The sequence below is a fragment of the Urocitellus parryii genome, chromosome 7 (assembly GCF_045843805.1).
Source record: "Urocitellus parryii isolate mUroPar1 chromosome 7, mUroPar1.hap1, whole genome shotgun sequence".
Classification (NCBI taxonomy): Eukaryota; Metazoa; Chordata; class Mammalia; order Rodentia; family Sciuridae; genus Urocitellus; species Urocitellus parryii.
In genome coordinates, this window is record NC_135537.1 from 51285610 (window position 1) to 51429788 (window position 144179).

Genomic DNA, 144179 nt, shown 5'->3' on the forward strand with positions numbered 1-144179 from the left:
CATTTTAATGGGAATTATACAGTGTTATATCCCGTTTCCTATTTTACAACAATTTATGATGTCAGTGTTTCTTAGTAACTTTATACCAATGAGTAAACATCCTACACTGCTGAGATTGGGTGGATGCTAACGCATCAGGCTGAGTTTGTCCTCCGACCTGATGGTTGATATATTTGTATTATATTCTTTGCCCTGTTCTGATTTTTTTTTACAGATATCAGTAGTCAGCAGTGTGTCACAGTCAAGGTTGAAAGGTACAGAAATCATCCTAAATTAAGGAAGGTTTACCAAGAAGATATTCGGCAATCTCATGACAATGATGATTAAGGTTATGAGAAATTGAGCCTGCATCTGGAAAACCATCAGAAACAAGGCCTGTGTGTGTGTGTAACACAATCTCTTTCTTCTCTTTTTTCCCCTCTGTTCCAGTCTCTTGTTCAGTATACTTGTCACTTAAAATGCTTGTTCTAGTCCTGACCAATCTTTTTACTTCAAATGTGAAATACCATATATGTATTAGTTCAAATTATCAAAGAGAATATAAAATCACCAAGCAGCCAACAAATTGGTGTGTTGTTGTTGTTGTTTGTTTACTTGATGAATCATCCTTGGTCAGAGAGAAAGAGACCTGGGGCACAGCAGTCTATAGCATAATCAGAGGTGCACAAACACCTGTGTGAGTATGGCTGATACTAAGAAAGGGAATGGTATCTAGCTTTGGTCCTTTATTAGTGCTAGAAGTCCTGGTAAAACTACCATGTTTTTACTTCCATCCTAATTTATTTATATTTAAGAGAGTTTTTCTGATTTAAATTGTATTAAGGGAAAATCACAAGGATCAAGAGTTTCTCAATTTTTTTCCTCCTGATTTTTCTCATTGCTCTTTCTACCCAGAATTGTATTAAAAACAGGTTCCAATACTATTTCAGGGAATACCAACACACATCCATATGAAGCCATTTTTCTTTGAGATCAACTTATCTCAGACAAAATGGTGGATCAGCTCCAAGGGAAATGGAAATCGATTTCTTGTGAAAATTTCGAAAAATATATGAAGGAAATGGGTAAGCCATGTTTATTTCTATAGCATATCTAGTATTGATGGGAGTTTTGATAGGACCTAATTTGCTTTTATTAAATATGACTAATTTGTGGCTCCTAGTTTTTCACAAAGGAAAAATAAATACTGTTTCTATCTTAGGATGCAGATTTGTACAAAACCAGGTTGGAATTGATATAATTCTTCATGTAATATCCCATGTTTGTTTTATATAAACAAAATATGCATATTTTATTTACTAAACAGCAAATTATTTTAATAATTTAAAACAAAAAACACAATTACTTTTAAAAACAATTATTTTATAAACATTTGCTCTAATGTTTAGGAGATCTTCAAAATAGATCTTATTTTCCAGCTTCCAATAGCTATTGGTTTTCCTTTGTGTGTGGTTACAACATCCCAATTTTTGCTCCCATTTTTTTACTCTGGACTCTTTTCTTCTGTTGTCTAACATTCACCTTTTCTTCTCATACAAGGAAACTTGTGATTAACTTTAAGTTCCTCTCTGATAATCCAGGATAATCTCCCCATCCTTAAATTAGCTATACCTGCAAAATCCCCTCTAGCATATAGAATAACATTCATAGGTTCCAGGGATTAGGATATGAATGACTTCAGTATCCATATTCAACCTGTAATATCTTGTAATAATGTTTTATAGCATGAATTCTGTAAACCAAGTTATAATATTTCCCCAATATATCTTCTCTTAGAAATTTACCTTTAATATTACAATGTACAGAATTCTATTTCTATTTGAAACATTCCTACATAAGCTGCCATAAAACTGTATGTGCAAAGATATTTACTGAAGAAGTATTTGTAATAACAAAAATGGAAACAAACAAGTGATCATCAATGAGGGATAGTGAAAACAAATTTTGATATGTACATGCTGTGGAATATTATGTCACTATGAAAATTTACATCTGTATGTACTTATGTCAATGGTCTTCAAGACACATAGATAAGAGGAAAAGGAAAGTTGAATAACAATATATATAATATAGCAATTATATTTTTAAAAACCTTATATACATTGGGGATAATTGAGGTACTTACAATGCCTGAATTATACATTTTAAATGGTTAAAATGTAAACTCATGTTACATGTATTTTAATATAATTTTATTTTAATCTGCATACCTAGTAGAAAGATCAAACCCTATATATGAATGTTAAGTGAAGAACTAAAGATCTGGAAGAATCCATACCAGGGTATTTTGTTTATATGTGAAATAGTTATACTTTTTTAAATAGGAAGATGGTTCATATCTTTAAACAGATATTCAAAGGGATCCTTGCATCAACAAGATTAATAACTAACTTCTGAATTAGAGAAACAAAACAATAACTAAACAAAAATTGGAGACTGCCTTTTCTTGGTCAAAATTAATGGATTTTATTATGTAACGGTGGAGCTGCTAACTTTAGATGTTTGCATTCATTCTGCACTAAAATCTGTTTAACTCGGCTTTAGGGCTGGGGCCAGACCTGGTTTTGATCTCCAGTACTGAAAAAATAAAAAATTTAAAAAGGGAGGAAATTTTGTTTAACTCACAACCCCCCCACCACTTAGTAAAGAATTATACAAACAATCTGAGTCATTGAAACCAACAGCAGATTTAACTATATGTTCATTTATCTGTTTCCCAGGAATAGGAAGAGCCAACCGGAAACTGGGTCGTTTGGCAAAACCCACTGTGACCATCAGTACAAACGGAGATGTGATCACCATAAAAACCAAAAGCATCTTTAGGAATAATAAGATCTCCTTCAAACTGGGCGAAGAATTTGAAGAAACCACACCAGGTGGCCATAAAACCAAGGTGAGGCCTGCAACAGTCTTTCCGATAATTTTCATAAAGATCCTTAGTAGAAATCATCCTAAGTAAGCAATAATAGCAAGCATAGATAAAGTCTTATTAGATAAGCTCTGGATAAAACCTAAATCTGAAGATGTTGAATGTTAGTATACATTAAAATCTCCCAGGATACTTGTAGAAAATGCTTTCTGCTCAATCCCATCCCAGGGGTGCTGAAGTCTGTTATGGGCACCTGAAAATTGCAATTTAAAAAAAAACAATTCAGATGCAGATGCCTAGCAGAATCACATTCTGGGAATCATTTTCCTAGATTAATATTTAGTTCTATCAGAAACAAAAGCTTTCCCTTTCAATTTTGTAATTTTCCACACATAGAATCTCAATGGATGAAACTTGTATTAGTTGGTATCAGCAAGGTTAGGCTCCTTTAACAAGTGAGTCACTAGCTCTCCATGGCTTAACACGGTGCAAAATTATTTCTAACTAAGAGTACATAGGCAATGCTGGGTGTGTGTGGGGGAGTTGAGGAAGTGTGTGCATGTGTGTGTAGTAGATGGAAAGAATATCTGCCTCTCTTAATCTCTCAGGAATTCATGTGAAAAGATGTTCCTCTACCTCATAACTGCATGATCTGGAACTTGTGGTCTCTTTGGTCAAGACAAAAAGACTCTGAGCTTTTATCGTCTCAGCCTGAAAGGGACAGTTTTTAGTCATATCTCATGGGTTCCAATCGAAACGTGTCATTTACTTATAATACATATTTTATTGTTTGGATATGAGGTGTCTCCCAAAAGGTCCTGTGTTATTGCAGGAATATTTGGAGATGAAATTATTGGATTATGAGAGCTGTCACCTCATCAGTCCATCCTGGTTTGAATTGTGGGATTGGTGACTGTGGGCAGGTGGGGTGTGACTGGAGGAATTGGGTCTCTGGGATCCTGCCCTGGAAGGATTCATCTTCCCTGAAGCTCCTTCCCTTCATGCTCTCTGCTTCCTGGCCACCATGAATGGAGCGGTGCTCCTCCATCTTCCCCTTTTGCCACGATGTCATGCCTCACCCTGGGTTCAGAGCAATAGGGTTGGTCCACCATGGACTGAACCTCTGAAACCATGAGCCAAAATAAACTTTTCCTTCTATAAGTTGTTCTTTTCTAATATTTTGATGATAGTGCCATAAAACTGACCAACACAACATATTTTACCTTGTTTATTGTTTGTTGTCTGATTCCCCACCCAAGAATGTGAGCATCTGGAAGATGTTTTCTCATCTGTTTCACAGAACCCAGTACTTGGTACATAATAGTTGGTCAATAAATACTTGTTGTTTGACTGAATTAACTCAATATAAGATTGTTAATCTCGGTGGAAGGCAATATTCTGATAGAAGGGACTGCCACACCATTTTAAAGTTAGTAAATATGAAACTTAATTTCTGTACCATGTAAAATTAAAGAATTTTGAACTAAAATGTGAAGTCAAGATGTGGGTGCTAAATTTAAAAAAGAGAAAATACTGTAATTTAAAAAAAAATCTTTAAAATATTGTTGAGGTAAGAAAAGGAAAGGGGACTTTTCATCCTTAGGAAAGCTCTTACAATGGGAGTGTGAATTAGCTTCATGTATCTTTAAAGTTGAAACTTAATTTTTGGAATTCTTTATGCAAAAAGATAATATCATATGCAGTAAGAGATAAAGAAAGGGTTCAAGTTATTGTGTTTTTACTTTTGTAAAGCATTCTGCCACTCCCCAAAGAATCATTCAACAGAATTATTGCTGAAAAAGTCTTAGTTAGAATTGTAAATACCATCCTAAAACTACCCGAAGATATCAATAGCTGAAGAGAATTGGGCACTTGATCACATGTTAGTGTTCAAAGGTGACAATTGGATCTGAACTTGGTTTGGCCTGTTTTTCAGAGTACCGTGACCTTAGATAATGACACCTTAGTCCAAGTTCAGGACTGGAATGGCAAGGAAACCACCATTCGGAGGAAGCTGGTAGATGGCAAAATGGTGGTGGTGAGTGAGCTCTTCTTCCTGTTCTCTCTTACACCTAAGATGCAATCACCCAAGTAACTGGTTCTAAGACAATCTAAGACATTTTTCTTTTTTATTCTTACTTTATAAGAATTGAAGGGAAACATTGACAGACCATAAACAGTATAAAATGTGTATGCTTGAGGTACTAAAGAAACCTAAAGAGTTAGAAAATTGTGTAGCTCAGTTCTTCAACTCATGGATAAACTAAAGCAAGCATGAATTTGTGCAATAAAGATTTCAATAGGACAGTAGAATAAAACAGACACTAGCATGGCTGTGGGTATATACGTGACTGCATGACCAATGTGATTCTGCAACCTGTACACTCAGAAAAATGAGAAATTATATCCCATCTGATTCAAATGTATGATATGTCAAGGTCATTGTACTGTCATGTGTAACTAATTAAAACAAATTAAAATTTAAAAAAAAGACTTCAATAGGGACTAAGGTTGTTGCCAACCCTCCACCCTATGCTGGAATTAATGTCATACTGTTTTTCCAAATCAACAACAAACAAAAACATGAAAGGGACATTTGAGCTAGGATTGTGCAGCTGAAGGTGGGGTCTTCTTGGCCCAGGGATGAGTTAATACTGGTAAGAACCAACACATGCTGTTAACATGTCACAATGTTTTTAGGTATTATTTATCTCATCCTCACAATAATCCTGTGAAGTTAGATTTATTAGTCCTTTGACAGATGAGGAAACTATACAGTTAGAAAAGTGTGTTAATGTTGGGATTAAAACTCAGGACACTTAAATCCAAAGTTTGTGCTCTTGTGTGTCCCTTCTGTTCCTGCTCAAGATTCCCTGGTGTCTTTCTTACTTCTACAGAGTGGAGGAGGGAACAATGTCAATGACTCTCCTCCTCCAAACCCCACTTCCACCAAAATAAATAAAAAAGATAATATTGAGCAAAATATAAAATAGTTTAAAGGAAAAATACAAAATTTGTGTGGTGGTAAACAAAAAAAGCTAGACTAATCTTAATAGGGGATTTTTTTTTCTTTCTACAACTGAGACTACAATAGAAGGGAAGGATCAAGAATGACTGATTTTATTGATTCTGATAACGACACTAACCAATGAATAGGCAAATAAATAGTTCAATAAATAGCCAATAAACAGAGAGTTCATTAGAAAGAACAATAAACTCAGAATACAAGGGCGTGGATTTTCATTTCTGCCATTCAGTATGTTTGTGACTTTGGCCAAGTCATTTATCCTTCCCAAAATTAAGATTCCTTGCCTTCAAGATGTAGATACTACCTTCACAGGTTTTCTGGGAGCATTAAATATCATCATGTACATAAATCCGTGTTCTGAAACCATAAAATGAGGCATTGATCTAAATTCGTATTATTATCTCAAAAACATCAAACATGTAAAATAGCAAAAATGCCTCAATGTAGGCATTTAAAATATTTTAAGTAGGACTTTAGATTCTAAGTGTATGCCTTAATTTTTTATATGCATACCAATGTATATAATATACACACCTTGTATATGATATCAGTGAATATCACCTATATATCTCTTTTCAAGATTTTTAAGGAATGGTGTATATGGACAGCACCTAGTTTATATTTTTCCAGGTGTTCATTTCCTCAACAATACTAAGATAATTCTCCCTCTTTTTGTCTTCCAGGAAAGTGCCGTGAACAATATCATCTGCACACGGACATATGAGAGAGTGTAAACATACTCAGTCTCATGCCCTTGCCACTCCCAAACTGTGATCGAACTGCTGAAGTTGTTTGAATCAAACTCCAAAGTTAACTGTTAATATGAGTGAGACTTTATTTGTACAAATATCAGTGATTTTGGTTACTCTGTTAAGAGTGTCTACATTATATAGTATCTTGGTATTGGCGCAGCTATGAGAAACTAGGATGCTATACCTGTTCAATGCAGGGTTAGGATCATATATTCAGAGAAGCACTTTATACTGTTTTTTTTCTAGTTAGGCATATTATGTCCATCTTTCAAATTCAACACAATCTTCATGACATTGAAAAAAATCATGTTAATTTTTAATGACATTGAAAAAAATCGTGTTATTTTTAATGAACTACTTAGGTCATAATGTTCTTCACAGGTTATACAACGGTTGTATCTGAAAAGAAAAAAACCCCACAAGTTTAGAGTAAGGCAATAACTGACAATCCAATGCCTAACTATTATTACAGAGAATATCCATAACCACTCCTACCGTCACTAAAGCCACCCGGACAAAGGATATATTGTTTTATTCACACCAAACCTCACACAGTAGATCAATCATGGGGAAATGGGTCCTAATCAGTTAACTTTTCAATATTACCCAGAGGGTTTCAGAAAGAACTGGAACCAAAATTCTTGTTTTCCCAATATTAGCCTCAGAACCATAACAAAGTGAATTTAGATGGGAGCCATTAGGTAGAACCAAGTTCTCAGTGTACGACAATGAATCAAAGGTAACACTGCATCAAAGAAATGAATAAACAAGCTTCCTTTATCTTACAATGTGTGGCAGGACACGACTGCTCAGTCCCAGGTGAGGACACAGGGTTTGACCATTTGAACCTGTGGCTGGTCACTGCTTATTTATGTGAAATAGTATACAGGGGCATCTTGTATTCTGGTAGAAGTGAGAGAAGCTTATTTTAAGCATGATGAAATGATAAAGATGATAATAGAAAGCATAGAAAGACGTTGTCTCCTTGAGCTTCTTGCACTGGACAGAGGATTCCAATCAGAGGTTAAAGGATCTGTTTTCTGTACCCTGTGTGTAGTGGTGGGCATAAGCAGCTGTGCTGCAGGGGACCAGGTAATAGCTTGCTGTACAGAGAGGAAAAAGATGCTTTCTCTCCCACCAGAATGGAACCCAGAGTTGCTTGACACCTTTAAGGTCAGAGCCAATGGTGGGGGGTTGGTTCAGGACAAGGTGCTCTTAACTTGAGTGTTAGGGTACCCTGGCTGCCATGGTAATGGAGATAGTCTTGTGGGCAGCAGGATGCAGTCTGGGAAGCCTTATAGAAAAGGGTTCGTTCTATGAGAACACAGGAGAGATATCTCTGATAATTCACAGGACACCTGGTGGGAGGGGCTAAGAACAGGTAGAATTTGCAAGCACTGGAGTTCTTCATGAGCAAATGCAAGCAAGAGCCTGCTCCAAGACGACATAGTTCAGGATTCGTGGCACCATCCACCATGTACCAGGCTCTTATGAGAACTGTCGATGAAAGGAGAACTAACTTCTGTTTGGTGCCCTTGGACTCAGGAATTAAGTGCTCTGCTGTAAGTTAATCAGCCTTCTGTCACTACAGCAAATACTGGAAATAACTTAGAAAAGTTTTATTTTGGCTCACAGTTTTAGATGTTCCAGTCCACAATCAGTAGAGGTCCCATTGTTCTGGGTCTGTGGCAAGGCAATACATCATCATGAGAGCACATGGCAGAGCAAAAGTGCTTGCTTCATGGCTGAAGCAAGACAATGAGAAGAGGAGGCCAGGGTCCCTCAGTCTCTTTCAAGGGTACAGCCCCAATAACTGAGAATTCCCACTAGGCCCCACCCTAAATGCTCCACCAGTTCCCAATCAATAGTGCCACCTCAACAGTCAAGCTTTTATTACATAGGCATTTAGGGGGACATCCAGATCAAAATTATAGCAGAAAGGAATCATGGGCATGTTAATCTTAGGGGATTTATAAGCAACAGATGATGTTTCCACCTGGATGGAGAGAAAGAGAGAGAGAGATCGAGATCTAACATTACTTTCTTGGTGAATAAACCTTGCCCAGAATAGAAGGTAATTAGCAGTAGGTGGACAGACACAGCAACTGTGAGGATCCCAGTTTGGCCAGAGAAGCACTGATGCACTCCTGCCAGTTCTTTTTTGCAACATTTGTTTTAGAGAGTTTGCCCTCTTGTGCTGCAGCTTTGGTGCAGTTTACACCATTCAGTTCAAGTCAATAATCATTATTCAGGATATTAGAAATATAAGATATACGAAGATCTATACAAGGAGATTTATTATAGCAATTGGTTTGTGTGATTATGGAGGCCGAGTCCTACAATTTGCCAAGTTCAAACTGGAGACCCAGGAAAGCTAGTGGTATAATTCAGTCCATGTCCAAAGACCCAAGAACCAGGGGCCCCAATATTCAAGGACCAAAGATGGATGTCCCAGCTCAGGAAGAGAGAATTCACCCTTCTTCCCCTTTTTTTGTTTTATCCAGGCTCTCAATAGATGAGATGATGCTTGCCTATAGTAGTCAGGGAAGATTTTTTTACTTAGTTTACTAATTCAAATGCTAATCTCTTCTAGCAATATCTTCTCAGACACACTCAGAAATAATGTCTTGCCAGCTCTCTGGCCACCCTTAGTCCAGTTGACATAAAAAAATTAACCATCATAATATCTTTCTCCATATACTTGAACATTTATAGTGTAACAAATCAGTTACATGCTTCTACCTAATAAGATGCAATTATACAAGATGCAAACTATAGTAGAAACTTCTATATTTATTGATGAATTCAATATGGAAATTTTGGTTTTAGAAATATGTATTTCATTAACATTATGACATATATTTACTGAAAAACTAATCAGCAAGATAGAACACATTAAAATCATCCCTCCAAATGTGGCTAATTTGTTTATTTAGAAAGCAACAGAAGCTGGGTGTGGTGCGCATGCCCATAATCCTAGTGAAGTGGGAGGCTGAGGAAGGAAGATCACAAGTTCTAGGCCAACCTGGGCAACTTAGCAAGACCCTGTCTCAAATAAAAAGTAAAAAGGGCTGGGGTTGTGGCTCAGTGGTTAAGCATTCCTGGGTTCAATTCTGGACTAGAAAGAAACAATGAGGAAGGGAGGAAGGAAGGAAGAAAGGAAGGGAGGGAGGAAGGGAGGAAGGAGCTAGAGACTTCCCTTTCTGCTCAGGATGGAGTAGCATGGCCCATATTTACCCTTCTAACTGAAACAACAACAACAAAAAGAACAAATTATATGAAACAATGGCTTCTAGACAGAGAATATTAGGCAAAACCCCCCAGTGATCCCAAAGAGAAGGAAAAAAACACATTAGGTCAACCTAGTGATTGCCCCAGCCTCTACACATAAACTTAGGAGTACCATATACCAGCTCAGGAGTATGCTGTGTCTTCAGAAATAGATGTTCTGCTGTTATTCTCTCTGCTCTGCCTCCATGTAACTTTTCTAGTTCTTTTATACCAGCCTCAACAATTTTTATATAAAAATCTCTCAAATATGTTGTTTTTACTTTTAATTTTTGAGTTAGTATTTTCATTTTGTTAGGAAAAATATATAATAGGAGGGGGCCAGGGCGAGGGTCAGTTCTATGAGTAAATACAAGAGTTGGCTGGAGACCCCAGGAGTGTTTCCCAGGTATATTATTAGAGCTTTATGGTTATATATAGTAGTTGGGTTCATCCTGACAAACACACCTACATGGAAATCAATTTCAGTTCATGATACTCCCTTTTCCTTTCCATGCTTGTTTTTCTACATTTCTAAATGCTATAGAATGTTAAGAAATGTACTAGGTCACTTTTGCTATTTTTAAAAAATAAATCTGGTATGGTAGATTAAAAACATTCTCATTTTAAAATCAAGGAATTTTGAGCCTTGGAGAAGTTACATAGTTTCCCTCTAGGTTATGAAGATGTTCATGGTACCTTCAGGAAACAAATATATATTAAAGCAAAGGCCTTGCTCTCCATCACTAGTTGGACAAAAGACTTTGAAAGAAAAGTAAGGCTTCTAGCATTACTCCTAGGAATCATGGATAAGGCCAGGATTACTTCTGTTATATTTCATATTAAATTATTTTATTTTAACTAGTTTATAATTAGAAACATACTCATTAAAATGTGTTTTAGCAATCTTCTCCATGATTGGATAATTGGTCCATATTTTAATGAATTATAAATATTCATCTATAAAACATAACACACTATTCATTTAGTTCTATTAGATATTGAAGACTGGGGAAGGGTCAGAGAAGAATTTGACCTCAAGAATTTTTATAAATATTATTTCAAATACTTATAATAAAGTATTGGGACTTAATGTTTAATGACTCTTGAGCACCAAGTATAAGTTTATCAAATGTGGAATATGGGAGCTCTTACATGCAAAATGTAACATCCTATGTTTGGTGGTCTTTGTCTACTCCTTTGAGGAGAATCTAAAAAGTGTTTTGAAATTAGCCCTGATAGGTCCCACCTTTTGAACACTTGATGTCCTAAGATTGCCCCAATTCCTATGTAAATATAGACATAGAGTTGATGCTCTAAGATTGCCAAGTCCTATGTAAATATAGAAGTGTAGAGAGTTGGCATGTTTTGGCAACAATGGATACAGACATCTCAATTCCCAACACTCACCTCCATTCTCCTTAAGGGACTGGTTGAAGGAAAAAGCTTTTCTTTTTTTAACCTTCCCATATTATGATCCCAAGCACATTTTTTAAAGGATGATATACAAATGGAAGGTATGAATTACTGAAGTTGGCTTGTTTTAATGCTATATTGCATGGCAGATGAGATCAAAAGGAATTGTGGAACTTGTTTATAGTCGTAATCACAAGGATTGGGTTTGCCTTTGTGTCATAAATAGTGGGGATACTGAACAGAATACTTGAAACAGCTATTTTCAAGTGTTAGAGTACAGGAAATGAAAGACTGTGCCTTAGGGAAGGTAAATATTTTTAATGAGTCCCCACCATCATTTTTGCCTGGGGACATATCCCAAATGGCAGTGTAGGAAGAGGGTCACGATGTGATACAGCAATCTGTATACGGGATAAAATTGGGAGTTCATAACTCATTTGAATCAAACTGTGAAATATGATGTATGAGGAACTATGTAATGTTTTGAACGACCAACAATAAAAAAAACAAAAAAACAAAAAAAAAAAAAAAAAAAAAAGAAGAGCATTCTGAATTGAGAGATATTGGAAGGTAGGGATTTTTAAGGCTGCTGGGAGTTGTGGGAGGTTCTGGAGAAAGAGGGAATCTATAACAAACAGAACACTAAAAAATCTGTAAATTTGGAGATTATGGTGCCTTTTATTCTTGACAAAATCCTTAGCTGTGCAAACATAGAGTGAAACTTCAGTGAGGTCGGGGTAAAGTGGCCAGAGGGCAGTGAATTGAGTAATCCACAGGCCCCAGAGGGGGCAGGGAGTCATTTAAAACCAATCAGAGTGAGGTGTCTCAGTACTCAACTAGGACATCAGAAGGGACCCTATAAGGGTCTTGTTACTAGGACCAAGCCATCCCTAGTGTGAAGGATATGCTAGACTCTAATAAAGCTTAAAAACATGACTTGGAAGGTGAAAGTGGATTTGCAAGTAGCTTCGATTTCTGTAGGCACATAGGCCAATGTTCTTTAAAGAAAGACTACAAAAATTTGGACATGCAATAATATTATGCATGTGATATTCATGCACCTAATCCAAAACTGTTAACACATGACAAGAAGCAGGAAAACAGGTTCTATAATTGGGGTGGGAGGATTTATCAATAGAAACAAAGCCAGAAACAACAGAGATAGTGGAATTAGCAAACAGACTTCAAAACATAAATATGTTCAAAAATGCTCAAAATTTTAATGAATTTGAACATAAGATTAATGGAAAACAATATTTCTAGAATCAAAAAATACAATATCTGGCGTGAAAATTTGATGGATAAGATGAAGAACAATTAGAAACTACAGAAGAAAAGATTAGTGAACTGGAAGACATAGCAATAGAATCAATCGAGGCTCAGCTGAAGACTGAAAAGTGCTTTGGCTACACAGAGTCCCTTTATCCAAGTGTAAACCCCTTGTTGAAGGGAGGGACAGCGCACCCCAATGACCACTGTGAAGGTGCAGTCATCCTGGGAGGAGGTCAGGGCTGTGACCTTCAGAAGCCCACCTTCTGGCACTCAGGGGGACATGTGCCTCAGTCCTGAACATGGGATAAAGGAGTACAACATTCACTGTGCTGATTTTTGAACAGTTTTAGGATTGACTATGGAATGATACAAACAAATCCTGATTTATGCAAGCCCTTTCTGTAAAGACATATTTAAAAAAGAAAGTGCCAATGGTTGTTTTAATATTTTTTTGATTTAAAAATCCTTTAAATTCTTACTACACTTTTAAAATAAATTATATTGCTTACAAAACCCAAACTACTTAACTGCTTTTCTTTAAAGACAGGCTCCAAGAAGACAGGGTTGTTTTTGTTTTCAGTTTTGTTCGTTTTGTTGTATTCCAAGCATCTAGAACAGTGCTTGGTGTACCAAGAAGGGCTGTTAAACATGAAATGGTCTTTCCTATTGTTTCCCTCAAGGTGGTGCTGTGTACAGTTGAAAGGGTCACCTAAGGATTTTTTTTTTTTTTCTAAGATAGCCTTTATATCTGATCAATTTTCTTCTAGTATGTAAGTTTCTTTCTCTCTCCCTCCCTGCTTCCCTCCCTTTTTCTCTCTCTCTTTCTTTCTTAACCTTATCTTTCTGGCTTCCTGATCTTTGAGTTCACGTTCTTTACTGGAAGAGATTAATAAGGTTGTCAGAGGTGTTGGCTTTCTTGCTTTTCCTCCTTCCATTTATCACTCCCTAATTGTGCACATAGATTTTCCTTTGAATGCTTCTTGAAAGTTGTTATGTCTACTGCTTAATCTTATCTGCTCTATTTATCATTTATTATAGAAGAATTTATATGACAGATTTAGGTACATTTAAAGCTTATATTTTTCAATCTATTATTCATTTATTTTATTGTATTTTATGTATGGATATATCACAATCTGAGAATTCATTCACTTATTGATGTACTTTTGAATTTTGGCTACTGTGAATAGAGCGTCTCTGAACAATCATGCATAGACCTTTGTGTGGATACTTTCATTTCTCTTAGATAATAACACCTAGGAATGGAATGGCTGGATCATAGGGAAAATGGTCAATTTTCCAAAGTGGATGTGTTATTGGACATTCACATCAACTGTGTATGACACCTTCAGTTTATTTGCAGCCTTGCCAACAGTTGGGTCAGTTTTAAATTTTAGCTATTCCAATATGTGTATAGCAGTGACTGGCTTTTTTTTTAATCATCAACTTCCTAGGTTTAAATACATTTTCATCTTTTTTAATGAATTCTAAAAAGTTTGTAATGTTCAGAAATAAAGCTAAAAATGTATAAATGAAGATAAGTCTTTTCAGGAAATGGAGGAAGAGTAAAATTATGGTTAATTATTCTCAAAAAAGATTGGCTCTGAACATAAGATCCATCTTTTTAATATTAACCTTTCATATAGGAGGGACTAGTACAGGTCTAGGAAGAATAACTCGAGAGCTAACGAGAAACCCTATTTTCATTCCATTTTCACCCCTCTGATATCTCCTATCAGGAGTCTTAGAATGGCACCATTTATTTTCTTTATCTTTATGAATTCCATTTTAAAGCCAAGTGCTGCTGAGAAAAGGACCCTGTTAATCTCAGATATTTCCTAACACTGGATGATCTCAAGGCTTTCTGATGGGATGGAATGCAGATGAGTCAGAAAGGGGAGTAGAGCTATCTAGGGGTACAGCTCTTAACTCCCACCCTCAGGGGAGTGTCCCTCCTCTCTGCCCTCCTACAAAACTAAAGATTTCCAGTCACTCATAATTGCAAACAGCTGAACAAGCACTGAGGCACGTGAACCTGCACCATGCCGTTCCACCTCTGAAGACACACCATCTCACCAGAGACATTGTGCGTTCTTTCCCAGTGTTCACAAAATGTGTAATCCAAGCAGAGATCAATGAAAATATAAAACAATCCTAACCAAAGAAGGCCAATATTTGTCAAGTCCATGAGTACAAATAATCTTTTTTTTAAGGAAAAAAATCATACTTAATTAACTCCTCAGAGAACTATTCTTTCCTGATTGTAAGTAAATCATTTTTATATTTTCTATTTGGTTGATATTTAAATTCAGGAGATACATAAATTTAGATTCAGGAGGCACACACAAAAGTGTGATATACACAAATGAAATGCTAATAATATTTAAATCCTGGGGCTGGGGTTGTGGCTCAGTGGTAGCGTGATTGCCTTGCATGCGTGGGGCACTGGGTTCGATCCTCAGCACCACATAAATTAATAAAATAATAAAATAAAGGTATTGTGTCCATCTACAACTAAAAAATTAAAAAATATATTTAAATCCTTCTTTGTCCCTATTTAATTTGGAACAAAGTTTTTCTACTCATTCAGAAGATACAGGATTTTTCACCCTTCATAACTATAGGCTTGAATTCCACAGAGAGCACCACAGGTAAGTCATCTTGTGACGGTTCTCATGGGGCTGTTGATGAGCTCTGAAATAGGAGTGTTATAGAACCCTGCCCTGAAATGAATTCGTAGAACAAAGTCATTGGCAATGCCTCTCCTGGCTGCAGGGACCTCTCAGCAGCGTCTCGTGGATCTGTGTATCAGTCAGTCAGCCCACATAGCAGTATTTTCTTTTAGAAACAATGATAGTCTCTTCCACTGACACTAGGTCGAAGTATGGGGACTCTGCTGCTATGCTCCTGAGTCACCTTGATCAAGTTACCAAACATTCCTATATCTCAGTCTACCCAACTGTAAAAATGGGATGATGATGTTCATATTTAGGGTTGCCAAAATTGGATATTTTATTTTACATAAAGCTGGTACGCAGTAAGCCCCTCTGTAAGTATTGCCTATAATTATGATTAAGGAATTGGAACTCCAAAAATATTACCTCTACACTTCAAAGAAATGCAAGAAGCAAAAAGGAATAGAGAGCTAGAGATGCCAAACTATCCAATTGATGAGATTAAAATTATTCCTATCTCAAAATTAATCTTAACCACTTAATTTTGAGAAAGGAAAGTTTTTATTAACTTTTCAGTCCTTATTTCTCACTGTTAATCTACAAATGTCATCAGCATTTATACCCTATTAGCAGTCTTCTACCTATGTGCAGAGACTTTTTGTTTCACTCTGTTAATGCCTTGGCCCTTTGCAATGTTATCTTAGTTAGGTACTTGGCTTTTCTCCTGGCTCTTAGTGCGCGCAGGCAACATTCAGGACCTTTGCTATTTGATGGATTCATCCATCACTAAGTTTTTGGTTCTAATACTTTTTGGATGGTGAATTCTAGCAACCTCTCTAGAAGAACAGCACTGTCAGATGTAACCTCCTGATTGTTTTCTAGTTATTTGCTCAATTTTAGCCAGTGGAACATTTTCCATGTCACTTGCTGTGCTAGCTCTCCTGTTCCCCAGTCCCCACCCTTTCCTGCTTTCCCTTTCCCTACAGAACACACTCTGGAACACTCAAACAACGTCAGGTGAATGGTCAAGAAAACTGGCTATAAAAAGAAATAAGAAAGCTAGTTATGGGATCAAATAATTAATAGTCTCAAGTTTCATTAAAACTCAGTCATTTTATTTAAGCAGTTTTAGAAAACTATAAAGTTAAGGTAATAGTGGGCCACTAAAGGTCGGTTATCTTTGAGGGAGATTTATGAGATTCCTTTCTGTCTGTGACATTTGTTTTTCTAGAAGGGACACAGAACTTCCAGAAACACCAGGGCCCACTCCACACATGCTGGCGCCTCTAGTCATGTCCTTTGACTGGATTTCTCCACCTAATTTCTTATTTAGAAGATTATTTTTCTCGTTTCAATTTCAAACCTGAGTGCCACAATTTTTAAAAGTTGGAGTTCAAAATAAAAAAGAAAAGAGATTCTTTAAAAAAAAAAAAAAAACACTGGATCCGTTAAATCTGACAATTAGATAATATTTCAGTGGCTTCTGGTGCCAGCTCTGGGAAGAACAGAGATTGGTTACTGCAATCATTCATCAAGGGAACTGTTAACCAGAGACTTCCAATACACGTCAGCTGTTTTAAATAGATGGATTTTGTCCTGCTACAGAGGTCTTGTTTTGGAGGAAGTTGGATGCTGCTTCCTTCAATGTCACAAATATAATCTCCTGTGTTCCCATCCATCCTCAGGGAACCTTGGGAAGGTCTGACTTGCTGGTTACCTCCCTCTTCTCAACATTATATTTCAAGCATATTTTTTTCCTCATAAACCATAAGTTGGTTATTTCAACTTAGTGAAAAAAATATTTGTAACTGAGTTAAAAATCTCCTGGTAGTTAAGCCATAATTTGTACTCTTTCTGAATTGAAAATTTGGATACATAGGTACTGGACAGTTAACTGCATATAGCTAATGAAAACCAAATTCCTAGGAGTTCAGGCCTATTAGAAACTAATCTTGAAGTCTGTCATAACAGGCTTTTTAGAGGGTCTATACCATGATTTTTGACCATGCATATGAAAGTGATAATAAAGCCATTTCCAAAGGATAATTTACAGGGTACTGGTGAACATCATGGTCATCAACAAGAACAGTCCCTGCCCCAAAGACAGGAGTCATACAGACTCAGCAGAGTTTGTCACCACAAGACAATAGCTGTCTCATCAGTAATTGGACCTAAATGTTTCAAGAGAGCCAAGAATTGACAGGTAAATCTCAAGTGGGAAAAGCTGAGGATAGTTTCACAGAAGGGATGCATCCTAAATGAGAGCTGAGGTTTTAGAAAGAAATTTGGGAGAAGGGAACTGTGTAGACACAGAGAAGTGGGAATGAATTACCAGTAATGATTAATGAGAAAAACAACTAATTGAATGGTAGGTTCAGAACCAGGAGGTGCAGGAAAAGATAATTAGATCTAGCCTCCTGGCTGTAGGGAGGCAAGGTCTTATTATCTTGTTTTGCACATAAAATAACTGAGGCCAAAATGCCTGGAAAGGTTAAATTAGGTGACTAAGTTCTTTATCTAGTGATTTTTCAAACTTTACTGCATAATAGTGTTTTTCCTCCAGGACTTTCATTTATTCAAACTATATTTTCAATAGAAGATTTTGGTAACATAATTTGTGACAAAATAGATAATTTAGATAACATATATGAAAGATCTATTTTTAAATTTTTGTATTTTATTATTTGTAATTGTATTAACCTAAGCAATCAACAATCATTGCTATTTCTTTGAATGTTGCTTTCTGCAAATGTTTAAGATAAAACTAAAGGTTTCCAGGGATTTGTATGTATCTTAGAGTTGAGACAGATCTTTCTTCTATAAAAATGTTCTTCTGCTTTTAATCGTTGGTAGACTGGCTCTGCACTTATCCCTAAATATCACTTCTTCTCTTATTTATTCTCTTCTAAGAAGATCTTTTGAGATGTAGATGTCAGGTTCCAACCCTAGGAAGTCTGACTCAGTAGACAAGGGTGAATCCTGGGATTCCCATCTTGTATAAGACCCTCAGATGGTCCCCAAATGTGGGGACATGAGAGATCTTCGGGGATCAACCTGTGCCATCATCCTATATTAAGAATAGGCCTGTCAAGTTTTCTTCAGCTCTGGGTTGATGGATAAATATTTGGTCTATCTCACCACTGATACTCTTCATCCATTTTTCCAGTTTTCAAAACTTCTTCCACAGGAAGTGGCAGTCTGCTGTCATTTGCATTTGCAATGGTCTACACATATCTGAGTCCAGGCTCCTCAGACCCAACAGTAGTGATAATGGTCTCAAGGCAGTCCTGGGAATGCTGGCGAGAATACCAAGTCAAAGCCCTGGGTTTGAATCCTGTGTTTCCTCCTTGTTAGGACTGAAGTTGGATTAAGTACTTTAACCCACATTTTAGATTACAAACAAAGCCAGTAAGACCTTTGTCCATAACATTGCAGGGTCATGGGTAGAAAGACATAGTATAGAATTTCTCTGAAACTATAAAGACCAGTACAAACTTAAAAAAGATTATCATAGGGATTTTAATGCAACATAATTTATTTAATTACTACTAAATACCTACTATAAGGAAGCCACTGTAAAAGTGACAGGGAAGTAGGTCCCCAGTCCTCAAGAAGGAAAAGCCCCATAGATGAACTATATTCTTCCCACACTGCCATCATCTTTTGGTCTCTGACATTGATCAGAGAATGGGGCTCCCCCAAAGCAGAATCCTAACTGGCGCTTCCTCTAAGAGAGATGGGCAACTCATGGGGGAAAGGTTGAGAGGAATTATAATTTTTAAAAAATTTTGCTCCCTTCTTTTTATTTTTTTCCTCTGCAGATTTAAGAGGCTTGGGTGCTCATGTTTCTTCTTGGAAAGTACTACACTTAGAGAAAGTTTGAGAAAGGCTTTAGTGTAGGGATCTAAAGAAGCGAATGTATAGAGCTTCTGCTGTGCCTTGCTCGGAATCCGGCTCTTTTGGAGAAGAAGTAAGGGGTCTTTTGGAAGTTTCTTCATTTCATAGTTTATTTCATCAAAACAAAATTGTAGTGGATGAGGAGAAGGCATGCTTAGCCTGAGCACCCCACTTAATGTATTTTGGGGAATCATCTATAGAGAAACAACCAAAGTTAGATTCAAAGCAGGGGAGGAAAGCCTATCTTCAACAAGTTTAGGAACAGTACACATCAGAATGCAGTTAGTGGAGTGGTATTTCAGAGAAGCGACACCCTATCAGCAGTGTGGAAATGAGAGATAAAAGGCCATATATTCTTGAGAAAAGCAAATGATAGCAAACCATAATACAGTGGTAAAGAGAGCTGAGCATGAGAAACCGCAGGATTGCAAGCCAGGAAGCCTGCCTTTGCCATCCTAGGCAAATCGTTTTGCCATCTGGGGCTCCTTTCATCCTTGTCCCATTCACCCTCCTTTCACTTCATTGGTTCATTCTTTTGTTTGTTTGTTTTCGACAGTTGTAATAGTTTTCTAAGTTGGTCCTCTGGTCACCTTGCCAGAAACTCAAACCAAGCCACTCTGCCACTAGAATCATCCTGTTAGAACTTTAACCTGTTTTCAAAACAAACTTCTGTCCCGAAAAGATTTCTTGCTGACAAACGTCTTTGCATGACCCGCAGCTCCAGAGCCAACCCCTCAGGTCTTCCTTCTCCAAACAGAGACACTGAATCCTGATCTTCAGCCTTCAGTTCTCTTTTAGCACTAAAACCTGCTCATTTCTTTCTTACACACATGCGAACACCAACTCTCCTCTCCCCTCCCCTCCTCTGCCCGCTGGCTAGCTAACCCTCATCCTCCTCCTCTACATGACAAAATCTTGTTCATCCTTGAACATTCAGCCCAGGTAATACTTTGTCGGTGCAGTCTCTCTGGACTCTCTGGGTAGTGTTGTCCCTTCCCCAGTAATTCCACTCCAAATCTAAATTGCAGTGGGATTTTTCTTTTGAAGGATTTTCTGGAATTTCCCAAATGAGTGAGCTGCTCTGTTATTGGCAGGTCCATTTCAAAGTAAAATCTCCTGTTCTTCTTGGAGGTAGACAGGATAGTTCACTTGTGTTCTTGTACTGTTCTCTTTTCATGGAAGTTTCAACAAGAGAAATCATAGGAAGGTTCACATTTTACTGTAGGAGGAAATTCATCCTCCTTTCCACATGCAAGTGCTCCAAAGTTCTCTTGCGTGGAAGCCTGCTTAGTTCATCCTTGTGGGTTAAAGCAAAAGCTTTGAGCTGTACTCATTACTCCCATGAAGTTTTCCAAGAATTTTTTTTCTTTTATCATCTTCTCTTAGAAACCAGTAATATCTCCCTCCAATAGATCCCAAAGAGTTTCTTATGGATCAAAAAAGCTGTAATATGTACAACCATGAGAGGTTCATTAAACCAGAGAAAAATAAACAGTGATAACTCATGGCATAAGTTTTCTTTAAGTTATAACTTAAAGAAATCTTTAATAACTAGTGGCATAAGATTTGTTTCTGTAGGATTTTCCCCTTTGACTTTTTTTTTTAATTTTTTTTTATTATTAGTTGTTCAAAACATTACAAAGCTCTTGACTAACTTAATCTCATTTTAAATCACATAAAAGATTTCTAGTGTGACCATTAGATTTTAATATGGTGGAGGAGGACCAGGAATGTGTTTTGTTGCTGTTAATATTGTTTTTTAAGTTCTCCAAACGATGCTGATGTGGAGCTGTGGAATGAATAACTCTCATCTGTTTAAGCAGCTTCATCCAAATTTTTTTTTTTCTGCCCCAACTCCCACCCTCATCTCTCAAGCAGGTCCATTATTGGATTAGGTCTTTTCCAGATTCAATAAACCTCCCTGGCAGGTGAGCTAGTGGAAAACTGATGATCGTTGCTTTCTGAACTGGAAACACAGGCACTATGTGGTCAAAGGGAGGTTCCCTAGATTTCCGAGACAAATGAAAGAGGAGCTGGGAAAGGGCTCTGATGCAATTGATTAGATCAAAGGCCATTCTTTGTCCCGTGTCAGGCAGTTTTCTACATAATGCGCACCTTGTAATACATGGAGTTAATAAGGGCAGTGGTCATCGGTAGCTGTTGCTTCTCAAGGCCATTCCTTAAGAGCAATAAGCTGTGAGAGGGACCTTCTCCTTTCATCTCAGCCTCGTTGTTTTTCAAAAATCTTTCTGTGGTTAATTCAATAAAATTGCAACTCAGGCAGCCCTTTGTAATTACAGCAGGAAAGGTTTGATGACTAATAATTTCATTTATTCAAGCAGCAGAAGGATAATTTAGCAGGAAGACAATATTGGGCAATGATTCCTAAATCTGACTACGTGTCAACCCTTAGGGATGTTCTTGCTGTGTCAGGACTCCCTGTTCACCCTGAGCCTTCATGTATTCAGAGAGATGGAGCCTCCCAAGCTATTTTTTAAAGTTGCCTGATCTATTTAGGTGATTAGTTCAGTGTTAAGGATCACTTGTCTAGGAGTCCCTTGCAGGGATTTTCAGAATTATTCCTCTCTAAGAAATTATAAAAAGTGTAGCTTTTATGTCCAACTCTAAGGGATTCTGATTGCTAGATAGGGTCTAGGAATAGGCATTTTTTTAATAAGCCCACAAAGTGCTTCTGAAACAGGTGGCCAGTGTACCTCACTGCTCTTCATGGCTTGTCAAAAGTAAGACAGAGAAGAAGTCACACATCAGTGAGGCTTGGCAGTCATCTGTCCTAGGCCAGTTGCAAAGGTCCTCTCAACACAACAACTACCTGCTTCCCAACAGTGCCAGAGAGAGCAAGGGTCAGAGCTGACTTAGGGGCAGGGCTGAGCTTCTTGTGCTTTGAAGCTGAGAGGCCCAAACCAGACAGATGCTTATGCCCTCCCTCTGGAGCAATTATTTGTTCAGTAGCAAATCTCTGGATTGAACAGCTCCTAAATGAGCTTCATGCAGTTGGTGTCGCCCTGGCTTACCTGCTTCCCCTTCCCCAATTTGACTTCAGCTTCAACTTCTCTGTTTTTGCTAGAATTATTTTTATAAAAGATCATTTTGGTTCTTCATGATACAACGATCCCCAAGAGTGCATAATCATTTGGTGGGTACCAGATCCAGGCCCTCCTACAAAGAACACAAGGCTGTTTCTCCTGCAGCCCTTTGAACACCCCAGCTTCATCTTCCATGCTGATTCATGAATGATCAGCTGACACACATGAGAGCAGGAGGACATGCCTCTGCCTACCACATCCCTGCCGAGACCATTGGGTCATGACCATTTGGTGGACTCTTCAACTTTCAACCTTAAGCTAAAGCATGATTCATCTTGTAAAGACTTCTTTGAGGGGCTGGGGATGTGGCTCAAGCAGTAGCGCGCTCACCTGGCATGCGTGCGGCCCGGGTTCGATCCTTGGCACCACATACCAACAAAGATGTTGTGTCCGCCGAGAACTAAAAAATAAAATATTAAAAATTCTCTCTCTCACTCTCTCTCCTCTCTCACTCTCTCTTAAAAAAAAAAGACTTCTTTGACTTTTCCAAGTAGATTAGTCTCTCTGAATCTTGCATGAGAATCCTTATTACTCTACATTACCTTATTTACTTTAAAGTGTGCTCTCCACAACACAATTGTATTTTAATATTATTATCGTTAATAAGATTATAATAGTAGCAGCTATTTCATTTTAGTTAATTATTATTGCAATGTCCTGTATCTTATGCTAGATATGAATTATCTCCTATCGTTCTTTTAAAATCTTAATAGATACTACCTATAGAAAACATCAATCCAGAGGACAGGTCTGTCTTATTTGAGAATAAATGCATTGCATTCAGTAGGCACTTGGTTAATATTTGTTGAATGTGTAAATAATTGATGTATAAATGAATGAATGAATGTGATGGCAAGTTTTCAGGAAAGTTGCTAATTAAAAAGATGACTGTTTCTGCTTACAAAGTGGTCACAGAGATTCCTGGGCAACATTTATATTTGTGGAGAGAGACAAAAGGAAGTGATAGAAGTGGCTCTTTTTTATTCAGAAAATTACTTGTTCAATAGCAAGTCTCAATAGGAAATCATGAAGGTAGATGTTAAAATAAAATATGTATGTCAAGAGACCCATAGAAAAAGTGACCTTGAAAGCCAAGTCAGGGGAGAGAGGTTGAAACCATGCATGGTTATCTTGATCTGTTTATCCCCTGAGCATTCAGTATTTTCTATGCATCCCTCCCAGAGACCCAGAATTGCCTCCACCTCCAGAACCAGTCTTATTCTGAGAAAGTACAGCTCGGTCTAGGTCCTTGCTTGAAGACAGTATTGTCTTGCTCATTGACCTTGCAGCCCAATTTCCAGGGCATTTGCATCCATCCAATATTCTAGTCCTGATAATTGGAATTTCTTCTTGTTTCTTGCTCCCTAGCACTTACTTACTCTGTGGACCATATCCAGGGATGACATTCTTATCTTACTCCAGTGACTGGGCTTGTATTATCAGTCAGCCTCTTGACCAATTCCCAAGAAGTATCATTGGAATCCTTCTACCTGTCTGGGAGGCACATCCAGATCCAGATCTCTTCCAGTGAAGATACCATGTCTAGCACACCTATTTTGACTAGGGATATCACCTGGTTAAGTTGATGGTCGTTCTTCAGTATCTGTCATGATCCATCTCTTCTTTACCGGGTCTAGACAGGTAAACTGAAGAGGGAGGTGGTAATGGACCCAAATCCTGCATTTCTACAGTTCTCTGATGGTGACATTAATATCTACAGTCCTTCTAGGAATGAAGTATCATTTGTGATTGTCTTGGCTGCTGTGGAGGCTGTGGCAGAGGAAAAAGTTGGTCTAAGAGACACAGCATCAAACTCTAAGGAGATACTTATTTATGTCCAATGCAGATGGTGAGAGTTACAATCACAGTTCTTCTCCTCCGTCTGTGATGGATTGATTCCAAGACACACACTTACACCCACCATGGATACCAAAGTGTGTGGATACTCAGTATCTTATCTTGGAGTATCTGTAGATTACCTGCACAAATCCTTCAATATACTTTTTGTCATCTCTAGGTTAAGTATGACACCTAATACAGTCTAAATGCTATGTGAATTGTCATACTGTTTTTGTTGTTGTTGTTGTTCGTATTTATTTTTTAGTTGCAGTTGGATACAGTACCTTTATTTTATTTATTTGTATGTGGTGCTAAGGATTGAACCCAGGTCCTCAAGTGTGCTAGGCAAGCGCTCCACTGCTGAGCCACAACCCCAGCCCCATGTCATACTGTTTTGTTGAGAGAATAATTGACAAGAAAATAGTCTGAACATATTCAGTAAAGACACAAGTTTTTTTTTTTTTTCCTGAATATTTTAAATCTTCAGTTGGTTGAATCCATGGATACAGAACCCATAACTATGGAGGACTGACTGAACTAACCAAGTATACTTGGGGAAAATAGAATAGCACTGGGAAATAAATGTTCAATATGGAAGAGGGCATGCACGTAAAATGAAGTGAATTTTGGTTAAGTTGCTATCTATGAGATATTGGTTGAATTGGTATGTAGCTACGTAATTTTAGACAAGTCATACATCAGAAAGGGCCTTATTTCCTCATCAATAAAATAAAGAGAATTCATTAAAGGTTTAGCAGTATAACCCATGATTTTTCTAATTATTTTCTGGGTGTCATTTTAAAATTGCAGTAATTAAAGGAATCCAGGAGAGCAAGAAAGAGTAGTAAATTTATTAACAACAATATATACCTTATACTCCATGAAGAAAAAAGAACATTTTTGGGAAAAAAATTAAAAACATCCAAAAGAGCACATGCCTGTAATCCCAGCAGCTCAGGAGGCTGAGGTGGGAGATCACCAGTTCAAAGCCAGCCTCAGCAAAAGTGAGACCCTAAGCAACTCAGTGAGACCCTGTCTCTAAATAAAATACAAAATAGGGCTGGGGTGTGGCTCAGTGGTCAAGTGCCCCTGAGTTCAATCCCTGGTATACAAAAATAAATAAATAAATAATAAAAACATAAAAAAGTAGAGTCTATACACAATTATTATATGCCTTTTTCTATCTTTATTTTTATTTATTTATTTTTTATGTGGTGCTGAAGATCGAACCCATGGCCTCACGTGTGTGAGGCAAGTGCTCTAGCACTGAGCTACAACCCCAGTCCCATATGTTTTTTTCTATATATTATTTAGATTTAAAATTATTTTTCCAAATCCTATTATCAGGCAAGTATCCAACAATGAAAAGGTATTATGTACATTTAAAAACATCTGCTCACTAAGGTTTTGTTTCACATACTTCTGAGATAGCATTGCTGTACTGTGACGACTCTGCAGTAAATGTTATGTTTTATTTTAACAAAGACAATGTACATACTTTAATAAAAAACATATATGGGAACTGAGAGTGTCTTTCATTGACTTGATCTAAAATAGTTCATGTTCTGTAGTTCAGAGGAACTCAGAAGTATGTCAAAGGACGAGGGGGAAAAAAGCCATCCAGGAAGAATCGAGAACAATGTCCCCGGGTCTGATTTGTGAGAAAGCAAGAATTACATTTGCATAGTTTGGCAAGACAACTAGGGGAAAGAGCAAGGGTTGGGATAACTGCTTCCAAGTTTGAAGGCAATCAGCAGTGGAAACCTCAGGGGAAACTGGGTGCAGGGAAATTCCACTTTGGACTCACTGGGAATATTTAAACTCAATATCAGCTTTTGCCTGCTGATATTATTGAAAGGATGCAGATTCCTTCCTTTGGCTGAACCAGGAAAGGAAAAGCAACACATTTTATTAAACTCAGGCACACCGTAGCAAAATAAAAGAAAAATCACTTCACATGAGATGTTTCCCTTAATACAGAACTCTTTTCTTTGAATATTTAAGAAATAAATATTTAAGAAACTCCTAAGGAATAGAAGTAGATTCTAGGGTATATCTTGGAGCAACATGGCACATGTTGAAAATATAGTTAAACTTCAATGAATATTTGAAAAGGCATAAGGCTTCAATGTACAAATGACCTGAAACCTCTACAATTTTTTTTTTTTTTGCAAAGATTTTCCCCAGGGAAAAAGGAGGTAAAAGAAATCTGTGGGAAAAGTTAACTCATGTCAATATAATGCGCAATTCTTAACATACATACACAAGGGTGTATACACTCAAAAACAATCAAAGAAATAACTTCATTTGCATAAGAGGACACTATTGCTAACTAGAATTTTTAATAACCAACATTCAACACTAGAGATTGAGTCTCTCTTACCTGAAGTGCTTGGAACCAGCTTTAGGATTTTTTTTTCAGATTTGGAATATTTGCATAATATACATAATGAGATATCTTGGGGATGGGATGCAAATTTAAAAAGAAAATTTGTTTTTTATATACTTTCTACAAATAACCTGAAGGTAATGCTATATGATATTTTTAGTGCACCTAGATTTTGACTGTGAGTGTCACATGAGATTGGGGATGGAATTTTGCAACTGCAGCATCATGTTAGCAGTCAGAAAGTTCGGGGTGTTAAAGAATTTGGGATTTGTGATTTTTAAGTTAGACATCCTCAACTTGTAACAGCACTTGTTTATTAGAGATGTTCAAAGAATTTTTTCAGCATTTGCATTCATTGATATGCCTTTGAAGAGTGACTGATGTCTTTGTGTAGGCAAAACAAATTATTTTTGGTAGAATTCCTTGCTCTATGCACTACTAGTGATCGGGAGGCAGCTTAGCTTCATGATGTACACACCATGGGAGGATTGTGAAATGGGCAAATGGTCCCAATGGTGCCCTCTTTGGCAAGAAATTCACAGTGTTAAGAAATACAATCCACAGTCTGAACGTTAAATCAAATCTTGTGTTAAGTTTTTCTCTATTTTCATGTTAAAGGAACACCTATACTATTTAAATGCGTCTTTAATTTATCACATATTTACAGCAGATTTGCACTCAAGCTACTTACTTTCCATTCATGGGAACCAGTATTTAATATATGTAAGCCACTCAAGCATTTCTACACTTATGAGAATATGCACTCTAAGAGAATAAGTATCATCAATCTTTTTTATTTCAGAAAAATATAATATTTCAAACTTGTTTGCTATCCTTACTAGGGAAGAAAATCATTTCCCTTGGGAACTGTAACTGCAAATTCTCAACCATCCAGAAGGCACAAAGGGGAAAAGCCATACTTTGTAAGGTCTTGATTGGTCTTGAGAGAGTAGTTATGACCCAAGTTTCGTCACTGCAATCTTCATGCCTTATTATTTGGATGGAAGATGAAAATATACAATTGAATATACTCCACCTGTCTCTGACTGGAATTTGAAAGGGTCCAACTCTCTGTCAAAGTCTTTTTGAGAGAAGTTGCTTCAAATTCTACATTCACACTTATTTTTAGTAGATTGTGAACACTGATATTTGTTTATATCATTCCTTATTTCCTCATTCAATTATTTTCCTTTCCTAAGCCGAGCTCCTGATGAGTTTAGCTCCACAGCAAGATATTAAAACATGTGTAGAGTGACTATTGATTTCTATGAACCAGGCTCTCTGCAGGCTTCTGGCTCGGGGTTTAATACTCAAGTTGGTGTTGTGTTTTTTTTTTAATTTAGTATTTACTTTGTGTCCATGTTGACTATTTCAAATAATAGGTACTATTGAAAGAAAGTTTCATTTTAAGACAGTTCCACTGAAGAAATAGGTTGACTCACTTACAACTGGAGGAAACGAAAAGAGCATGACTTCTTAGGAAGGCAATTCCTTAAGGCTCATCAACATTTAAATGTATGTAACCATTAGCCCATCAATTCTACTTGGAGGCTTTCACTATTCAGAAATATTTATGAAACTAGAGAAAGCTATAGAAGTGCAAGAATGTTTACTAAATTTTTTTAAGCAATGAAAAGTGGAGGTGTTGGTTAAAATGTGGCACATATAAATGGAACACTTGGTGGCAGTTTAAAAAAATGACATTTATATCCTGACATTTAAAAATGACCATGGTATATTACTAAGTGAAGATGAAGAGTATTCATGTGCATTGTCTTAACATATTACTCAGTCAATAAAATTTATTTTCATATTCCATATGTATGTTTGCATATGTATAGGAAAAGACTGAAAAGATATTCATAGAATTATTAAAAGTTGAGATTACCAGAGAGTGAAACAAGTATTTCCTCTTCTGTGTAATGTAGGTTTAATTTTTTTATCAAGCATTATTAATTTTTTAACATAGAAAAATATCCAATTTGGGAAGGAAATTTTTCCACCATGAGAAGAAGAAAGTATTAGTCTAGTATTGTTTCTTGAGAAAAAAAAATCTTGCTCTGAATCATGAATATCAAGAAAATTCATTTTGAATTTCATGAAGGTCTACACTGAAATTGGTGTTAAGAATGCCAAATAGAATGCCATATAGAATCATGGCTATAGAAAACTCAGCCTTTTGAGAGTTCTAAGATCACAGATCTCTCTAAGTAAGGCTATTCAACATCAGAGAAAATTCTCCAATTCTTCCCAGCCCATTGCTCATATTTTCAAGTGGGTGATTTGTCTTTTGGGACCCTGTCATTTATTACCACTGCTAATATTATAGCAACCACATGGTAAGTGAGGTCTAGGCTAGGCAACACTCAAAGTACTTGACATTTAAGATTGCTGATTTAAACAATAACCATAAAATATAGTTTTCCAATTTTACAGATGAGAAAGCTGAGTATCATAGAAAATAATTAGCTTCCAAAGGTCATAAGCCTGTGAGCAGTGGAAATGGTATTTCAACACCTCTAACTCTTAGAGTTCATGGATCTTTTAACCCTAAAACATAGTTTATAAGGCAACCACAAAAATGTCACAGGTTTATTAGTGTCCACTGAATAAAAAATGTCAATGCAATGGCAAAATTATAAAATATCCTAGGAGCATAAAATCACCATTAAGAATCTTGTAGCCAGAGAAATAATATCTAGACGTGGAAGATCTTGGCAAGCCACAGGATAAATTCAGGAATGCACATTTCACCCAGTGAGAGAGGATATTGTCGTCAAGAGGGAAGTTAACACCCAGATGGCAAATATAGTTCGCAGATGCCTGACATTTGTGCTTTCTTACCCCATCAGAGTTCACTGGTGGAAGTGTCACAGCAAAATTGACTCCCAGAAAGAATGCTCAGCGTTTCCTTGTAATCAAAATCGTCCCTGGGTGAACAGCTCCTCTTCTGTCTCTTCATCAGCATCGAGTCTCAGTTATGCTTCTTGAGGCACCTGCCACTGTCTGGTGTTTTCTTTCTTTCTTTCTTTCTTTCTTTCTTTCTTTCTTTCTTTCTTTCTTTCTTTCTTTCTTTCTTTCTTTCTTTCTGTGCTGGGGATTGAACCCAGGGCCCTGTGCATGTGAGGCAAGCCCTCTACCAGCTGAGCTACATCCCCAGACCTGGTATTTTCTTTCTAGCGTGTGGTTCTCATATTTTCTGCAACCTCAGGTATCACCGTGATCATCCTGTGTTTGTACTCTCTCCTTCCTCCCTCCTCCTCCTTTCTTTCCATGTCTTTTTTATTTTTCCTTTTTTATTCCTTCTCTCCCCCAATCTCCTCCTTCTTTTCCTCTCTCTCAAACATTATTTCTTCAGTATCTACTATGGACCAGAATCTATGCCCACTGTTTTCTAGAAACACTCTGAATATAGAGCTCTTCCTTCAGGAAGCTTGCAGTCTAGAGTCAGAAAAAAACACACACGGTGATAGTGGGCAAAGTGTTATGGGGTCACCAAAGGATCATGGTTCTGAAAAGGAATCAAACTGAAATCTCATGTTCCTTAAATCCAGTTCTGTGTTATACCCATGTAAAGTTTGTGATTAAAATCTGCTTTGCTTAGGCTTTCTGGACAGAAGAGCAGAGATTAATGGAAAGAGTATTGAACTCACAAAACCTGTACACTAGTTGTGGCTGTGCACTAATGATTGTTCCTCGGCTCGCTCCCTCTAGGCACCCACACTGGCTGCAATGGCACCATGAACACCCAACTTAGCCCAGCACACTGATGCATCCTTCAGCCTTATTTTGGGTCTCAGCGTTTGGGAAATCTTTGCCAGTCCCCCTCTCACCTGGTCAAGGCTGCGTGAGATGTCTTGTTCTCGGAGCACTCTGTGGTTCTTTACTCATAGTCCTCTGATGCCATCCTGATCCTCATGTACCTTCTCCTACTTGTTTTATTCATTCTTGTACCAGGACATCAAACTCTGTAACTGGCACTTATTAGGTATCTAATAAATACATGTCTGAATATCTCCCTTGCATTACGGTCTATTCATGTAATTTAAATTACACACATATGTGCAATTTGAAAAAACATATAAAATGTAAGTAAGCTGAGATTAGGAAAGATGAGGTTATGAACAGAAGTTTGGAAGAAATTGGATGTTCTTGTTCTTTGTGGATTGAAAGAGCTCTTACAAAGAGTTTGTGTCAATTAAAACTTCAAGGCTCACATTGATTCTTCTGCCCCATGTGTGAAATGTTTCCTTCACCGTGTCACAAACAATTTGGGAGGTCAATCGGGATCTTTTTTTATAATACAAATACTTCAGGTAATATGATGTTATCTGTCATTTATACCTTAAAGTGATCTGAATTAATCTTATTTTCTCCTGACTCAATGATGAACTATACAAACCTACCACAACTCATACATCTTGCTAAGCCTGAGGTACACAAGGACAGATAGGTGAACACAAAGAAGAGAACAAATTTCACATGTCTGCATGTGTGTATGCGCATGCATGCATGCATGCTGCCCCTCTGGATATTATTTTGGTGACTTCTGCTGATATTGTAACTATTTGTATATTCCTTTCTGGTTTTTCTAGTTATTTTTTTCATTTTTGCCTATAGTCAGTTCATAATAATGTTTTCTTTATTAAATAAAGGCAAAGTAGGTTACAGTTTATATTTGGAAAGTGCTTCGCCAGCTCTTTGGTTGGTTCTCACTTGCACCCACTGAACTATGTGTGAAGAGTCCCTTTTATGAGTAAGAGGACAAGTGGAGAAGTTTCACAATAGGCTTCTGGGCACAGCACAGTCTGTAATTAGCCACTACCCTTTTAACTGACGCATAGCCTGTGGCTTACTCCCTCTTGCCAAAACTGCCACCATTTTGAAGTCAAAGAGTCAAGAGTCAATGATCAGTCACTGTGAACATGTGTGCAACAAGTAATATACAAACTCACACACGACTTTGACTTTGTCTCTTAAACCTAGGATGGGAAACACAAGACAATTCTCATATGTTCCCACTAGTACCTGAGGAGTGAAAGTCAAATAAAATATGCCTAATTTTGTGGTTAAGGTTCCATCTTAAAACTCCAAAAAAATTCCGAAGCGTTTAATAATCATCAGTTAGCAAAGGAACTTTTCTTCCAATAAAAGGAGAGCCTGGGCATGAACCCTCACCTAACTCTCCACCCTCACATTGGCTTTGTCACTGCTCTTTATCCAGAGAGAGGTATGTTTCCTCTTCAACTTAAAAATTGTCCAAAAAATGCCCTCATTTCCTCCAAAAGAAATAAACACAGGCAAAGGTCAGAGGGATGCATTCCATGGAAGCTGCCCATAGGAGAGCAAAGTGCAAGGCAGATGGCCTGGACCAGAGAGTGCCTTCCTGTCAGTCCTGAGCATCTGGGGTCTTATCCCCCGGCTCTACACTCCCAAGGAAAAGTGAGTCTCTCTCTGCTGCAGTTCCCATCCCCACAGCTCTAAGGAACATTCTGGCCTGGCATGTGTGCATTTTCATGCTCTATTAATGCCAAAAAGCATAGACATTCCTGCAGGAATTCTTTTTGCAATCAAAGGCAAACTGTCTGCCATGTGCCTTGTTTGTGGGTGTTAGACCCCTCCAGAAGGAAGCAGCATCCTTCACCCTTTCCGTCCCATTTCTCGATTTCTCCCACTGCTTTCCCATAGTTCTGTGGCCATTTGCTTGCTTGTCATTTTCTGACTCTTGCCTTGTGAGCAGATTCACATCTGTCCATTCTACCCTTTATAATCTACTTTTTCTAGGGCTACTATGTACATGCTTCTAAAATTTAAATAAGAGTCCCTGGCTTTCTTCTTTTAAAACACATACACAAGTATGAAGCATGATTATGTGGCCAGAACCCATATCTCACTCATTTGTTAATTAATTCATCAATCTAAATATTCAATGAATGAGCAAGTGCTAGGAGCTTTAACTCATAGATGGGAAAACATTCAGGATAGAGAAGGGAAGTTAGGAATGAGAAGAGAGTGGGATGGGATGGAGGTGTCTCTTTGTATGTATTTTGTGTTAATAAAAGATGCCAAAAATATTTTTTAAATTAGGAAATCAGCCGGTGGATCTTATTTCAAAAATTCCCATCTTAAGGTAATTATCAAAACAAGGGCCAGTGGCGGCTGCACACGCCTATAATCCCAGTGGCTTGGGAGGCTAGGCTAAGGCAGGATGATCAAGTGTTCAAAGCCAGACTCAGCAATGGTGAGGTGCTAAGTAATTCAGTGAGACCCTGTCACTAAATAAAATACAAAATAGGGTTGGGGATGTGGCTCAGTGGTGGAGTGCCCCTGAATTCAATCCCTGGTACCCCTCCCACCCAAAAAAAGATAATTATCCAAACAAAATCCTTTAAAAAAGGCTCTGTATTTTAGTTTGGTCCCAGGCTGGTAACTAAAATGGGAACTTGGATCAGTGAAGGCAGACATAAATCTTGTCTTATTTATTATTATATTCCCTTACCCCATGTAGAACCATGCCTTGGACATAGCAGGCTTATAGTAAAATATTTTTTTAAACTTATTTGCCAGTGTGAACTTTGTATAATGAAACTATATGTGGAAATGTGACTAATTTCTGCAAGTTTGCAAGAAAGAATGACAAACTTTCAGTTAAATTTTAACTCTTCTTTTTTATTAGTTGCTCAAAACATTACAATGATCTTGACATATCATACATTTGATTCAAATGGGGTACGTAATCTTATTTTTCCACATGTACAAATTGCAGGATCACATTGGTTATACAGCCACGTTTATACACAGGTCCATACTAGTGTCTATTGTATTATGCTACCCTTCCTATCCCCCCTCCCCTCCCCTCCCCTCCCATCACCTCTTTCTACCCAATCTACTGTGACAGGTTTCTCTCTCTCTTTTTTTCTTCCCCCTCACACCATCTTATATGTAATTTTGCATAACAATGAGGGTCTCCTACCATCTTCTGTGCAATTCCCCTTCTCTCTCCCATTCCCATGACTCAAATAAATTTTAATTCTTTCTTAATTCTGAGGTAGGATATTCTTCAAAAAACACTATGTCCAAGACCATATAATATTGAATTTTTTTAAAGCATGATTCTCTTTTTTTTTGTACTACTTCTTTCACACAGAATTCCACTGATATTGTGGTGAAACATGATAATGATTTGGTGAGTGAACATTTCATCTTGAGGTTTGAGGTGGAGATAATCTCTGGAGGAACCAAGCAATTGGGTGTGTTTCTGTTTATACTGTGAAGCATAAGGTATGGGCCTCTGTAGTAAGTTTCTGGCCTATTTATTATATAAAAAGAGTTCCATACCTTACATCAGATATAGCATGGTAGTCTTGTGCATAGTTAAAAATATTAGTATTTCACAAGATGGTCCATATCTTGGGAACATAAACTGAGAGGCATCTAAGGACAACATCCCTTCATGTAAGAAACTCTGCCAGGCCTATTTGTTACTTTCCACAGTGATAAAATAAAGTTTCTTCATGTAGACTCAACTACTCTCTCACATCTCAATTCTTTCTTTATAATTATTTAAGTTACCCAGGCCCTTTACTGTAAGTTACTACTATTTGTATATATAAAATCATTAAAGGAGGTTATTTCTAGAAAATCTCAGCTCTGCCATTTGTCCAATGATGGTCAGGCATTAAATATAAGAAGATGATGCTGTCACACAGAAATATTCTTGAAGATTTTTTTAGAAGAGTGCCAATGGACTTGTACTAGCTAGCCCACCTAATGAGAGCTTCCTTCAGGTATTTCATTGAATATTTAATTGCTTGGTATCTAACAGTGAGTAAATCTGAACAAAAGACACCACCTCAATAGCCCTTGGCCTTTGCTCACCAAGAATGCATATCCGTATGTTTGTCAAGGTTTGTAGGTACTGTTGGTGACCAGATTGGATGCAACTATATTGAAAGGGAACCTAAACAGCAATTCCTGATGTTCCCTATGGCCAGACTACTTCTTCTCCTGATCTTCCTATGGCTGTCTTCTCATCTATTAGGTGATAAGTTAATGGTCCACCTCCTTCAGTGGGTTCTCCTGGATTGCTCCCTCTGGTATTGCCAACAACAGTCATTACATCAAATGACCCTGCTCTCTTTGCTCAGAAACAAGTTGTACCTATAACTGGTGTCTTTGTCCCCTTGCTTATTACCTTCTCCCATTCTAGACTATAAGCTTCACAAGAGGAGGCAAGTCCTAGGGCGGCTTCTCACTGTCGACTCCTACACTTAGTTCAGTGCCTGGTTCAGACATTGCATGAACAAATGAACCTTGGTGTCATGATGGTACTCGAAAATAGCCTTGTTCAAGACAATGGTAAGGTGAGCCACATATTTAATATTAAGTTTTCTAGTAGCCACGTTAAGAAAGTAAAAAAGAAACAGGTGAAGCTAATTGTAGTCACACATTTCATTTAATTCTATGTGTCTAAATTATTGTCATTTCAGCATATAATCAATTTAGGGAATTTTAATAATATGTTGTACATTATTTCCTAAAATTTACAGTTGAAGGTATATATTGACATATCCAAATTGCTCCAAACACATTTAAAATATCTCCAAGAACCAAATTGGAGATCATTTTTTATGTTCTTACTGAATGAAATTCAGTTTCATAATCACACCAACCACACTGCAAGTGTTTAAGCCACATGTGACTAGAGACACAAGTCTTGGATGGTTCATCTCTAAAACAACATGGTTAAATAGTAGTGTTACAACACATGTGGTAAATATTCAAACATGATAATCATTTAAGATTGGTCTGAAGCACCTTGTTACTACATACCAGGAATCAACATTTTTGCTAAAAAGAAAACTATAATTAATTTAGAACATTATCAAATTATTCCTTTACTAAAATAGTTATATTTATTTACTTCACATTTTAAAGAGCTTATTGAATGAGTAACAGCTTAATCTCTATCATGAACTACCATGAACTGAACATCACCAGTCTATGGATCTATGCAACAGACCCTAATGGATGAATGTGATTATCATGCCATTAAAAAGATAGCAGTTAAAAAAATTATCATTGTAATTTAACTTTATTTAACTTACATTCCTACAGAAAATACTATTATTTACAGAATTCCTTGTCCCAAACCTTTCTGTGAAGCCCCAGGGTATGGACACTGGCTCACAAGTCAATCACGTGCTCTGCATGTTCTGCTTAGTGAGATTCATGGGGTCAGAACTCATCTCTCCACAATGTCCTAAAATCTAGATATGTTCATAGGAGACTGTAGTACATGTGAAAATCTTCCATTATGCTGGTATGGGGTGAGAAGATTGAAAATCACTTTCGAAAAGTAATTTCACAGGTCAGTCATCATGTAAATGAAAAAAAGGTTTTGATAGCTTGTGACAACATCATTTCTGAACACTCAAATTAAACAGTATCATCTAGAATGGGTTACATTTGGAGTATTTACTATAGTTCAGGAACAGAATGAAGAGTATATCTTTAATTTGAGCCTATTTTTAAAGGAGTCCTTAGAATTCAACACCATGTTGTCATTACGGGGTGGAAAGACTAAGAGGTTAAATTCTTATTTTAACAAAATCTACAATCTGGATTCCTGGTGGATTAAATGCTCTTTATATTCATATAAAACATTTGAAATTAGAAATCTGGGGTACTTTTAAATGTCAGTATTTATTTTGTTTTAATTGCCAGGTTTGTTCTGAGACAGTTCTGTCACAAAGAGACTGCAATTGTTTAAGAATCTCCTAGGTAGTTTTTAATGTTCCTCCATTCAAAAGAACCACATAATTGCAATTTTAATAAAATGAGAACTCAAGAAAAGAGGGTCAAAGTTCACCCCAAGATAATTGTTCCACTCCGCAATGGGTAAATATGTATGGAAATAATAGGGGGAAGTTCAAGCCACTGAGCATTAAACAGGCAAAGCAGGAACATTTAAAATATTCTGTTCGTTGTTAAAAATAATTTGTACTCCCAGTCCAATGACCATTTGCCAGGGAGAACTAAAGTTGAGAAATTTCTATTAAAAACATGACTCAGAGGAAAAAATACAGAGGCTGGTAATGAAGGAAACAATCTGATATCCTTCCCAATTGGTTAGTCCTATGATCACATGTTCTGAGCATCTTTAAAAGGGCATCGTCTGGACTCCAGGGGGTCACAGCACCTTCTGAAATCCTGCAGCCTCTTTCTCACCTGGAAGAATACTCCTAGAAACCTGGCAAAATGTGTGATGCTTTTGTAGGTACCTGGAAACTTGTCTCCAGTGAAAACTTTGATGATTACATGAAAGAAGTGGGTAAGTAAATGTGCTGTGGAATGATGGGATTTTTAACTTTTTTTTCTGGGGAGAAAGGGCTTACAGCTGGGTTTTCACCCTGGAAGCACTGGTCTCAAACAAAAATGCTATTTTTCTATACGGAGGCCATACAAGCAGCAAGGTAGAATCTATTTCTAGAAACATTCTCAACCAAAGCTACAACTAAAGCTTCCTAAAGGCGAACCAAAGGGTCTAAATGAAATTTTTTATAATCTATAGAATGCCAAGATTTTACTCTAATTACAAAACTTGAGTGTCTTTGATTTACTTGGCTCTTTGCTTGTTTTTCTTTCATCCTCTCTTGCATATTAAATGTGCAATACCTTAAAAACATATTTCTTTCGTAGCATACAATAATTTCCATTTGAAACTGAAGCCACTGTATTTCTCAGCTTAGCAAATTAAATTTTTTTTAGTAAATGTATGTTAACAAATTATTTTCTTGTCCCAGTGTCAATGCATTAACATATGTAGTTATTTTATTGTAGACAAAAATATTAATTTCAGAAGATATGTTCTGTAAAATATTGAAATACTTTGACTAGAAACAGGATGCCATAGATTATTGAGTAATTCAAAAGGAGAATGTTGTGTATGTGACCTATAGATTTCTAGACTTTGTTAACATTGTCATTATGTTGTGTATGAATGTTCATCAGATAATTATGGCAGGAAAGTAATAAATGTAAATTATAAAAGTACCTTCTCAGTTCACTTTGGCTTTGAAAGCTCTTTCTATCCCAAGCCTCATACATGATAAAGTCAGATCCAGGACTATCAAAATGGGGAGAAATTTTATACAGTATCTTTATTAGGGATTAGAAGTCAATTCCCTAAATCTCAAAAGACTTGACCTTCTCCTCAATTTTATATAAGCAGTTTTTTTTAACTTGTCTGAAACTACTGTTTTTTTTTTTTTTTTTCTTGATTATTGATGAGAAGGAAATAAAGAATTTCAGCACAGGAACATCTAACTTTCTAGAATATCAACTAGTTGTGATTCAATATACTAATCAAAATGCACCGATATAGAAATGCCAGGATTGGAAGGCATTTACCCCTCATTTTTTGGAAGCATTTTACACTTTTAATATTCACATATAAATTCTTGTGACACTGCTTAAATTATAAAAGGCTGATAAAGACAATAAGATGCCTCCTGAATGAAGCTGGCTGCTCTAATTGAGGCTGGGTGAACAGGTTTTGTCTTCTGAGCAGTCAAATAAGGAGAGAATGAAACAAGCAGAGATTTTTTTTCCATAGTCGGTCCTTGCAGAATCCCTCTGTGTTGCATCTGTTCTCTCTGCTGATTCAATACAGACGTTTAATGTATTTTGAAACAAAGCTGGGACTTGAAGCAATGTCTCATCTTCCCACTGTGCCACTTTTTGAATAGGCAGCTAAATCTGAGCCTCAGTATTACTTATTTCACATCATATTTCTCTCCCAGTTTCTTCCTCTTTCTAGCCTTTGGTTGCTTTTAATCAAAGAGAGAACCTACATTTATGTGCATGTGTCAAAAAAAAAAATTCAACACATCTATGACTCTCGTGAGTTCTGTATCTGTAGTGATGGCAAGTTACCACAGTTCATATTACGTTGTCATTGTTCACTTCATACTTTATACAAGAAAATACATTACTCTTTTTATATTTAAAAAGTTCATGACTTAGGTGATAAGGAATCAAAATATTGTTTTCATGAGAAACAGTGAAGTCTTTTCTTCCTTTTTCTTTCTTTGCTTTATTATTCATGTTTGCTAGGCAAACACTTTACCACTGAGCTACATACCCAGCCCTAGAAATAGTGATTTATTAAATTTTTATATTTTCACACCCTCAATGCCTAGTCTCTCCTTAAAATTTCCTATAAATTTCTGGCAATTCTATCACCATTATAAAATGATATGTATTTACAGAACATTTTTCCCCCTTTCATAGGAATTAATCCAAATCCTCATTCCATTGGGGAATAATTTGGGAAAGAAGCCCAGAAAATTAGACTTGATAGTAAATGCTAGGAATCGTGACTTTTGTACACTCAAAATAGATGATCTCTTACCTGAATAACCTTATAATAGCCCGCAAAGTCCTATTTAAAATTCTGACTGTGGATTTTTTAATAACATTTTTAAAAGCTAAGAAAGAATGAAGTGGTTCTGTTGCCTCAAGTATTTCCATATTTTATAAATAGAAAATAACGTTAATAGAGATAGATATGTGTCTGTATGTGTGTGTTTGTGTGTGTATGAGCATATATGTGTGTGTGTGTGTGTATATATGTGTGTGTGTGTGTGTGTGTGTGTGCGTATGCCATAAAACTTAATTTCTATAAATATTTTTGTTGAGAATTAACAGTGGGTCTCCTGAGGAGTTATGTCCAGAACTAGAGAAGGAGAAGCTTAAAGACTAAGCCTCAGAATTTTTATGTTAGCCTAGTGTGCTTATCCTCAGGAACTATTTAAGTGAGGCCTTAAGAAACTTGCGGGTATCTCTTTTCCTCTTTCCTCTGACACCACACTTCTCTGACTTACTGATGTGAGAGAAAGTGTCAACCTTACATTTTTCCTTTCCTAACTGCAGGAGTGGGCTTTGCCACCCGGAAAGTGGCTGGCATGGCCAAACCCAACATGATCATCAGTGTGAATGGAGATGTGATCACCATTAGATCAGAAAGCACCTTTAAAAACACTGAGATTTCCTTCAAACTGGGCCAGGAATTTGATGAAGTCACTGCAGATGACAGGAAAGTCAAGGTGAGGAGCAGGGTATTGGCAGAATGAACACCTGGTTTCTAAATTGCCTTTGCCTGCAAGAAACAGTTTCATAATAAAAGCAGAAGAACTGTTATCTCGTGGGCCAAGATCCCTGAATTCCACCATCTATACCATGTTGCCTTCAATAAGTAGTTGGTAAATTTTTCCCCTTTTTACTAAGTGGACCTCATATTTTTTTAAAAAAATGATTAACATAATTTATAAGTCACATAATACATAGAATATTTGAAAGGAATTAAAGTAATAAAACATGTTAGAAAAAGCTTATATAAGAATGGAAGAGATAAAGAAAAAAATCACCTATAATCTTACCATCTCAGTATAAATTTATGATCTATATTCTTCCACAATATTTTTTTCAAATGCAATTTTGCATAGTATAGTCACACACACATACACACATACACACACATACACACACACACACACACATACAATATATTTTATGCTGTTATTTTTTAAAAATACTTATTTTTTAGTTGTAGTTGGACACAATACCTTTATTTTATTTATTTTTTTATGTGGTGCTGAGGATCAAACCCAGGGCCTTGCATGTGCCAGGCAAGAGCTCTACCGCTGAGTCACAATCCCAGTCCTATGCTGTTATTTTTAAGACTCACTTTTTGAATACATTCTTCTCATTTAGAATTACTAATGACCTCAAAGTATATCTTTGAAACAGGGTAATATTTTAAAATTCTCTTTTCTGCCTTCCTGTTCAGATTATAATCACTTTTTATTGTGTCTTCAGAGCATCATAACCTTAGATGGGGGTGTCCTGGTTCAGGTGCAGAAGTGGGATGGCAAGTCGACCACCATAAAGAGAAAAAGAGAGGATGATAAGCTGGTGGTGGTGAGTATCTTCTAGGAACTTATTCAAGATTCTACTACTAGGATCTAGAATGTTGTATTTATAAGCAAGGTGAATTTCCTTAAGTAGAATAATGATCATGAAATAACCTAGTAATTTTTATTAGGATTATCTTTCCACCTTGGCTATTTCCCTTTGTGTTTTTTTGTGATACTGGGGATTGAACCCAGGCACTGGTACTCGCTAAGCACACATAACACCATTGAGGCACACCCCAGTCCCTCTGTGCTTTTAAGCTCAGCCCAGGCATGCTATCTCCCAGAAGGCATTTCCTGCCCCCTCTCCGGCACAAAAGCTTGTCTGCAGCTGTGCCCCTACCACAACAAATGTCTTTTGAATGAATATTGCTTCCTTTCTAACATTAAGAAACACCATAATTAAACCCATAGTGTAGTCCCAGTGAGTAACCGAGAATTCATTTTGTTGTGTTTTGCATGTCTAGGAATGTGTCATGAAAGGCGTCACTTCCACCAGAGTTTATGAGAGAGCATAAGCCAAGAGACACAGCGACCTGGACTGAAGTTTGTATCAAACTCCACGACATTCTGTTGGATGAATTGTTCAAAAAGATATTATTATTTTCCCATAATTACCAAGCAACTAATTTTTTCCCGAGCTGGATTTTGCTAAATATGGTTGGTTTGGTTAAATAAAACTTTTTAGATTTAGAAGGTGGTATGATGGATGATATATTTATTGTGCTTTGTAATTTCATTTACTCATAATTGAGTGAAGAAAATAGAACAATTGCATTATTGATTTGTTTCTCATATAAGTCATAAGATCTTTCATAATAATAATGCAAGGTAAAAAAACATTAATATCTGTGAATTTTCTATTTGCCCAGGTAGGAGGCAATATGTACCATGACTGAATATTAGGTCCCTTTCTCAGTATATCTAATTAAGAAACTATCTCTTGGAGACTTAATGTAGTTTTAAATAGAGTAAAATTGTCTATTGTCAGCTGGTATAAATGATTATGTTTCATACCTGCCCTGTCCTGGATCTTTGCAAGTGAGTTGTACATTCTTGTTGCATGTTGTAGAAAAAAATCTTTAGTCTGTAATTTTTAGTCAATGGGTACACATCTATAATCCCAGCGCCTTGGGAGGCTGAGACAAGAGGATTGCAAGTTCAAGGTCAGCCTCAGCAACGTAGTGAGGCACTAAGCAACTCAGTGAGACCCTGTTTCTAAATAAAATACAAAATAGGGATGGAGTTGTGGCTCAGTAGTTGAGTGCCCCTGAGTTCAATCTCCAGTACCCCCCACCCCCCAAAATATTGATGAATCAGGTGTCTTAGTTTTCCATTGCTATAACAAAATTCCCAAGGCTGGTGTTATAAGAAAAAAGTTTAGCTCACAGTTTTGGAGGCTGAATATCCAAGATGAGGTTGTCACATCAATTTAGCCTTTGGTGAGGACCTGATGACAAATTACATCATGGATGGAGTGCATATGAAGAGAGATCATGTAGTGAGACAGAAAGCCAGAGAGCAGGGACAGATCAGTTTTGCTTTTTTATAACAGCCCACTCTTATAGGGTCTATCCAGTATCTCCCTAATTATTTTGGGGAGCTATGTCCCCCATTGACCTAACTAATTTACAGTAGGCTCCACCTCTTAAAGTTGTCACAACATTACCACCACACAGAGAACCAAGTGTCTAGTACATGACCCTTTGTAGGACAAACAACTTCCAAACCATCACAGTCTATTTCTGAAAGCTACAGACTTCAGTGCAAATAATTCCATAGTGTATTCCACAAAAGTGGTGACAGTTTTGTCCATGAGTCATTCACGTCATTGTAGTAGTTTCACATTTATTGTTTTCTTACTAGCAAAACTTTTTATTCAAATATAATCTCCTTGTAATCTCAATATTCAAAACATACAAAGTATACTGAGGTTTCCCAAGTGTGTGTTTGTGTGTGTGTGTGTGTGTGTGTGTGTGTGTTTCTCCTGTGTGCTGTAAAAGCATGAAGCACTTCTACAGATTATACAGATTGGGTTTTCACTTATATAGATCAAAATTTCTAAATCACACAGTTACATTTATAGTAAGACAAAAATCTGTTTAGGTGTATACCATAGGAGACATTATGTTAAGTGAAATAAGTTATACACAGAAAGATGAGTGCCACATATTCTCTCTCCTATGTGAAAGTTAAAGAAAAACAAAAGTCAATCTAATGTAGAATAGTGATTAATGGAGGTTAGGAAGGGAGGCTGGATTCATCAATGAGCATTGTATGCATGTATTGAAGTATCGCATGGAACCTCAGTATGTATAATTACTATGTGTTAATGGAAAATTAAAAATAAAATATATACTGCAGTTGATATCATTCAGTTTGTATGTTCACTTTAAAAATAAGTCCAATTCTGAGTAGCTGTCATATATGTAACACCATGATGTGGACAGAACAGAGAGGTGGACTTGGTCATAAGAGTTTGTTTTCTTCCAAAAACAAAGAGTATGACTGTCAGTTGGGGCTCACTAGAGATGTGGAGGACTTACATAGATATTTGGGAGGGTCGATTAGGATAATTCTTTGTAAACCAATATTTACTAAATGCTAACAATGGTTTAGGCAATCTACATAATTCATGTTATTTATCATCAAAACACTGAGAGAGGATTTCGGTTTTCTGTTTACAAATGAGGTGACCAAAACTCAAAATTTAGTATCATAAAACTAGAAGGCAACTTTTTTTGTTTTATTTTCAATCTGGGGATGTAACCCAGGACTTTATGTGTGCTAGCCAAGCACTCTAGCTGAGCTACATCCCCAATCCCCATAAAACTAAATAGAGAATAGGTCTAGGAATCTAAAATTTAAGAGAGCTATTCTGGATGGAATGTAGATCTGATCATCAGTGTCCAAATGGTAATTTGATTCATAAAATGTGATGAGGTTGATTTTGAGAGGATCCTAAGAAGACAGGGACTAGGAAGCACCAGGAATATACTCCTTACCTAGACAATACTTGCATTGGAAGAATCTGTTTGATGGAACTATTTTGAAACTCTGGAGTCTACTAAATCCTTGCAACATTCAGGGAAAGTCCTGGATGATAAAACTGACATTATTTTTTGTTCATTTCAGCTCCTGCCATAGTAGCAGACACTCACCCTCCATCCCCAGCCCCATGGCACACAGTTTGTAGGAGCCAGGATAGGCAATAAGAACCCTGTGTTTCCCAAACATTGTGCATCTGTGTTTTAATTGATGATGGCTGCTTATGATCACAGATGTGCATTCACAGATGCCAACAGCCACTGTCACACAACCCTCATTGTTGCGAGTCCCTCTCCTTAGACTGAAGCAAGCTCAGGGTTTTTAGAGGATTGGCTCCTCCCCACTTCATTTTCTGATTTTTCCCTTTTGGCAGCCAGTCATTAAACACTAAGACATTCAAAAGAAGCTACAGATGTGGGCAAATGAGAAAGTCACTGTGCATGCCGAGGGAAGGTTCAGAAAAGACCTTAAGTTGGCTCTTCAACCTGATCTTTAGTACAGATAGTGGACAACAACCAAAAGACGAAACTGAACGAAGCAAAACTCAGTTCTTAAAAATCCAAGCATTTCACTTCTGAACATTCCTGCATTAATATAGGAGCTTTTGGGGAACATCTCATACCCAAACCATATTAGAAATGGAGTCAATTTCTCAGCTTTCTCTAAAATGGTTCAGAAAAAAAAAAAAGGCTCTCTGTCAGAGAAGAGGGGGGTGGGAAGAGAAGGAGAAAAGGAGGTGGGGCAAGTGCATTAAAATCTTGAAACCTGGGAATGCCAGGCAAAGAGTGTGCTTTTGGTATTTCTCTTTCAATTTCTTCTTTATAACTTTGAAATTATTTCCAAATTGAAAGGTAACAAAAACCCCCAAATTATTATAAATATGAACTACTACTACAGCAAAAAAATCAACAACAAAAATATAAGGTAGGTGTGGGGTGGGGTGAAGCAATAGAAAGTACCAATTGTCAAAAAAATCCATTCAAAAAATTGTTTACCCATTAATAAAATTTTATACTTAGCTCTTTAGAAAGGAGTTCCTACTTTTATTTTTATTTGTATTTTAAATAACACATAGTAGATAAGAGATGGGCTTATTTTATACTGCAGAAGAAATAAATTGGAAGTTTTCATTTTAAAAATATATTTGCTAAGAATTAATTTGGCATGATTATTTTGAGTAAAATTTATGTTGTAAGCAAGGTAATACAGAAACCAAAACTTAATATAAAAATTCTTCTCAAAGCCTCCAAATGTATAAAAATTATTAAAATGAGGTTTACACAACATGTCATTTATTCTAAGCAAACAGTTTCTCAAACTTCACACCATTTTCTCCAAAGTAGAACATACTAGCAAAATGAGGACTGAATATTTCAACTGCACATCTCACATTTGAACCAGTTATTACCAAAATTAAGTTTCAGAATAACTGTTTTCCATATTGGAGAAGAGAATATCATCTTAAAAAGAAATATTTATAATGCTGAATTACTTTTTAGTTTTTTAGATTAGTATACATTTTGAAATATTATTATTATAAGTATGAACTACATACAAAAAAGGATAATTGAGGGGCTCGAGTTGTAGCTCAGCAGTAGAGCGCTTGCCTCATACATGTAGAGACACTGGGTTCAATTCCTAGCACCACGTAAAAATAAATAAATAAAATAAAGGTCCATCAACAACTAAAAAATAAAATAAAATAAATAGACAATTGAAATTTGAATGATAAACATAGTAACTAAAGTGATATTGAAGAGCAGAGAACTCTGTCACTTGAGAAGGGAGACCCTATAGTAATAATGAGATACCAGAAAAGATGGCAGGGGTCTGGGGATTCATTCATCATCCAAAGACCACCAGCATGAAAGGCGCAGCATAGGGACAGGTCAGGAGAGGACAATATACAAAAACCCTACCTTTAGTCATTGTTATAGAGATTTTTTTAAAAAACAACACTGAGAACGTCTGTATAACACAATGGCATATTACTCAGCCATAAAGAAGAATGAATCATGGCATTTGCTGGTAAATAGATGAAGCTGGAGAATATCATACTAAGTGAAATAAGCCAATTCCAAAAAACTGAAGGCAGAATGTTTTCTCTGATATGTGGATGCTAATTCACAATAAGGGTGGGAGGTTTTAGGGAAGAATAGAAATACACCAGATTAGAGAAAGGCGAATGAAAGGAAAGGAGGGGAAATGGGAATAGGAAAGATAGTAGAATAAATCAGACATTACTATTTTATGTGCGTTACACAACCAAAGTATTTCTACATCATGTACAACCAGAAGAATGAGAAGTTATACTCCGTATACGTATAATATGTCAAAATACATTCTACCAATCATGTGTAACTAATTAGAACAAATTTTAAAAAGTAAAAAAAAAAATGCTTATTTCTTTTGCCACTCATTTGTAAAACATTTATTAAGTATTTATTATTTGTCAGGTACTATCTTAGGGATACACAGATAAATAAGAAGTATCATCCTTTCTGGAGGTACTCACAGAATGGCTCATGAGACAGCTGAGGGAGAATTCATCACACTACTAAGAGGTATGTTCTCCAAAATACTTCTGTTAAAGGCAGAATTGTATCACATAGTAGGGAGCAACCAGCCCTGAATCAGCATCTCAGAGGAGATGTTAGATTTGAATGCTGTGCTCGAAGCCAATGCACGGGACACATGTAATTGGCCGCTGTCAAGTCCAAATTAACCATTTGGTGAAGCTGTTAACAAAGGCATATCAATTATGAAAGCTTAGTCTGCAAACAGCAAACACTCGGGCACAAAACAGTTTAATAATGAAGTTTATGAACTCACATGATAGAACTTCTGGAAATAAAGCAATCCTCAGTTCCTCCCACCTTTCGTCTCTGCCATCATTCATTCTGGCTCTGTCTTTGAGTGGGTATCTCAGTGGATATAGCACTGCAAATATCATATAAGAAAACAAAACATGCAGAGGAAGACTAGCGGTGTCTCTCCTTCTAACTCCCTCTCAGGGATGGGGAACTTGGTAGAAGCCAGAAATTTGACTTTCATTTTCTGTCACATGGGCCAAGTGACTTCTAAAATGAACCATCAGATTGATTTCTGAAATAATCAATGACAGGAGATTCACAACAACAAGGTTGGTTACACCAATGGGAAACTTTGGTTATACTACCCCACTGGCCAACTTGCATAGACATTTATGCTCTTTCAAATAGAGAGTGCATACACTTCTAGAACCGGTCAAGCAAGCTCTAGTAACTTGTTCTCCATGGGAACATCACATCTGAATACATCTTCAACTTCTCAGGCACTTACTTTGAGCCTGAGTCTGTTTCCTGAAATCGACTCTAGGATTTTTACTTACCCTATTTTGTCCTCCAGATATCTTAATAACTCTTCCACCTACAAAGACATAACATACACATCTTTATGTTTTCTTCAAAGGAAATCCTTTATTTTACTAAAGTCCTTGCTCTGTGGTGCCAAATCATTAACCTCTTTTTTGCTTTGTCCACATAAACATCACTTGAACAGATATTTCTCTGACATGGAAGGAATATTTGACACAAAGCAGATAAAAGTGTGAATATCTTTCTTCTGGTCCCTGACTCACTCTCTCTCTCTCTCTCTCTCTCTCTCTCTCTCTCTCTCTCTCTCTGCCTTTTCACTAATTTGAAAACAAATAATGTTCAAAGCTCGGGGATAAAACCCAGCCCTTGGATTTAATTCTTCTTAGTAAACTCAATATCCACAAAGTCTACTTCCATTACTTGGGTTGCCTGAAATGACTTCAGGAGACTATTTGCACAGAGATTAAATTTACTTGCTACCTTTGTTTTTATTTTTAGCATATAGATTTCAAGCACATTTTTCTTCCTAAAACTTCCAAAAATTTACCCTCACAATTTCTTTTTTTTATTGGTTCTCTTTGATTATTTATGACAGCTTTCAATATTACTTTGTAAAACTGAAATACGAATTTTCCAGGAATAGGCTCTACCTTCTTTTTAAGGTTGAAACTGCAAGTCACTACTCAGGGATAATAGTCACCTTTCTTGCCCCATCCTCAATTACCCTTGATTAACAACAATGATAGTATTAATAATGCCCTACCCCTCCCTCCATTAACTAATATCAATACATCAACCCTGCAAGGAAGGGAAGGGATTATTTTAATGAAGAGAATGTTCTGGCACTATGACTTGCCCAAACACGAAACAGCTGATGTAGATGCCCTTGTCTTGGATGGAAAAACATTCCAGGCAGTTGTTCATCAGATATTCATTGGGACACCCCTTCAGGGTAACAGCATTTATTGTTCAAAAGGCTGATCTCTATTGAAAATTGTCTCCATTCCACAAATAGTACTTATCAGGTGACTCGGGTACAAATCTCTTTGCTAGAAGCTGTAATCGTTGACCTGAATTAAACCTCACATGTTAATTTTCTGCCTCTTAATGTGGAGGTAAATAAAGTGACTCAAATGCTGAGTCTTGGTCTTGCTGCTGCTCATTGGCCACACCAGGAGCATCACATGATGAGGACGTTCTTTAAATCAAGCTCCTGGTGGCATTGCAATGCCTGCATTTCGTTGGTTTTCCTGTGTGAGTGGCTCTTCTCAGCTCGCCTTCTGACGATGGAGCCCTTCTTGGGAACCTGGAAACTGGTCTCCAGTGAAAACTTTGAGGATTATATGAAAGAGCTGGGTGAGAAATACCTTTATGGGATGGGGGAAACTAGCAAAGCACTTTGTGATGTGGTTGTGTTTGCACTTTACAATGAATTTTCCTACAATTATCTCTCTTTTGTGATTCTGGGGTATATTCATTTGAGACTAACATAGTTTATGTTCCTACTTATTACTACTACTTTTGCTTTTCCTTAGTATTAGTAATAAATTGTCTTTTTTAAAAATATGAGGTTCATAGATACCTTCAGTCAAAATCCATGGATAAGGCCATTTATCCTTTTGATAATACTTCTTGCTAACCTTTAGATTGAGGATATCTTTTGCTTGGTCACTGTAATGAACAGTTTTTTCCAGTTTCAAATTGATAGACAGTAATCACCATCTATAATTAAACTTATCTCAGAGTTTGCTTTAAGTTATAAATTTTAAAAGGCAGTAGCAACAAATAAAATTTCCAGGCAGTTAATTTTTAGAGTTCTCATTCATTTAAGTGATCTGTAAGACATTACTTTGAAAAATTCCTTTGGTGGGAGAAATAGAACACTTTTACTCATTGAAAGTCTAGTGATGGGATGTTTCTCAGAAGTATAAACCCTACCTATCCTTTCTCTCAAGTTAAATGGTCAAACATCAATTATAATGACTTGGGTCTATAATAGCTGCACAGATTTTTTTTTTTTACGAATGCTAGAAGAATGGTAATTACTTATTTTTTATATTTAATTAAGAGAAATCTCTTTTATGATAAATAACTATGTATGAAGCCAAGAATCTTCTTCAGTTTTTTTTTTCTAACTTGTTTGGAATGATCAGTAGATGCTTACTGTTATTAACAATATGTTTACTCATTCTAGACAATGAAACAACCATGCTTTATCCTGCATAATAAGTTAGTGTGCTTATAAGTGTACTATTTGGCTAGATGTAGTGGCGCACGCCTGTAATCCGAGCAGCTCAGGCAGCTGAGACAGGAGGATCGCGAGTTCAAAGCCCTCTTCAGCAAAAGTGAGGCACTAAGCAACTCAGTGAGACCCTGTCTATAAATAAAATACAAAATAGGGCTGGGGATGTGGCTCAGTGATCAAGTGCCCCGAGTTCAATCCCGTGTACAAAAAAAAAAAAAAAAAAAACCCAACTATATTATTTGTTCCTCTTTTGTCTCAGTATTAACATTCTCAGGGAGCAATAAATAGGTTTCCTTACCCATGGATTTAAAGATGCTTTTATTTTGAATAAAATTTGGAGGTTTAATGAAACTCAAGGTTTAGGGCCAGAACAATCCTCATGGGTTTTTTATTTGTTTGTTTGTAAATAAAACAATTTTTTAGTAATTTACCAGGGCACTTAACCACTGAGGCATACCCTCAGCCCTTTTTAAAAATTTTTTTTTAGAGACAGGATCTCACTAAGTTGCTTAGGGCCTCCCTAATTTGCTGAGGCAGGCTTATGAAGTGGAGATCCTCCTGCTTCAGCCTCCCAAGCCACTGGGATTCCAGGTGTGCACCACCATGTCAAGGGAGTCCTTGTTTTGACTAGGAGCTGGGTTAGATGTGTCTCAATAGCAGCTGAGCTCCTCTATGTGAATACCATACTAAGTCCTTTAGCTCCTCTTCCAACACACCTGTAAGGTTAGAACCATTAAACGCATTTTACTACCAAGAGAGTTGAAGGGTAGAGAAGGTGCATAACACACCCAAGCTGGCAGGTGGCAAAATTGGAGCCAGGCAATCCTGCTTGTGATCCTTGGATCTAAAACTGCTACTCCGCTGTGAAGTGCATCACATCCATTCTATAATTTGAGTGGGAAACAGTCTGATAATGACTGAGAGAGACAGAGAAGGAGTCAGCTCTTCTGCCCACCTTTTGTAGGAGTGAAGTTTGACAATGGAAATCCCCAGACTGAGCAACAGGACCCAGCTCTAAGCCAAACTCCTCCTATACTGTGTAGCTTCTGTGAGGTCCAGAGCCAGCATCTGATCACCTGAAAGGCACCTTGCAAATAAACATTCTTCCAGGAAGCTCAATAGCTTCAGAAAGTGAATTTAGCTTTTCAAAATATCAGATGGAATACTAGCCAGCTATACATTCTGATTGGGAGGATCTGGCTCAGTCCAGATAACAGAGAGCATAAAAGACCACGACACACATTATCCAAAACTTGAATGAGGGAAGAAATTGGTTTTTTTTTGTTTTGCTTTAGGAAATTCCTTTCCAAAATGATTGTTAACACATCTGTCTAAATGTCTGATGTGATGCTTTCTCTGCCTCCCAGGAGTGAATGCTGCGGCTCGCAACGCGGCCGTGTTAGTGAAGCCAAACGTAATTATTAGCATGGATGGAGACAAGGTGAAGATGCGAACAGAAAGCTCTTTCAAGAACACCGAGATCTCCTTCAAACTGGGGGAAGAATTTGATGAAACTACTGCAGACGACCGAAATGTCAAGGTCGGTCAGAACTAAATCTTCCCAGTATTCAGCTGTCAGAAACAAACCTGGGGTGGCGAGGCGTGGTCTGTGCTATGTAATTTGACTTATGATCAAGTTGGTTTGGGCATGTTTTGTTATATCTATCTGCACATCTCCAAAGTCATTCCTTTTGCTAATGACTCTGAGGACTGAGTGAAGCTAAAAAAAAAAAAAAAAAATCAATTTACTCTCACTTTTTTTTTCCTGATCTCACTTAGTCATTATATGAAAGATCAGATAGAAGGGAGAAATTAGGCACAAATAGTTTAGGAATTATTTGCCTAGAAGAGAAAATTAATTAAAAGGGTCTCTCAAACCTTCTAGTTCGACAGTATTCAATTATGACAAGAACTAATGTGAGGATTTTGAAGAACAGAATTTAAAAATACAGATAGAAAGATGGATATCTAGTCCTGTGTCAGATAGAACACAGTGAATTCTACTTCTAACAGATTTTCTTATACATTTATAGAGCATCGTAACATTAGACAGTGGCTCAATGGTTCACGTCCAAAAATGGCTCGACAAAGAGACAACAATCAAAAGAAAAATTGTAGATGGAAAAATGGTGGCGGTGAGTTGTTTTTTTTCTAAATTTAAATTCTTATGTCTCTTGTTTGATACATGCTTGTCAAGCTATCCTTTGGTTTATGCACCCTGCATTGAGAGTCTGGCCTGGGGAAAAAGGAGCAGAACAATCTGTCACCTCCCAAGTTTAATCATTCCTTTTTGCTTTTAGGAATGTACCATGAATAACATTGTCAGCACTCGAACCTATGAAAAGGTGTGAAGAAAAAAAGTCCACATCAAGGAGCACTAGTCCACCAAGAGGAAACTGGTACTTGAAGAAAATATGCCCCAAGGCCTGTAATTTTTTAATAATCTAGTATAAGCTTGCTCAATAAAAGCATCAAAGTAAGTACAGTTTGGGAGCTGTTTGATGATGAGGGTTAGGGAAAGTCTGATGAATCTGGGAAACAAGAAGATACTGGCCTATAGTGTGACTCTAACAGCTTTAAAGTCTCCTTTGCCCTGTGCCCACTTGATTTCCACAGTCCTGGACCCATTCTCACAATGCATCCCTTTCATTTTATCAAATCCATGTGGAAATTGATGTGACCACAAGGGGAGGTATATTATATCTTTGATACCTACTTTGGTCAGCTCAAATCAAAAACCAATATTGATCTTTTTTTTTCTTTCATTTTTACAAGGTCTGTCAATTGCTTGAGGAAGACAGGCAATCACAGCACTGTACACACAAAATCAAAGATGGATAGATTAGAAGATAGTGAGAGATAGATGATAGATACAGGAGTACAAAATAGATTTCACATACTGTGGTTGAGTTGTGACAGATGAGCATTTAAAACAGTCATTGACGCCCTTCTTCACAAATCCATTCATAATAATTAGGCTAGTGCATCTGTCACCCTGCTCACAGCTTAATCCTCGAAGAATAGAGTGTTATTAGATATCAGTTCTGAATTTCTGAATGTCTGGTGAAAATTTAATTGTTTGAACTCCACCATGTCCCCTGATAGTTTCACCAAATGCTGTTGTTAGATATGAGGGCTCTCAGAACTCAGAGCAAAACACAGTGATGGGGGTAAATGAAAGAATAAAGCTTAGAAAACTCAGCCCATCTGTAGCAGTGGGAGGAGAAAAAGAAGAAAGTGGAGAAATTATGTAGATAATCACGTTGTGCCTTAAATTTAAAAATGGGCAATCCTTGGTCAAACCTAAGTCCTAATGTAGCACAGAGTGTGATTCGGTGAGTTCTTTGACAAATTTAAAGAATAAAATCCATGGACATGTAGCAGGATTTGTTGAAGTAATAGAAAGAAGAGCTTCTGAAGGGCAGGGTTTGCCAGAGAATGGCTACTGGAGGTCTGGATCCTAAGCAACCAGTACCTCACTATCAGTTAGTTTTTCTGCTAGCACAGGAATCAAGCTGACCTTGAGGATGTCTGGCTTGTGCTTGTAGTTTCTCAGCCTTGCTCTACAGAGACCTGACCTGGAAGAGGCCCGGATTTCTTTTTTGCCTCTTTTAACACTTTCTCCTGCCTTACTAAGAGTCATACTTATATACGCCAGAGTAGAATGAATGCCCATGCACTTTGTCATCTAAACTGGGTGAGAATTAAAAGTGACAAAGGGGCACTGTTAAGGACTTAACCATAAATACAGACTGCCCTAGGCAAACTGAGGGGCATGGTCAACTTAGGAAGGAAATTGAAGAGTAATGAACAACAGGACTACAGCTTGGGGCTGGGCTGTGAACTGATTCCCTGTCTAAGGGTAGGAACCACCTGGGCTGTCATCTTAAACCTGAAGATCTCCGAGCATCTGGCTCTACACCAGAGTGGTAGCCCTGGTTCTGGCCAGGTAGCCACCAGGGGGGAACGATGACATTTATCCCCATATGACATGTCCTTCTGTTTCTTAAAGGACTCAGGTATATACAAAACATGACCACGTGTGTCTCCAGAGGTTAAAGAGGCTTTCTCCCCCTGATGGTGTCCTGGGAAAAGGGGAGCAGGGCAACCCCTCCTCAAACAGCCTCCATAGTGAGCTGGAGACCACAGCTGCTTTAGGGACACCTCAGAGCAGGAGCCAGAGCGTTTCCTACAATCATAAGGAAGAAGAGATGCCATTCAAATCTGTGTCTTTACAGAAGCATGATTCAAAAAAGAATAATGAAGTTCTCAATTTTTGAAACATTTCTCTTCTCACAAACATCACCACTCCAAGTACAAAGAGCCTGAATGAAAAATAAGACCCTGGTGTTGAGTATGTTATACGCAGCATCCAATGTACTACTCTTTAGGAATCATTCACTCATTCATCCAAGTTCTTCCTTGGTGACCCCTGTGTCTGACATTCTTAGGTGCTGGCAAGTAGCGCCAAGTTAGTCATGAAGGTCAAAATGCATTTTCTTTTCTTTTTTTTTTTTTTTTTTTAAGGTACTGGGTGCCTTTTCCACTGATCAAAATGGACACTGACTTATTTCCCAGGGTTGTGGCAAGGGTGAAGGAGATTGTCTAAAAAGGACCAGCACAAGTATTGCAGTTTTCCTGAGCCCTCTTCTCAGAAGACAAAGCAGTTAGAATGGGAAGAGTGGGAACAACATAATTGGTGGGGATGTTTACCAAAACAGTGAGCAGAGGAAGAAGAGGGAAGAGTCTCAGCAGGGTTTAGCTTAAGGCAAAGGCTTGAAGCAACCAATTAGAAATCAGCTTTCAGGAAAATGGATTATGGTTTACTTTGTAAATCAGAATTCAGATTTCTTGGTTACTTATTAAAAATAAAAACTTTCAATAAGTAAGTTACAAAGCAACTTCACAAGTTATCTTTCTTGATCCTCAAATAAATTTGTGTTTTAACAGATGATAAAAACAGATGATAGCATCCCAAATGCTACCCATTTAGCAAATAATAAAGCTAGGTGAGAACTTAATACAAATTCACTATAGCATTTCATCTTTTTACATTAAAAAATAATGACATGGGGACTGGGGATGTGGCTCAGTGGTAGAGTGCTTACCTAGCATGCAAGAGCCTCTGGGTTCAATCCCCAAAACTACAAAAGCAGACATGAGAAAAGAAACAAAGAATGTCACAACTCTGTGAATTATGATTTGAATGCCAATAAGATAGATGATTAATTGCCCCTTGGAAACCTGAGGTTGCCCTTCCCTAGGATTGAGTTACTCCTTAGAACAGCCTATAATCAGGTGTGGCACTGCTCAGTGCATTGGGTTTTATGACTACTTCTTTGCATGCAATCTGAGTGGAATTGATATGTGCCACTTCTGAGTCAAGACAGTGAAGAATCAAATCCATACCTGTCTGCTAGCAGGTAGACTGTGAAACTCTGGGGTATGGTATAGGAGAAGGGATCCAAGACCTCTGAAGGACCTCATAGCTCCATACACTAGGAGCCCCTACACTGGACTGGGACATCAAACAAGAACATCTGGGTCAAGCCACTGGAATGTTGGAGTTTATTGCAGCAGCTAGTGTTGAAATAAAATTTAAGAGATTTCATTGTGTATCGTGTCACAAGCCTGTTATTGGCTGAAATGTAACTACAAATCTAGCTTTCAGTTGTTTAAAGGAATAAAGGTTGGGTTGGTTGGATAAAAGAAACCACAGTTTAAACATGAATTTAGCTGATTCTCTGATCTAACTTTACCTAACATGAATTTAGTTGATTGTCTGATCTAGTTTTACCTGAAATCTCTTGCTCTGGAAAAGACTATAAGTAAGTTAAACATTCTCTCACAGTATCTCAGTTGTGTAAAACATTTTGTAAAGTACAATCAAGGAAATAAACAAGGTAGGCTGCCTGGATAACACATAATTTAAAGAATACTCAAACGTCTATCAGTTTTTATTGATTCCTTATGAAATCACACTACACACACACACACACCACACACACACATATCACACACACACACACATACACACTTTTCATTATGTTTTGTAAGTGAATAATTTTTAAGGAATTATTTTCTTCTATCAGCAGTATTACTTTCTGTCCTAGAGAAATGCAAAGGGAATAGAAAAACTGTGGGAGGCCCAATGCATACTACAATGACCAGAGAAAGAAACTGAAATGCATAAATCAGTGAGAAACTTCAGTACTCAGATGTACTATTAGTACTCAGACTAGCCTTTGGAAAAAAAGACCATACATGTTAGCTTCTAATAAAAAGCCAAGCTAATTGCATTATTTGGAGGAATCACAAACTACTTCTTCATTCTCTTTATTGCTATTCAACACAAGAAAAGCTATTAACTACCTTTGGGGCAGAATAAATGCAATCATCACCATAGTAACCAAAAGTCTAACTATCCAGGGGTAGCTGAGGAAGTCACAGGAATGATTTGCTCTAAGAAAGCAATTTTAATCTTTAAACATGGATAAAACATTTATTTGAAACCTGACAGAGGAGTTTAGGGATATCCAGAGCAAAATGGAATCTGCAAGGGCACCAGATACCTTCCTGAATTCTGACCGTAAATCTGGCTATCAGCTCTTGACTAAAACCATAAGATTTATTAATGTTCCTTTTGTTGTTGTTGTTGTTGTTTGTATTGGGGATTGAACCCAGAGGTACTTAACCACTGAACCACAACCCCAGACCTTTTCATTTTTTGTTTTGAGACACGGTCTCACTAAGTTACCTAGGGCCTGGCTAAATTGCTGGGACTAGCTTTGAATTTGCAATCCTTCCCTGGGCCTCCCAAGCCTCTGGGATTACAGGCATGTGACATTGTGCCAGACTATTAATGTGCCCTTTTTTTAAATTTCTATAATCAGTAACTTTTGCCTTCTCTATTTTTAATCCATCTTGCAAAGACCTTATCAATTTTATTAGTCTTTAAAATGTTTTTGGGTTTGTAAATGTTTTCTATTCTATATTCTTATTTTATTAATATTTGTTCTGTGGGTCATTTATTTCTACTATGGATTGTTTCTTCTGCTTTTTGACCATATTTTCTTCTCTTTAAGAGATTTATTTTTTATTAGCCATGCATACAAAAAATTATATAGATAAATTTAGACCTTGGGTGACATTCTTTTTTCAGAGAGGTTTTAATTAGTTTTTTCTAGTAGCTCTGTTCTCTGTCTTCAATCACATAAATCTAATTTTAACAACTGAATTGATACCAACACAGTTTATTTTCAGATCATTCTTACAATGTCATAGCTCTTCAAAGTTTCAAGCCCTAAGTATGATGGTTAGCCAGAACTCTCCCTTACTGTAATATCGTCACAAATGTTCCTCAGATTTTGCCTGTCACCTGGATATTACAAATTCATGGATCCCTGGAGAAGCAGCAGCCCTAAATACTATATTTATCCCTCTGGATTTTCCTTTCTCTCCTAATCCTAGACTCAATTTTTCTCTTTTTATCTCTCTGGTGCCATGGAGAATTTTCCTTTTAACTTTGTCCCTCTTGATGTCGCAGTTGGAAAGTATTTTTGTTTATTTGTTTGTCTTGTGATACTTCAGACTGAACCCAGCAGTGCTCTATTACTGAGTTATTTCCCCGGTCCTTTCTTATTTTTTATTTATTAAAAAAATTTGGGGGGAGGGTACTGGGGATTGACTCAAGGGTACTCAACCACTAAACCATATCCCCAGCCCTATTTTTTATATTTTATTTAGAGACAGTTGCTTAGTACCTCACCATTGCTGAGGCTGGCTTTGAACTTGTGATTCTCCTGCCTCAGCCTGCCAAGTCACCAAGATTATAGGCATGCACCACCACACTCAGCTCTTAATTTTTATTTTGAGACAGGGTCTCACTAAGTTGCCCAGGCTCACCTTGAACTTGTGTTCCTCCTGCCTCAGCCTCCTGAGAAGCACACACCACCATACCTGGTGAAAAATTAGTTTAATGTCCTCGTCTTTCATGTATGAAAGTGAAAGTTCCAAGCCTATGTTTATTATCTTCTCAATTGTTTAAAAAATAATTATTCCTTCTAGTACTATATGATGTGCATTTTTGTCAACAACTATTATCATGGTATTTCTCTTTAATAGTAATTTTAAATTCACTAAAATTAAAATGTCTGACCTCAAGCCTTGATGGAATCATGATTGTAATGTAAATTCCACAAGGGCAAGAAATTTTGTTCAATGGGATTTAACCAGCACCTCAAACAGTGGATGGCATTTAGTAGGCTTTCAGTAAATAATTTTGCACTTAAATGAATGACAAAAAAAATGGAGTTGGTTCTTTGGCATCCAAGTGAAAGATTATGAATTCTTTGTTTATTTGCTACATGATGATTGGTCTTATCTCTTTCCCAAATATACAATTTGATGTAGCTTGAAAACTGCAATTAAGGGACATTTCTATGACATGTTATGTAGAGCAAGTTTTTCTTATCATTTTCTTTGGATCTCTGGTTGTCTTTTTCAGAGTATGATTTAAATAACTCCCCTGATTAGAATTTGCATAGGCAATAAGTTACAGAAAGGAAGAGGAGTGAATCCACACTGTAGATAAAATATATCAGTCTTTTTTTTTTAATTTTTATTGGTTGTTCACAACATTACAAAGCTCTTGACATATCATATTTCATACATTAGATTGAACTGGGTTATGAACTCCCAATTTTACCCCAAATGCAGATTGCAGAATCACGTCGGTTACACATCCACAATTTTACATAATGCCCAATTAGTAATTGTTGTATATCAGTCTTACTAACAGTTCCAGCCTAAATGCATGCCTCTGTTACCAAACGGTTCTGGAGTTTAGTATGCCTCTTTTCCTGCTAGGATATGATGCCTTTCCGAATTAGGAAGGACCTAATGGGTTGTCTGGATCTTCCCTCATTGCTTTGATCAGTACCTTTGACCTTTGTTTTGTGGTACTGGAGACTGTGGTACATTGACCTCTAAATTCCGTCTTAGTCCAAACTCATCTGGTCAATCCGAGCAGTCAGATCCAGTTGCCAATAGCCTAAAGTAGAAAATCGTTTTCTTTGGTCTAAAATTAATTCAGTTTTATAATATTTCTGCCTTGCCAATAGATGGTTCAATGTGTGTTTTAAACTCTACCGTCATTGCTATGCGCCAGTTAAGGACTACTGAGAATTCAGCTCTCCTATTGTTCTACCTCTGAATACAGGGCCCAGCTCCAGGGCGAAGGTTTAGAGTCCTTCATTGATGTAGGCAGGAAACCTAAATGCTAAATATTGCATTTCTTTTTCAGTCATCTGTTGAACCTCAAGTAATTATTTTACCATTTCTATACAACTTTAATGTACAGCATCACTTTCTGTAGTCGTGGTTATAGCACAATTCACTTTTTAAAAGAGTGGAACTGACAAAAATTGTTGAAAGTATAAATGTTACTATTATTTTTATAGTGGTCTGGAAAAGAAAGTAATGTTTCCATGAAACAAAAGCCCTTTTTTTCATGCTGGGTTTTCTTTTTCTTTCCATCCTAATCCAATGTCCTCCCTCCAATCACATTCCTTGGGTCCAGGGTCCAGTCATTTGGTTAACTGAGGAATTTTCCTGTTCAGTATTTTTTTCCTACTCTCCTCCCCAGGGACTGGTAATGTGGCAGACTTGAGCCCACTCTAGATGATTCCACATTTTTTTTCATTCAGCTTGAAATCAGACCACATAACTACAATAGTTAGGGCACAGCTATGGTACCCAGTTACCTGAGCCTTTGAAGCCAAGGATTCTGCCTGCCCTGAGTAAATTCACCATGAGATATTTTCATTGTTGTGAAGGGTGCCAACTTATGAACTAATTGTATAAGACCTGGTATTGACAGTTTTTTCATAGTCAAAATTGGTGCTAACATGGAAAAGCTGTTAGGAAAGACACAACAGCAAGTAGGCCTTCCCACGAGTACCAGTAGTTCCACGTGGATTTTCATTTGTTCCCCCTGGTCAAAGATGGGGCTCTGCAGTATCATAATCATCTGATTCTCTTGGTTGGCACCACTTCTGATTTTTGAAAAGAGAATGAGGGCCTTTAGGCAATTGTGGCAATGTCTGTATTACTGGATCTTTGGTCAGACCCTGTATGCAGGGATGGGGTAAGAGAATCAACCAGAGTGGAGGTAGTGGGGAATGATGCTCTGTCCAAATCCTGCCTCTTCTTATATGAGTTTTGGACGCAATTTTTAACTTCTCTGAGCTCCAGTCTTCCTCACTGGGAAAATGGATGCATCAACAATACCTAACTCTTACGGTGCTGACAGGATTAAATGAGACAATCTGTATTAAGTGCTTGGCTCGGTGACTGGCCCACAGTGTACTCTCAATATCCATTACTATTATTATTATAGAAAAATCCACTTTATAAAACTGCAGATTTATTTTCAATGACTCAAAGTTGTCATGGCAATTAGGAACCTGCTTAATTGGCACTTAAGCTTTTTTAGATGAAAATCTTAGCTGCGGTCAAAGAGCATGTCACAGTGCAACTTCTTGTCCTATTACATGAATACAATTTCTGTACTCCACTGTGCTGCACGGCCCTCATTGTCTGCCCACTCTGCCTGCCTGGGATGTCTATGTGAACTATGCCAAGCCTCCCTCACCTCTGAATGCTTCCTCACACTGCTCCCCTGCGTTTCTCTCCCACAACATATTTGAGACTCTTATCACAGTACTCATGAACATTTTCTTCTCTTTCTTCCCTTTCAATAAGAATTCTTAATTGTGCAAACTCAGCATCAAGAGTGACTAAGATGCCTAAACAGCATGCACGCACGCATGCGCATGCACACACACACACACACACACACACACACACACACACACATTCATTTGCAGTCGTAGCCTCTGCGGAGTCCTTTCTGAAGCATTAAAAGACTGTAAAAATGTAAGATGATTTATCAATGTGAGACCAGCCAAAAATTTCTTGAAGGCTCAAATAGAACTCTCATTCATTTTTAGACATTTTTTTTTTCTTGGAAACAATAGGAAACATTATGTAGGTTTGGTCTTCCTAGGATGGATGGGCAGCTGGTGATTGAAGAGCCATTCATCGACAGTCCTGACACTGCCTCTCCCCATTGGGTCTCTGTGAGAGTCACATGCTCTGGATATCTTTGAAAAGAATCTTCTGAGGCCTCCGCGTCTCATCTCAGTCTCCTGAATCCTACCAAGAACTGTGTTCAACTCTCAGTCGTCACCATGAGCAACAAATTCTTGGGCACCTGGAAACTTGTCTCCAGTGAGCACTTTGATGACTACATGAAGGCTCTAGGTAAGAAATGCTCCTTGTTCTGGCTGCAGAGATCCTTTTTAGGAAAACTGCCTAGTATTTCCTTCTGACTTTGTTTCTAGGAGTCTGGGGACGTTTACACAGGCTGAAGTACAGTCCTGGGATTAATCTTATGTCATTCAGATAATGTACTTGTGTTTTATCAGTGCCAGTTGTACTAGAACTGAATTTAAACTACTGAAATGCATGGAACTCACACTGATCCAAAGGCAGTTTCATACCAATAAGGTTTTCATTGGAAACCTGGAAGAAAGACATTTTAGAAGCTTAGTCAACCTATTCACTGACTTTTATGATAACTTTTTTTAAAATAGCAACTAAGGTACATGTAAAATAAGGAGTTGAATGATAGAAAACCTCCATTCAAGCTGGGTGCATGGCTATAATCCCAGCTACTTGGGAGGCTGAGGCAGGAGGATCACAAATTTGAGGCTAGCCTGGTCAACTCAGAGAGACTCAATCTTAAAAAAATTTGTAAAGGCCTGGGTATATAGTGGTAGAACAATTGTCTACTGTGCACAAGGCTCTGGGTTCAATCCCCAGCATTAAAAACAAAACAGAAAAAAATCTCAGTTTAAAATTTCAGTATTGAGGCAAACTAAAAATTTTTTCTATTTCTGTCCATTATTACAGAATCATGTAGGATGTTCATGGCCTAGTTCAGGTGCTGAGAGGAAAAAGAAACCAGGTTTGTGGTAGTGAATTCAAACTCTGTTACCCAAACATCAGACTTTCCTGATGTTGGAGCAGAAGATGGAAATAAAAAAATCAGCCTTGGTTACAACTGTACTTCATACCATTTCTAGAGAATGTTCCAGAAACACAATAGATAAGAAGAATCTTTGGGAATTTCCAGAATTGTGTAAATATAGTAAAGAATGACGGTGATAACATCAGGTTGCCATGTTTGTCAAAGTGCCTGTAGCTTTGTTTACCTTTTGGAAGTTCATGTATACACTTCTAATTTTAGATAAATGAACAAAAGCCTAGTAAACTTTGAGAACTTACGGGTATGGGTCCATATTGTGAGACTGGTTAGATTTATGGACTTAACTTCATAGCTGAAGGAAAAGGAAAATTCAAGAAGGTCTCAACAAGGAACTTTCTAATTTCATTGTTTTCAAATTACAGAATGCACAAGATCCCTTGAGGGGGCTTGGTAAATGTAGACTCACAGGCTCTGAAGATTATAGTTTGAAAAACATGGTTTTCAATCACACAAAATAATGAAAGTTTAATCAGAATTAGAAGAAAGAATACCGTCCATATTTATTAGCTACAACTTTTCACTTCTTATTTAGTATAGATAGAGATAAACAAGTTGTTTTCAGTGTGGAAAAATAAAGAATTTTGGCTTCCAACTGGAGTCTTAGAAAACTATATTTCTTTTCATTTATTTCTTGTATGACATTTCTTCTTTTCCATGTATTTGATAGCGACGGCAATAAGGCTTGAGCCCAATTTTGTTTAGTTTTTCAAATGTAGAAAAGTTTTGAAAAAATCTTTTCATTCATCTCTGGCTATTTGTAACCATACAGATTTTGAAGGTAGGTGGCTATTTTTTCTGACCAGCTAGACTTAGGAGCCACAAAATTTCAGAAATGAGGATATCAAGGATATGATGGTAATTCTTCTCTATAGCCATAGTATATTATTAATGGGGAAAATATCACAGAACTGCTGTGTATAGCACAATCTCATTAAAATTGTACATATACTATTTTTTTTGGAGCTACTAAACATCTTCAGTGTTTCACACAAATCCCTAATTACTGACTTACAGTGGAGAGTAGGATTAGGGCAAAAGTAGACAATGTGCACTCTTTCCCCTGGACATGTTTACTTTTTTAAATCTATAGGCATCAATTAAACTTACTTTTTAAATATTTATTTGTAATAATAAACCCTAAAATATATGTGTAGCAGACTCTTATTTTTACTGGGTGGGGAAACATGGGAGGAGGCCCTTAGTAGTAAGTGGGCCTACCTGCCTACCTATACATATAACAGACAATGAGCACTGGACAGGTCACCCTAGCCTCCCCGGGTGCGCTCTTTGTCAACACAATGTTATAACACTACCTTGGTTTTCAGGTGTGGGGCTAGCCACCAGGAAACTGGGAAATCTGGCCAAACCCAGTGTGATCATCAGCAAGAAAGGGGACTATATTACTATACGAACTGAAAGTGCTTTTAAAAACACAGAGATCACCTTCAAGCTGGGCCAGGAATTTGAAGAAACCACAGCTGACAATAGGAAAACCAAGGTAATCTTTAACATTTTTCTTTACTGTTGGTTCAAGCAACTGCTTGAGAGAGAGAAGGTTATGCTGCTAGTATTTAACAGAGTTGAAATGATCATGCTTCTCGAGACATCTGCTATGAAATGGTTCAGGACTGAATGAATGGCTTCTTGGATCAGCTTAAGTCCATCAAGTCAGTGACATGCAGTTGTGTTTGCAGAGCATTGTAACCCTGGAGAGAGGCTCACTGAATCAAGTACAGAAATGGGACGGCAAAGAGACCACCATAAAGAGAAAGGTGGTAGACGGAAAACTGGTAATGGTAAGAGTATTTCTAATTCTAAATCCCAAAGTAATGCTATATAAATAAGAGGGTTGTACTATTTTCAAAATGTTCTTTGTTCTTTTGGAATACAAAGGACAAAATGGCAAAGAATAAAGTCAAGATTAATGCTTGACTGATATTTAAATCATAAAAGACTCATCTGCAAAAACTGGATCCAGATTTTAGAAATAACAAAGTTGATTTGTTATTTTTAGAAATAATAATATCTACAAAGTGAGAGTAAAATTCAAGAAAGTATGAATAAATCTCTTACTGGTTTGAACTCTAAAATACATGTCTAAACTTTAATAGCAAAATGCATCCTGAAAGGCTCAATTGTAGAATATTTGTAGACACCTAAGCATTCTGCTTCCATGAATCTATAGTAACATACACCGAACCATGTTATCAGGCAAGCTGAGTTCCAGGGAGACCTCTTCTTAGTAGATGAGATTGATGACAAAGGTTACCTGAGATATTTACCTCTGATAATTTTTTTAAGGTTAAGGCTCCATGCTTAATAATTAACAAATAGATCAAATGTAAACTGTTAGGAATGTTACTTTTAAGAGGTGCTTAGCCCTTGCTGCACAATAGATTAACATAGGGGTATATTCCAAAATGGGGGCCCAAGATGGATCAATTGAATGCAGATCTCCTAGGGTGGGATCAGTATGTTTAAATATTCTCCAGATAGTGTAAATCATTTTGAAAACCACTCTTTTAGAATATTTAAGTGCATACAAATAATGCAAAAACCTTGCCACTTTAAAAAATTCCTTTACAATAAAAGATCAATTTTAAAACGATTTCTCTAGTTTCAGTGGTCATCATCCTAAATTACTGGATATTGGCATACTGGGAGATTTTATTTCTTTCTATATTTCATCTTATATGTTTATTTTTAATTTCTACTCTTATCATAAATTTGTTGTTCTCTGTCTTGAGTTTTAGATAATTAATCTTTTTTTTCTTTTCTTAAGGAATGTATGATGAAGGGCGTGGTGTGCACCAGAATTTACGAGAAGGTCTGAGAAAAACATTGACCCACTAAGTGGTATTTAGTCACTTAATATTGGAAATAAATTGCTTCCATTGGCAAGACCCAACTACTCTCCAGTTTGCTTTTGGGTTTGAATTTTTTTGTTTTTGTTTTCGTTTTTGTTTTGTTTGGGTTTTTGTCTTCACATGCCAGATTGACAAAGCCCTTAACTGAGTCTTAATCTAAAAACCACTGCTATTTAAATATTTTCAATTTGTGTACATGTCCTTATCATATTAACTCATCTATGTTTGGCCAGACTTAAATAATTGCTAATGTCATTAATTTCTAAGAAATTATAATCTATGGTGTTCTGATTATTTAAAATAATGATTAAAAAGAAGTAATGGGATAGTAAAAGGATGTAAAAGTACTGATAGGGGTAGCAAACTCAAACGCCTTCTGGGACCAGAGAGTTATAAGCCCATAAGGAAGCCACAAAGAAGCAATTCAGAAAGAGCAGTTTTAAATGAAGGAGTCCTAGTTTCAACTAAAAGGAGCAACCTTAACTTCAACCAGTTTTTTTTTTAAAAATTAAGGGCTAGTTTATAGGCAGTGAAAGGCACAGATACTGAGGACAGAGTTGAATGCATTGTGACAGATGCAAGCACTCATATAACTCTCATCTAAACCAAGATACAAAACATTTCCTTAATCCCAGAAAGTTTTCTCAATCCCCTTCCCAGGCAATGCCCTGCCCTGTCCCATCCCTACCGAAAGCAAGTACAGTAGTGATTTGGTTCTATCACCATAAGTTAGTTTTGTGTGTTCCTATATATGGAACCATAGTGTTTTCTGTTTGCCCATTTAAACTTAGTATTCTTTAAAATTCATCCCTATCGTTGCATGTAATAGTGGTTTGATCCTTTTGTTCCAAATACTATTCCATTGTATGATTATGTCGTTTTATCTGTTTATCCTTCAGTTAATACAATTGGGCTGTTACCAATTTTTGGCTACTGTGAGTAAAGCTGCTACATTCTTGTACAAGACTTTTTGTGGACATATATGTTCTGTCCTTTGGATAAATAAATATTCATAGAGTTATTGAGTCTGGTAATTTTTGACAGGCAAGAATGGGGACCACTGTGCCCAAGTATGAATGAAACTGTATTATATGACTGAGTAAATGAGAAAATGCATTGATGTTGGTAAGAAACAGGATGTTCATTGAGGAAGAAGGCACATATAAGTATGTAATGAGGGAAGAAAAGAAGGAACCATGTAGGAATATAATGGATCTATGTAAACTCATGGTTTCTAAACCATGAATATGTTATATGGTGTTAGTTAGCTTTTCATTGCTATGATAAAATACCTGAGAAAAACAAATTAAAGAAGGAAATATTTATTTTAACTCACAGTTTCAGAAGTTTCAGTTCAAGTCTGACTATTGTTTCTGGATCTGTGGTGAGGCAGAAAATCATAGTGAAAGGGGATGGCAGAGAAAATTTCTCACCTCATGGCAGGTAGGAAGTAGAAAGAAAGCAAGAAAGGGACCAGGGACAAGATATACTGTTCCAGGGCATACTCCCAGTGATCCATTTCCTCCAACTAGCCCCCACATTCCTAAGGTTTCTACCATCTATCAATAATGCCATCAAATTATGAATCCATCAATGGATTAATCCACTCATGAGAGCTGAGTCCATGATCCAATCACTTTCAAAAGGCCCACCTCTAAACATTGCTGCATTGGAGACAAAGTCTTCAACATATGAGCCTTTGAGGGATATTCCAGATCCAAACTATAACAGTGGGTATAAATAGAAATAATTCCATATACATATCTGCATGCATATGTGTGTGCAATGTACATATCTATTTATGTGTATACACATACATATACACATGCAGTTTTATCTGCCAAAAGAAGTTAGTAAAACGTCAGTAGGAATGAGCATGCTTAGGACTCAGATTTTGATGTCTGATATCATTCACAACTAAAGGAATCAATGTTCCTTGGAGAAATGGTTGATTCCAAAGCAAAGGCAGGGTAGGTACAAGATGAGCCTAAAATGTCTTTTTGCACTAGAAAATTTTTTAAATGCTCAGATAAATAATAGAGGTATTATACTCAAATATGAAGGAACTCTAGTTGGCCAAATTTAGGACAATTTGAATGCAAAAATATAAGAAATCATAAATTATAAACTATTAAGAAAAAAGTAGAACTCGTACATCCATAATGATAATAAAAGAGAGAGGGAGAAATGAAAAGATAGAACTCATACATCCATAATGATAATGAGAGAGAGAGAGAGAGAGAGAGAGAGAGAAATGAAAAGGAGGTATTTTCTTTACAGCAAAATGGCATGTGCTTCCTGGTAAATGTGGAAGAAGTTCTGGAACCAGAGAACCATCATTTTCCAAGCATCACAAAAAATATTGACTCAGGCAAAAATTATCATGGATGCTAAAGCTAGGGTGAAATTCTGGTGAGGAGCAGAGTATTAGCTTGGCCTTACAACATCTCCTTGCAAACTGTGAATTTCCTTCTTTCAAGGGGGAAAAAATAATAGTTCTAAGCAGTGAAAACATGGAACCCCTTGACTGGGTTACCAAAGCTAACTTCAACAATAAAGGGCAGATGAACAAGGTGTGCCTTCAAATATGATGTGTGGAGAAGGAGATAAGGTCATTTTTGTAGTGCTTTGGCCTGGAATCCATACCTGAATCTGAATATGATGAAATATCAGACAAATTCCAAAAGAGGAATGTTCTATCAAAAAAAGGGGGAGGGGTGCATGCAGGAGGGAGTTGACGGAATTCTTTTAAAAAAATGCTTGGACAAAGAAAGGATGTGGAAATATTCCAGATTAAATTACACTAAAAACATGTGACAACTATAACCAAAAAAAAAAAAAATCTTAAAATGTTTCTTGTGCTAAAGGTAAAATGAATGCTCCAAAGGATAATATCAGATCTATTAGACCGTAGATGGGAGATTGGAATAAAAGTACATTGGCATGTAAAAGGGTACCTTCTTGGGAAACACATACTGATATAGTTTGGGGTCATGGGCCATGTGCATGCAGTTTACTCTCAAAAACTTCAAAAAAAAAAATCTATGTGTGTATGTTTGTGTGTGTGTACATGTACATATACATATACATAGAAAAAAATTGATAAAGCAAACGGGTAAAATTGAAGAGCTGAAGAATTTTCTTTGAATTAATATGATTCTTGCCACTTTTCTGTATATTTGAAAGTAGTTCCCTTTAAGGTTCCTAAAAGTTGGGGATGTAGTTCATCCTTGCATAGCGTGTGTGATGCCCTGGGTTTGATCCCGCAGCATGGCATTTGGCAAGCATTTCCCTGCCTCTCATTTTTCTGTTGACTAGTGTCTGGATGTTATTTTTTGATTTCTGATTTGTTTTACAAAAATCACGAGTACTTTTTTACTTTCATAATAGGAAAAGTGAAGCACTGATAATGAGGAAAATAAAATAATCATTTAAGCAGGTAGTCCAAATTGCTAGATTTGAAAAGGATTTTTAAACAACCAGAAAAGAAACTGGGGGAACCTTAGGTCTTAGTCCATTTCTGCTGCTATAACAAAACACTATAACCTGGATGACTTATGCACAACAGAAATTTATTTTTCACAGTTCTGGCAACTGGGAAGTCCAAGATCAAGAAACTGGCAGATTTGCTGTCTGATAAGTGTCTTCCTCATTCGTAGATGATGTCTTCTGTCTCAAAATACTACAATGTTTAGGGTCTTGCTAAGTTGCTGAGGCTGGCCTTGAACTTGTGATCCCCTACCTCAGCTGAGTCACTGACATTCCAAGCATATGCCCTCACACCCAGCTGGGGGAAATGCTTATGAGGATATTTAGAAGAGCTAAAGGAGGAAACTACTTGATTGGTTGAAGTGGGAAGTCCCTAAGTGGAGGTTAGTTGATGTTTTCTGACTGGTTACATTTAGGTTTTATTTTATTTTCCACTGAGTTGTGTTTTACTTTATTTAGGTAGGAATCCAGAACTCTGGAGCCATCTCAGCCTAATTACAATTACATTTTAAGTGATATTTAAAACAGGTGCATTATAGTTATACATAAGAGTGAAATTCACTGAGATATTCATACATGAACATGACATAGTTTGGATAATTTCATTCTTCTGTTCCTCCTCTTTCCCATTCCTTCTCCTCCCCCTCATTATCTTTCCTTTACTTCACTGTTCTTCATTCTATTTTTATGAAATTTCTCCTTTTGATTTCTTATTTCTCTCTAGCTTCTATATATAAGAGATAATATTTGATCCTTGACTTTCTGCATCTGAGTTATTTCACTCAGCATGATGTTCTCCAGTTTCATCCATTTACTAGCAAATGACCTAATTTCAGTCTTGTCTATGGCTGAGTAAAACTTCATTGTGTATATATACAGCTTTTCCTTCATCCAGTTGTCTATTGAGAGATTCCATAATTTGATTATTGTAAATTGTGCTGCTACAAACATTGGTAGACATGCATCACTCTAGTATGCTGATTTTAATTCTTTTGGATAAATACCCAGGAGTGGGAGAGCTAGATAATATGGTAGTTCCATTCCTAGTCTTTTGAGAAATCTCCATACTGCTTTCCATAGTGGTTGTATTAATTTTCCAACCCCAAAATAATGTGTGAGTGTACCTTTTTCACCACAGCTCACCAGAATTTTTTTATTACTTTTAATTTTGATTATTACCATCCTAATTAGAGTAATATGAAATTTCAACATAGCTTCAATTTTCATTTCCCTGAATGTTAATAATGAATTTTCTGAGAAAGACATTAGGAAAACGCCAGGCACAGTGTGCATTCCTGTAATACCAGTAGCTTCGGAGGCTGAGGCAGGAAGATTGCAAGTCCAAAGCCAGCCTCAGCAAAAGCAAGGTGCTAAGCAACTCAGTGATACCCTGCCTATAAATAAAATACAAAATAGGGCTGGGGATGTGGCTCAGTGGTCTAGTGCCCCTGAATTCAATCCCCAGTACCCCCACCCCCTGCAAAATAAATTAGGAAAACAATTCCATTCATAATATCCTCAAAAAATAAATACATAAAATACTTAGGAATAAATATAACCAAGGAGGTAAAAGAACTGTACAGTGAAATTATAGAAAAAAAATGAAGAAATAAATTGAAAAAGACCTTTATAAGATGGAAGATCTACCATGCTCTTGAATAGGCAGAATTAATATAGTCAATATGACCACAAAAAAAGCAATATACAGATTCAATGTAATCCTCACCAAAATACTAATGACATCCTTCATGGAACTAGAAAAAATCATAAAATTCATAAGGAAGGATAAAAGACCAAGAATAGCCAAAGCAACCACGAGCAATAAGAATGATGCTGAAGGCATCACAATATCTGATCTCAAACTATAGCACAGAGCTATAGCAACAAAAGCAGCATGGTATTGGCATAAAAACAGACATGAAGACCAATGGAATAGAAGACCAGAGTCAAATACATACAGATATCATCAGATCATTGATAAAGATGCCAAAAACATACATTGGAGAAAAGATAACATTTTTAACAAAAATGGGAAAACTGGATACATAAGTAAAAAAAGTGAAACTATGTCCCTATTTCTCATCATGCACAAAAATAAACTCAAAGTGGATCAAAGACCAGATGCATTGCAATTGCTAGAAGAAAACATAGGATCAACACTCCAACATATTGGCACGGGCACCAACTACCTTAATAAGACTCCCTAAATTCAAGAAATGAAACCAAGAATTAATTAGTTGGGTGACTTCAAATTAAAAAGCTTCTGCATAGCAAAAGAAACAAGAGTGCAAAGAGGCAGCTACTTTTCTGACAGAAGATTAATAACCAGAATATATATAGAATTCAAAAAAAACCAATAACCCAATCAAAATAAACGAGCAAATGAACTAAACAGACATTTCTCAAAATAAAAAATGCAAAGTACCAACAATTATATGGAAAAAATTCAGTGTTCTTAGCAATCAGGGAAATGAAAATCAAAACCAATTACTTTTCAACACTTTTTTTTAAAAACTCTTCAGGTGATTCCAATGTGTGGCCAGTTTGAGATCCACTGTACCAGTCTTCCAACTTTAAAAATTAAGAACATGGTAGGCTACTATTATGTTGCTACGAATTGAAATAAAGTGAAAGGTGATCAAAATCAAGAGTACCAAGAGTTCTCAATGTGAAATCATGTAACAGTGGTAATAAAATTACAATCTTAAAAACAATTCAGATGTAATCAAGTCCTTTGTTAGGGAAGCAACTATTTACCTCTTATCTTTGTTATTTCCACAGGAGGCAACACAATTATTATTACTCATGATAATGCCCGTGGAAAAGTGAAGGTTTAAAAATAGCAAAACGTGGATCCAGGGAGAAAACAAAGCTATAAAGTAAACTTCGAGAAATATAAATGATTTTTCAGTAGAATTTAGAAAGATCAAGTTACTCAAAAAAAATGTAGTATAGAACTAATTTTTGAAATATTTTCCACATTTTGCTATTAAAAAAAATTTAGTAATGGAATGCCAAGCTTTCAGGTCCCAGTTATCTATCTGGCTGTGAATTTTGGCAGTATCTATTGAAATATAAAATCCTCCCCTTAACCAAATGTTGTGCAATCATTTTAATGGGCTTGGTGGTACAGAGTGACTATTCCAGTTGCATCAAAGACTCGATGTTTTTCAGTGGAAAGAAGATCCATATGTTCTGGCTATCCAAGAAGATAGGGACAACGTTTCTAACTTTCTATGAGAGTTGAAGATTTTGACCTGAAGTCCTATATAGCTGTATAGTTGAGCTATTGGTTGGCCTAGATGTAACCAAACCAAGTAGGTAATTTGAGCAAAGATATTTGCTAATCACCAAGATTCCACAGACCTCCCTTATATTTCTAAGTTTCTCAGAGTTAGATGGGGCTATTGATAAGTTCCAATGAGTGAAAAGGAAGCTCCTTTTCAGAGGATGAAACTATACATTGTCCAATGTACCCAATAGCATGGATTTTAGCAGCCATGTGTGCCGCAGTCCGGCTGCAGCAAAATAACGGGGTGGGGGGGGTGACGAAGAACTTGTGTAGATTGATACAGCAGGAGTGGGAGCCGTGGGAGCCGTTTATTATAGGACAGGAGAGATATTTATACATTACACACAGCTTATCTTAATTAACATAAACTAGATACAGCAGTCAACCAATAAGAAATCTCCACACCTAATGGCTCGCTGGCGTCACTTCTCAAACCACTCCCTCTGACATTTTGCCAGGCGCCATCCAGACTTGTTTACAGACTCTAACATTTTCCAGGCGCCATCCTGACTTGTTTACAAACCCTAACACATGTGGAGTGAAGTTCCTTACCAACTGGGTTAGACGTGTATAATCAAACAGAAATTTATCCTTGTTCTTACTGGTTTTGTTAGGTTGCTGATACTTCTAGGTTCATTTTTTTTTTTTTTTTTTGCAACAACCCTGTTCTACCCTAATACAGTGCTTCAAATCTCCACAGGGAGGGACTGTATATAAAAGACCTAAATTATCCTGAGATTTCCTAGAAATATCTATTTTAAATTATTTTTTTTTTGCAAATAGATATTTAACTTTCTATCCGTCTTACCTCATTTCTACATGTGATATCACATTTATAAAAGATAACATTGTTTTCAAAACAAATGGATGTATCAAGTTTTTCAAAATTCTGACCTTTTTGTCTTTCAATAAAATTTTATTCTGTCTGTATCTAGAATAAAATTTTCTCTAAAATATATATATTTAAAAAATTGATGCTTTTGCAGTGGGGGGTTTTGGAAACTAGATGTGTAACAGGGCTGTTTCACAGACAATAAAAAGACCAAGGAATATCAAATAATATGATTTTTTATTGTTGGAATTTAAAACAGACATGAATTTTTTACAACCTGTCATTTGGCATTATAGTACTATTATTCTTGATCTCCTATAATTAATCTTTTTCAAATTATTAATGCACGATCAATGCATGTAAATTGCGTTAAGTAAATTGAATAATGCACTATAAATAAATGATAGAGTTTAGTTTTAGTATTTCCAAAATAAATCATTGGTAGACTTTTATTTCCTAATATAATTTAATACCTGAAAATTATTTACTGCCCAAATTTGGATTTTTATTAAATTAAATTTAGACTTTTATTAAAATTAAATTAGACTTTTATGAAGACCTATCTCATGAATGTACCATTTTATTAATTTCAAGTCCATCTCCCTTGGCAATATTGCACACTGTTGAGGGTAGGACCATGATGCCTAAACTGCTTTGTGTCCTAAACTTCTTTGTGTCCGTGAAGGCTTCCAGGAGAGTGTAAATCTCTCATAGCCAGTAGGAATCAACTATCTGAATGACATCAGGGCATCTATCACACATTCCATGCATTAAAGAGGTGATGGAACTAGCCAGAATACCACACAGGTAGTAGAAACGTAGATTACAGACCTGTTTTACCACTTTTTACCTGTGTGGCATGAAGTCATAAACTTTAGCTTGCAATTTCCTAATTCGTCCAACAGGACTCTATAGTTAACCTCCACATAGTTAGGGCATGTAGGGAGGGGTGGATGTGTACATATGAAAGTACTTCATGAAGTACAAAGCATTTTTCATACATAAAATATCATAACTGTGTCTATATTTCTTAGTACTTATAAATATGATCCTTGTATTCAGGATACAGGAGATTTTTGTTTGTTTTGGAGGATTTTTTTGTATATGAGCTCTCCAAATAATGAGTGTATAGAGAGACGTTTTTATTTATCAGGGTCCTGAATGATTAGTTGTAAAAATATAGATTGAATGAATTCAATTATATTAGACACTCTGATTCATTCCACTAGTAAAGCAAAACTAAGAATAAGATGCTGTTAAATAGGATATTGCTCAGTTTCTGAAGTGACAGCCTTAGCTCTTGTTGCATTTCCTGCTAGCTCATTCTTCACTGCAATCTCCATTTTTTAAAAGGAGAAGCTAGGGGCTGGGGTTATGGCTCAGTGGTAGAGCGCTTGCCTAGCACTTGTGAGGCCCTGGGTTTGATCCTCAGCACCACATTAAAAAAAATAAATAAACAAACAAATAAAATAAAAATATTTTTAAGAAAAAGGAGGGGCTGATCTGGATGGTCTCTAAGACCTTAGTTAGTTCTAAATGTTATATTGTCTGTTTAATATTGAAATAATCTTATATGTTTGTGAACTTTTCTATTTAATAGCTGCCTGTTTTCTTCCAGAAGTTCCATGTGGAGAGCGATATATATTTTATGTTTTTTTTTTTTTCCCCATCCACACCCAACCCAGTTTCCCACCAAAAGATCCCCTACCATCCTTTAAGAGGTAAAAATTCAATGCAGAGTTATCTGACTTGCCTCAAAGGAGGTGTGTTTAATAACTTCAATGTGCCACCATCACTGTGTAGCAATTTATTTAAATCTCTAATTCTTGATCAAGAGTTCAATTGAAATTTTTATTTATGTGTTGTTTTTTTTATTTCATTAATGGAGATTGAACCCAGGGGTGCTTTACCTCTGAGTTACATGCCCGATCCTCTTTTTTAGTTTTATTTTTTAATTTTAAGACAAGGTCTAAGTTATTAAGGGCCTTGCTGAGTCTGGCCTTGAACTTTCAATCCTCCTCCCAAGTTGCTGAGAGTACATACAGGTGTATGCCACCATGTCAGGCCTTAATTTTTTAAATTTTAAAAATTTTCAGTCCAGTGTTTGATTTATAGACAAGGCTATGTAAATGTTTGCTGGGTAAATGATGCAGAAATGAGTACCGCTTCACCCATTCTGACCACAGTATCCTGCACACAGAGTCCTCATCCACACCAAATTAGCAGACGGATGAGTTTTCCAGAAGTTAGTCAAGGTAAATTCTTCTCCTTGGAATTTCACCAACAGTGGAGAACAACAAAATACCATTTTAATAGACAATCATATCTAATGTTCCCTTCTTCCCTTTTGAAATGGTTAGGTCTGGAGTGTTAACTATAAACAGGAAACCTGTGTCCTTCTCCGTTTCTCTGGAAAATTGCATACAAAATCCAGAGATTCTACCGGAAATGATTCCACAGGAAATCAGAGGAATTCTCCTATTTAAAAATCATGAAAGACAAGTGACGGAGTCTGTGAATGAGTAATATGATTAAGACTTATTTCTGCTTGAACAAGGAGGACAAACTAGATCAGTTTGTTTCCAGTGGCCCACTATGTGTATCACGCACTGGCCACATCTTGGCTTTAACTTTTTGAAATGTTGGTATAAGTGCTAAACATTGGGGTGGGGTAAATGCAAGGAATAGTCAGAAAAGTACAGAAGGAAGCCCTTTCAGTTCTCCTGTGATTTTTATGAACTGTCTTTATAGCTCATTGAGTCCAGAATTCCCATGAGATCCATCAGGCTTCCTGCTGATTTACAGCCATTTTGTTGATTCAGCAGGTAGACAGGTGAGGTCACTTTTAGTCAGACCTTCCACAGTCAGCAAAGGTCTACATTTAAGCCTATTTGTCTACTTTCAGTCCAAACTGTCTGGTCATCCTGGGTGAAAAATGGAGGGAAGGTACTTGAAATAACTCCCAGGTGACATAAACGAACATAAATCTCTCCTAATGAGATGTTCTCACTGGAGAAAGTAGAAGGCAATGTCATCACGCCATAAATAAGAGCTCTCATGGTTGGCAGCATTTACTCCAGAAAGCAAAAGTATGATTCAAAGCTGCCAGGACAGAAAATAACACTCCCACCATTCTACTTTCTTAATCTCAGAGAATACAGGAAAAAAACAAAACAACAACAACAAAAAAAAAAACCCCAAAAAACACCATGCAATTTCTACAGTGATTGTTCTCAAGATTCTTCACAACAACTCCTTAAACAAGTACCCTGCTTGGTAAATCACAACCTAGCTTCCATGGGCAGAGACAGATTGAACAAATAGTAGAGAAAGGAAGATGAATGAGGACAAGCCCTGCCTTCAAGGTAGGCTTGTCCTACCTTGAAGAAGGGTGGAGAACAGGAACCTGTTGAGGGAGGTTGGATGAGAAAAAAAAATCTCATGCATCCATGTTTTTTTGAGGCTGGGTTTAAGGAGAATAAGTGATATGTAACACAGATGTGGAATAGTCCTTTGCAATATCATCCATTGCCCTTTATTAAGAATCTTACCTGGATGGCACAGCAAGACTCCTTAGAGGTTCTCTTAGTGACATTCCTACAACCTCAGCATCCATAGCACCACTTAAAATATTTATCTTAAGGCTGCTGCAATGGCTTAGCCATGCCTAACATGAAGTGCACGTTCCCTGCCCTGCCTACCCGTTTGTCTCAGAGGATGCCCCAGGGACATACTGCTCACCATGGTCTCTTACCTGCTATACTGGCAGTCTCTGCAGTCTCATGGCCAAAGAGATGCAGTAAGGCCAGGCCTATGTGAGCCTATGGGAAAATCTTCCTGTATTCAAAGGAGCCATCTGGCAATTTCACTTTTTTGATGAAGTGGAAATTCTTATGACACTCAGTACTGATCTTAGATATTTTTACGAACTTTTGTTGGTCTGGGAAACTACTTAAGTACAAAGGTCAAATTCTACTTTTGTCTCTTTTAAATAGTCCGAATGACTGATGAATAACATTAACTGAGAGAGTCTAAAGAAGAAACTCAAAACAAATGTCAAGACATGTTCTAAAATTTTTTAAAGAATTCAATTAAAACCTAACCCCTGCATCTTACCTTAAATTTACTCCTTTGGTAATAACACACTACCTTGAGAGGGTCAGTTGGGGAAACAAGATAAATTCATTTTGCAGAACAAAATAGAATAGCTGTTACTTTTCAGCCTTTTAAAAATTGTTTTCTTTTCTATCTTATTGCTAAGCATCCAACAGAGCCAAGGAAAGCTTTTGTTCTGTTAGTGCCTTAGGGTTTAAGGCAATCGCTGTGCAAATGACAGCATTGGAAAGCAGCATCTCAGAGCCTGTCTAGCTCACATGATTTGGACGTCTATTGGCCACAAATCAAAGCACTTCCCCCAGTAATTCTAGATCAGACATGTGGGGAAAAATGAATTTAAAACAAATCAAAAAAATTTTAATAGTTTTTTTTTTGGAAAAAGTTGTGAAAAATTAGATCATTTCTTCCAAGTTACAGAAAGATCAATTTCAGTAGACAATTACTCTTTTCTATCTCATTTAATCTATGAGGAAAAAAAATCAAATAACTATTGAGGTTTTACTCAAAGGCACTATTCTTAGTCCTTGTTTGTGTAATTCTATTTCATTCTCAAAATAACCTATAAAGTGGGTCCTTTTAAAAATTCCTGTCTAGGGCTGGGGATATATAGTTCAGTGGCAGAGTGCTTGCCTAAAGTGTGATGCCATGGGTTGGCGCCCCAGCACTGTAAAAAAAGAAAAGAGAGAGAGAAAGAATATTTCCTATTTTACAGATAGGGCAACTGAGGCTCAGACTGATTAAGTTATTTGAGATCACACAACCAGCCGGCAGTGGATCTTAATCTGAATCAGGTAAACTCCCTCAAAGCCATTGTCATAACCACTTACGTATGCAGCAGATCACCAGGTTTCTCTCATTTGCCTATCAAATATGACTGTTAAAATAAATTAGATTTTTAGTTCCTTAAGCTGAGATATTAAAAAACTTACTTTTAGATATGGATTGTTTGACCTGCTATTCCACTTTTAGGAACTTAAAGAAAATGTGCAAAGATGTACCAGTGAGGAAAATCAAGGGAAAAAACAAAACTTTAACAAATGTGACTGTGTTGATCTTATGGAATATTATGCAACAGTTGAAAATAATGGCATAAGTTTGTATTCACTTGATGTGGAAGGATAGTCTCAACATGTTCCTAAGTGAAGAAAAGCTACAAAGTAACATATACAATTCTATCCCATTTTTTAAAATAATATTCCTATTAGTTGTAAATATGAATACATGGTAATTATAATATGATTAAATCTTTTTAGCTATTATTTTTTTTTGGTGGGGGGGGTACCAGAGATTAAACTCAGCAGAAGTTGACCACTAAGCCACATCCCCAGCCCTATTTTGTATTTTATTTAGAGATAGAGTCTCACTGAGTTGCTTAGTGCCTTGCTTTTGCTGAGGCTGGATTTGAACTTGTGATCCTCCTACCTCAGCATCCTGAGCTTTTAGAATTGCAGGCGTGGGCCATGCCCGGCTTTCTTTTAGCTGTTTATTGACAGATAGTAAGTCACACATTTTATATGAACTAATTCATCTAAATCTCCAAACACCCTTGATGATGGGTACTATTCTTTGTTTGCTTTCTATAGGAAGGGAAAAGATGCTTACATTTTGAAGGATGGACTAACTTGCTCAAGAATATGAAGAAAGCATTATTTTCAGAGTGTTCATGCATAATATTAACTCTGATTATCTCTAAGTGATGGGATTTTGTAAGGATTTCATGATTTTCCTGTATTTTCCTACATTTTTTCCCACATGAGCAAAATCACTTATATATCAGAAAGATAGTTTTATTTTAGAAAAAAATTTTATCTCACTTGTTTATTCTACAGATATCACAAAAAAATATTAATGCCAGGTGATCTCAGTAAAAAGAGAATTTTAAAAAATCATCCATTTCCTCTTGACAGTGGCACTTCATATGTAGGTGAAGGAGGGGTGCACTGAGTTCAGTCAGTACCTTCCATATTGCAGCAGAATAAAAGAGACCTTTCTCTATTTGTAATCAGGTTGAAAGAGGATTTTCTGCCACATTCAGAGTGATAAAACCATTAGCACCTGATGTCAGATAAAGCAAGGAAAGGCAACAGCCATCCCCCAGCTTGTAAACAATTGCCAGGGGGACCTTCCACAGTGTTTTGGTGGCACAGACCACCCCTTTAACAGAGATGGCTAAAGCCGTAGAAATAGACTTAGTGAAAACTCAGCATTAGACTTTTGAGTAATAATACTGCTGGCCTAAGAATTGCCTGCAATGTTAAAAACCCTTGCACATGGATGAGATCGTTCCAGGGCAACAAAGGTTGACATGGAACCTAAAACAGATTTCAGTGCTGACACAAACTGCCAGTTTTGACCGAGACTGCACATTGATTGCACGTGCATCAGCCACGTTCATCCTTTTAAAAGATACAGGAAATTAACAATAGAGCCAAACTAGTGTTCTATTTCTGTCTTCTTATATTCTCCCTAATAGAATAGAGTTCTTATTATATAGATGGGATTCACTCAACAAAATGAGTTCTTTTCTGATTTGAACCTAAAATATTGACTCAAAGGTCCCCATGAGTTGTTGTAGTTGAATATTTCACTGTATGTTCCCCTACAGATCTTTGAGATCAAGATTCTGGTAATCCAAGTGGGGTCCCTTGGTAAGCAGAGAATCTTAAGAGAATAGTGCCTCAACCAAGTACATGTCTGGGTAGCTTTGTTACAAATCAGAACAGCATATTTTCACAGGGTAGTTATTTCAGTTGCTAACAAAGAACCAAGACATTCTTGAATCTTTAAAAAAAAATGCGTAACAGCTGCACATTAGAATTTGGTCAACAAGAGTCATATATCGTAAGCCTATACTTTTATAGAATTACTAAACTATTTCAAGAATTTCACCATCTGCTTTTTGTTTGCAGTAGTTTATTATGAAGTTATTTTCTTCTTGACTTCTCCACCTCTTTTGTGAGCCAACTTTTAGAAATAGCTATAAATCAGGGAAATCGACCTCAGTAACATGGAAAATTATTCTGAACAATGCATAATATCATGGCAAGCTACCAAATCACTGTGCAAATGCCAAAAGGAAGTCATTTGGTTCTAAATGTGAATGACAAGGATGTTAGTTCACAATGTCCAATCAAGGCAAGTTCTACCAGGACTCCCAAGAGAATACCTTTTAAATACAGCTAAGGTCACAGTAACTAATGATTTTATCATCCTTGGATCACTTCCCAGTTGGCAGAATGCGCCATGATTCTTTTACAAACTGCATTTCCCTCGTCTTCTACCAGGTAGGTCAAAGACCATAGACAGGACTGATATGTTCCTAGTGAGGCCACAGTTTTTTCTTTCTGTTTCTTGCACTCGATTTATTTCCTAAGAAAGATGATCAGTGAAGAACAACAAACCACATCCAGGTACAGTTTTAACAGAAAGACTTCTTTATTTTTCCATTTTATTTATTTTTTACTGATGTAATATAAATTATACATAATAATGGGATGCATTGTTAGATACTTGTACATGCACATACTATAACAATATAATTTGGTCTATATTGTTCCCTACTATGTCCCTTTTTCGTTCCTCCCTCTCTCCCCTAGTCCCTTTTCTCTATTTTACTGGTCTTTCTTTCATGCTCATAGGATCTCCACCCTCCATCTTTTAAAAATTTTCTTTCTTTTTCCTCTCCACATGTGAGAGAAAACATAAGACCCTTAATTTTCTGAGTTTGGCTTACTTTTCTTAACATAATTCTCTCAAGTAGCAGGAATATTTTTTAACAACTACTATTACCCCATAGGTCACTTTGCCAGCATGTACCAGGATGAAGGAACAGCAGACAGGAAGTCTCTGTCCTTATCACACTCTTCATCTGCGTTAACTTTTGCTTTCACCCCAATCTCCTTCATTCATTGCAACCCCTTGTGCAGTCTGTGGACCAGCAGTATAGACATCACCTGGAAGCTTCTAGAAACCAGAATCTCAGATCCCATTCAAATTGATTCTGCATTTGGGAAAAACAAAACAAAACACAAAAGCTGCAGGTGGTTTGTTTGTGCATCAAAGTACACTGGATATCTTCCTGAAGATATGTTTTGTCCTGCTAACAATTAAAGAAATTTGGGACATTGATCCTTTTTTGGTAGTTTTATTTCTGCATCTTCAAATCATCCAAGAAATTCACAATTCAATATCAATTCTTTTCCTCCAAGACAAAAATAAGACAATTAACAACCAATATTTGTTTATCCTTTTACAATTTACAAAATGCTTTCATAATCACACTTGATGCTCACAGCATGCCTGAGAATTAGGTATGGGTCCTAATTCTTGTTTTATAGATTTGAAAATTATGGTTGATGTAAGTTAGGTGACCTGTTCCAATCACACGCCACTCGTTTTCTGACTCCAAGTGTAGTTTAGAAGTAGCTCCTTTGGCTACTTTACTATGATGCATGCACAGCCTATCTGAAGAGAGAATGGGGGGAGAAAATAATAAATTAAGGACATCAAGAAGATTGGGGAAAGGTGGAAAGTTACTGTAATGAAAATGAAGTATAATCTGCAGTCACCTTTTCTAAATTCTATTTTCTGATGACAGGGACATACAATCAAGTCTTTTAGATTTTCTTAAAGATATTCAGCCTCTTCCTGATTAGGAGCTAAGTATAATCATGAGCAAAGGAAGAGGAAAACAATCTGTACTCATCCACGTGCTCTCCCTGTCAGCAACCCTCTCAAGCATATCACAGGAAGAGCTGAGATGAGCAGTCAAGCTGGAGCCTACCACAGGAACTCTGGGAAATTTCCAGTACTTTTCCCACCCAGCCCACATGCTTCCCAAAAGCCAATCAGAGCCAGTACCACCACCATGTTCCCTGGATCTATTTCCTTTTTACCAAAAGTCATTGTTGCTTTATGTAGATTTCTGCACTTGTTCAAATTTCCTCAAAGCCTCTTCATATCCCTTCTACATCTGGAAACTTTCAACTTGACATTTGGGGATTTCTTCATTAGGAATCAACAGACACATTTTTCTGAGAAGAGTTTCTTTAGCAAAGCCATTGTCACTAATCTCCATGTTGTGAAAGCATGTGTTCCACCATGTATGGAGTTGCACATGGCACTTAAGAAAACATCAAATGCTTACACCCGTGGGCCAATGTTTCTGACCCCAGGGTTTCTATTCCAAAGAATATGCTAGTCTTTGGCAGATCATCATTAAAGGACAAAAGTTAGAACATCTTTGAAAAAAAATCAGATTTCTTCACCAAATCTCTTTAAGCTTTCCTTTCTAGAACTTCAGGATAAAAGGTGACTTGGTAATTTGGGAAGTTACTGAGTAAGTTTGGAAATTTGAACCTTCTTGGTATAATCTCCAAAATGCTTTCCTCATATATTTAAAGATAGCACAAAAAAGAGGGAGTAAAGGTTCCATGCTGTATCATAAGCATCTGTTCTGTAAGTAAGAGGAGTGGAGGAAATTGATAGCACACAAGAGTGACATCACAGTGATGGGAGGAACATGATCGGGTTTCCAGATGTGAACCTGTGCCCTCCCCAGGGACTGGAGTTGGAAGAGAGACCTGTCCTTGAGATGGAGGAAACAGTCCTGCTTGAAATCCAGAAGAACCAAGAATGGATCCTTCTTCCAGTTATAAAGTAAACACATCCCCAGCTAAATGCAAGAAAGATGGTGCGGGCACAAAACTAAAATGAGATCTGTTTTAGAAGCACTCAATTAAAAACTGGCTACATCATAAGTTAAAATTAATCATGTTCTAGTATTTTTGCACTTTACATTTCAGTAATTTGTGTTATACATTTCTGAAATAACTTATTCCTGTTTTCTGGAATGTGGAATTGGGGGAAGTCATTTAGTACCATATCGATGAGGGTAATATCCCAGAGATGAAGGATCGGAATTGCAGGGAGCTGATTTGCAGGGAGGGAGCTACTATATAGTTTAGACTTGCACAGGAAAGTGAAACAAACCTCCTTCTCAGTTATAACACTGTTATTGCCGCTGCCAAATCTATACCCCCATATAAGATGTCCACATAGAATTCTACATCTTTTCCAAAGTTCTAAAATAAATAAATAAATAAATAAAAGTAATCGATTTGATTTTAAGTTCAAATTGTTCTTTACATCCTTCTCTTCTCCTGGGAATTCTGTGGTCATTTCTGGGAATAGAATAACTGAATATATGTTGAATGAGAACTATCTCCAACACAGTCCTAGAGTGACTTTCTAAGTGCCGGAAGGTAGTTGAAGATGGCATTCCAAGTTATAAATGAGTTGTGTTACTGTTGCTGGCAACTTTTCAGTGAGGGAAAATTCTTTTCTCCCAAAAAGGATTGAGAGGAGTAAATTGAATCAAGTCTCCAAAACGTGGCTTCCATGTTTCATAATGTTCCAGGATGCAGAAAATTCTGAACTTGAGTCTTTATGAACAAATCTTCTGAGTTTCAAAACACAGAAGTAAACAAGACTTTTTGAACTCAAGCTTTTGCAGGAAGCCCTGGTAGAACAGGGGGCACTGCTTAGTATTATCCTTTCCAAGAGCATCCTTAAACTCATAAAGGCCTTGAAGAATCTTCCCTCTGTCCACTACTTAGAGGTAAAATTATAGTAGATTGTATATACTGGTTTCTGAGCCCAGGAGGTTGCACACTTCCTACAGTGGACCAAGGGATTTACATATGGTAATGTGTCCACTGATGAGGACACAAGCACAGAGAGATTAAATCACTGCATGAAGTCCTACGGCTGAAAGGCTGCAGACACAGCTGCCAAAGATGACTCTAGAACTTCTCATCTAGAAGCCTAAACTTCTATAGGACATAATTATATGTTGGGAGCTAGTTAAATTTCATATAATCCCATCATTCCTTTCCCCAGAATGAAGCTGTACTTGTTCCTGATAAAAGATACTGTCTCTGTTATTTTGTCTGCAGGCTGTGGGTCACATATTGGGGAAGAAAGTTTCTTATTTTTTTTTTAACCTGAAGTCTTAATAGCTATAACTAACATTTGCACAGACAATCACAATAGAGCATATCTATTTTCCCTTACTTCCTGTAAGGAAAGGACAAAGAGATGACAGAACTGGAAAATATGTCTCTCTGGCCATTATACAAGCCATATTTTGTGTCAATATATGGGCTTAGCAACTTTTATGCAACCAAGCTACAGTGGTTTCTAGGCTAAACATCAATCAGTGTGCTTAAAATACTGTACAACCTCACCAAACAAGGATGCCTCTGTTCATGACTGCTGTCACAGCAAGTCCTTCAGAACAGCCGGGAAATGGGGGTAAATTGGCTGCCAACAAATTCAATGCTGTCAATGCCAACCCACACACTGGATGAGAACAGCTGAGAGGGCTGTGTCTTTTTTCCAACCCTGATTTGAGACTTTTCTAGAATTGACTATGTTCGTCCCAGAGAAATCATGGCACAGTAGCTTAGGAGGTGTGAGCTGAATGCTGTTTATATACTTTTTCCTAGTGTTATGGATAGATACATATTCATAGGCACTGAAATTTATACAGATCCAGGGATATTTCTTTAGGCATTAAACTACCTCTTACATACAGAATGATTATCACAGAAGTGGCCTAGGGTGAGGGCCCAAAGACTTCTTTGAACCATAGAATAATAAAGTAATAGAATAATATCATTGAATATCATAAATATCACAATATGCAATATCATAATGTAATATGCCATGATATGTCATAGAAATAATATGACTGAAAGGGAGATAAAGTTTACCTAGCTTCTGATAGTCATCAGTCCTTTTCATCAAATTTTTTTATAAGTTTCTCCTTTCTGGGCACAAAGTTAAGTCCTTTTAGGGGGAATATGTGCCCTTTTTCTTGGCATTGAGGTCTGAGTAGAAGGGACCTATGCTGCTGTGAAACCCTCGATGGTCTTCTTAGTTCTTTGGAATAGAAATCAAAAATCTTAGATGTGGTGGATAAACTTTGTTGAAGTTAGACCCTGGGTGACTGAAATGAATAAACATCCAACCAACACTAATGGGATATGTCTTCAGTGAGAAATATTTTTCACGATTTTTAAGAAATTATTTATGGAAGTTATATGGCATCATAGCATAATCCATACTTATGGGCATATATAGAAATTATTATATATAAATAAAGATATGTTATTAGTTTAGGAACCAAGTAGTGTCAAGTGAAAAAACTATTTGTTGGAGGCGTAAAGGATGGTAGTCTGTATTTTTCAGTGGCAAAATATTTAGTAAATACTTACCTGAAACTAACTGAAAGCATATTGCATATTCAGTTAACTCAAGATCTTAATAAGTTTGTAGGAGGTGTTGGTTGCTTTGGGCAGCATTTGACAAGGTACTGAGCCTGAGTCCTTAAGTATCTACCCAGATCTGAGAACCTCCAATCCACCATGGACAGTTGAAAACCCTTGTTTCTTTATATAACTGAAATTTGGGGCATCTTTGTTACCAAAGCAAAAACAAGCCTATCCTGACTCAATTTCAGTTTAACTAACCACACTGTATAGATGAATAACCTAGAAGAAATTTAGTGCATTTCCCAAGGTTTCAAAGTTATTAATGCAGAACTAACACAAACCACTCTGTTTGTTTTTCGTTGTTGATCAGTATGTGTCCTTTTTGGTACCAAACAGGACACTCCTCCAACAGGAAGGTCTTTCTTCTTTAAGTCCTGTTAAAATCTGAGCTAATAAGGAGTAAATACCTTTGTCCCATAGAGACTGTCCAGAGAAAACAAAGGACTTACTGAAGAACAGGAGGTCAAAGTCTGATATTCCACTTCAAGAAAAAAAGAAAGATGGAAAGGAAACTCCTATGACACACAGGAAATATACTCTCATTAATTCTAAGGAAATAAACATCTGGAAATGGCAGAGGAGAAACCTGAAATCTTCATGTGATTCCCAAAGTCAACATTGAAAGCGGGAAGCTTTATATACAAGCAACAAGTCAACAGTCCAAACTAAAATTTAAACTTTGTACTTGGCAAGCACCATCTCAGGCTCTGCTGGGTGTTGTCAAAGAACTCATGCCTCTCCAGGATTTCATGTCTTGCCTCCTGTTGAGTAAAACCACAACAAAAGTCTTAGGTCAAATGAGAAGGAAGATCCTACATAGCTTGGCCTGCCCTGATTTGTGGATTGGAATGAGGAAAATCTTTCCATGAGATCAAAAGAATGTTTTCAGGGGGATGTTTGCCTAGTTTTCACACAGAATGTATGTTTCTCATGAGAATGTTTAACAAAGTCTCTACTAAAACATGATCCCACCATTCCAGGTGTAGAAAACGTCTTCATTTACTTAGCAGAAGAATAACAATTTAATCCAAACATGTGTCCATGGGAACTTGGAAAATAATGGAAAATGATGTTCTCGGATGAAATTTTTTTTCAGATTTATATTTTCTTCTTCAAAATGAGATGAATATGTTCTCCTTGAGAGTTAACAGTGAATGGATGGATCAAAAACACACTTGAAATTGACCCCCTCAAAATCAGGAGCCCACGGGTGAGATGATTCACTTTCTCCCTCTCTATCCAACCGCAAGAATAAAAGAAAAAAAGCTGTGAGTGAATGAATGAATGCAGAGATCACACTCTTATCCTAAAGTTTCAGTATTCATGAAACATGACAGTTGACCTTATAGTCATGCTCTGAAGACACTACAGTACTTTAGCCATCTTGCAATGCAACACACAGCCCAGGAGAAAGCCAGACCCTTCTCTTTCTGCATCAAATAAGACTTAACTTCTTGTCTCTTTAACTTAGAAATGTCTCCTTCTTCCACCACTTCTCCCTTCTATAGAGAGCACTTCTGTATCTTTTTTCACTGAATTTATTCTTCGTTACTCCGTGGATACTAGGCATGATGTCTTTGTTTTTCCCACAGCGTATGCAGTATTTGAGTTTTACTCTCTTCTCTGATTGTAAATATGCCTGGACAGGCACGTTTGGTTTTCAAACAAAAAAATACTTTGTTTAAAAATAAATAGTATGATTTATGTTTTCAGGCAGGAAAACTCTCTTTTGTTAGTGCTAGCATTTCCTTTCCTGATTCCTGGAGAGATTCAACACTGACGTAGTCCTGAACTGATTGCACATCATAAAATTGTAGAAAAAGAGGACACTTTGGAAATTTTTTCTTTTTCCCTAATCTCTCTGCCACTGTTTATCAGTCACCCGAACAAAGTAACACTCTACCACTGATAACTTTTCCATATTTACCACCTTTACCCATTTAGATAGTATTAAAGAGAATTCACAAGAAAATTCTAATAAATACTCTTTTCCCTGAACATAGAATTCACCATTTTAAACAGGAGTTGGTAAAGTAAAATCTATGAAGTAGCTGCCTGTTTTAGTTGGGCTCAGAAGCCAAAAGCAGCTTTTACACTTCTAAATGTTTTTTAAAAATCAAAAGAAAAAAATATTTTGACACACAAGAAAATTGCATGAAATTGGAATATTAGCGCTCATAAGTCAAGTTGTATTGGAACACACCACACCTATTAATTTACATGTGATCTGTGTTTTTTTAATTTAATTTAATTTATTTTTATGGAGTATAACATCTCATTCTTCTGGTTGTACAGGATGTAGAACTACATTGGTCAAGTAATTATATATGCACATAGGATAGTAATGTCCAATTCATTCTATTATCTTTTCTATTCCCATTCCCCCTTCTCTTCACTCTCTTTTGTCTAATCCAAAGTAATTCTACTCTTCCCTAATTCCCCACCCTGTGTGTTTTTTTAATACTAAAATGAAAGAATTGAGAAATTTAAAAAATTATCTAAAAGGCTAAAAATGTGTACTGTCTGCTCTTTTATTAAAAAATGGTCAATACCTGAGTTTTGAAAATATTTTTGGTTGACATATAATAATTGTACATATTTATGAGGCATAATGTGATGTTTTTGTTCATGTATATACATTGTATAATTCTCAAATAAGACTAATTAGCATATTACCTTAAACTTTTATCATTTCCTTGTGATGAGTACATTCAAAATTCTCTCTATTTTAAGATATATAATGCATTATTGTTAACTAATCGTGAAAGAGTGTATGAGTTCTGAAGAACTCTTCAAATTTAATTTTGGAATCCAAAAAAAGAGAAAAGAGATATCAAATATTTGGTTATTCTCTATAGAAAGATGAAGCAAAATTTATAAAATAAACAGGTATTTGAAACAATAAGACCAAATCAAACCCAATTTCCTCCACCTTGTTCGTTTTGACTAAGTTACTTTTTCTTTTATTCATCCATTAAAATTTTATTAAATATAATAGTAAGAAATTTTAGACTCTACCCTCAAATATTCTAAGGTTTATTACAAGGACTAAATATGGTTTTCTTGAAAGAACTGTGGAAATAAAACACTATACAAAAATTAGTAATTATTCTTATATTTTGATATTTGATATTCCTATATTTGGTATTTATCTTTGGTCTGACTCAGACTTTGATAGCTCAAGAGACTTTAGAAATCTTCTGTGCCTTTTATTAGGTAAAGAGTGTTTTATTTTAAAATATTTTTAGTTGTAGATGGACACAATCCTTTTATTTTAGTTTGTTATTTTTATGTGGTGCTAAAGATAGAACCCAGTTCCTCACACATGCTAGGCAAGCTCTCTACCACTCAGCCCCAACTCCAACCCAGGAGTGTTTTATTCTACTCTTGAATGTCATCTCAGCTATGCAATCCCCTTTCTTTAATAATGTGTTATTTATTTAGCATTTGATTGCACCCCATTACTCTGTCCATCCTTTAAATAAGAAGCAATTTAATAGACAAACCTAGCAACAATATTGATTATAACTGGCTTCCTTCTTATCTAGGCTGAACCATGGATTTTCTTTAATAGAAAAATTGTTGGTAAAGTGCCTTTTTATGGAGAAAAAACAAACCCAGCCAAGTCTTATTGCCAGGCAGGGATGCTAGGTATCATCACTATGCAATAGCTGCTGAGCAATTTTGTCTAAGAATTATCTGGGTTTTATATTACAAGCAATAGCATTTAAGTTTTATATTAAAATTTTTAATGAGTAGTTAGGAAAAAAACTAAGCTTTTTTAAAAATCATTTTTATCAAAAAGCTAAGCTTTGTTGGTAATCAATACTTATCCAATACTATTGTTTATAATGTGCATTTAAATGTGCATTAATAGTGCTTTTAATTATTGAATAAGAAATCAATGGAATAATGTCATCAAGATGCTAAAATAGTAACTTTCAACACTTGTCCTCTCATGGATACATTAATTGGGATATTCACCACACAAGAAAATACCTTCACAAGAGCTAAGGAGTACAGGTGAGACATCACAGCACCTTGATAGAACACGTGAAATAAAATAAGAAGAGGATGGGAAGGAAAATAGTTCACAGTACATATGTTACCCTTCCCCAAAGTCTGTATAGTGCAGTACATGGAAAGAAACATCTTCCATGTGGGAGAAAGAAAGTGAAGTGGGTTTTTAATTTCTCCCAGCCCCCAGCACCAGACCCATCCCAAGGAACTTTGATACCAAACTTGACCCCTACTCTTCAGGCTCTGGGCCCAACACAGCCCCTCACTAGCCCTAGTGGAACCAGGCTTCAAGCTGGACTCTAAAAGCAGGCCCATTCATCCACATGCCCAAGAACCAGGCTGGGAAGAACCCAAGTACTGGGCAAGTCTGCCCATGGGCTGTGACCATTGAGCCACCCAGAATCCTCTGGCCAGGCTGACTAGGAAAGAGCTTTCTCTATCAAAGCCAGAATATAAATCCTGGAATAGCTGCCTATATCTTCAAATGCACAGGTGCCAACATACCACAAGAATCATGAATAAACAGGGAAACCTGAAACTACTAAAGGAATAAAATAAAGCACCAGTAATCAATCCTAAAGAAATGCAGATCCACAAGCTGTCTGACAAAGAATTCAGAATAATTGTTTTAAATAAGATCAGTGAGCTATGAGAAAACACAGACAACTACGTATATGTGTTTTTATAATGTCTGAGTCCAAACATCATGTTGTATATCTCCAATATATAGTCTTCATTTGTTAATGATATCTTAATAAAGTGAAGTGAGAGGAAAAAAGAAATAGCATTATGTCTAAATGTACTTCAAATGTCATTTTTAATTTCTTTGGCTTCTTTGTGAAATTAGTCATCAATTCCAATGTGTTAATTTTCTAGATAAGATTGGGTTTCATTCCAAATTTTTACATTATTTTGAAGTGAATTTCTAACGTATACAATACATAGAATCTCTGCATTTTATTTTTCTTACATAGAAAAATGTAATTGAAATTATTCATTATGGTAAAATTTGCATTTCCTAAATAGTTTTCCAGTGCCCCAATTTTTATATTGTCCTCCGAATAAAAATAATGTCACTGGTGTTTTCTACTAAGTGGTTTCATAATCATAGAAAGTAGGTAATTTTATGTCTCTCTTCAAATTTTCCAATTTAACCTGTGTTAAAAGGTATAATAACCATGAAATGTTGCTGTTAGAATATAACATGATATCCTATTAGGGGAAAAGTGGGAAGATATTAAAATAAATAATTGCAAGTATATACTCAGGACTTGGCCAGTGTTCTCACCTTCTCCTCTGCTAAAACCAGACCAGCTCTCTTTTTAACTGTTGAGACCAACATAAATAAAACTGACATGGGAAGAATTAAAGTGCCAGAAATGTCCATAAGTCATACATATTTGAGTGCTGTATGTTTTAAGCTAACAAAAAAGGAGCATAAATTATAATTTAATCAAGAGGTATTCTCTTAAATCACACTAGACTTCACCATATTTCAGAATGTTCTTAATGCCTGCTACAGAAGTAAACTTCTGTAAGGTTCACATCAGATTTCATTCCCTTAGATGCCCAAAATAGTATAGATTTCATTAACCTGAAGTTCCATGTATCATGCAGGAGATCTGTAAGTGTGCATATTAATCAAATTAATTTTCATTGCTAAATCATAATTAGCAGTATGGATGAAGCTTATCATTGCATACTGTCTTTTTATGCAATGCTGCACCTGATTTCATTTTCAAACTATTTATTTTAAATTCATATTTCATCTCACTCTGGCCAGAATGGCAGCTATTATGAATACAAATAACAATAAGTGTTGGTGAAGATGTGGGGATAAAGGTACACTCATCATTGCTGGTGGGACTGCAAATTGGTGCAGCCAATATGGAAAGCAGTATGGAGATTCCTTGGAAAATTGGGAATGGAACCACCATTTGACCCAGCTGTTCCTCTCCTCAGTCTATACCCAAAGGACCCAGGGACACAGCCACATCAATGTTTATAGCAGCACAATTCACAATAGCTAAACTGTGGAGCCAACCTAGATATCCTTCAGTGGTTGAATGGATTAAAAAATGTGGTATATATACACAATGGAATTTTACTCAGCATTAAAAGAGAATAAAATCATGGCATTTGCAGGCAAATGGATAGAGTTAAAGAAGATAATGTTAAGTGAAGTTAGCCAATCCCAAATAACCAAATGTTTTCTTTGATGTAAGGAGGCTGATTCATGTTACATGTATGAAGACACAAATTGTATCAACCAGAGATATGAAAATTGTGCTCTATATGTGTAATAAGAATTATAATGCATTCCACTGTCATATATAAATAAAAAAGAAAGAAAAATTACTGAAAAAAAGAAGTTGAGTAAATGCTCTGTTCATTTTTTTTTCCTTTGCATTCTTTTCAGTAACTAAACCATTTTAGTTTAGAATATCAGGGTGGAGTTCATACCTGATAACATACAGGAAGAAATCTGTCACTCCTGGAACTTTCCGTGACCTGGGGGAGCTAGTGTAGAAGCAAGAAATTGGCTCTTGGCCAATGTTTATCTGAACAGAACCTGAAGCTTGGGAATGCTTTTTCAGGAGATAAAATGATGTTGTACAATTTCTTTACTATCACAATCTAATAATCCCCAGATTTTATTTTCCAGGAACAAATGTTGGTGAGGCATTTCTCCTTAGGCAGGAGTAATATAAAATCCCCAAGTTTACTTTCACCAAAGCATAATGGGGAATGAGGATATAGCTCATTGGTAGAGAACTTGACTGGCATGCACAAAGCCCTGGGTCAGATCCCCAATAAGTCAAAATGAATAAATGACCTCTGAAAAAAAAAATGAATGCTTCATCCAGGACAGTAATGATGTAAAAACAAATATTGTAGAATTGGCATATCCCCTCCACTCCCCTCAGGAATCCATTGTTTTCTTCCCAAACAAGTATTGTGACCACTCCAGGCCTGCTCATACATCAGGGGATGATCAAGTCTTGCTTCCTGTGACAATTAATGAGAGAGAGCCAAAGTGGTCATAGAGAAAACGCATCTAATTCATTCTTAACACTAATGTCAGAGTTACATTTGTTAGGTGAGGTATTTGGGGGGAAGATGACATTTCTAGCATTTTACAATTCATTTAGCAGCCCCACATGTGAGGTGAGCTCTTGTTCCCACCAAGTTTATCTCAAGTTTCACAATTCAGAGGGGAGAAGGCTACCAATGTTGATGGAAAATTTTTCTATTTCCACCTGGTGCCAAGCATAAATCTATAAAGCATGAAAGTTAAGGATGCCTCTTCTTTTCCTAACATTTTAAGAAAACAGATGATAAATATTGCCTTCCAAATATAAAAAAAGAGTATGCAATTGATAGTCTTCAATATTTATGGTTCCCTTCCTCTCTCTCAATATTAAGTGATATCAGGAAGTACATCCATTTCCTTTTATTTTTCTTTAGCAACAAATCAGTTTCTCTATTTCCCTCTGATAGCTACCCCATCCCTGCTACCTTCTGAACAAGTGGCCCATAGCTCTTTCCGTATACAACATGTTTTCAGCTACAGTCGCTCTCAGTCTCCAGTACGGGCCATTTTTCAGAGGTGAGGTCAGGAAGCCTTGACTCCCTGTCCTTTTGTTGGGAAAAACATGTCCTGTGTCACGCAAGCTCCAGACGTGTCTCTGAGGCTGCTTGCCAGGAGTCATCATCATCATGGCAACTGAACTCTCCATAACCATCGGCACCTCCAGTGCAGTAGAACAATGACACCCCTGCAGCTGCAGGATCATGACACACCCCCAGGGTTTTTGTTATGGTTTAAAAATAGTAAAATATTAAAAAAAAAAAAAAAACTCCGGTGCTGTATAATTCATCAAGGTAAAGGGGAAGTTTGGGAAGCAACTAGGAATAATTGTGCAAGAGCCCCACGGAGTTCTTAAATTACTCCATCTTTCGAAGTGTTTAAATTAAGCTTTAAAAATGATAATTGGCGCATGAAATTTGCATATCCAGGATCTCACCTGCCTTCCCTGCTCTTTTTCAACCACGTTCATCCCTCTACACCCCTTTCCATTGTTTTCTATTCTTTAGCCTCAATGTCTGCTCTAGCAACAAAACCTAAGAGTTCTTGGAATTACTTTGTTGGCCTGAAGAGTGTAAGTACCCCCCAGTGAATAGTTGCTATAGTCTGTTTTATATATCCCCCCCATAGACAAGCTGTCAAGAAAACTAGATGAAAAATACTTAAATAAGAATCTTTAAAATACTTTCTAAATACTAGCATGTGGTAGTAAGGATGACCTTGGTTTTGGCATTTATACACAATGGAGCATTACTCTACATTTAAAAATGACAAAATCATAGAATTTGCAGGGAAATGGATGGCATTAGAGCAGATTATGCTAAGTGAAGCTAGCCAATCCCAAAAAACCAAATGCCAAATGTCTTCTTTGATATAAGGAGAGTAACTAAGAACAGAGTAGGGAGGAAGAGCATGAGAAGAAGATTAACATTAAACAGGGATGAGAGGTGGGAGGGAAAGGGAGAGAGAAGGGAAATTGCATGGAAATGGAAGGAGACCCTCAGGGTTATACAAAATTACATACAAGAGGAAGTGAGGCGAAAGGGAAAAAAAACAAGGGGGAGAAATGAATTACAGTAGATGGGGTAGAGAGAGAAGAGGGGAGGGGAGGGGAGGGAAGGGGGGATAGTAGAGGATAGGAAAGGCAGCAGAATACAACAGACACTAGTATGGCAGTATGTAAATCAGTGGATGTGTAACCTATGTGATTCTGCAATCTGTATACAGGGTAAAAATGGGAGTTCATAACCCACTTGAATCAAAGTGTGAAATATGTCAAGAACTATGTAATGTTTTGAACAACCAACAATAAAAATTTAAAAAATAAATAAATAAAAAATAAAATAATAATAACAAAAAAATAAAAATAAATAAAATAAATGGATAAATACTTTGGGTTTTTATTTAAGATAATATAAATTAATAAAATGGATTTTATTTTATTATTTCAATAGCTTCAAAAATTAGCCTTAAGAAAATAAGGTGGTCGGGCTGGAATTGTGACTCAGTGGTAGAGCGCTTGCCTGGCATGTGTGAGGCCCTGGGTTTGATCCTCAGCATCACATACAAATAAAAAAATTAATTAATTAATTAAAAGATCTATTGAAAACTAAAAAAAAAAAAAAAAAAGAAAGTAAGGTGGTGATTTTCAGATTTCAAGATTTATTCCTGGAAGTTTCACAGTTTAGTTCTAATAAATAAGATCAATTTCATTATTTTTTTCATCATATTTATGACCTGTTGTCTCCATTTATTATGTGACCTAAAAATAAAATGAATTTATTTTCTATGTCTAGTTTCTGTTTTTCCCATTGCATCAGTTCAAAATAATTGGAATAGGGTTCCTGTTAACACAATATCTGAGACATAGAGTCTTTTTTTTTTTTTGAGTGAATTTTTACCAGCACCATCCTGTGTCTTCTGCTAAAAATTTCTGGACATAGGCTATTTGTGAACAGCCTCCCCAAACTAAAGTCACCCATCATGTTTTCAACAGAATGATGAGAAGATGTCATTTTTAGAGTAGAGTCTATCACTTCACTCATTCAAACATCTTTTACATATTTTCGTAGGGGAATAGCAATGTGTGCACTCCTGGCTTTTTGTAGGAGTTCACCACCCATGGATGCCAGGGGTTCAGTAAGAGAAACAGCAGCCCTGCCTCAGATACAGCCTGAATCCTCAGCTGAAAAGGAAGTATCTATGTGGACCCGATGTGATAAAAGTTTCTTGATTTCTGCCCATATCTGAAGTAATTTCCTTCAACACCACGAGAGCTGGTTGAACTATTTACTTGCTTTCTTCTCCCCACCCCACCCCCGTGGTTGAATTCTTGCCAGGGGAAGGGTTTTCTCAGCATCAGAACTTGGGCTTGGTTCCGTTCCTGTTCCTTGTTGTTTACTCTACCCATTGTATCCCAAAAGAGTTCCAGAAAACAAAGTGGCCAAGAATAAGTGAATTCAGAAAAAGAACTCTCAGGAGCTGGCAACGAGTATGGGTGGCATTAGTGTCCTGTTTCCGAATGAGACTGAAAAAAAATCAACAACCTTCTGTCCGCTCAACTACCAGGGTGGTTCCAGTGTCTGGAAATTTTATAGTCCATAAATTTCATACAATGCAAGTGGGCCTTTCCCATAGAGAGTGGGTGGCAGGTAAGTGAGGCAAAGCTGACAGCCTACCTGCAAATTATTTGAGTCAGTCTTAGAACAGTAAGGAAGGAAGGGAGAGAACCACTGTCGTTCCCCTCCTCTTGGGAACTGGATTGAACAACCCTGGAGATGTCCGTGGGTATGCAGACCCATAACTACATTCCCTCACTTACTGAGACACACAGTATTTTCAAAGAGCTAATCCATTACCAATTTAACATGCTTTTGGAGCAGGTGAAACAGTTGTGATTTTGTAACTTTTTCTTTTTTCACTTGAGGAAAAAAGAATACTTTGGATCAACTATTTTTTTTGATATCTAAGTTTATCAAAATATGTATATATTTTTGTACTAGGGATTGAACCCGGGGGGGGGGGGGTCCTTAACCACTGAGCCACAATCCCAGCACTTTTTATATGTTATTTGGACACAGGGTCTCCCTAAGTTGCTGAGGATCTCACTAAATTGCTGAGTCTGGCTTTGAACTTGCAGTCCTCTGGTCAAACTGCTGGGATTACAGGCGTGTGCCACGGCATCAGTTTATTGAAATCTTAAGGAATGGTTAACAACTGAATTTATTTACTGCAAGGAATAAACCAAACTGAGAACCAAAAGTAGATGGCTGAATTTAGGGACATTGAGGAAGTAACTTGCTGTTAATGAAGAAATTAAACAAGGGGGCTGGGGATGTAGCTCAGTTGGTAGAGTACTTGCCTTACATGGACAAGGCCATGGATTCAATCTCCAGCATCACAAAAAATAAATAAATAAAGAAGAAGAAGAAGAAGAAGAAGAAGAAGAAGAAGAAGAAGAAGAAGAAGAAGAAGAAGAAGAAGAAGAAGAAGAAGAAATTAAACAAGATTTTTCACAGATTGGTTTGAGTTAATATTTCTAGGAAATAGAACAAACAACTAATTTTATGATTTAATTTGGAGAAATATTATGGAAAAGTTCAAGGTAGCTTTCTATACAGCAGTTTGCAGAAAATATGACCAATGAAAATGACTTGAGAACATGGAATTTACATCTTGCCTTTAAATTGTGTTGGAATTAAGAAAGATCCGTATTTACTAATCTGCACTTGGAAGGGTAAGTGGTCCTCCTCTTGAAGGGCAGACACACAAGGGTTAGGTGACAACAATGCCAAAGTGCTGTTAGTACTTCCAGAGATCATTTGTCCTCTGCTGTCCAATGGTTGTCCTGAGAGTTTTATCACTTGGTGACTCAGTGTCGTGGCCCTGACCACAAGGTCACCTAACTTCCTTTTCCCAGGTCCCTGGCTATTTGTGTCCACTGCAAATCTAGATTTTCTTTCTTAGCTACAGTCTATGTATTCTGATCTTCTTGTATAATACTTTTAAAAAATAATTCTCAGGTGGTACTTATATTGTATGATATGGTCATTATTTTCTTTTAAAATATGATTATTATAAAATATATTACATATAAAAAATGATATATTTTTATAGGTACAGTTTACAGAATAATGTTTTAAAATGTACCCACCATACAGGTCAGAAACCCCTAGAACACGTTCTCCTCTCACTTCAACCCACACAGGAGACAATCATGGTCCTGAATTGCCAGTCACTCCTAGCCTTCCCTCAGATTTCTATACATTTATATCCCTTGACAATCTTTGTTTGTAATGTATACTTTCTGTTTTGTTTGGTGACTGCTTCTTTTATCCCTGGTGCTGTGTATACGTGGTATCTGTATGTATATATGTGTGTATGTAAGTCTGTATGTGTGTATATACATTTTTTAATGGTGAGGTTAGAACCCAGGGCCTCACACCTGCTAGGCAAATGCTCTACCACTGAGTTACACCCCCTTCCTGGTATATTTTTGAGATTCTCCATGTTAATACATGCAACCAAAGTTAAATCAGTTTCACTGTTGTGCGTCTTCTAACATACAAATTTAACACAAGGTATTTATCCAGGTGTTTGATTTGTTTCCAGGCTTTTAGTTCATAAATGACACTGTTGTGATCATTTTTGTGTGTGCCTCCTGGTGCAGGTACAGGGTTCTTCTGAGGGCTATGTCTAGAACCGAATTGCTGGGTCACAGAGTTCGAATTTACCAAGCAATGCCAACTTCTTCCAAAACAGTCAGAGAGCGTCCAGCTTGGCACCAATGTATAGTCATCTTTATTGTTTCATAGCTGTGAAAACACCCACTGTTAACTGGCTTCTTAATTTCTCCAAATTAGTGAATATAAAAGGATTTTAATTTACATTTCTAAGACTAATGAGGTTGAACATCTTTTCATATTTATATAGGCCGGAAAAGAAAGGCCAGGAAACAGACCCATGCCTAATATCTATGACTGGTGCACAAATTGATTATAGGTTGATTATAACAATTGATTGTCCCTGTGAAAAAATAAGAAAGAATCCCTACCTCATCATGCACAGGAATTGCTATTTCAGTTGGAATGAAGACATTAGTGCAAACTATAAGATATTTAGAAGAAAATTTAGAACATTTCATTGCTAACGACTCATTGCTAAAGGGTTTTCTTAATGAGACAGAAGAAGTACAAATATCAGCAGGAAACTGCTGATAAAGTCAACTACATTAAAATTAAATATATTACTCTGGAAAGCAGTATGGAGATTCTCCAGAAAACTTAAAATGGAACCACCATTTGACCCAGTCATCCCTCTCCTCGGTATACACCCAAAGGACTTAAAGTCAGCATACTACCGTGACACAGCCACATCAATGTTTATAGCAGCTCAAGTCACAATAGCTAAGCTTTAGAACTAACTTAGGTGCTCCTCAACAGATGAATGGATTTTAAAAAATAAAGTATATATACACACAATGAAATATTACTCAGCCTTAAAGAAGAATGAAATTATAGCACTTACTGGTAAATGGATGGAGCTAGAGAATGTAATGCTAAGTAAAATAAGCTAATCCCAAATAACCAAAGTCCAAATGTTCTTTGTGACATGCAGATGCTAGTTCACAATGGGAGCAGGGGAGAAGAAGAGAAATTCATTAGAATAGACAAAGGGAAATGAACTAAAAGGAGAGAGGCTAGAAATAAGAAAGAGAGTAGAATGAATCGGACATAACTTTCCTATGTTTTGTATATGAATACACAACCAGGTAATTCCACTTCATGGGATCCTAATTAGAATAACTTATACTCCATGTATGTATAATATGTCAAGATAATATGTATCTTGATATATTACATACTGTCACGTATATATAAAAAGAGCAAATAAAAAATAATATATAAAAAAACAATTAAATACTTGTGTGTGTGTGTGTGTGTGTGTGTGTGTGTAGTGGAGATTTCATCAAGGCAGTTGCTCTACCAGTAAGCCACATCCCCAGACCTGTTTTTTATTTTTATTTTGAGACAGGGTTTCACAAAGGTACCAAGACTGCCCTCAATATTTCAATCCTTCTGAGTCACTGGGATTATAGGTATGGGTTACTGTGCACAGAAAATTAAGTACATTCTCTGACTCACTACTCCTTAATGGCCACCACATCATAAATCCATTTGCCATATATGTATATGCTTGTTCTGGACTCTTTCCTCAATTTTATTATTCTATTTGTTGAACCCCAGGCTAATACCATACTGTCTTCATCACAATAGATTTACAGGTGATTTATGGTAAGAAAGATCTTTTTTCTTTCTCTCCCCTTTGGTACTAGGGATTCAACCCGGGGCAATTTACGACAGCTACACCCCCCGACCTTTTGGTTTTGTTTTTAGAATTTTTTATCTTTGAGATAGGGTCTCACAAAGTTGCTGAAGCTGACCTCAAACTCCTTTCCTCTGGTATCAACCTTCAGTTACTGGGTTTATAGGCATATGTCACTGTGCTCAGCCAGTTCAGCATTTGTGTTCTCTAGGAGAGGAGTGTTTTGATGATTCATGAAGCTTTTGTATTCCATTTACATTTTAAACAGATTTAGATGGATTTTTTAAGATCAACTTGTCAAATTTCCACAAAAATACCTGTTGGAAATTTTATTGGAATTTCTTGGAATCTGGAGGTCAGCTTGAGAAAAAGAGAAATCTTTTTCATTTGGGGTTTCTATCAGTGTATTTATCCATTTATTTCAGTCTTTAAAACCCTTTTCAACAGTTTATAGAGTTTTTACCTTAAAGTCCTCAATGCTGTAAATTTCCTGTGACTTTTGCAAAAAAAACCCATATATATATATATATATATATATATATATATATATATATATATATATATATATATACATTCAAGTTGATTTATGTTTTAGAGAAAGTCAAGTGGCTTTTTGTATTGATTTTGTTTTAAGAAACCTTTCCAAACTATTATTCAGTCTAAAACCAGAATCTTTTGTATTTTCTACATAATTTCATCTTTCATTTAATAAATATATATTAAGGGCTTCATAGTTCCAGGCACTATCAAGTCTCAGGTAGTTCAGTAAGTGCATTTAATAAAAAAGAAAGAAAAATCCTTGTCCCAGTAGAATTGATATTCTCAAATGAGAGACAGATGACCCAATAAAATATACAGATATTAGATGGCAAAATTTCTTTGAAAAACAAATACAAGTAGGACAGGGAAGGAGGGGTGCTAGAAAGTAGTAGAGAAGAGAAAGGATTTAACCTTTGAAGAGGGAGGTCAGAGAAGTTAATCCCAAGAAACTTTTGCAAAAATCTGAAGGAATAAGTCATACAAGGAACTTTGGAGGAGAGCTGCAGGCAGAGGGAACAGCCAGTGCAAAGACCCAGAGGTAGAAGCTTAGCTGTTTTCTTTGAGGAGCAATAACAGAACTGTGAGGCCCAGCAGAACAGGGCAGAGGAGTGTCTCGGGACAGGATTGTGCTGGACCTTGTATACTATTATGCTTTGTCACTTCACCCTTTCTAAGATGTATATTTGTTAAAGTATTTTTCCTAAAAGTATGCGTGGTGTGGGACAACCAATAGAATGTTGAAATACAGTGGTGACAGAGGGCATTTCTGCTTTATCCTTGACCACAGAATGCTTCAAGGTCACCTTTAATTATCATGGTTGAGTATCGAATTTTATCAAGTGTGTTTGTTTTGGTTTTGATGATATGATCATCTATTAAAAGGTGAAATCAACTAATTTTCTAATATTAATCCAACTTTTTATGCTTTGAATGAACCCAATTTGGGAATGTTTTAGACATACATATATATTATATATCATACATTTATATATCATTGTTTATATATATGTATATAGAATACAGATACATATGCACATACATTGTTTGTGATTCAAATTGCTAAAAACATTTTTAGGATCATGCACTTGAATTCGTGAGTAGTATTTACCTATAATGCATATTTCCTATAATGTTTGAGGATATATTGATTCTACCAGAAAGGAAGTATTCCCACTATTTTCTATTTTTTTTTTTTTTTTAGGTATCTAGTTGTATTTCTGGAAAGGTTAGTAGAACATCCTGATGAAACTATTTGAGACTGAAATTTTTCTTTCTAGAAAAATCTTTCTAGAAAAATTTATGGAAGATTTATAAATACTGTTTCTATTCGTTTTAACCATTAGTAGATTATTCAATTTTTTCTTTATCAGGTTTTAAGTATTATGATGACTTAATTAAAAGATTTTGGAGGTTTTCAAAATTCTACAACAGTCTCCATGTCTCTGGGGATGTTTCCTAAGGACCTGATCTAGTTATATTTCCTGTATGAGTATGTGGGTAAAGGGGTATACTGTTTTGATAATATTCTTTATTTTGTGTAACTAGTCTTCTAGATTTTCTATTTTTATGAGTCCATTTTTAATAATTTATATTTTCAATGTTCACACATTTAATTCAATTTTTAAAATGCATGTTACCATTCATTATTAAACATAATCTCACCAACAATGCTTATTTACTTCTTTAATTTTGTGGATATAGTGGCATCTTTATTTCTTATTTTATGCGTTTGTAATCTCACTTTTTCCTTGAGCATGTTAACTAATGATTTGTTTATTTTTGTAAATAACTAAAGCTTTGCCATGTCAGTTTCCTCATTTTTCAAAAATTTTTTTATTATTTTCTATTTACTATTAATCCTTACCTTCTATTTGTCTTAAATTGGTTTCATTCTTTAATTTTTTGATTTATTAAATTGAGTATATAATTCATTTCTTCATTTTAATTTATCTTTTAATACAATGATTTTCCTTGAATATTTTGGAATTATTTCATTGCTTCAGATGTGTAAGGTTTCACTAATACTATTTGATAGAGAATCTTTAACGTAGGTGTCGATTTCCTCCTTTATCTAAGACTTTTATGTCAATTTTCAGACCATTAGGATTATTGGTTTAGTTTTTTGCTTTGTGGTTAATTTCTCACTTTATGAAAATCCAGTCAGAGAACTCTGTGTTTTATTGCCTTTGAGAATTAATCATGATGTTCTTAGTAGCAAGACTTTAATGGCCGATTTTTTGTAATTGTTTCCTGGAATCTTACCTCTTTTGTATCCTTACTTATTTTCTCATGCCTTGATTGATCATATGCTATAAGAGACTACTACTCTTGTGTTTCTGTTTTTCCTTAGAGTTCTAGTAGTTTCTAGCTTCTTGATTTATGTTAATTCACACATGCATGATCTTCATTGTGGATCACAATGTGTACATTTATAAAGTTCCCTCCACTAAACTAAAGCTCCCTTGCTCTGAATTCAGGGATGACTGGCATCAGAATGACAACTCTCACTTTCTTTTTGTTTACACTTGTCTGGATTGCTTTTTTGCTCTTCCTTTTATTTTCAGTCTTTCTGAATTGTCAATCACTTTTTTTTTTTTTTTTTGGTCAATCACTTCTTAAGCACTGGACCTGACTAATGTATATAGCAGATATTTGAAAAAATAAACCACAAGGATGTTTTAGCTATGGAAAAGGCAGTCAGAATTCTTGAGAAAATTTCCATTTAAGCTTTCTTCCTTATAAGGAATCAAGAAAAATGGCCCTGTGCCACCAAAAACATACTTCCTATGCCCAAGAGGGACACAGAAGCAAAGGGTTACATGATTTTCCCACAAAGAAATGTGGAAGAAGCTCTCTTCATGACTGTGTATTTGTCTCTTTCCTTTTAACAGTGGAAAAGCTGAAAATTAGTTATCAGACCAATTTAGACTTCTTGGAATATATTAACCCTTTGAGTTAAGTTAGGTTTCCTATGGTCTCTTCTTGCTTAAAAATAATATTTTTGTAGATAGCAAACCAAATTGTCATGGAACATGTCAAATTGTGCCATTTAATTACTATACTTTGTTGTTAACTGTCCTCTGGCCGATAGTTTTCTCTTAATCATTATTGCAACTGATAGGTCATTAAAATTAATCTTGAGAAAAGTTCAAAAAACCTATCATTGCCATTATCATAATCAAATTCTACTAAGGACCCATCAATTTATTCATTTAAAAATATTCATTTTTGGAGCAAGTTGTGCATTGTCATATTCTGCAACTAAATTCATTTTCTCATTTAATTCTTACAAATTTATAAGAGAAGTGCTATCGAGCCATTCTTACAAGTAAGGGACACAGAAGCTCTTTAATTCATAAAGGACAAAGCCATGATTCGAACCCAAGTCTATCCAGCTCTAAATCCCTTCCTCTTCCAATATACCTTATAACTTCACCCTAGATGCAAAGTGTGTAGAAATATTGATAGATGGTATCAATGCTCTCGATGGCAATTTGAGATTTTATAATCTGCTATTCCTAAATAATTCATGTTAACAACAAAAGGTTAAAAAAAGAAAAAAAAGATCTATATGTATCAAATGGTATTCAGTGGTGCATACGGAAGACCAGGGAAGGTGCTCTCTACTGACTATGATAATTTCTCTTTTTGGATCTAAAAAGACCTATGAATATCTGTATTATTTAGTCCAAATTACTTTTCTCCCTAACAGAGAGCTTTTTTTTTGTAGTGATAGTTTAATGGTACAACCATTGTCTTTATCAAAAATCTTACAAGAAGAACAAAATAATACATATTTCCCCATTTGTGGAAAGCCACCAAGAAATCAGAGTGGAGTCTTATATGGCATAGTAAAGTGGGATCAGGACTCAGAAATAATGCAGGAAGGTATTTTTTAAAGAAGATAAAGTAAAAGATAACTTACATGAACTGATGAAAAACAAAGATAAATACTAAAGACATTCTCCAGTTTCCCAGGACCCAAGGCTGACTCAGGGCTTAGAGAGACACTCACAAGCGTGGCCATAGTCTCCCTTGTGGATCATTTTGATGACAGATGCCATACTTAAACTTTACCATTCTCCCCACTTTCCTTGAAAACCAAGAAGCTTCTTTTATGTTTCTAATAGTTACTGATGTCTTTAGATGCAAGACATAGCAACATCATTATAAAAATACACAGGTTAATTCATGTCCACTGTAGTAAATTTAATTAGATGGAATTGATATCTTCATTTAGCAAATAAAAGACTGATCAAAATTTCCAGTGCTAAAAAATTTGATATAGTTCCCTTCAGCAAAGATCTTGTTCAGTCTAGTGAGGAGTGTCAGCATCGAAGGATCATCAGGTTGACAGAGGAAGCAGTCCTCAGTTTTCTGACTTCCATATATAGGACAGGGAAAAGTAAGCTATATGTCCGGATATGTTGTGGGTCCTACCATTCTCCACCACATGAGTACTATCCTTAAAAATATCCTAAACACTGCATCAATTCTGACTTTTCTGCCTAAGGAAGCAGGTCATTGGACAATGGGAAATTCTGTAAAATGTGTATTGATCTCCCTCTTACCATAGTTATTGGCCATTTTTCTCTATGCCTCATTTCAGCTGGTGTTAGCTCCATGCTTCAGAATAGCATTGAACATGGTTCATGGTTCACAGATGGATACAATGACAGATTAACAAGAATTAGCATGTTCTTCTATTCCTCTGTCTAGTACCATTCTCAAATTCTGGACTATAATCCTACCTGTAACATGGACGATCTGACCATCTGTGTGACACCCATATTTGCCTTGTACTTTGCTGAACATAAATGTCTTGGTTCCCCACAATTTTTACCTTTCCATCATCCACTGTAATCATCCCTTGGAAAGAACCATCTCCCTTCATTTAAAGATAATGTGATATGGATACCCCTCACCCAACCTTCCCTCCAAGATTAGATACTTAATTTATATATATTCCAGTCAGTGTACTCTACACCCTCCTCATATTGATTGGATTAAATTTAGACATAAACTAAATTAAAGTCAATGAATTCATGTCATTTCCATCAGAAAAACTAGTGAAGAAGACTTCTTAGGGGTTGGTGATGCTGAGAGAATATGGTCTACTGGGTGGCCAATGGCAGCCATCTTGTCTCCTTAATAGAAACCAGTGGGTGATGATGAAGCTGGGGGAAAGGATTAAAGAGCCAACAAGGGAAAAACACTCTCAATGACCTCATTTATACTTCTAAATCCAGTAGTACCTGAAAATTACCTTTGGGCTTCTCTCTTTAAAAAAGCCAATTGTTTTACATCTGGTTCACCAGAAGTAATCCTGAGACATGGCTTATATGGCAAGTTTTGTATTTAGAGATTGATGCCAGAAATATTAATCTGGGAGTAGGGAAGTAAGGAAGGGGAAAAGAAATAGTCAATGAAGTATTCATTATCAAGCAATGTGTCATTTTTGGCAACTGGAGCTTACTTAGTCTTAGTAGGGTACTTTGCTTCCGTTCTCCTACTTGAAGATGAGGGAACTGGAGTATTTATCCACCAACTCCTGCTACTGGTTGATGAATGCTCATTCAGAGCACTTCTAATCTCTCCTGCACAAGGCCAGGAAGCACCCACAGGCAGAGCATAGAAGGCAGTAGCCAGGCCAATCAGAATGAAAATCTTAAACACAGAGGAGATATCTGTGGAGAACAGAATAATCAATTTCCTCTTTTACCTAAATTTATTTTAATTGGGTTTCTCATTAAAACTGAAGACCCCTGATTAAAATCATATACCAGCTAGATATAAGTTTTCTAAGGTAAAGGATTCTCTCTCTCTCCTTCTCTCCTTAGTTCAAGCTCTTAAGTATGAAATACACAAGAAAAAAAACTCCTTAGCTGATCTTTAAGAATATATTTTAAAAACAAATCCCAACAGGTTGTTTTGTTGTTGTTTTTGTTTTGTTTTGGTAAGAAGCAAGAAAATCCCAAATAAACAGAGTTACAGTTAACCAGAAATACGAACTACTATCCCTCCAACCTCAGGCCCTTGAAACTTATGGGAAAGAGCAAAATGTTCATGTCAAAAAGCTGATATCAAGAATTTGTTCATAAAAAACATCTGTTCAGATTTTTTGTGAGGTCATTACACAAGCTATTCAAACTGCTGCTGTATCTACAAAAAAAAACCACTTTATTCTATATCAAACACACTAACTTCAGTTCAATAACAATTTAGGGAATGCTTATCTCCAGAAGAATGAATTACATCCATTGTTTTAAAAATAGGAGAGGGGCTGGGGATGTGGCTCAGTGGTAGAGCGCTTGCCTGGCACGTGTGAGGCCCGTAGTTTAATCCTCAGCACTGCATATAAATACATAAAATAAAGGTCCATTGACAACTAAAAAATATTTTAAAAACAGGAGTGGGAGAAAAAGCATATAACAGGGTCTTTTTTCAAAATCTATTATATTTGCAATTGACACATAGTAATTGGACATGTGTATGGGACACAGTGTGACATTTCAATACTTGCATACAGGGTGTAATGATCAGACCAGAGTATTTGGCAGATCCACCACCTCAGACATGTGTCATTTCTTCGTGTTGAGAATATTCAAAAGCCTATCTGCTAGCTACTGTGAAATACTCAATTAATTCTTTTCAAACATAGTTATGGTAGTGTGCTATAGAACATGAGAAATGTTCCTCTTATCCAACGGCACCCAGATACCCATTGTCTTTCCTCTTTCCATCTCTCCCTCCCCCATACCCTTTTCAGGCTCTGGTAGACCCCTCTTCGGCTCAATATTTCTTTGAAATCAACCTTTCAGCTTCCACATATAAGTGAGAATGTACATTTTTGTCTTCCTGTGCCTATTTCATTTAAATAATGTCCTCCAGGTCTGTCCATGTTACTGCAAATGACAGAATTTCATTCTTCTTTATGATTGAATAGTATTCCATGGGGTGTATATACATCAAATTTTATTTAACCATTGGTGCATTGGTGGACAACTAGGTTGATTCCATACATCAGCTACTGTTTGAACAGTGCTGTAATAAACATTCGAGGGCAGATGTCTCTTTGACATTTCAATTTCAATTCCTTGGAATGTATACTCAGTAATGGGATTGCTCAATCCTGTGGTAGTTCTATTTCTAGCCTTTTTTTTTTTTTTTTTTTTTAGGAACTTCCATACTGTTTTCTAAAATGGCTGTACTAATTCACCTTCCCATCAACAATGTTCGAGAGTTCCAGAGGGTATTTTGGGGGGCGGGTCTAAAATGACTATATTTAGGCTCCTCTGTTGAGGCTTCCAGTGGGCTATGTTAGAAGTTATGTTTTTAGTATGTACCCAAGGCCCATGAATGCGATATGTGATGGTCAGCGTGTCGTCAAGGTCAGAAACACTCTAATCCAGTGTAAATTGTCAAGGTCATAAACTTTTGCTTATGAGCATGTGACCACTGATGTAACCTGTTGAAAATATGCCTTCTTTGTTTGGCCTGCACATAAAAAGTCCCTGTGGGAAAGACTCAGGAGCTAAATGGGGGCAAAATGAAGCTGGCTGGGGGCTGAAGCTGAAGCCGGAGGCCGTTGTCACCTCTGAATAAAGCATGTCTACTATCCTAACTGTGACTTGCATCTCCTTCCACCTGCCGGGATCCTGGATCTGTTTCCTGGGTCTGATTGCCCGCAACACAGTGTCTTTTAATGTAAGATAATAGATTGACAGGGTTAGCAGTGCACACGGTATGTAATTTTTAAACATCAGAATACATTACATTCTGTGTTCACTCCCAAGCACACATGGACTCCCAGTCAGCAGACTTCTCCAAAGACTCAGAAGTGATTGGGATCTTGTTAAGGAAGTCAGTTCCTAAGACAACATGATGAAAGATTTGGACCTATTTTTCTTCCATTAGGTGCAGGGTCCTAAAGCACAAGAAGCAAAATCAAGAATCAATAAAATAGGATAGAATCAAACTAAAAAGCTTCTTCATAGCAAGGGAAACAATCAAGAATGTGAAGAACGGGAGAAAATTTTTATCACCTACACCTCAGATTGAGCATTAATCTCCAGGATATATAAAAACCTCAATAAAACCTTAATACCAAAAAAAAAACCAAATAACCCAATCAACAAATGGGTAAGGAATTGAACAGATGCTTCACAGAAGAAGAAATGCTAATCATCAACAAATATATGAAAAAATGTTCAACATCTCTAACAATTAGGGAAAAGCAAACCAAAAGGACACTTAGATTTCATCTCACTCCAATCAGAACGGCAAATATCAAGAATACAAGCAATAATAGATGTTGGCAAGGATATAGGGGGAAAGCTACACTCATACACTGCTGGTGGGACTGCAAATTGGTGCAGCCACTTAGGAAAGCAGAATAAAGTTTCCTCAAAAAACTGGGAATAGAACCACCATTTGATCCAGCTATCCCACTTCTTGGTTTATACCAAAAGGACTTAAAATCAGCATACTACAGTGACACAGCCACATCAATGTTTATAGCAGCTCAATTCACAATAGCTAAACTGTGGAAGCAACCTAGGTGCCCCTCAACAGATAAATAGATAAAGAAAATATGACTTCTATTTTTTTTATTTGAAATCAAGAATGATATATATATGATGGAATATTACTCAGCCATAAGGAAGAATAAGATTATGGCATTTGCAGGTAAATGGATGGAACTGGAGAATATCATGCTAAGCAAAATAAGCCAATTTGTTTTTTTGGTACAAAAAAACCAAAGACCAAATGTGTTTTTTCTGATATGTGGATGCTAATTCACAATGAAGGGGGCAGGTTAGGGAAGAATAGAGGTACTTTGGTTTAGTCAGAGAGGAGTGAAGGGGAGGCGGGGTATGGAGTAGAAAGGATAATGGAATGAGTCAGACATTATTACTCTATGTGCATATATGATTACACAACCGGTATCATTCTACATCATGTACGACCAGAAGAATGAGAAGTTATACTCCATTTATATGTGATGTGTCAAAATGCATTGTATAACTAATTTGAAAAAAAATGTTTTGGGGGGTCTTTCTACTTTTGACACACATGACTAGCTTCATGCAGTTGGAGGTTGGCCATTGACTTAGATATAAATCCTATTTTTAGACATTAGAGTAATGCCACAGAGGTATAGCAGTGGCGATTTCAGTAAAATAAATGGTACAGATGTTGCTTCTTCTATATTGTAGGGTTCATCAAGTAAACCTGACAAGTTTACTATCCCCATATTCACTCCCAAGGGCTCTAGCTTCAGGGAAGTCTCAGTGCCACGAAGGACTGTTTTCTCCAGAAAAACAGTTGAAGACCCTACAGCTGGATCTCCTTTCCCATGAGATTATTATTAGGCTAATAGCTGAATCTGTGTAATCAGAGATCGGCCCAGGTGTGGGTCTCAGCCACCTGTCCCACAGCCAGGGACAGAGACTGTCTCCTGTTATGAATGTTCCTAGAACATGTTTTCATGTTCACCTCTCAGCTTTTTACAAAATGGGCCTTGGCTAGAAAAATAACCTTTATGCGTCCTTTGATTTATTTGTGGTCTCTTTTATTTGAAATCAAGAACAATGAGGTCTAATGTATAAATTCGAGAGTTTCTCAATTTATTAACTGTGTGAATTCCCAACACTCAAAAACAACAACAACAAAAAAGCAAATAAACAAACAAACAAAAAATGAGAGATATCAACTTGTTGGTAATAGGATATCTACAGATTAGATTTTTAAGACTCTAAGACTTTCTAGTCAATATGTTCCTGTCATGACTGTTGGGCTGAACCCAGTCTCTCAACATTATTTCCATGAGAAAACATGGTAAATGGACCAAATTTGGAATCCCTTTTGTGTCCAGTTCCCAACATACTGGGAGCTCTGAGGTCCATCTTCTACAACTTGACTTGGTGCAGGAAGCTGAGAAGTTTGAAAGCTTCAGAGAAAACAAGAACTGGAGTCAAAATCTTGGGTGTGGCACAGAGATAATAAATGGCTGATAAATAGATAGGAAACAAGGACCTAGTCTAGCATGACAACCTCAGGTACATTTTTTTAATGCTCTGACCTATTTTTTAACACCCTCCCTCCCTTTTTTTCTACAGCTCTTGCTTCTTGGGTCTTGGCAGTAAGCATTGTTGTTACCCAAAACACAACACTTTAGAATAAGAAGGAAGACTGTCATGTATAACTAAAAAGAAACAATAAATTTTTAAAAAAAGATAAGAAGGGAAGTACTTTTGGCAAAAGCTAAGTGGAAATCTTTGTATCCTTCAAATTAAAAAAAAATAGAGGCAGACAAAAATTAGTGCAATTACACTTTGGAGAACTGACAGTATCTACCCAAGATGAATGTAAACATTTCTTATAACCTAGCAATTCTACCTCTGAGTACGTGTTCCATAGAAATGCACCAGTATATCCACCATAGTGCTCATTGGAAGCAGTATTCATAGTAATTAAAGGTTAGAAACTGCCCAATTGTCCATAAGGAATAAAATGCATATAAAAACTGTGGTATTTGTATGATGGAGACTCCATAGCAACAAGAATAAGCAACACACAACATTAGGATGAATCTTACAAAGGTAATGTTGAATGAACGATGCCAAAAAGGAAAGACTGCGTACCAGACAATACCATTTACATAAAATACCCAAGAAGGTACACTTCAGAGATGCTATTGGGAAGTGTGATAATGGCTTCCCTTGGCATTGTGATGGCTGGAGAGGAGTCCAAGGGGGTGTTCGGGAAGAAATACTGCTTCTTGGTCTGGGTGCTGGTCACACAAATGACTGAGTTTCTACACTATATTATGTGCACTTTTCTCTGTATGTTTGACTTCAATAAAAAGTTTGTGTGTATTGTGTCTTATTTAGTTTTTACAGCCAACAACCACCAAAAGTATTACTTTACACAACTGGTTATTATAACTCACCTCCAGGGAAACAAACCTCCCCTTGCCTATGAGTAATTAGATCTGGCTTCATCATCATTTAAATCTCCCTGATTTTCAAGCTAATTGTTCAGGAAAATACTCAAGTCAGTGGCTCTGAATAATTCCCACGGCTCCTCTTTCCTCAACTGTGGCTTCATCTCACCACCACCCACATATGGACATCTTGCCCCCTGGGGGAATAAGGACACCTGTCAGCTCAAGTGCAGATTCACCTGCGAACACAGCTGCGTCCTCCTCCTCGATCCTCTGCCCCCAGCTGTGAATCTGCACAGTTAATGCTGACACCTGTCGTTCACAGTCTCTCACAAGGGACTGAATCATCCCTGTTTGGGCCTGGCAAGCGTTCCAGGGATCAGCCCATCTCTGCCTACCCAACTGTTGTCCCAGGCCCCTGTAGAAGAGATGAGAACCTCGTTACCCCTCCCTGTCCTTGCAGCAAGCACAATAAAGCAAAATAACTACAAATTCTGTGTCCAATCACATGTTGCCCACAACCCAGCATTCAGCATTTATAAATGTGCTGATCTATTATCAGATACTAATCTGGTTCTTTACTATCTAAAGAAAAATATCACAATAAATTCAATGAGCTCTCATGAGAACTGCCCAAATCAAAAAGCTTTTTGTGTCTATTTAGACTCCACAATGCCCTGTTTGATAAACTAGCTGAGCTAAGCAGTGGCGGAACAACTGAATTTAGTCTCCTGGAAGCCTCGGTTTGGCTTATGATGGATATGAAATAGGATAGAACTTAATTCCTAGAGAGTTCTAAGTCCCCCCCCCCGCCCCCCGCAACTCAACAGGTTCTGTTTTTCGGAAAAAAATAAATAAATAGATAGGAAAAAGCAGCATGTGCCACCACATGCTGGTTGTTTATCGTGTGTGTGAAGAATGTGAAAAACCAAGCCTGTGGTTTATCATTTTCCTGCTGGAAAAGAGGCTACTCAGCATTTTCAAATAATTAAAAATGAACAAACCAGTAATTTTATGCAAATAGAAGCAGCTCTATAAATATCTGTACAGGGTCTCCGTTTCTGTACATTGCCTTTGCTCTTTCTCCAGCATTTGTGTAGGGTCAGAACTTCCTGGCCAGAGGCTTAGCAAATGGATTACCAAGAAGAAAGAGTAGATGACCCAGAATTAGAATGGTGGAGAAATTTTTTTGTTTCTTAAATTTTGAGTCCATCTCATTTTAATTATGTTCATTTAAAGTTTAACTCATACAAGGAATTTTACTTCAACAAACACAGTTAACTATGTGTATAATACTCTACATAGACCTACAGAAAGACTGTGAAAATGGGAGATTTGTTCAGACATCCATCACTGCTCACACCTGGACTTGCAAGAACAAACCAGTTCAAGAACACCAGGTCCATGTCCAGACACGTCAACTCCAATGCTCTTCATTTCATCCCTGTTCCTTTAGAGCATAATTATAATAATAACCCTTATCTGATACTAAGCCAGAAAAGCTGAGGCTTTAGTTTTCCAACAAAAGCAAGATTCTACAGAAAGAGGATTTGAGAGAGGCTCCTCTTGGGATCAGACACAGTGTGAGGAAACAGGGGAGGGTACTGAGGACATTTTACCTCCTGTGCGTCTTCCCCCAAGCCCCCTCTTGATTCCCAACCTCTTCACCCCTCCCAGAAGGGCTTTTCAATTGACAGATCCTTATAGGTTCATCTCACCTGGGTCCTGAGTACCAGTTCTGGTCTTAGTCAAAATTTCAGTACCTTCAATCCAGTCCCACAAAAGTCCTATATGATCTGTCCCCCATATGCCCCTCCCTTTGCCTTATGATCTCATCCCTTCTTAATACTTCCCTCAGGTCATATAAGCTTCCTTGCTTCCTAAAAGAAATAAAATAAAATGAAATAAAAAATAAAAATAAATAAATTGAGGTGCTTGGGATTGAATCCAGTGCCTTCTAAAAAATTTCTGATCCACAGTAGCCTCAGAGCCTTTGCACCATCCTGCAAATGTCTCTGTGTTTGCCCCACTACCTTTTAGTGCATGTGTCACCTTACTGATATCCTTGACCCCCTGATTTAAAATCACAACTTCACAATTCCTTCCATGGCTCACTATCTTCCTTTCTTACTTTATTTTTCTTTGAGGTTTTCAACATCATCGAGCACACTGTATATTTTACTTGCCTCTTTTCTTTATGCCTTGGCTCTCTTTAATATGAACTACATGAGACCTGGAACCTTTGTTCGCTTCATTCCTGGCATCTATAATATACTTGGCAAAGAGAAGCCATTCAATCAGTTGCTGAATGAGTGCATGATTTATTATGTGGACCTGGCAGATGGGTTTCTGTCATGTTCCCTAAGCCTGGACTTGTTGTGGCAGTTTAGTATCAGTACCTAAACCCCAGCCCCAGTCCTGCTCTCTTTGACTTAGATCCTGACCTTCAATCCCTACCTAAGTTTGTCTCTCACTGTCTCCTACTCAATTTTTCCCTAGTGCTGACTGCATGAATTTTTGAGCATTCAATTCCTGGATGTTTCCATCATTATAGTGGACTTGTATGTAGAACTATTTATTACCAGATCTTCATTGAGTCAACAAATAATTGTTAGGCGACTTCCACATACTGGGAATGAGCATCCTGCTAGGGTCAAAAACATACCTGAAGCTGCTTCTTGCCTTAGCACCCAGTTTTATCTTTCAGCTTAGATTGTTGTTGTTGTTGTTCCTGAACAGCTCTGTCCATCTCTAAAGATGAGGGTCCACTTTTAGGATCAAGTTTTTCCCAGTGTGTGCCCACAGCATTGTAGTTAACAAGCCATGTCTGACAGTATAAGATTAGAGTCCAATCCTGTAGAATGTATACTGCAAAGAACACAGGAACAGCCTCTTGTGTTGCTTTTATACCTATTACTGTCTCCTTCAGTTATTTTCAAAAAACAACTTTTGTTTTAAACAAATTTGAAATATTATACTTAACCATTCTTTCCTTCATTTTCTCCTTTTAGGACGCTCTTCACTTAGCAACTTAGGCAATACCAAACTTGTTCAAACAGCCAAAGGGTTTCAGCTCTTATAAATCTGATACTCCCCCTTTGGCTTCTAAGTGGAAAAATGTGTACCTTGTTAGGTTTCCCTGTTTTGTTTGTACAAGTTACTGCTCTGATGGTACTTTAATTACTGAAAGTCATTACTTTCTAAAAAAGAGCCCCATTTACAGAAGTATTATGAAATGTACCCTATTTCATAAGCCTAATCCGATGGGAAGGTCTTGTAACAGCCCAACTCCATTTCTTATCAGGTTATTGCCAAAACGATCAACATCTTGAGCTCACAAGTCCTCCACAACCAACCACTTCAATCAAATGCAAATGTCATCAACTTCTCTTTGCTTGCTTTTCTTAGGAAAAATATCCTGTTCTTCAACATTACCTGCCTACTGGATGAGGGTACCTACTGGTCCAATGGTGAACTCTTCAATCACAGTTTTCCCTCCTGCCACGGGTTACCTTGTCAAACACAGCTCGCACAACCCAAAGAAAACTGTTTTGGATTTTTCAGCCTCTCAACCCGCAGTCTGCCAACCACAAATCAAGAAAGCTCTTTATTACCACATTAGAGCCAGGAATTAGCTTTCTTCTCATGAAGATCCAAGTTGAATCCAATTATTATAAATAATTGTTTTCCTTACTTTAATAAATGCAAAGGTTATGCTGAAGGCTAAGGAAAGGCACCAAAAGTGTTGGTGTTTATTTAATTGAAATAAAATTTATTTTTAAAATTTTTTATTTATTTTTTCTAGTTCTGCATGACAGAAGAATGTATTTTGACATATCGTACGTACATGGAGTATAACTTCCCATTTTGGTGGTTGTACAAGATGTGGAGTTACACTGACCGGGTATTCATATATAAGCATAGGAAAGTTATGTCTGATTCATTCTATTGTCTTTCCTATTTCCATCCCATCTCCCTTCCCCCCACTCATCCCTGTCCAATCCCGTGAACCTCCACTCCTCTCTCCCCACTGCTAGCCTCTTGTGAGTCAGCATGTGAGTATCAGATAGAACATTCACCTTTTGTTTTTTGTTTTTTGTTTTTTGGGTTTTTTTTTTTTTTGGCTTATTTCACTTAACATGATAGTCTCTAGTTCCACCCAGTTATTGGAAAATACTATAATTTCATTCTTCTTTATGGCTAATACTCCATTATGTATATGTACCATTTAATCATCTTTAAGGATCATTCAATAAACATCGCTTTCTTCTTCCATTCATGGGAATTGTTCCATGAGTATTGTTTTCTTTCTGGATGTTTCAATGCTTTCATCTTTAATGACTACTTTTCCTTGATTACTTTTCCAGTCATTTTGACCTCACTTAACCCTCAACAGATCCTCCTTTCCCATCATTGCTAATATCTTTATAGAGCAGTAAAAATCACCACTGCTTTAATTCCTCATCTCATGGTTGCTTCATAACATCCTATAGTTCTAATTCTGTGGTCACCAATTAGCCATCCTTTCCAGAGTCACCAATGAATTTTTCAATGTCAAAAGCGTTCTACGCGGTCACTACACTTCTTCAGCATTAGACACTGTTACTTTCCCCTCCATTGTCTTTCAGCTTTGCTTCTCTTGGTTTCAATACGGCAGAGTGTTGGTTTTTGTTTTTGTTTTTAGTCTTACAGTCCCCTCTTTAATCTTTCTTCATTCTCCTTTCTTCATTGCTTCTTAAATAGACTTTTCTCAAGCTTCAATCATTAGTCTTCTTGTCCCTTTATCTGGCATGCTTTGCATTGGTGATTTTATTTAAGGCTTTGACCCTCACTTCTAAAGAAAATCATTCTTGACTTTGTTCCTAGAACTGACATTTCTTCTGAGCTCTAGACCCACATTCCAATCGCTTGCTATTCATCCCTGGGCAACCGTCAGAGCTGGTTGCATTAATAGCATCTACACCAGATTCATCATTTTTCCCAGAAACTGTGTCTATTCTCCACTTACTGTTATGATTAATGTCACCTGAGTATACACATCACTCAGAGAATGTGTAATGACATCAACTCACCTCTATCCTTTATCATTCAATTAGTAGTTAAATCCTATTAGCTCTACCCATGCTATGGCCCCAAATTATCTCATCCACCCTGTGCTGCCAGCTGTCTTCTCATGAAGGCCCTTCTCTGCTCCCTCTTGCACATTGCAGTACCTGCCATGCAGGGTGCCCTTGCTCCAGTTGCCCCTCCCTCATCCACCTGCACACCTTGAGTAGATATTTTATAGCAATAATCCGGAATGGCTCCCTCTACTGGATAAACTTCAAACTCTGGCCTCCTTTCAAGCCATGGCCTCCCTCCCTCACATGCAGGGTAAACTCTAACCACACTTTTTACTTATCGTTCTCAAATGCATGCTCAAGCCTCTATGGCTTTTAAAAAAATCCTATTCAATGGGAAAGGAGGGACAATATGCTAGATAATAGCATATTGTCCCTCCTTTCCCATTTTGTCTGCTGACACCTATTTACTGGTCCAAGTCCAGCTTAAATTTACTTCCTCTTCATATTATTATTCCCTGATGCCATCATTACCATCTGATTAGCAGAGCCGTTGCCCCTCGTCCGTATTCCCACAGAGCTTTACAGACCCCCAAAGTTACTTCTTAATGTGTAATTCTAGTTTCCTGAACTATAAATTTATACAGAATTGAATGAATCTAAATATTATTAGGAAAATCAATATTATTAATATAAATCTTGCCCTTTTTTAGTGAAGGAGGAAAAAGGAAGAAGGGCTAGAGGAATATGATAAGTATCTGAATACTATGGTGATGTATACACGTATAAGCAAATTTTTCTGAGACAGTTGGAGGAATGAAAGTAAAAGAAGCAGTAGTTGAGACCAAAGTCTTTTGAAAACTTTCCTGATGTTCCCAGAAATCACAGATTTTGTATCCATTGTCCTGCAACATTACTAAATTTTCCAGTAGCTTTCTGGACTCTTCCAGGCACAGTTGGGTCTGCAATTGCATTGTTAGGCAAACAACAAAAAACAGCCACTCCGTTCTATTGGAAATGAGGGCAGCATTAATTAATTTAGAAAAGGGAGGAAGTGAGGCAACTCTTAGTGGTACTCCAGCTTCCTTGTAAGCAATGATGAAATTTTCTGTAAAATCCTCCCTTAAGAACAAAACGTGTTATAATCTGCTTCACAGTGCTAATCTTCATAGCATCTGTTCCTTAATTTTAAAGGGGTAATTCACTCTTCCATTTATCTTATCTGAAAACATCTCACTGTTATTATGAAACCCATATTGCTAAAAAAAAAAAAAAAAAAAGCCGAGATAAATAATGTGGTCAGAAGGTGATTTAAATATGCCAAACTATAATCAGGCTTAGAGTCACACCAAATAACCCGCTGACATTCCCAGGCGTGACAGGAGGGCTCAAGTGGCACTTTTTCTGAGAGCCTTTTTCTTGCACAAGTTGGAAGTTTCCAAAACATGACTAGCTTGTCTGCTCCTGACTGTTAATGAGGAATTGGAATTGAGAACCATCCAGGACCTCTTTGCAGCCCTTTTCTGGTCCCCAGGGCCCCTTCCAGTTGGTTAGATCCTCTCCTGGCATGATGAATAGCGTTGGTAACACTTCCTGACAAATGTCCCAGTTAAGTCTCTTCCAAGAAATCTAAACACTAGTCCTCTGTCATCCTCCCAGCTCCATTTCTTTCCACACTTGAGGTTTCTTTGCTGTAGACACAATTTCTTTGAACACAAGAGATTAGAAAAACTGTATGTTGTAGGGAAAGAGAACAGAGAATAACTTAAATATAAAAATAAAAATTTTCAAAGTGAAATCAATTAAGAAACTAGAAAAGTGATTTCAAATGACCAAAAGGTGAGTGTTAAATTGTTTGTTTCCTTAGGATGTGCCAGGTACTGACTAAATACTTTATAGCTATTGTTTCATTTAATCCTCCAACCAATCTATCTAGGAAGTAATCTAATATTATTCCCGAAGTACAACTATGGAAAGAGAGCCAGAGATACCAAATAACTTTCTCAAGGAAGGTTAGCTAGTAAGTGAAAGAACAGAGACTTGAATTTAGCTCTGGATGGTGCCAAAGGCTTGGTTTAACCGGCTTTGGTATTAACACTTTTGAGTATTGCTCAGATTAATTTTAGAATCAGCAATATTTCAATGTTATAGATAAGCAATTGCAATGATGTCTTGAATTCTCTTATAATATTTATTAGCTACAGAATGATGTACAGTAAAAAATTATGTTCTTTGCAAAAGCACTTTGAAACCACTGATTTTAGCAAAAAGCTCTCGACATCCACTCTACATTTCTACAGGTAACAGTTTGGGATTCTCCGCCGAGCCAACACCATTTACAGTGATTTTTATGATATACAATGTGGAATAACTGAATTAAGGTGATTAGTATATCCATCACCTTAAATGTTTGTCATTTGTTCCTCTTCACTCATTGCAACATTGTACTTTTTGACCACCACCCCACCATCCCCAACCTCTATCACCTCCATTGAATTCTCCACTTCCTTGAGTTTAATTGTTTGAGATTCCAAATATAAGTGACACATGTGAGTTTTGTCTTTTTGTGTCTTCTTTTGCTTAACATAATGCCCTCCAATTTCATCTATGTTGTTACAAATGACAACCCTTCTTTCTTCTTTAAAGCTGAATAGTATTCCATTGTGTGTATAGACCATGTTTTCTTTGTTCATTCATCCACTGATGGAGACTTAGTTTAATTCCCTAACTTGGCCCTGCATATATTTATATCCTTGACACTATGTGACTGCTCGTTCATGAACACACACTCTAACATGATCCATGAGTGGTATGAAAAAGGGACTCTGTAAAGCACCAGCAATTGGACAGGTTGTAAGTGGGCACGTGGGAATGTGCTGTATCTGTGAGAATTACCTATAATATGGGTCAAAACTGACAGAAAAGATTTTTTAAAACTCTATTCTAGAGGAAAAATGAAAGACTAAGAAATATAATCAGCTCTTGGCTCCTTCATATAATTCCTGAAAATTTGGGGAAAATAATTCACCTCTGTTTAATCAATTTACAATTTATGGAAAATATTTGACATCTATCTTTCTCTTAGGAACGTTTTAAGAAAAACTAAGATGTGAAATAATTATTGTAAACATTTCTTACTTAATATGTTTTTTGGCATCTGGTCATGTTAAGGAGTTTAAACTTTATTTTTTAAACAATAAATTTTTACTGGAGATTTTCAAGGAGAAATATAACATGGGAGAGGGACGGTAAAAATTCACAGGAAGAAACACATAGGATGGGAAAAAAAGTAAAAAAAAAAAAAAATTAAAGTGCATTGACATGAGCCCAGGGTGATAAAGTGTCTCAGAACACAGGAGGTAGGTGTGATGGAGGAGGAAGGACCTGGGAGAGAGGTCGGGAGGCAGCAGGGGGAACCTCACCTCACTGCTATCTCAGCATCTCAGAAAAGTTACCAGGATGTGACGATTTGAATTTTCAACCAGGAGACTAAAGATTTGATGGCAGTGTCCTGTATTATAATCTGAAATGGGTCTGTGTTCATGCTCCTCCTGAGAGCAAATAGATAATCTCTGATTAAGAAAATCTTTTGTTCAAGATCCGTTCTAGCTCTATGTAATAAACAATTCTTTCCAATGTTTTAGGCAGCATCTGCAATGAGGAACACCACAGATGTAAGGGAGCTCCCAAGGCTAAGGGAACACACTGGTTGCCAAGAAGGCATGCATACAAAGCTTCTCATTCCTTCTTTTCCTTCCATCTCTTACAAGGAACCAGCTGAGGATTGGAAAGCTAGCTGTAAAACTTGCATTGCTGTTTGGCCTTGCTGTGTTTAATTTGAGTGAATTCACCAAGTCACAATTTGCTTTTTTTCATTTGTGATATTGGAATAATCATAGGAATAGCCTCAGATTTTTTTAGTATATCAAATGAATACAATTCACATGCAATCAGTATTTATATTTTGGTGTCAAAGATACTTGCTGTACTACTATTAACAATTCTATATCTGAAGGATGAAATCTGCTATGAATGACAGCAGATGAACGACTATGAAGGTCAAAGGGGACATGCCCCCCCCCCCGCCCCATAAAGACATGCTTGTACTTCTGTTTGCTTTTTCCCAGATTACATTCATTTACTTTTAAAGATACAGGAAGACTCATTTAATTAGGACTTAATTATTCAAAATATTGGTTTACATTTCAGAAAGAACTTTGAATCTCTTGAAATAGAACTTATAAGAAAACATTAAGTAGCATATCACATCACTGAATCAGCACTGAGAATGAAGAGCAATGTTTGGAAAGGAGGTCTTCAATTCCTGTGGAAATGCAGCAAGGATAGTATTTTTTATGTTAAATTTGCCAATTGTATTGCCCATTCAACAAGAATGCTCTATTTTATTAAGCAGGCAGATTCTTTAATTCTATTTTGTCATCTATTACAATAGTATCTTTATTTGCTTTATTCTTGTTTAATAGGGTTGGGGATCAAAAGTCAAATGGCTCACATTGCCTCACATAGTGACTCACATAGTGAGAACTCAGTTTGTGGTGGGGTCATGTTTGGGGGCCAGGGACTCCAAGGACTCCGAGTGCCTTCAGCAATACAACACCCACTGTTCTGTGCTGCCTCATTCAGCAATATCTTCTTCCCCCCGCCCCGTGGCTGTTTTCCTCAGCTACCCTATTTTTCATTCATATTCCCAGACGGCACTGCTGCAAGGAAGGACACTCTCTGTTTCCATTAGCTTTTCATTTCTGTGACCAAAATGCCTGACAAGAACCACTTAGAGGAGGAAAGATTTATTGGGGTTCATAGTTACAATGGTCTCAGTCCATGGTTGGCCATCCCATGGCCTCAAGCCTGAGGTGAGGCAGAACATCATGGTGCAAAGGCTTGACAGAGAAAAACTGTTCATCTCATAGCAGCTGGGAAGCACAAAGAGAAGAGATCCAGGATAAGATGTCCTTAAGAGCACGACCTCAATGACCTACTTCCTCCTACCATGTCCCACCTACCTGTAGTCTCTGCCTCCTCCCACTGGTCCATTCAGCTATCAATGAATTAAAATAAGGTCAGAGCCCCTCATGATCCACCTTTGAACTTTGCTGCATTTACATATCCTTCTATCATCCAAATCCAAATCCTGGGATTAGTCCTTGTAGATTCCTCCTTCTCTCTCACTCTGAATCCTATCAAGTATTGACTGTTATTTGACCAATAAGTTGTTTTCTTCTAATATGTTTGGGATCCTTTTTCTCTTCTGTGACTGTTTACGAGTTGAAGCCCATACTATGTTGTCCCAGTAATTGCGGCAGCAGCCTAATTGGTCTGCCTGCTTCTCATCTTCTACTCCTCAAGTCTACCCTCCTCAGGCAATCAGAGGATGTTCTAGAAAGTCAGATCCCTTCCATACTTATGATCTCTGAGTGGCTCTTGTTATCTGTGATTGGGATTAATTAAAAGTTTATATAATGGGGCACTACTTTAGAATCTGCTGAGTGATTTATAATGATCACAGGAGTTTAGGGAATTTGAACCTATTGATTAACATCTAAATTCCCTTGCAGGACACAAAGGTTCTCAACAACCTCATTCTTATTCATGTCTGTAGTTTGATCGTGCTATTTACTGCCTTTAGTATCCTCTTCAAACGTGGTCTTCCACCACTTTCTATCCCCCATCACCAACCTCTTAGTTAGATTCAGTTTTCTCCTTCATACAATACTCAGACCATTCCTATTCCTCTATCACTGTGCTGAAATTATGGTCAATAACTAAGTTTTGCTCAACTGACCTTGTGTTTGTCTTATTACCTCATATCCCAGACAGATGCATATCTTTGATTGGCCTAAGTCGTGAGCCCAAGTCTAGCTTAGTGGTTCTTAAAGTGTGGTCCCCAACCAGCACCATCAATATCACTTGGGAACTTATTGGAAATTCAAATTTTCAAACTGTCAGCAGTGAGGATGGGGAATGGGGCCCAACAATCTATGTTAAAAAAAAAATTCCATGTAATCCTGATGTATACTAAAGTTTGATAGCTACTGTCATAGCTACAACAGGGCAGGAAGAAACAGTATTTGGCCTCCTTATATCCATAGTGGGACCAGTGCCCATTTGCTAAGGGATTACCAAAAGAGAGGAAGGATGTTCAGATATTGAATAGCAAAGAAACAAAAGAGAGAAAGGATGTTCAGATGATAAATAGCAAAAACCCAAAAGAAGCATTTATCTACTGTTCATTTTTTACAATCCTCAATTTCAGGAAGACTAGGAGTTTACCTAATATAATGATAACACATTCTAGCTAATAACATCTACTAGATATAAATATTAGGACAATTCAAACTGGCTCAACTTCACTACCTTCCACATTTCACTACCTCTCCTGTCAACAGTAAATACCTGATATCTATTTCAATTTCATCAATGTGAATATGATCTCACATATTAAAATCAGATTCAAAAGTCATTTTGATTACTGAGTTATTTTAATATTACCCATTAATTAAAAGTTTGTCTACAGCACAGATGTATATGGGTGCAGTTTTTCCTGAAAACTGATTCTTAGTATTTATAAGATTGTCATCAAATATTTGATTTTGATTCAATTAACTGACATCTCACAATACACAGTGGTCCCATTTGACTTCACCAATCCCCAAATGAATGAGATCATTTACACAACTCTGTTTACTTTGGTGTACAGCAAAAACATTTTCTGTCTTCAAAACAATAACATTATCATTGTTTCTATTATTAGGTGATATTTGTTGGCCCTATCCATGCATTAGGCACCATTTTCAGCTCTTTACATATATTTATGTAAATACCTTTTCTATAAAGATCTCCTAGAATAAAAAAGTCTCAGAACTGCTATTTTAGAGAATACTCTATTAAATGCCCATTGTTTTAGCAAATTGTGGATCCCTGTCACCTTACAAGGGCAGAAGTGTCTCAGGTGTCTCTGCTCCACTTCATCATTCTGAATTCTCCATCATATCTTGACATGTGGATCCTTCCAGAAGAGAGTACCCACTCTAAGGAAATTTGCTTTTCTGGAGGAGCCCATGGAATTTGTATAATTTTGCCACCAGGAAAGCTGAACTGAGATTGGAGGATCTACTTCCAAGATGGCTTACTCACATGACTGTTGGTCCTTGTCCACATGGGCCTTTCCACTGAGGAGCTTGTGCTTCCTCACAGCATGGTAGTTGAGTCTTAAGAGAGAGGGACAAGAAGTGGAAACTGAGAGTTTCTTAAAGCCTTGGCCCTTGGCACAGTAACATCTATGCTGTATTCTGTTGATCAGGAAGTTATAGAAACCTGATACAAGGGAAAGGAATGTGGATTTCACCTTCTAATGGGAGAAGTGTCATAATGTTGGGGTGTGTTTTGAAATTGTTTGAATTAGCATTTCTCTCAAGAGTACAACGAACACCTTTTTATAAACCTAAGGTCATTACTATTTCCTGTGTTTTACTGTTTATGTTCTTTGCCTCATTTTTCTTACTTGTTTGACATCTTTGTATTTATTTCAAAGAGATGTTTATATAAGAGGAGTCAAGATTTCTCTTTGTGATGAGTTACAAATAATATTTTCCCAGTTTGTTGTTTGTCTGTCTTTTGAATTGGCTTATAATATTTTTACCCCTACATGGAAGTTTTTGTTATTTTTTTAAATACAGTTGATACAATCATTTGTAAAATTGCTTCTGAACATGAGTTTATAATTAGAAAGGTCTTCCTCCTTTATAGGAGTTTACTCATGTTTTTGTCTCTTTGTTGCTTTTTTTTACATTTAATACATTGATTCATTCAGAGTAATGGATGTTGATATATACATGAAGTATATTAATTTTTCAAAATGAACTTGAAAATCCCTCCACTGGATCTCACCATTCTATTAAAAAATTAAAAATCAGTTAGCCTTGGGATCATGCTAAATTTACAAATTGTCTCAGGGAGAATTGACACTCATATGATGAATGCCCTATTAACAAATCTGGTACATTTTCCCATTTCTTCAAGTCCAATTTGTATTCTCAGAAGTATTTAAATATTGTTCCCATATATGCTTTTCATATTACTTTTTAATTTTTTCTTATTTATTATTTTTATTGCTTCTACACATGTAATCTCTTCCTCTATCCTTTCTCCTATTGTATACAGGGACTTTGATTTATCTAGATTAATTTTGTGCCCCCTTCCCATTATATTATTGATTTTCTTTATTGTTTAATTTTATAAGCTATGGTTCTTGCAATTTTTAGGTATGAAATCATACATTCAGTTAAGATAATCTTAACTCCTTCTTTTCTATGCCTGAACCACTAACATCTTTTAGTTTTTAAAATTGTATTACTTGCTATTTCTACCCAATGTTGCATTCTAATGATGAAAGTTAACATTGATTTTTTCTAACATCAACAGAAAAGTTTTCCCATTAAAAAATGATGCTGGCCAAGAGTCGGAGGAAAGAGATTGAGGAGTTATTGTGTGAAGGGTACAGAGTATCAATATACAATGATGTAAAAGATATGGAGATGGGTAGTATTGATGTTGCACATCACTGGGAATGTATTAATTTCGCTGGTCAGAGCTCTTTTCAGCATTGTTAATGAGGATCAAATGCTTTTTCTCCTTGGATCTATCAAATAATGGATTATAGTTCATAAGATTGTCTTAGCTTACATTTCTAGACTACGTCCTAATTTTTAAAAAATTTATTTATATATAACAGTGGAATGCATTACAATTCTTATTTCACATATAGAGCACAATTTTTGATAAAGGAGATTGCTCTCCACATTTACCTTTTAGTGGATCTTTGTCACTTCTTTGACTTCAGTGTTATGCTTTTCTTTTACCTTCATTTTTAAGGTTATTTATATAAGGTTAAACCCTCAAAAAATAATTTAAAAAAATCTTTTTATTTCCTCTTTTTGTGTGTGTGAACATACACACCTCCTTCGTGTGATGGAGAACTTTATAAGCTCATTTCCACAATCATTAAGGTTAAGTTATTTCTACTTTTATTTTTAGTTTTGCACACTAAAGTTGGGGGGCAGGGGTTACTTACTGGGAATTAAACCCAGGGCCTTGTGCATGCTAGGCAAGTGCTCTGCCATAGAGCTATTTCCAGTTTTTGACAGAAAATTTTCCATTAAAATATTAAGCTTCTGAGCTTTATTTAATTCTTCCAACAAAACTCTGCATGGTAGATTTATTCAGATGACAGTTCTATCCTCTTATGAATATTAAAGTCTACTTTAACTAGATTTAAAGAAAATTCTTTCTTAAAACATCTCAGTGATTTTTTTTCCTAAGTATTTTTACTGTTAAAGAAGGTCTCAAGCTCCTGATCATGTTTCCCTGAGAGGGCATAAGATACAATGCATGCTATAAACATCTCTTTACGGAAACATAAGGATTTCATTTAATTAGAAAGATCATCAATAAAAGTCCATGAATTCAATCAACTTGCAAGTTATTTGCTTCGATGGAGGTTTTCAATACACTAATTAAATATTCTACTCAACTTGGATATTAATCATTCAGATGTATAATTCCTAGTTTTCCTCTCAGAAACTCCTATAAACACATTCTTTATTTTCCACTAGGCTTATATTTCTTGGGGTCAGTAGAACCTACTTTATTTGCTTGAACTGTCCATTACATCTACATAGAGAGGAAAATGGCATCTCTTTAAAACTTTAGGAACATAGAGGCACCAAGAATTACTGCCTTTGCTTTCATCTTGAGTCTTGTAGTATTCAGTTATTTGTTTTCAAAAAAAAATTGTACACATGAGAAACTGTCTAGTGATTTTTCTCTGGGCCACATAGTTTTTGTGTGTGGTGAGGGAGGAGGGGAAATCATGATTAATGGCTGGGCTCAGCCTGGTCCAGGCTTCCTGACTCCTCTCCTGGTTTAGTAGTGGAGACAGATGCCTGAGGTGAATGCCAGGAGATCAGTGATCATGGAAACAAAAACAAAACGCCTGACAAGTAAAAACAGAGCAATGACCACTTGAAAGTAGAGCAATTCTGAAGACCTTGCAAGGTAGGCTATACGCTAGGAGGGACTTGAAGGCACCAGACCTTGGCAGGAGAATAGAGGGCTCCCAGCAGAGGAGACCACAAAACCCACATGCAGGAAACCTAGGAATAAAACCTAGGACTCAACCAGGAACTATAGAGAGCTGATAGGGCTGAAGCAGGGAGAGTATGTCAGAAACAGGAAAAGAAAACGAGGAGAGAAGATTGAGGAAAGACCACAGAGAGCTTTGAATAACAGGATGAAGAAATAAACTTCTCTGTGTATTGAGAGGCTTTAGACACATTCTGCTCAAGAGAAGAGCTGGAAGACAGGGTCTCAGACAGAAGGTTGGGGAAAGACAACATAAACTTTTACTGCTTGATATTTTTACCCTGTGCACTTATTACAATTTAGAGGGAAAAAGTACAACAAAAAATGAATCATTAAAACCATCACAATGATCCCTAACACCACCAAAACAAACTCATCACCTCCACCCACAAACAATTTATTTAAGTAGAAAACTATCAGAAAGGAAAAGTCAGAATTCATGTTTATGAATAGGGCAAACTCCCTGGAGCCATCTAACTCTAAGATACTCTGGTTTTCTTCCTGGATAGGGCACAAATGAAGAAAGAAGCAAGTTAGCTCGGGAGATCTAAAGCAATCGATATGATTTGCTAACTTCCTAACAGGCAGTTGTTAAGTGTCCAGAGAGAGAAAGTGAGGAGACTTAATATGTATGGTGACATACAAATCTATTAGTACATTTTTAAAAACATTTTTGGTTGTTGGTGGACCTTTATTTTATTCGTTTATTTATATGTAGTTCTGAGAATCAAACCCAGTGCCTCACACAGGCTAGGCAAGTGCTCTACCACTGAGCCACAACCCCAGCCCCCTATTAATACATTTTTAAAAGATTCAAAGCAGCTGTTAGAATAGGGTCAAGAGGGAGAAAAAGGTTATGAGAGATAATTATTTAAATACCTTCACCAAAAATTTTACTTTCTTGAATTTTTGTGTGCAAATTCAGTGAATACACCAGCAAGTTATTCATTACTATTTGAAAAGTAGCTAGAAAATGTATCCAGTGGAAAGAGCAGAAACCGAGAAACACAGAGAAGAAAGCATACTGTCACGAAGAGGCCTTTATCCAATGGGGCTGGAGAAGCTCTGGGACCAGGATACTGATAATGAAATGCTGTCCCCCAGCGTGCCTCACACCCCAAACACACACACAATCTAGTTAATAGAGATTTTATTTCAGTATCGTCGATTTAATCTGTGTTTAATTGGCACAGCCAAGAACACAATTGACAGAGTAAGGAGACAACCTACAGGATGGGAGAAATAAAAGGTTGATATCCAAAGTATATAGAGGATTCATACAACTTAATATTAAGAAAACAAATGATTTAAAAATGGAGAAATATTCAAACAGACATCTCTAAAAAGAAGACATACAAAGGGCCAAAAGAGAAAATGCTCACAGCCACAGAGAAATATAAATACTGTCACCTTCCACCTGGTAGGATGACTGCTGTCAAAAAGTTCAAAGATAAGTGTTGGTGTTAGGGTTTAGATATAAAGTGCCCCCCCCAAAAGCTCATGTGTTTTACAATGCAAGAAGGTTTAGAGGTGAAATGATTGGGTTATAACAGCCTTAAACCAGTCAGTGAATTAATCCCCTGATAGGGATTAACTGAGTGGTCACTGAAAGCAATAGGGTATGGCTGGAGTGGGGTACATCCTTGGGGGTGTGCCTTTGGGATTTAGATATCATGTGTCCCCCAAAAGCTCCTATGTGAGACAGTGCAAGAAAGTTCAGAGGTGGCATGATTGGATTATGAGAATCTTAACCTGATCAGTGCATTAATCCCCTGATAGGGATTAACTGGACAGAAACTGTAGGCATGTGGGTTATGGCTAGAGGAAACAGGTCCCTGGGGACATGCCTTTGGGCTTTATATTTTGTCGTTGTGAGGAGAGCACCCCCTCACACCCTTTCCCTCTCTCTCTCTCCCTCTCTCCTTCTTGGTGCTGTGTCCTGAACCACTTTCCTCCACCACACTCTTCCACCATGATGTTCTGCCTCATCTGGAGCCCCAAGAAATGGAGTCAGAGTGCTATGGACTGAGAACTCTGAAACCATGAGTCCCCAGATAAGCTTTTCCTCCTCTAATTTTTCTTCTTAGGTCTGTTGGTATCAGCAACAACAACAACAAAAAAAGATGACTAAAACAGTTGGTAAAAAATGAAGATAAAAGGGAACTCTTGCATGCTGCTGGGCAGATTTAAATTAGTACAGTCATTATGAAACCCAGTATGATGGTTCCTAAAAAAATTAAAAATAGAACTACCATATGATCCAGCAAGCCCACTACTCTGTATGGATCCAAAAGAAATGAAATCTGTGGGTGGAAGAGTCATCTGCACTCCATGTTTATCCCACCATCATTCACAGTAGCCAAGGTAAGTGTCTACCAAAGGAATGAATAAACAAAATGTGGTTTATGATTACAATAGAATACTATTCAGTTTTACAAAATAAAGAAATCCTGTCATTTGCAATACTGTAGATGTTAAATGACAGGGATTATGTTAAATGAAGTAAGCCAGACACAGAAGACAAATTCTGCATGATCCCACTTAAAAGTGAAACCTAAAGGAGTTTGATCCATAGAAATAGAGTGTAGAATGGTGGCTATCAGAGGCTGGCTCAGGACGGGGTAGTCGTGGGGTGTTGGTTAATGGATAAAAAAATCTCAGTTGGTTCAAGGGATGTATAGTGCATCATGGTGTCTATACTTAGTAACACATACAGGACACCAAATGTAACACATGGTGTCTATACTTAGTAACACATACAGGACACCAAGGCACATTATAATGAAAATGTCTAGCATACAGAATAAGAAGAAAATTCTAAAAGCCACAAGAGAAAAGAATCAGATTACATATAAGGGGAAACCAAATAGAATATCTGCAGATTTCTCAGACCTTCAAAGCTAGAAGAGCCTAGAATAATATATAACAATCTGAAAGAAAATAGATGCCAACCAATAATCTTACATTCAACAAAATTAAGCTTTAGATTTTATGGTAAAATAAAAACCTCCAGTGATAATCAATAGTTAAAAGTATTTATAACTAGAAAGCCTGCACTACAGAATATCCTCTACAAAATATTCCATGAGATGGAAATGAAAAACAGTAATGAAAATTAGCAAAGGAAGATATTGCACTAAAGAAAAACCCAATCAAAGGAGAAACTAAGTCAAGTTAAAAACCAAAAATAAACAAAATAACCAGGAATACAAATCATGTCTCAATAATAACCCTAAATGTTAATGGCCTAAACTCATCAATCAAAAGATTGCCAGATTGTATTAAAAAGAAAAAGACCCAACAATATGCTGCCCTCAAGAAATTCATCTCATAAGAAAAGACATCCCCAGATTAAAGGTGAAAGGTTGGGAAAAAACATACCACTCACATGGACTATATAAGCAATCAGGGGTTTCCATCCTCATAACAAACAAAGTAGACTTCAAAGTTAATCAAAAGTTAATCAAAGGGGATAAAGAAGGACACTATACACTGCTCAAGGGAACCATACACCAACAAGACTTAACAATTATAAATATATATGCCCCAAACAATGGAGCAGCTATGTTCATCAAACAAAGTCTTCTCAATTTCAAGAGTCAAATACACCACAACACAATAATACTGGGTGACTTTAGCACATCTCTTTCACCAATGGATAGATCTTCCAAACAAAAGCTAAACAAAGAAACTATAGAACTTAATAATATAATCAATAACTTAGACTTAACAGACATATATAGAATGTTTCATCCATCAACAAGTGAATACAACTTCTTCTCAGCAGAACATGGATCCCTCTCTAAAATAGACCATATATTATGCCACAAAGAAACTCCTAGCAAATACAAAAAAAGTAGAGATACTACCCTGCATTCTATCAGATCATAATGGAATGAAATTAGAAATCAATTATAAAATAAAAAATAGAAGCTACTCCAACACTTGGAGACTAAATAATATGCTATTGAATGAACAGTGGATTGCAGAAGACATCAAAGAGGAGATTAGTACAGTCATTACTCAGAGGTAAATGAGAATAATGATAAAACATATCAAAATCTCTGGGACACTATGAAGACAGTACTAAGAGGAAAGTTCATTGCATGGAGTTCATTCCTTAAAAGAAGAAAAAGTCAACAAATAAATGACCTAACATTACATCTCAAAGCCCTACAAAAAGAAGAACAAATCAACAGCAAAAATAGTAGAAAGTAGAAATAATTAAAATCAGAGCTGAAATCAATGAAATTGAAACAAAAGAAACAATTGGAAAAATTGACAGAACAAAATGTTGGTTCTTTTTTTTCTTTAAAGAGAGAGAGGGAGAGAGAAAAATTGTTAATATTTATTTTTTAGCTTTCGGTGGACACAACATCTTTATTTTATTTCTATGTGGTGCTGAGGATGGAACCCAGCGCCCCACGCATGCCGGGCGAGTGCACTACTGCTTGAGCCACATCCCCAGTACCAAATATTGGTTCTTTAAAAAAACAAACACAATTGATAAGCCCTTAGCCATGCTAACAAAAAGAAGGAGAGAGAAAACTCAAATTACTAAAATCCGTGATGAAAAAGAAAACATCACAACGGACAGTACAGAAATACAGAAGATAATTAGAAATTACTTAGAAAATTTGTACTCCAATAAAATAGAAAATATCAAAGACATCGACAAATTTCTAGAGTCATCTGATTTTACCCAAACTGAATCAGGAGGATTTACACAAGTTAAAAAGATGAATTTCAAGCAATGAAATAGAAGATGCTATCAGAATCCTACCAACAAAGAAAAGCCCAGAACCACAGAGATTCACAGCAGAGTTCTACCAGAACTTCAAAGAAGAATTAATACCAATGCGCCTCATATTATTCCATGAAATAGAAAAATAGGAAACACTTCCAAACTCATTCATGAGGCCAAAATCACCCTGATTCCAAAACCAGATGGAGACACATCTAAGAAAGAAAACTTCAGACCAATATTTAATAATAAAAAAAAAGTTAGTTCAATTGATTACTAGTCTTTGTTTAAGTAAGAAATTACACTTTCAAATAAGCTAGCACTCATTTTTGGTAGTTTATGCAATAGCATTTATTATCTTTTAAATGATTTCAGCAAGCTGCCAGACTGTTCATCGTGTGAATTCTTTCAAGCATTTGAGAGGTTGCCAAAGCATATCCTGATGTCATGAAATAATTAAGGTAGAGATAAGCAGTAGCCAGTTTTCAAAAGGAAATAAGGATAGTAGGGAGAGATAAAAAGGAGGGCAGAAAGGAGAAAAAGGGAGGGAATGATTGGGGGAGAAAGAGAGAGAGGGGGGATGACTGAGGAAGGAAGCAAAGAGAGAAACAGGGAGAGGATGTACAAACCAACTACAAATCTTATAGAATCACTTGTTTTAGTTTTGTTTGCTTTATTTTCCTATCCTGGTAATATATGTTAAGAATGTGGCAATATATCTTAAAAGGTTGTTATTTCACAATATCACCATATAAAAATAACCCTTCATAAAGTTTTCAAATTTAATTAGGAAATTTTCAGGAAAAGTGGGTGCTCACAGCAGGGAAATTGACAGAGATGCCCTTTAAAAGAACTGAGCGCACTGCCTGAGCTGAGGTGCTCTTTGCTTAGCTCAATGATGGGGGCTTCAAAGTAATGACAGGAATTGGTATTGACTTTCTGGGTGAACTTTTCAAGCAGAAGGTCATTCTGGGGAAGATATGGAGATGAAAGGTCATGGACAGATTGTCAGTGGTCTTGTTTGTACAGTAGATCATAGTGATTATTTTCTTCATCATCCAATCAAAGGAAGAAAAAAATGTTCCTTTGCCAATAGTCAGATGAAATAGTTTCAAAGTCCTCTTTTAAAAGAATAAGAAAATACTGAAAAGAAGATGCCAGTGGAAAAACAGGCAGCACTAGATATGATGTATAATTGATAGCTTTTAAATGTGCTGACATCAGCCTAAATAGCTAGATTTGTAGATTTCACCAAAAGAATTTTAGCTCTTGCCACCAAACTATGAAAAACTGAAAGTACAGGAAATAAGCCGGACGCATTGGTGCACACCTGTAATTCCAGCAGCTCCAGAGGCTGAGGCAGGAGGATCATGAGTTTAAAGCCAGGCTCAGCAATGATAAGGTGATAAGGCGCTGAACAACTTAGTGAGACCCTGTCTCTAAATAAAATACAAAATAGGGCTGGGGATGTGGCTCAGTGTTTGAGTGGCCCTGAGTTCAATACCCAGTACCAAAAAAAAAAAAAAAAAAAAGTACAGGGGAAAGAAATGGTTTGACTTTGATTCTCCTATCTGATATACTACCATTTGCTCTTGGTAAACCAGATACAGCAGGTCAAAAATGGACAGCAGAGTTTTAATAGCTACTTTTGTATTTCTGAGATTGGATTATTATTATGTTTTGCATTTGTATTTAAATAATTAGATATGCATAATTCAAGGTTGACTGGATTTTGCATTCCTGAATAGAATGATATTTGAAGGTCAATTTTAATTTTTCAACCATGTTATTTTTATAAGGGGACAATTCTTTCCCCTCATTATTGATAGTTCAGGAATTTCTCCCAAGTTTTAAATTAATAACTTTTCCATTAGTCAATAATTTACTTACTTAAATTACTTGCATCTCTTTGTGAGAAACTGACAAAACCTTTGGGGTCCATAGGTGTCTATTATTCAATAGTGATAGAAATGGAAATTATTTTCTCAAGAGGTTTATAGCTAATTTATGATTGTTTCTGGCTGACCTCACTGCATCACAGTAAACTCATCTGTAAAATAAAAGAATATGGATGGACCATTTTAAGGCTAATTGTGCTTTTTTTAACATTTTATAGTTTAAACAGACCATATATATGTATGTGAACATATATGCAGAATATTCACATTCTTCTCTAACCCGGTAACCTACTTGGGGCAGCCCATGAGATTTCCCACCACAACACTTCAGTAATGTTAATGAAATATTAAAAAGGAAACCTCATTAAGTTGAGTTGACTCCATGAAGTGCACCCCCTCTGGTTCCCATCTCCACAGCCAGAGCCCTTGGATCTTACCCGTCATTGACTACCGGTCCAGTATACAGCCACACCTGTGGAGAGGTACCAGCGGGGGGGTGAGGTTCTTTGCCTCACCTCTGTTGGCCCCCAAATAGCTGAACGATCATTACAAGCAGAAGGGAGGAAGATATACCAAATCAATACTCCAACACTACCACACGTCGCTACACCAACAGATAGTTCACAATGCATACAAGTGACAATGCATACAAGTGACACATAGTTTAGGCAGGTTCTGTAAGCGGTTCAGTGATGGCTATTGCAGAAACTGTAGATTAGTTTTATCTTTCTCTTCACCGGCACAGGGATGAAGATAGGAATTCTGGCAATAATGGCTAAAGAAAAAATTATATAACATTCTAGAAGGTACTAAAAGAAAACAATTTTCTTAACAATTCTTCACTGGCACTGGGATGAAGATAGAAATTCTGGCAATAATGGCTAAAGAAAACATTGTGTAACATTCCAGAAGGCACTAAAAGAAAACAATTTTCTTAACAATTTACATTATCTTCACCGGCACTGGGATGAAGATAGGAATTTTGGCAATAATGGTTAATATTAATAATTGTGTGACATTCTAGAAGGCACTAAAAGAAAACAATTTTCTTAACAATTTACATTATTTTGAAAAGAATTATTAAATATAATGAAAAGAATAGGTGAAAGTAAACGAACAGATCTGTGAACCTTCTTTTTTGTTTACATATTAAAATAATTCTTAACAGTTATTTACTCAATTTAAATTAAACCATTTAACTCACGTGAATAAAAAAAATTTTTGGATCCATTTTTTTTTTTTATGAGCGCTCAATCATATATGATATATGGACATATGTACATTCAAACATATAACACAAAACACAAGTGTGCACGCATAATATAATACATACAACACATAACATAATAGTAAAGGCCTTATAACTTTTTACAGGTGAAATCTCCATTGCAATGTTTAAAAACTCAATAGTCAACAAAGAAAACAAATAGAACTGATCAGCAAAACATTAACCTAGGTCTGTATGAGCTCAAAAAACAAAATAGAACTTCATGATATGGGAAAGGGCAATAATAAAACAGATATTGAAAAAAGCATCCTGGTTCTGTCGCAGATGTAAGGATAGCCAAATTGTAGTTTTGGATATCAGCTATTATTGATTTGAGCCAAATCATCTTCTTTTTGGTCTGTAGAATTCGCTTTAGTTAATCTCTCTGGAATCCAAATTGTCTGCTGTTCTCCCTGTGGAAACACACAAACAGACCCCCGACTCCAGACAATCACTGGGTCAGGATTTTAGTTAATCTCTCCGGAATCCAAATCGGATGCTGTTCTTCCTGTGGAAACATATAAACAGGCCCCCGACTCCAGACAATCACTGGGTCAGGACCTTGGTTAATCTCTCTGGAATCCAAATCGGCTGCTGTTCTTCCTGTGGAAACACACAAACAGACCCCCGACTCCAGACAATTACTGGGTCAGGACCTTTCCATTGTCCTGTTAGAATATCTTTCCAAAGTACCTTGGGCTTATGTACATTTTTTGGACACATATGCCTTTCTGCAGCACTAAGTCCTGATGAATCCAAATTTAAAAAGTTTAGAGTAAAAAGGGTTATTTTAAGTTTATCTTTGGGGAATATATACCCCTTCCCAATTCCGTCTTTTTGCTTTAATAAGTACATTTTAATAGTTTGATGAGCTCTTTCAACTATGCCTTGTCCCTGTGGATTGTATGGGATTCCTGTTATATGAGTAATGCCAAATGATGAACAAAATTATTTAAAAGAAGTAGACGTATAACCAGGGGCATTATCTGTTTTTAACTGTTTTGGAATGCCCACAGTGGCAAAATTTTGTAAGCAATGAGCTATAACATCTTTAGTTTTTTCTCCGGCATGAAGGGAGCCCATCAAAAATCCAGAAGAAGTATCAACTGTAACATGCAAATATTTTAATTTTCCAAATTCTGGCAAGTGTGTGATGTCCATCTGCCAAATATGGTTAGGTATCAATCCTCTAGGATTGACTCCAAGATTAACTTGTGGTAAAAAGGTCACACAATTTTGACATTGTTTTATTATTTGTCTAGCTTGTTCCTTAGTTATTTTAAAATGCTTTTGTAAAGTATTAGCATTGACATGGAACCTTTTATGAAAATTTATAGCTTCTTCTAGTATAGAGAAAATATGTACGTCATGTGTAGTTTTATCTGCTAAATCATTGCCCAAACTAAGGGCTCCAGGCAATCCTGTATGTGCCCTGATATGTCCTATAAAGAATGGATCTTTTCTGTCCCAGATTAAACTTTGTATAGTGGAAAACAAAGAGAAAACAGTAGAAGAAGGGGAAATCCTACCAGCATCTTCAAGGGATACTATAGCATTAACTATATACTGACTATCAGAAAATAAATTAAATACAGAATCTTTAAACATCACAAAAGTTTGTAATACTGCATTAAGCTCTACCTTTTGAGCTGATTGTTTGGGTACTAAAAATGTAAAAGTTCGATCAGGTGTAACTATTGCTGCTGTACCATTATTTGACCCATCAGTGAATATATTTGGAGCATTCATGATAGGTGTTTTTCTTGTCATTTTTTGAAAAATTACAGGATGCAATGACCAAAAAGACAATAAAGGATTAGATGGTAAGTGGTTATCAAATGAAACATTAGATTTGCACATGATTATTGCCCAAGTATTTAACTCATTAGCTAATTCATCAATTTGATTCATAGTATATGGAGTAATAATTTTATTAGGAGAAATTCCAAACACTGCCTTTGCTGTTTTTATTCCTTTGAGTATTAATTGTCCTACAGCCTCAGGATACCTAGTAAGAATAGTGTTAGGAGAATAAGATAAATGTATCCATAATAATGGACCTTCTTGCCAAAATACTCCTGTAGGAATATTTTTTGTTGATAGTACAATAAATAATAAAGGCAAACTTATATCAATTCTATCCAAATGCATATTTTCCATATATGTTTCAATGATTTTTAATGCCTTTCTTGCTTCAGGCGTCAACATTCGGGGTGAATTTGGATCTGATGGACCTTTTAGGATATCAAATAAAGGTCCCAATTCTCCTGTTGGAATACCTAGATAAGGCCTTATCCAATTTATGTCTCCTAATAACTTTTGAAAGTCATTAAGTGATTTGAGTTGATCTACTCGTATTTGAATTTTTGGTGGACGGACCATGGTTGAGGATAATAGAACTCCCAAATAATTAATTGGAAAATTTAATTGTACTTTATCTATTGCTATCTCTAGATTATAATTTTTTAATAAGTTTGTAAGTGTGGCATAACATTCTAGCAATGTGTTTTTAGCTTTGTGTGCTAATAATATGTCATCCATATAGTGAAATATTTGTAGCTCAGGATTTTGATTTCTAAGTGGCTGGATTACTTTGTTAACATAAATTTGACACATAGTTTGGCTGTTAGCCATCCCTTGAGGGAGTACTTTCCATTCATATCTCTGATCAGGACCTTCATGATTTAGTGCAGGGATAGTAAATGCAAAACGTGGACTATCCTCAGGATGAATTGGAATTGAAAAAAAAAACAATCTTTAATATCTATAACTAAAACATACCAAGTTTTTGGCAAAGCAGACAACTGAGGAATCCCCGATTGAGCAGGTCCCATAATGACCATTTCATTATTAATGGCTCTTAAATCTTGCAATAATCTCCATTTACCAGATTTCTTTTTGATGACAAAAATGGGAGTATTATGGGGAGATACAGAAGGTTGTATATGTCCTTCCACTAATTGTTGTTTGACCAGATCATGGGCTACTTGTATCTTTTCTTTAGTCAAGGGCCACTGAGGAACCCATACTGGTCTTTCTGATTTCCAGGTAATTTTTATTGTCTCAGTGGCCCTTTGTGAAAATCCAACCCATGTCTGTCTGTTCCTTGATTTATTTGTATTGGTGCTGCTATACCTTGTTCTTGTTTTTCTAATCTTTTTCCTTTCCTAAAACCTTGTCTAGCCATAATAGTGGGTGCATTTTGATTGATATTATTTGTTAATGTTAAACCTAATTGATCTAAGACATCTCGTCCCCATAAATTTATAGGAAGATGATCCAATACATATGGCTGTATAGTTCCTTCACATCCTTCAGGATCCTTCCAATCTAATACCATTGCACTTTTATCGGGATTATTCGCCACTCCTAGGCCTCGAAGCGTTTGAGTGGCTTGTTGTAATGGCCAATGTTTTGGCCATTCTTGACGAGAGATAATGCTAAGGTCTGCACCTGTATCCAGTAACCCATTAAATTCATGTCCTTGAATATTTAGTTTTAGCATGGGGCGAGAATCTAAATTTAAAGAAAGCATAGCCCAATCTACACCTGTGGAGCCTAATCCCTTGGAACCTCTTTCTACAGCATGACTGGAAAATTTATCATGTAGGCATGGTATTATTAGTAACTGTGCTATTCTATCTCCTGGTGAAATTACTGATATACCTTTTGGAGAACTGGCTATAATTTTTATTTCACCTTCATAATCGGGATCAATTACCCCAGGACTTATCAAAAGTCCTTTTAGAGTAGAAGAGCTGCGTCCCAATAATAAGCCTACTGTTCCTTTGGGAAGAGGTCCTTTCACCCCTGTGGGAATGATTTGAACTCCCATCTCTGGAGTTAGTACTGATTTGACGGAGGCGCAGATGTCCAACCCTGCGCTCCCTCTAGTCTGTCTGACGAGGGATCTGATGCCCTGGGCACTACCCTGATGGGGTTGCTGGGGTTGCTGGGTTCCTCCAGAGCTCCGTATATTTGTGGTTTGGGGCCCCGGAGCATTGGGGCCCCCTGTCCGTTTTTTGGCAACGGAGCCCGATGCCTTTGTCCACGATATTGTGGATAAAAACCTTGTCCTTGCTCGTTTTTTGATAATGGAGTACCCTCTATGGTGGTTTGAGAACGGCATTCATTAGCCCAATGTCTCCCTCTACGGCATCGTGGACAAATACCCGGTATTCTATTCCTTTGATACCTAGTATTGTTAAACCCTCCTCCTATGGGGCAATTCCTTTTAAAATGTCCTGCTTGTTGACAATTGTAGCATGTTCTTGGCCCGGCATCTAAAGCCTGTTTTACTGCAGCTGCCACAATTTGCCCTTGTTCATTAATGTCTCTGGCATCTAAAGCCTGTTTTACTGCAGCTGCCACAATTTGACCTTGTTCATTAATGTCTCTGGCATCTAAAGCCTGTTTTACTGCAGCTGCCATGACTTGCTCTTGTTCATTAATGTCTCTACACAATTTAATATATTTGTTTAAATCTTCCTGTTTCCATGGTCTAATGATATCTCTGCACCAACGATTCGCTTGGTCATAAGCCAGTTGTTTTATTAATGGCATTGCTTGTTCTGTATTCCCAAAAACTCTGGTAGCTGTTTGAATAAGCCTATCTACAAATTCAGCATAAGGTTCATTAGCTCCTTGTATTATCTTAGATAATTGACCTTGTAAACCTCCATGTCCTTGTAAAGTCTTCCATGCCTTAAGTGCATCTACAGCAATTTGTGCGTATACACCAGGATCATATGCAAGTTGTTGCTACCGATCCTCATAAGGTCCCTTTCCTAACAACATATCTAGATTTCTCTGAGGATAACCAGCTGCTGCATTTCCCATAGCCGTCTCCTTGCAAAATTCCTCATTAGCAACCTTCCATAACAGGTATTGTCCTCCAGTTAGCACAGTTTTACACATATTAGCCCAATCTGCTGGCGTCATGTTTAAGTTGGTAATGGATTCGATCAAGCTTACAGTGAAGGGTGCTTGAGGACCATAGGTTGTTACAGCCTCTTTTAGCTCCTTCACTGTTTTGTAAAATAAACCCTGGTGAATTCGCTGCCCTCCTACCTCAAATACAGGGCATACTTGAGATCCTGTCTCAGGATCCCAACTATCAACTGCGGGGGTTGGGAGCCTCCTAGCATATGGAGGTGGTGCTGTTGGTTGGAGACTTTCACTCTCTAATAGAAAGATGTTATTAACAGTCTCCTGTTGTAACTTTTCCCCTGATGGCTTTTGCTGCTCTAAACTTCCTTCCTCTACCTTTGTCTGAACTGAAGGCTTTGGACTAAGCAAACCAGATACGTTCGCCCACAATGTCAATGTGCCAACTGGCAGAGTCCCTGGGTTGTACTTTTCTATTCTTTTTAAATCTTCACCATGATGGTTCCATTGTGATATATCTAACAACTCCTCCTTAAAAAGCCATGGGCTATATTTTTGTATTGTATCAACGTATGCTCTGACTGCTCTTGATTTTACTGGGATGCCTCCTTCGTCTAACAATTTACTTAACACTCTTTCGGTTTGTTTTTTACTAATTGCTGATCCCGTATTTCTACTATAATACAACCCAGCAAGATAACACCAAAGCAAACCGAGACAGAATCCAATAAAAATGGAACAACAAAATTTCATTATAGCCTTTCTATCCTCCTGACATGTGCATCCGTCCTTTCTCCCTATCTGTTCCTCAGACGTAAATAGTTTTTCCTCAGATGTGAGCGGTTTTTCTTCCGTCTCACTCATCTCCAGGGACAGGCAACTTAAAACAAAAATGAAGCAAAACAAAAGAGTAAACTTAGAATGGCTACCCATCCTCTCGCCCTGCCCTCAGGGGCGAGCAGTTTACTTACCCTCAGTAGCTCCCCGTGCGGGCCACCAAATGCCGCAGTCTGGCTGGGCACAATTCAGGAGCCACTTGTCAAAAGAAACAAACTTTATTTTTAAAACTACAAACGCCAAACAAAACAGCTCCTCAGGAAAAACCCTCAGAGCCCAACTGCCACCACCGGCTTCCACATGCCTCTCCCACACACCAACCACCACCTCCCCCAATCCTCCTGCTCTTGAGGCCGATTGGCTAGGTCGCGTGGGCAGAGCCAAAGAAGTCCCCCAATGAGCAGTTCCGTAGTCTGAAGGGCAGGGAAACAGCCCAATGAACATGACCGCAGAGGAGCCAATCAGCTAGATGTTGCTGGGGCCACTGTGAGCCAATCATCAGCTGGCAGTCTGAAGGGCAGGGAAACAGCCCAATGAACATGACCGCAGAGGAGCCAATCAGCTAGATGTTGCTGGGGCCACTGTGAGCCAATCATCAGCTGGCAGTCTGAAGGGCAGGGAAACAGCCCAATGAACATGACTGCAGAGGAGCCAATCAGCTAGATGTTGCTGGGGCCACTGTGAGCCAATCATCAGCCGGCAGCTGGAAGTTTGCTGGCAGCTGGAAGTTTGCTGGGGCCCCTTTGGCTGTGGCTCTCAACACATCTCCACAGCCAGAGCCCTTGGGCATCTTTGGATCACTTCTCAATTCACATCAAACCAACCACAATAGAAGGAGGAGGCAACATTGACACTTCAAGCTGGTAAGTAGAGAGTAAATAAAAGGAAGAATTTTGTTACGAAACCCAGACTCATACTTACTTCTGAACTGTGATATTGTAAATATTGTAGTCCATCTCCCAATATGTGTTCTTCTTTATTTCACGCTAACTGAACCTCCATGTTTTCAGATGGACAAATGGCTCTGGATGTCAAAACTGCATTTCCCAGCCTTTCTTGCTGGTTAGTTTGGTCTTTTGATTGTGTTCTGTTCAGTAAGATGTAGGTGGAAATTTTCTTTGGCAGCTTCTCTGATAATGTTTATGAATAAGCTGGGACACCCCTGGGACACACCTGTGACCTCTCTCCCGTTCTTCCTCCTTGCTTCACCTGGAACACAGATGTTATGACTCTACCATCAGGATAAGAGCACACACGTGAAGTTAGATGGTGCGTTGGGAGAAGGCCATTTCCCTGTGTCATGGGTCAGTGCTGTCATGTCAACCCTGCCCTGCCCACATGTGGCTTCACATTAAAGAAGTAAAATTCTATCTCATTTAAACCATTGATATCCTAGAACTTTGTAATAGGAAGTGAAACCCACCTTTAAAAATTACAGGTGGTGAGTCAAAATATAAATGAAATTTTGTAAAAAGTTTATGTACAGAGTTCAGTTTCTTATCTATAGGCTCAACTCTGTCATTCCACAATTCATCCCTGTGGTCTTTTGGATACAATCCTGTTCTGGATCATTCTTAGGTCTGATGTTCTACCTTAATTTCCATTAAGTTCTGCAGAGCAGCTAATTGTTAAACTTAATGCCCCTGAGGTACCAGAATATCTCTAAGTAATTCAAATCAAGACTCCTATACTTATCTCAGGAAATGTCTCCTTTTAGGTGATCCTATATATGAACATAACACCTGGATGTGAAGGTAGCCTCAAGTCCAGGGCTTAACAATTCCACTGATATATTTGATTGATTGATCCTTCTAAGACACTGTCCTACTGACTGCACAGTAGGACACAATAGAGCAGTCATTCTGCTCTATTCTCCAAGGGCTTAACTATTCAGAAGATGATGGAATTTTCCACAATTTCTATCAGTTTAGATTTGTCCAACTCTTACTGTTGGACATTGTTTTCCATTTCCTAAATGTATCAGAAAATTCCATTGTTTATATTTATTTCCTTTGTTCACCCTAGGGATTTGGAGAAAAATAGAATAGTTTGCAATCAATTAAAAGCCCTCTTCCTAATAAATGTCCTATTTTTATGTCTCAGGTTGACAGAAGAAGGAAGCTTCCTTGAGTATGTCAGGATATCCTCTCTTCTCCTGGTTTCTTGTTCTTGCTTGTGGATTTAATTTAATATTGTTAGTCTAAGCACAACTCACAGCACCCCTCATTTGCAGCCTGTAATGAATCAAAATGTTTTCTTATTTCTCCTCTTAGGCAAAACTGTCTCATTTCTTGTCTTGCAGTCACTAAGTGTAGTATTTTTTTTTCAATTTTATTTTCCACACTAATAATATTGTCCACTTCTATTTTCAAAGACTCACTTGCTTTTTTTTTTTTTTTTTTTTTTTTTTTTTTTTTTTTTTTTTTGGTGGTGCTGGGGATTGAACCCATGGCCTTGTGCATAGTAGGCAAGCCCTCTACCAACTGAGATATATCCCCAGGCCTCACTTCCTTTTTTCTTGATATTCATTTGCTGTTTTGCTTCACTATGTATTAAATGCAAACATTAGGTAACATAATAAAATCATTAAAAATTAAAGTTTGTTTTTGCTGTGTAAGCCAGTGTGTGTGTGTACGTGTGTGTGTGTGTGTGTGTGTGTGTGTGAGAGAGAGAGAGAGAGAGAGAGAGAGAGCATGTGTGAGCACTCCCATGTTCTTCTAATTAAGGCAAAAAATTGTCTACTTTCTATGCATCTGTACTGCACATTTTACAAAGGAAAGCAAGTTTTCTAATTTTCTTCATACCTTTTCCCTGATATCACTTAGAATTAAGTTCTGCAGAGCAGCTAATTGTTAAACTTAATGGCCCTGAGTTACTAGAATAAGCCCAGAAAAATGTGATTCTATTGTTTATCACTATGTACCTACTAATGCATAGGGATAAATAATTAGTAAAGTGTTCTGGGGAATTTATCAACTTATCGGAAGAAAAACTGCTGCTCTTCTTTGCCTCTAGGGAATAGCATAAGACATGTCACTTGAAACTCAAAAAGTTCTCATAGATCCACAGAAAAGATAAATCATATATATCCTTTGGCATTTCTTTGTGAAGAAAATTTTAGTTGGAGTAATTGGTGAACAAAGACCACATAAAATTCAGCAAAGAAAACCTAAGGTAAAAGGCAAGTTTTGAGTAAGACAACAGAAACTGCTTAATACCATGTGCTGATTGACATGCACATGAGATTTACCAGGATCAGGACACCATTCAAGAAAAATGATAGATTTCCTGCATAGACGGCCAACCAGCCTCAGGTCCAGGAAAGTCAAGATAAAAGGCACAAAAGTTTATTCTAAGGACAAGGACAGGATCCAGGGTCTGGAGGTAAACGAGGTGGCTCTGAATGTGCTAATGGCTCAGGGTCACGTTTTCAGCTCTAGTTTATAATTCCAGCTGAATTCAGGTTCTGCAACCACAGGTTTAAATGAAGCCACAAAAAGAGTAAATTGAGCCCCACCCAATCCCAATGAATCTATCTGTGATATCATATATATTTCAATGTGTATTTTTATTTTAGAAGATTCTAGCCTTATTCTATTTTTGTTGTTGATTTCAAAACCTAACTCAACTATCAATTCTACATGAAGAGTTCCCTTGTCTCTTATATGAAGTTTTTCCCCTCTCTGGAAATAAATAGCTCTTGGCTCATAATTTCATTATAGTGAAAAGAAAATCCACAGATGAGAAGACATTGGCAAATTTATATCTGATAAGTGATATACATCCTGAATATACAGATCTCTTAAATATCAACAGTAAAATTAACCTAATTCTAAAATGAGCAAAGGGCTGAATAAACATTTCTCCAAAGAAGATATACAAGTGACCAATGAAAAGGTATTCTACACCACTAGTCTTTAGGGAAACTGAGGCAACATAACTTTGCATCCACTAAGATGGCCATAATCAAAATGAGGGATAATAATAAGTATTGGAGAGAATGTGGGAATGCAAACTAATACAGCAGCTTTGGAAAATAATTGGGCAGTTCCTCAGGGAGTTAAACATAGTAACCTTCTGACAAACAATCCCACTCCTCAATATTACCTAAGAGAAATAAAAATAATAATCCCGCATAAACCTGTACACAAATATTATATAGCATTATTCAGAATAGCCAAAACATGGAAACACCCAAACTGTCCACCAACTGATGAGTGGAAAAACAAATGTTGTGTATTCATATAATGGGATATTATTCGGTCCTACAAAGGAATGAAGTACTGACACTGGCTACAACATGAGTGAACATTGAAAATACTATATTAAGTGAAAAGCCACACACAAAAAGTCCATGTTGTGATTCTACTTTTATGATATTTTTATGAGTCCAGAATAGGCAAATCCATAGTGATAGAAAATAGATGGGCTGGGTATGATGGTGCACATCTGTAATCCAGCAGCTTGGGAGGCTGAGGCAGGAGGATCACAAGTTCAAAGCCACCTTTATCAACTTAGTGAGGCCCTAAGCAACTTAGGAAGACTCTTTTTCTAAAAAATTAAAAAAGGAGGAATTTTGGAAAGGGCAAAGGGGAAGAAGAGGAGGGGAGGGGGCATGGGGGTAGGAAAGATGGTGGAATGAAATGGACATCATTATCCCAGGTACATGTATGGAGACATGAATGGTGTGACTCTACTTTGTGTACAACCAGAGACATGAAAAATTGTGCTCCATTTGTGTACTATGAACTGAAATGCATTCTGCTTTCATGTAAAACAAATAAGAACAAATGAATTAATTCATTAATTCTTTAAAAAAAAAAAAGAGCTGGTGATGTGGCTTAGCGGTTGAGCACCCCTGGGTTCAAACCCTGGTACCAAAAACAGAAAGAAAGAAAATAGATTGGAGACAAAAAGTAGATTGTCAAGGGCTTGGGAAGGGGAAAGAGGGAGTGACTACAAGTAGGAAGAGGATTTCTTTGTGAAAATGTTCTGTTATTATATAGTGATGATTGCTGTCTATTATTAGTGTTAGATAGTGATGATAATGATGACATCTTTGTTAATATATTAGTATTAACAATTACCAATGAATTGTAAACAAAAATATCTGAGGAAAAAAAAAAAAAATATATATATATATATATATATATATATATATATATATATATATATATATATCTTCATCTCCCTAGCTAGAGTCATTCAATCTGAGAGAGATATGAGATAAGGGATCAGAAAAAATAATTTGATAGGATATCATGCTGTCCAGAGCAGAAAGGAAAATAATCTTTCCAGTTTCCTTTCCCTTCCTTCCCAAGCCCTTTCTTCCTGAGGCTGCAGGGAGAAAGCGGAAGCTATAGGTGAGTGGCAAGCATGATTGACGGGACAACCATCTCTTACACCCTGATCTGTTCCAGGTGGGTCTTGGCAGTTCCAAAAATTAACAGGAAAGAGAGGAGGAGGGGGATATACTAGCTGGGTTAAAAAGCATCCAGGACTCATTCAACACATCCTCCCACAAATAACCTCCTCACAGTCCACCCAAACCAAAGCTTGCCAGTCAAAACCATTCCAAGTGCATCCCTTTTGCTCTGATGATCCTTCCGGCAGGAGGCCTTGAACTAGACCAGTGAGCGTGTCCTTGAGAGCTGTTTTGAGGTTACAAGACTCAAGACCCTCCCACTTTCCTCCTTAGTCATGCAGAGCTACTGACCTTATTCCAAA

The 144179-nt window shown here is 36.8% G+C and overlaps 4 protein-coding genes and 1 long non-coding RNA gene across 5 annotated transcripts; 4 read left to right on the forward strand and 1 right to left on the reverse strand.

The window, feature by feature from the left end:
• The first annotated feature begins 991 nt into the window (after positions 1–991).
• On the forward strand, positions 992–6631 carry Fabp12 (fatty acid binding protein 12). The gene is made up of 4 exons (XM_026384842.2): positions 992–1064; positions 2721–2893; positions 4806–4907; positions 6581–6631. Exons 1-4 carry the CDS (start codon positions 992–994, stop codon positions 6629–6631), a joined length of 399 nt encoding a protein of 132 aa, XP_026240627.2.
• A 30046-nt stretch (positions 6632–36677) lies between these two features.
• Positions 36678–42852, forward strand: Fabp4 (fatty acid binding protein 4). The gene is made up of 4 exons (XM_026383539.2): positions 36678–36841; positions 39445–39617; positions 40390–40491; positions 40952–42852. The coding sequence occupies exons 1-4, from the start codon at positions 36769–36771 to the stop codon at positions 41000–41002; spliced, it is 399 nt and encodes a 132-aa protein (XP_026239324.1). The 5' UTR covers positions 36678–36768; the 3' UTR covers positions 41003–42852.
• Positions 42853–46190: 3338 nt separating this feature from the next.
• Positions 46191–75520, reverse strand: LOC113179157 (uncharacterized). Its single transcript, XR_003300321.2, has 4 exons — positions 75480–75520; positions 46903–46940; positions 46365–46472; positions 46191–46270 (listed from the first exon to the last, which is right to left on the reverse strand). It is a non-coding gene; the product is annotated as an uncharacterized LOC113179157 (long non-coding RNA).
• Positions 48175–51484, forward strand: Fabp9 (fatty acid binding protein 9). The gene is made up of 4 exons (XM_026383573.1): positions 48175–48244; positions 50501–50673; positions 51167–51268; positions 51434–51484. The coding sequence occupies exons 1-4, from the start codon at positions 48175–48177 to the stop codon at positions 51482–51484; spliced, it is 396 nt and encodes a 131-aa protein (XP_026239358.1).
• On the forward strand, positions 60350–65078 carry LOC113179139 (myelin P2 protein). The gene is made up of 4 exons (XM_026383560.2): positions 60350–60458; positions 62571–62743; positions 62940–63041; positions 64028–65078. The coding sequence occupies exons 1-4, from the start codon at positions 60386–60388 to the stop codon at positions 64076–64078; spliced, it is 399 nt and encodes a 132-aa protein (XP_026239345.1). The 5' UTR covers positions 60350–60385; the 3' UTR covers positions 64079–65078.
• Positions 75521–144179: the final 68659 nt, after the last annotated feature.

Excerpts from the sequence above, each read along its gene's own strand:
- Fabp12 (XM_026384842.2), top strand. The coding sequence starts at position 992 with ATGGTGGATCAGCTCCAAGGGAAATGGAAATCGATTTCTTGTGAAAAT. Across the intron at positions 1,065-2,720 it reads AAAATATATGAAGGAAATGG|GAATAGGAAGAGCCAACCGG; the intron begins GTAAGCCATGTT and ends TCTGTTTCCCAG. Across the intron at positions 2,894-4,805 it reads CAGGTGGCCATAAAACCAAG|AGTACCGTGACCTTAGATAA; the intron begins GTGAGGCCTGCA and ends CCTGTTTTTCAG.
- Fabp4 (XM_026383539.2), top strand. The coding sequence starts at position 36,769 with ATGTGTGATGCTTTTGTAGGTACCTGGAAACTTGTCTCCAGTGAAAAC. Across the intron at positions 36,842-39,444 it reads TGATTACATGAAAGAAGTGG|GAGTGGGCTTTGCCACCCGG; the intron begins GTAAGTAAATGT and ends TCCTAACTGCAG. Across the intron at positions 39,618-40,389 it reads CAGATGACAGGAAAGTCAAG|AGCATCATAACCTTAGATGG; the intron begins GTGAGGAGCAGG and ends TTGTGTCTTCAG.
- Fabp9 (XM_026383573.1), top strand. The coding sequence starts at position 48,175 with ATGGAGCCCTTCTTGGGAACCTGGAAACTGGTCTCCAGTGAAAACTTT. Across the intron at positions 50,674-51,166 it reads CAGACGACCGAAATGTCAAG|AGCATCGTAACATTAGACAG; the intron begins GTCGGTCAGAAC and ends ATACATTTATAG. Across the intron at positions 51,269-51,433 it reads TAGATGGAAAAATGGTGGCG|GAATGTACCATGAATAACAT; the intron begins GTGAGTTGTTTT and ends TTTTGCTTTTAG.
- LOC113179139 (XM_026383560.2), top strand. The coding sequence starts at position 60,386 with ATGAGCAACAAATTCTTGGGCACCTGGAAACTTGTCTCCAGTGAGCAC. Across the intron at positions 62,744-62,939 it reads CTGACAATAGGAAAACCAAG|AGCATTGTAACCCTGGAGAG; the intron begins GTAATCTTTAAC and ends TTGTGTTTGCAG. Across the intron at positions 63,042-64,027 it reads TAGACGGAAAACTGGTAATG|GAATGTATGATGAAGGGCGT; the intron begins GTAAGAGTATTT and ends TCTTTTCTTAAG.